Source organism: Conger conger, chromosome 5, assembly GCF_963514075.1.
Source record: "Conger conger chromosome 5, fConCon1.1, whole genome shotgun sequence".
NCBI classification, from domain to species: domain Eukaryota; kingdom Metazoa; phylum Chordata; class Actinopteri; order Anguilliformes; family Congridae; genus Conger; species Conger conger.
The window spans coordinates 46972992-47076506 of record NC_083764.1 but is presented as its reverse complement, the minus strand read 5'-3'; the positions used below and the strand labels follow the sequence as shown (position 1 = coordinate 47076506).

The 103515-nt window shown below is 39.6% G+C and overlaps 4 protein-coding genes and 2 long non-coding RNA genes across 12 annotated transcripts; 2 read left to right on the top strand and 4 right to left on the bottom strand.

Annotated features, from left to right (window-relative positions):
• Window positions 1–5288: 5288 nt before the first annotated feature.
• On the bottom strand, window positions 5289–31238 carry scp2a (sterol carrier protein 2a). The gene is made up of 16 exons (XM_061242831.1): window positions 31062–31238; window positions 30302–30359; window positions 29803–29874; window positions 29242–29373; window positions 29084–29148; window positions 25160–25286; window positions 24609–24672; window positions 24393–24479; window positions 23857–24007; window positions 20022–20169; window positions 19644–19751; window positions 13783–13936; window positions 10969–11068; window positions 10631–10760; window positions 8226–8305; window positions 5289–6328 (listed from the first exon to the last, which is right to left on the bottom strand). The coding sequence occupies exons 1-16, from the start codon at window positions 31125–31127 to the stop codon at window positions 6233–6235; spliced, it is 1638 nt and encodes a 545-aa protein (XP_061098815.1). The 5' UTR covers window positions 31128–31238; the 3' UTR covers window positions 5289–6232.
• A 1310-nt stretch (window positions 31239–32548) lies between these two features.
• Window positions 32549–34997, bottom strand: LOC133128073 (uncharacterized). Its single transcript, XR_009708717.1, has 4 exons — window positions 34897–34997; window positions 34606–34716; window positions 34162–34284; window positions 32549–32760 (listed from the first exon to the last, which is right to left on the bottom strand). It is a non-coding gene; the product is annotated as an uncharacterized LOC133128073 (long non-coding RNA).
• A 19396-nt stretch (window positions 34998–54393) lies between these two features.
• tada1 (transcriptional adaptor 1) lies at window positions 54394–60407 on the bottom strand. Of its 3 annotated transcripts, none has more exons than XM_061243032.1 (9): window positions 60298–60407; window positions 59931–60074; window positions 59075–59166; window positions 58623–58688; window positions 58389–58486; window positions 57940–58155; window positions 57088–57239; window positions 56447–56603; window positions 54394–55567 (listed from the first exon to the last, which is right to left on the bottom strand). In XM_061243032.1, the coding sequence occupies exons 2-9, from the start codon at window positions 60002–60004 to the stop codon at window positions 55415–55417; spliced, it is 1008 nt and encodes a 335-aa protein (XP_061099016.1). In that variant the 5' UTR covers window positions 60005–60074; window positions 60298–60407; the 3' UTR covers window positions 54394–55414. The 3 variants fall into 3 exon arrangements, with proteins under 3 accessions (XP_061099016.1, XP_061099017.1, XP_061099015.1); XM_061243033.1 differs by having other exon boundaries at window positions 59931–60027; window positions 60298–60387; XM_061243031.1 differs by lacking the exon at window positions 60298–60407 and having other exon boundaries at window positions 59931–60244.
• Window positions 60408–62458: 2051 nt separating this feature from the next.
• On the top strand, window positions 62459–65790 carry LOC133128892 (leucine-rich repeat-containing protein 52-like). The gene is made up of 2 exons (XM_061242697.1): window positions 62459–63107; window positions 64143–65790. The coding sequence occupies exons 1-2, from the start codon at window positions 62459–62461 to the stop codon at window positions 64427–64429; spliced, it is 936 nt and encodes a 311-aa protein (XP_061098681.1). The 3' UTR covers window positions 64430–65790.
• Window positions 65791–67185: 1395 nt separating this feature from the next.
• Window positions 67186–70939, bottom strand: czib (CXXC motif containing zinc binding protein). Its single transcript, XM_061241274.1, has 8 exons — window positions 70871–70939; window positions 70704–70787; window positions 69835–69891; window positions 68842–68923; window positions 68662–68693; window positions 68275–68352; window positions 67881–67946; window positions 67186–67480 (listed from the first exon to the last, which is right to left on the bottom strand). Exons 1-8 carry the CDS (start codon window positions 70874–70876, stop codon window positions 67403–67405), a joined length of 483 nt encoding a protein of 160 aa, XP_061097258.1. The 5' UTR covers window positions 70877–70939; the 3' UTR covers window positions 67186–67402.
• A 4904-nt stretch (window positions 70940–75843) lies between these two features.
• LOC133128054 (uncharacterized) lies at window positions 75844–82576 on the top strand. Of its 5 annotated transcripts, none has more exons than XR_009708711.1 (5): window positions 75844–76692; window positions 79163–79435; window positions 80564–80650; window positions 81442–81553; window positions 81910–82576. It is a non-coding gene; the product is annotated as an uncharacterized LOC133128054 (long non-coding RNA). The 5 variants fall into 5 exon arrangements; XR_009708709.1 differs by lacking the exon at window positions 75844–76692 and adding an exon at window positions 76952–77029; XR_009708712.1 differs by lacking the exon at window positions 75844–76692 and adding an exon at window positions 77056–77165.
• Window positions 82577–103515: the final 20939 nt, after the last annotated feature.

Genomic DNA, 103515 nt, shown 5'->3' with positions numbered 1-103515 from the left:
ATTGATGGGAGATAAGGTATAAGGTAATGGAACAGAAAACAACTGTGGGGACGGGGAAAGGTGTGCGGGTCATCACCTGAGCCTGACGCCCATTACCGAGAACCCGAGACCCAGCCGAAAGGATGTTGGTCACGCTCAGGCCGCTTTGACCGCCAACACTTCCTGTTCACTGGCAGTCCTGAACTGCTTTGTCTCAGGTTCATTGTCCTTATAGTCGTCAGTGTGGAAGACATCCTTTCAGTCCATATACTCTACCTGGAAGATCTACTCGTATTTTGATTTTTGTATGACTTGTTCATTTAGCATTCCTGCAGTACCTCAGACAAGCATCTACCTGTACGTGGCAAGAACTGATGACAGTGCACTGCGTAGAGTGCACATTCTGTTGAACAGCTGTAGTCACTTTTTTATCTGAGTGTACTTACACTGTGGTGTTTGGTATCACAGTACAGTATACTGTCAGAGATTACTTTATCCTGAACATTATGGTGTATTAATAACATTAAAGAAGCGGCAATCTTTTTTAATGAAGCATTGTTATTATGGTAGTTATTATTTCCTGGTCCTGTCTGTTTACTCTGGTCCTGTCTTTGAGTCATTTAGACTTGTTTTGATTAAAAGGAGTGAATGGATATCTCTGTTTCCCACCAACCATCTCAGCTTTGTTGAGCTCCAATCACCCCTTAATTATTCTTTGCCTTAAGGAGAGCACAATGGAAAATGTGCCACAAGGTGCAAAAACACCAGCCCACAGCAAAGCTAGGTACATACCCTGCCCACTATAGGACAAATACACTCTCAGAGATGGAGGTACAGAACATTTTTGTTCTTCAAGGATCAGATTTCACAAACGTACCCTTAAAGTACAGTAATCTTCTCTTTAGGTACAAATAAGTACGTTTTCCAAGCAAAGGTACTTATTCATTTTATGCTACCTTTATTTCTGAGAGTGTACTACAGTAATCTCTCTCTCAGGTTCATACAGTAATGTGCAAAAACTTGGGCTCCCATGGTCAAAAAGCATTCTACAATTAATATCTAAGTGAACAGAAGCGAACCTGACCTCTAAATGGTACAATGTTAAACATGACACAGTTCTTCATATGTTAAAACAAGATTACTTTTAATATTATTTTATTTTTTTACAGTTTCAAAATAATACAAAAAGGAAGAACCCTGTCAGTTAACTCCTATCACAGCTTGTAAACGCTTCCTATTTATGTCTGAGGACTGTGGTGGCCATTCCAAAACCTTCATCCGTCTTTCCTCAAGGTACTTCATGGTTAATTTTGAGGTATGCTTTGGATCATTGACTTGCTGAAAAACGCAACTTCAACTTCAAAGTCTGGACTGACCTTTGAACATTACCCACTTGAATTTCTTGATATTTTGTGGAATCCATTCTTCCTTCCACCCGCACAATATTTCCTGTGCCCCCAGCCGCCACACAACCCCAGAGAATAATGGATCCACCTCCATGCTTCACAGTTAGGAGGTGTTCTTCTCTACCCTTTTTTCTCCAAACATACCTTCTTTATTGGCGGCCAAAAAGTTCAATTTAGATTTTGTCGGTCCAAAGCACATTGTTCCAAAAGGCTTCAGGCTTCTCAATGTTTTATTTCATACTTCATACTTCAGAGGTCGTTCTTTCTGGCAACTCTGCCATGTAGGTCTTTGCTGTTTAAAATATGTTGTATTGTTGTCCTGTGAACAGCGATACCTGTGTTTACTACTATTTTTTGCAGCTATTTTTGTGGAAATAGGTCGTTTGAAACAAAGGTCTGGGCCTTATTAATCATCTTTTAACCAACTAACAACTAGTAATCCAAAAGGGTTCCCAAACTTTTGCACAGGGCCCTTTTCCTTTTTTATAATTTATAAACAATAAAAAATGAAAATAAAAAGCAATCCTGCTTTAAAATTAGCAGAAAGGTCTCATGTTTAACTCTGTACCATTTAGAGTTTGATTTGCTTTTGATCACATACTCATTCAGACATTTAAACCAGGGGTGCCCCAATGTATTTACAATACTTTACCTACGTGCACACTATACCTAATACATACACTCAGTGCACACTTTATTAGATATTTATTTTACTTATTCTTGAGACTTCTGCTGCTGTAGCATATCCACTTCAGACGTTTGAACACATTGTGTGTTCAGAGATACTCTTCTGCATGTAATGTGTGGTAATTTGCGTTACTGTCACCTTCCTGTCAGCTTCGACCAGTATGTCTCTTCTGCTCTGACCTCTCTCATTAGCAACATGTTTCTGCCCGCAGAACTGCTGTTCACTGGATTTTTTTTGTTTTTTGCACCATTCTCTGCAAATTCAAGATACTGTTGTGTGTGAGGTCAGCAGTTTCTGAGATACTCAAACCACCGTGTCTGGCACCAACAATCATTCCACGGTCAAAGTAATTCAGATCACATCTCAGATCTTCCCCATTCGGACATTTAATCTTAAAAACAGCTGAACCTCTTGACCATGTCTGCATGCTTTTATGCATTTAGTTGCTGCCACATGATTGGCTGATTAAATATTTGCATTAACTTGCTGATGTACAGGTCAACCTAAAAGTGATCACTGAGTGCATATTAATATATTTTAATTGTATAAATCTGTAGTTTCTAAGGTCTGACCAGAGAATTGATCTTTTTATCACCAAACAAATCACTCAACTTTCTCATAAAACATATATAGTGTTTCTTCCAGTTCAGTTCACAACTTGAACCCTTTTATATCTATTCAAATAAAGATGAATTTGTATGGTCTGCATGTTTTTTCTGATTATACATGTTCCAGATAATTTTCTAATATATTACTTATGGATGGAAAGGCATTGATACATTCTGCAAATGCCCTTCAAAATATGAATACAACCAAACAGCAATTTAAAATGATCGGTCTTAATAGTTATATAGCTCTTAAGACAAGACTCTATAAAGCCCAGTTAGACAAGGCTTTATGATAAGGTTCAGGTCTCGACCCTCTTTGGTTGGCCAGTCAATCTGAAATTCAGACATTAATATCAGTGATATACTTAATGGGCATACTCAGATTACACTCCATAGTTCTTCTACATAATGTAAATATAAGAAATTACATTTTGTGACTGAATAATCAACCAAAATGCCTTCAACATAGAACTATATGTAAGAGTAAGCCTATGGTACTAAGAGTATTCCTAGTAAAATTGCAAATAACTAAAAGACACGATAAAGCAGTGGATTCATCACTTAGAAGGTGCCCGTGTAGGCGCACAAAAGAGTGAGGGTAACTTGCATTAAAGGAAAATTTTGCACCTGCCTCAATTGAGTTATCAAGAGATCAAGCATATTCAAAAACAAGCAATCTTATGCAGTAAGAGAGACAGGAGGGCAAATGCACTGGAATCATTGAATGGAATCATAGAGAAGATATTAATATGAGGTTATTTCATTTGAAATACTTTTTTCATTTTAAATGGAGCAGGACGCATTTTAAAGTTCTTAATGGCTCTCACAGGCAGGAGTGTTTGCCCTTAAGACTTTCTTAACAGTTGTATGCTTGCCACGGACTGCCATTAGCTCACCTTTGCAGAATTATTTAACAAACTATAGGGCACACCCAATTATCATAATTTTGTTGGTACTTAGAACATGTTTTTAAGGGTACTCCTCTGATGCAGTGACTGCACAGCTCAGCTGTATGGACTACAGAGTGAAACTGCCTGTTGACTCTAGTCACAATCCAGCAGAGTTGGCAGTGAACAGCACAGTTGAGCTCTGAACAACTGTGAGGAGGTCCAGTCATTTTGTCTGAACAGCTGAACATAGCAGAATATAAAGGCAAACTACAAGAAACTGCCTGCTGGTCAGACATCCAGGACCACGGCCATGCCCGCAGCATCAAAGTCACACCCCCATGCCCGTAACAGGTAGAATCAGGTTGGTTGATTATCATATCGACATGGCACAGGGATTAAAGTGGATATCTGTGGTTTAGGCAGGACCTTAACATCCCCATGCTGAGATCCCTCTTGCACAGCCATTCTTAAAGAGGTTAAACAAAGCTGCCACTCCACCTCCACCTCTGCTCGACAGTGGCAAATGAGAGGGGCTGCAGTTGCTTGCTGGCTTTTTTTATTTCCATGCGTTGCCATGGGTTCTCAGTGGGAGCTCGAGAGCACAGTCTGACTCAAACAAAATATCTAGTTCCTAAAAACAGACTATTCACTGAAAGGACTTGCGTCAAACATCTGTGCAGATTTCAAAAGGAAACAGAATCCAATTTCTAGCATTTACCAGCCATTATTAGAATATAAATATATTGTTCTAAAATTAAATTATAAAAAATGATATGCAATTATTCATGATAGCACCCTTTCATGATAGAAACCAACACCATCATAGAGCAGTAATTTAAGCTAAAGATGTGACGAGCTCTGTCTCTCGGCTTCAGGGGATCAGTAAGTGGGGAAAAGAGAACTGCTAATATGTCTGGTTTAGTCCTCATTTCTTTCCATCGCATTGTGGAATCCAGTTCAGTGTTGTCACTGAATTAGTATTTTCGGAGGATAAACACGCCACTTGTAAAGGGGTCGCAGGTTTTATTTTTATCAGAGCACGCTCGATATGCAGGATATATAGTATATTTACTGTCATCGAGATTTGAACATGACGTCTTAGACTGCGATGAAAAGTATTTCAAGTGATGTTATGTTCAATCGATCGGCAGTTCACGTGCAATTTGTTCAATAAAAGCACGTTGTAAATAATGTATTATTCGTTTTTAATTTAGTGGACACAGTGGAGGGTACGTTAGCAGAGTAGCCTACCTTAAGCAGAAAGACATAACTGCACAATTTAATATTTATATGTCACAAGTCATATAGTCATTGCAATATTCAACAATGTTATCCCATATTTTCCCCCATTACTTGCTCCAACAGGAACCGGAGCTCCTCAGCAAAGAGCGAGGTCCCTCCAGGGCGGAGCAAAGACCCCTCCAAACATAGCAACAGGACCGGTGGTGGTCACCACCCTCCGCACACAATTGCACTCCGGTGTCTTCATGGTTTTCGTGGGAGAGATTCCGTCACCGTTTTATATTCCATCCATAATGCAGAGTTGGTACATTATTCATTATGTGTACAGCTCCAAAATGAATCTGACAAAGCAAATTATGAAAGAACAATTTTTTCTTGTTTATTAGCAAGAAGTCAAACCTGGCAAGCTCCATAAGCTGGGCCCAGGGTGTGATAAACGCCAAGGTTGTGAAAAGAACTCTCAAGCAGAGACCAGTTTCTTTATTGAAAGTTTTATTTAGTAAAATCAGGACTTTTTGCATTCTTCAGTAAAATTCTGATATTAACTCGCGCTTTACTTTTTTAATTATTATTACAATATATCTAAACCATTTATTTTTTGGGTCAATTTGCAAAACGTGTAGCCATTCTAGAGACATAGTGGCTACAACACCAAGACAGACACAGGCACAAAGTCCTTTGAAAAGACAAATTTGAACATGGACTGATGCTTATTTTTACATTGGGTCTTCTTAAATCAAACATGGCGCTTTTAAGAGCATAGACTTACCTTTCATAAACAGATATAAGCACATGTAGTGCATTATGACTATCTGCCAGTGATCACATTCACACATGGTTTGTTTTCTGAGAAATAACACACGCCTCATCAGCCTACATCATCCATTAGTGCTGCAAAGACGACGTAGCGATACAACACCAGGTAAGAAGCTGTGTATGCTTCACGAAGGCCTTATTAAGCCTCTCAACGCAACAGTGGCCGATAACTGTGGGGATGACAAAATTTGACGTACCTCAGCATGACAGCTGTCCTAAAAACACACTGTGGTCCTTAAGCAGTAGTTAAAAAGACGGGACAACCTTGCAAGATTCACCCAATCCCGAAAATGTTAATTAATATATTCTATCGTACAGAACCAGAATTCCATCGGGTTAGGACACTACCTGCTCGAGAAGCCAAAACAAACAAGAGCCGGGAGCTTACACAATTCATAATCATTTACATAAAGGATCATTTTAATCAAGATGCGTTAATAATCCAAAGACAGTGCAAACCTAGAATTGCTCCAATTACGCATTGAGTTAGAACAAGGTGGTGGGGGTGGGGGGCGGGGTTATGTCCGTCTCCCAGCAGACGGACAGAGGGAACGGTCTTGCACTGTGGGCCCCCCCCAGTGAGACTGAGACACAGCCGGCCCTTCACAGCTTCGCTTTTCCGGGCTGCAGCTGCAGGTTCTGGAGCTTCATGGCCATGCCCATGTTCCCAGTGATCTTCAGCTTGCCCTGGAAGAAGGCCTGCAGGGCAGAAGCGACGCGAAAAGCCGAGCTCAGAGCACAGGATGCACACAAGGGAACATGCCTGTCATTTGCCTACTGTGGAGAAACAGGCACTGTCATTTGCCTACGGTGGAGAAACAGGCCTGTCATTTGCCTGATGAGGAGAGCATGCAGTAATGTATCAAGCCTGGTCTTGAATACGTACGAAGGCCACCCACTTACAAAGAGTATCACCCATTAACAATTCTGGATAACACTAGAATAAAACGTAAATTATAATACGTGCAAACCTGCAAATGCCCTTAAAATATCTCTAGACCGGAGGAAAAAAAACAAAAAACAGGTTACAAACAAAGAAAAGGCAAGAGAAAAAAACAACAACACTGATGTGTATTGTATGTGAATTCTACTCTAAAATTCACTCCATTGCAATCATTTCAAGGTTAAATTTACGGGGCCAGATCAACACAGATTAAGGAAACATGGGGGCGCACAGCTAAAGTAACGGACCTTGATACAGGCATCAGTTTGTTAAAGTTCCACACCGAGGACCGGGGTTCGATTGCGATGCCTATGTCTAAATAGAGGACTTCCTTTGGGGGGGACTTCCAAAGAATCTCTCCTCTCTCTAGCCTCTCAAATATTTGAGGGAATATTCCTGAGGAAGACAGTGAAAACACCTTTGGCTCTACAACAGAGAGCACGTGACCCCATTTTGATCATCTAAATATATTCTGAATTCTGTATTATGATTCAGTATGCTTATAATAAAGGGGCAAGTCTGCTTTTGAATAATAAATAGGATGTGAAATTGTAGAATGTGTTTGACTTGTTGATGATGGGGGTTGGGTATTTGATAAAGACGTCAAACAATGGACCTCAATGAATATATAGAAGATGTTATTATTGTGACTTATTTTTACAATCTACTTGACCTGTTTCTATCGGAGGCAACGACAAGGAGAGGGAGATGTAGGGGGAAGGTGACAGGCAGGGGAAAGTGCAATTTTTTATTTATTTTTTATTCAGGATAAAGTGTTGTATACTTTAGTAAGCAAAATAACTTTTTACAAATCACAAGACCCATAATATAATTTAGTTTCCTTTAGTGGCCTTTTGGAGTCTCCAAATGTCCTTTTTGGAAAACTGCCTAGACATAGATTAGAAAAAAAAACTACGCAGAACACCCATTCTGGTGATATTGTTATCAAATCTGAAAGGGTATTCATCCAGTATTTTGGCTAGGACTCCATGTTTCTAAGTACACCAGGCACCACTACAATAATCTGTATCCACTCAAAAACATCAAATCTTTAAGAGGGAAAATAATCCAACACTTACACAGCTTCTGTGACTTTGATTAAATAATATATAGAGTAATTCTGTGACTTGGAAAACAAACCCCAAAGGTTACCTTTCAGATTATACCTGTAGTCAAAAAGGTTCACCAACAGTAGCCATTTTATCTTGGGTATGTCATTTTCAAGCTTGTGCAAAGAAAAGGGGAGCCATTAAGGCATTAACCTTGCTACCACCGGTAAATGTTTTGCAATAGAGCATTCAACTTTGTGTGAATAGTGAACTGCATATAAACGATCTGAACCAATCAATCTCTACATTGAAAAATTCTTGGAAATTGAAGGAGAGGTTTCAATAAAACTGCAGATACTGAATGCGATGAACGATGGAATGATGAACACAATGAAAGTCTCTAATGAGTATCAGGGTCATGTCTGGGTACACGTGGCAATACATGAAATATGTCTGGTTGAAAAAACTGATTTTTGCTCGAATAAGCCAGTTCCCTTTACAAAAGTGCCTCAGCTTCTGGTTTCCGCCTCAATACCTCCTTCACGGCCGTCATGAAATGCAAAGAAATAAAATGCAACAAAAAGGCAGAGTGTCACCATCTTACCGTCTGTGGGTTCATTTTCCCTGTCATCAGGGCCAGTAAATCAGCATCCGACATGGAGATGGTGCAGTCCGCCTTCTTCTCTGGAACGAGCGGAAAAAGCCAACGTTAAAGGAAAGCAGTGGAAAAAGGCAACGTTGAAGACCTTCTTAAGGGAGAGGAAAACCACGAGTGTGAGATTGCATGTTGTCATGCATACCAGACTGTAATGGGGGTTAGATGGACGGCTGCAGGTTGACATGCATTAGACTGAGGGGGCCTCTGTTAGTATTTTACGCCCACCACACAGAGGGAGCGCAGTGAGCTTCATAAACTCAGGACCCAATCTCAGTCCTGGGAGCTCCCGGATTATGCGCTTTCTCATTCAAACCAATTATTCAGAGCCAATATGCTGTAATAAATGACACGCTTTAGATTATTTACTCTCTAAGTTATGACAGAAATAGCCCTGCTGTGACAAAAAAACCAAAAAAAACAAAAGCATTACACATTTTCATTCAAGACCTTCATTTAAGGATTTTCCCCAGACAGCAAATGCATGAATTTTAAGTTTGTGTAATGCGATAAATAGGAAAAGATTCCCTTAAGACAAGGCTGCCCAACCCGATTCCTTTCACTCCAACCAACACTCGTTACAATCACTGTTATAGGTTTTGTGTTTACATTTGTTTGTCTTTTCTGCATGTGTGAGACTCTGGTTTTCTTCCAGTTCGTCATCAGTTATTCTTGATTTGAAAAATGAGTGGTTTGATATTCCTCGTTGTGATTACTTAGTTAATTTTTAGTTTGTCTGAAATTTTTGCCTAGCCCTAATAATTTGTTTGCTGAGTGGATTTTGTGCGTTTGGCATTGTTCTACAGAAATCAAATCATGACTGTTGCTTAGCCCCTCCGTTTGCCATACAGAAACTCCAGGTACGGCGTGTCATTAATTCAAATAGAGAACAGTTCATGGACAGTCACGGATCCCATGGATTTCGCTCTGCGACAGTTGCTAGGGGGGATGTCTTTGGGGGGAGGGAAGGGGGGGGGGGGGTTTCATTTAGTTGTGAAAGACTGCGGAGAACCCTGCAGCAAAAACATGTTCTCAGCTAGTGTGATTGATGAAGAGAGACTAGAATGATAACCAACATAAACCGAAGTATCAATATACATACATATACATATACACACATATATATATATATATATATATATATACACACATACATATACATACACCCTGCCTGTGCTTGACTTCAGGAAAAATGAGGGGAGAGAAAAAAGACAAGCACACCGACACACAATTCCTCGCACGCACACACGTACAAACACACGCGCAACGCATACACTCCCATCTGCATATCACCGATACCAAATCAATGAGTCGAGTATCGGCTGATTCCGGTACCGAATCAGCAACACAGTGAAGATCAAATCTATTTAAACCGTCTGTCTGAGACTGGTTCTACAATGAAAAGGAAAGTGCACACACTCAATTGCACTTTACCCACCTACCGTCTTTCGAACGCTTGTGCAGAGGAAATTGCAGAGGAAATAGGCTACTGAAAACAAGCAGACTCTTAATAGTAACTTCTCCAATTTCTCCAAGAAAAGAAACAGGATTCCATGCTGTGCTATGCATGTTTTACATAGCGTATGGTCTGAGACTTCAACACATTTCTCAAACGGGCTGCACAACACGCGGCTTACTCAATTTGCTTATTCTGCAGAATTCAGAAGTCGTGTGAGAATGGCTTGCAATAAGTTATTGCGTGCACAAGAAATTATATCCATATGGAATAAAAAAAAAAAACCTGCACAAATCAGAGACTTCAGTCTCTCCAGTATTTATGCCGCATAAACAAACATAGCCAATAAACCAGTGGCTGCTGAGTTGAAAATTGACCGGGCTGAAAACAACCTTTAAACTGATACTTGCTCTCTACTTGGTTCCATTCATTTTGATTATGATTATGATTATGACTAAAATGACTATAAATATGGTGATTCATTCAAAATGACCAATTATCCATGAACAAGTTATGGATATTTGGCTATTACAGCCGAATAGCGTAATTTTATGTACATCACAAAATTATGCTGATTTCATTAACGTTCTTTAAGAAGAGAATAAACTAGCTAAAACATTGCCTAAATGCTTCACTTAAGAAGCTCCATTGGTGATGGACAACTGACCGGCTCTGTTGGCGACGGGTGACGGATAACTGACATGCTCTGTTGCCGACGGGTGACAGATAACTGACATGCTCTGTTGCCGGCGGACGACGGATAACGGACATGCTCTCTTGCCGATGGGTGACGGATAACTGACATGCTCTGTTGCTGATGGGTGACGGATAACTGACATGCTCTCTTGCCGACGGGTGACGGATAACCGACATGCACTGCTGGCGATGGATCACTGACCTGCATCGTTGTCAACAGAGCCTTTGCCGTTCTTCACGTCTACCACCCAGAGAGCTTCCTTCCCCTCCGGCCCGTCCTTCACGTTAAAAGCAAACACGCCGCCAATCTTCTTCACAAACTGCTCCCCTTCCTGCACAGAGGTAGAAAGGTGCATTCGGGAGTCAGGAGTCATTAGCAAAGAGCTCGCCTACATGTGCCAAAGTTTAACCCCGTTTCTTTACTCTCTCATTTTTCCAGTGTTTAGGGCGGTCTTATCCTCACAAGTCCTACAGTTTAGATAAACTGCCAGCAGCTACGCTACATGCATGCTGACAGATGCTTCAGGCAGCGACGCTTACCTCCTCTAGCTTCTTTCCGATTTCCTGAAAGACTGCGTGCGCCTTGAACCCTTCCAGACCACTGACGGCACTGGTGGGCACAGCCTCTACCCGCTGTGATCTGAAGAGAACACACAAGAGGGAGAAAAAGCAGGCTAACGTAACAGGATGTTCTGCCCTTAGGCCACAGAGCTAATTAGACTGGTACATGGTCTGCAGAATGATGCAGACACAATTCCTCCTACAGCAATGATCAGGAATATGTAACGCTTCACTTACTCTGGTACGGGCATCCAAACAAACTAGTCAATACACAAGACGTTTAACAGCAAATATCTAGTAGCACTAGTCAATGACTTCCAACGATGGACAATAGACTTGGATGACCAGCGGGTTTCTGTGTCCTGAATTTTGATGTACCATTGGCTATTTGCTTCTAATAAAGTAAATATACTAAACCTGATATTCATATTGAAATTTAATCAACAAAAGGTACATTCAATAGCAGGTTTCAGAGAGAAACAGCTAAATATTATGTGCAGTCGGATTAAATTTTAGCTGCAAAATCCCTTTAAAATGCAAAAATCTTATTAAAACATTTGTTACGAGATGGGTTTCAATTCAGATAGAAGAGGAGAGTGAATTCTTTATATAAGAAGAAGTGAGGTGGCAAGCAAATGAAATTGTAACTCTAAATGACATCTGAATATCAGCGAGGATACAGGGGACTTTGGCAACACATATTGCACATACAAGACTACCTTGGCTTTTGTCCCAGTGAAAACTACCTAACTAAACATGGACACAAAACTTACATACAGCTTGTGTGCATAACAGAGCAGAGTTCAACTCCTTTTTTTTCTGTCTTTCAGCAGCAAACTTTTATTATGTGGTTATGGACCATATAGTGTTATTAGGTGCTAAAAATGTGTACTTAAACATGACATTACACGTGTAGGCTAAGTCACATATGACACGGGCGTAAACCTGGCTAATGGAAGACAAAAGAAAAGCATTGGAAGGTGATGATGTAATGGTGAAATGGTGAGGTTGTATTTCAAACAGATGATCAAAGTGAACTCAAAGTTCAGGGTTCTCGCTGTGTACTACAAAAGACACTTGTGGACATGTTATCTGTGTACCGCACTAGTGCATCCTATGCTCGTTAGGACAACATCAGCAAAAACACATTAAATTTACAGTAACAATCTATATGAGGACCACAATGGAAATAACTTTACTTTGTTATCGTCAATCATTTAAATTCATATACGATTCATATACGTTTCTGGTTGTGCCATCTTTTAGAATTACTAAAAGAATAAAATTAACAATTCAGGGTAAAATATGAGGTAACAGAGCAAAGGGCCCCAAAGATTCCCACTGGAATTAGCTGTTAGAATATAAAGTGTTTAATGAGCTCATAAGACTTCATTATATATTTCTACATGTATCCACCATCACTGACAAAACCAATTACATCCAGACCCAGGTGAAAACACAGCACAGACTGCCTTGCTCAGGAGTTTTCAAACTGGCCCTGAGGTCCCGCGTAATTTTTGAAATATTCTTGAAATGGATTACTGTCAGGGGCCAAGGTGTTCGTGCTTTCAGAAATGAGGACCGCACAGGATTTTCAGTTTCAGTTTAATCCTGGGGTTTTAAAAGCCCAGTCCTGGCGCCTCTGGGTGTGCTGGGTTTTTGTTGTGGCAAATCTCTTGATCAATTGATGCTGCAAGAAAGTTATTTCATATTTGTAAAGTCCCACATCACCAATTTCAATGAGGGGAGATGGATAGATGAAAGGTTGTACAAAACTCAAATAACTGTGGCAGCTAACAATTTTGAAAATCAGAAAAAAATTCAAGTGACCATTTTGAAAAGACTTATGCATGACCAAAATATTTGATGTCACTGGTTACAGTATGAAATATTCATATTCATTCGCATTCATATTTTCAAAATAGAAGTTCCTTCAACTGATTGACAGTAATCTTTCAGAATAAGGCCTCTGCAACTTTAAACGCGATGAATAGGCAATAGATTGCATGATTCCACAGCATTATGAGGTTAATTAGCGTACAGAAATCTCATACATGGCGTTCTGTACTTTTAAATATGAATTAAGGCTCGTTAGAAGAAAAAATAAATATATATATAAATCAATCACATACGGTGGGGAGATTCCAGTTGACACAGCTTGCATTGCAAACTTACCATTAATGTATTGCATTGTCATTAAGGTTGCCACTTTACCATGCTGTCAGTGTTGATCATAAAATGCCATTGAATTTAAATGAGGCGTCAGAAAATCCAGTAGGTCGCCTATGCGGGAGTTTGCATCATTTGCTTTCCACGTAAGTTTTCAACAACTGCTTTAGATTCAGCGAACAGTGTTTCAGCCAGGAAGACACGAATCATTTCACCCGTCAGTCTGTACTTCAATTAATTAATTAATTACATTATAACACCGAATGGAGATATGCGTTGTTCTGACTGATTAGAAACCCTGGGGTTTCTGTTTATCCATATAGCCACATTCACGGCACATGTGTGGATGAAGATTTCTGGTGAAAATGTACTAGCTAGCAGTTCCGATCGTTAGCACAACCCCTTATAGTAAAGAACTGGAAATACAAGTTGCCGTCTGCATTGTCAATCAGCTTGCGGTCAGTGCGAGAACACAGCTAACTTGCTGGCTAGCAAACCTTAGGTTACTTATTCACGCAGAAAATATACAATAGGAACAAGACAGACACGAGTAGCGAGGACAGAAAAGCGGCGCGTCTCATATTATCATTAAGGCTTCAGTTTCGGAAAAATAAATCTCCTCACCTTTCAGCTTGTGGGAAACCCATTCTGTACAGAGTCACCACCACCGCTCCACCAAGGCCGATATTATGCTGCAAGGCGACCTTTGCACCCGGAACCTGCCTACTTCCTGCTTCCCCTCGAAGCTGCCAGCAGAGCTCCGCGCACTGCGCCAGGCCTGAAGAGTTAAGCACAGAGTGCGAGAGACGTGACGATAAAGAAAAAAAGAATGTTTATGAATAAACGTTAGTATAGTTGATTCAGCGTCCTTTAAATGTTACCAGATGAAAGTTATGCGAGTTGCAGCATCTTAAAACTTCACCAGTGTAACCTTATAACCATTACAACCTAATGTGTTTTTGTACACACTATGTAATTGTGTCAGAAAAAGCAACAAAATTGAGTGTTGAATATCTCAGCCATGGATTGGTATACGGGATTGGCAGACCACTCAAAACAAAACTTTACACAAGCAATCTATTCTGAGCCAAGGTGAATATTATAAAGATGGAATGACATGTCTTTGTCTGGCTTAATAAATGTCTTTACTCCTCAGCTTTTAAGTAGGCAATACAAAATAATGAAATTAATAACACCTGCTAGCCCTGCCCAATCTCTGTCTGAATTTCTATATTATTAACATACACAATAATTCCTATTAGCAGTGATTGGGAGACGGCAGGAATGTTTACATTTAAATACACATTAAAGTGGACAACTATTTTGTTACTTTTATCAATCAACTTATTAATCATAAATTCAACAGATCAAGAACACTCTCCAGGATGTTGACAGATGACCATCAAGTCGGGTCAGCCTGTAGCGTAGTGGTTAAGGTAAATGACTGGGACATGTAAGATTGGTGGTTCTAATCCCAGTGTATATCACACAATAAGATCTGCACAGCCGTCGGGCCCTTGAGCAAGGCCCTTAACCCTGCATTGCTCCAGGGGAGGATTGTCTCCCGTTTAGTCTAATCAACTGTACGTCGCTCTGGATAAGAGTGTCTGCCAAATGCCAATAAGGTAATGTAAAGACTATGCCAGCATAACCTCAGAGGGCTCACCACAAGATGCAAACACCTGGCAAGCCTCAAAAATATGGTCAGGGCCCCATTTCACTAACGTTGCTAAATGAGAATGTTGCTTTAAGTGGCTTTGTCCGTAAAATGATTGTTGGTGGCAGACAGGGTGGTTTCAGTATCTCAGAAACTGCTGATCTCCTGGGATTTTCAAATTCCTGCGACCGTGACTTAGAGGCGAGTGCAATCAGGGCTTTGCACACAGTTTTTGAAGGAACTCGGCAGGTAGGCTGTTCGAAACATGTTGGAGAACATGTTCTTCTGTGGATTTAGGCAGCCTCAAATGCTTCTGTCTCTTCATGTAATCCTAGACAGACTTGATGAAGTTGAGATCAGGGCTCTGTGGGGGCCATACTATCACTTACAGGACTCCTTGTTCTTCTTTATGCTGAAGATAGTTCTTAATGACATTGGCTGTATGTTTGGGGTCATTGTCCTGCTGCAGAATAAATTTGGGGCCAATCAGATGCCTCCTTGATGGTATTGCATGATGGATAACTATCTACCTGTATTTCTCAGCACTGAGGAGACCATTAATTCTGACCAAATCCCAAACTCCATTTGCAGAAATGCAGCCCCAAACTTGCAAGGAACTTCCACCATGCTTCACTGTTGCCTGCAGACACTCATTATTACATTATTACATTATTGGCATTTGGCAGACGCTCTTATCCAGAGCGACGTACAGTTAATGAGACTAAGCAGGAGACAATCCTCCCCTGGAGCAATCCTGGGTTAAGGGCCTTGCTCAACGGCCCAACGGCTGTGCGGATCTTATTGTGGTGAGACCGGGGTTACCTGGCGTGTCCCAGTCATTTACCTTAACCACTACGCTACAGGCCACCACTCATTCTTGTGCTGCTCTTCAGCCCTTTGGCGAACAAACTGCCTTCTCATCAGTCCAGGGAACCTGCTGCTATTTTTCTGCACCCCAGTTCCTGTGTTTAGTGCATAGTTGAGTCACTTGGCCTTGTTTCCACATCGGAGGTATGGCTTTTTGGCCGCAATTCTTCCATGAAGACCACTTCTGACCAGACTTCTCAGCACAGTAGATGGGTGTACCTGGGTCCCACTGGTTTCTGCCAATTCTGAGCTGATGGCACTGCTGGACATTTTCCGATTGTGAAGGGAAGTGTCTTTCAAGTTTCCTTGGCCGACCACTGCATCTACGGTCCTCAACGTCGCCCGTTTCCTTGTGCTTCTTCAACAGAGCTTGGACAGCACATCTGGAAACCCCTGTCTGCCAAGAAATTTCCGCCTGGAAGAGACCTTGCTGATGCAGTATAACTACCTTGTGTCTTGTTGCTGTGCTCAGTCTTGCCATGGTGTATGACTTCTAACATTAAACTGTCTTCAGCAACCTCACCTTGGAAGCAGAGTTTGGCTGTTCCTCACCCAGTTTTAACCCTCCTACACAGCTGTTTCTGTTTCAGTTAATGATTGTGTTTCAACCTACATATTAAATTGATGATCATTAGCTCCTGTTTGGTATAATTGGTTAATCACACACCAGACTATATGCCTACAAAATCCCTGACTTTGTGCAAGTGTACCTAGAAAAATTGATGCTGGTTTGAAGGCAAAGGGTAGGCACACCAAATACTGATTTGATTTAGATTTTTCTTCTGTTCACTGCATTTTGTTAATTGATAAAAATAAACTATTAACATTTCTATTTTTGAAAGCATTCTCACTTTTTTCACACCTGCCTAAGTATGTATATATTTCTTCTCCAAGCTGCATCCTCTCCAACTGCGACTGTGACTCTGAGGCGATCCGGGCGCTGTTGTTGTATGCAGCAAGCCTCCCCTGCTGAGTCCTCCAGCCTCCCTTGGAGCGGCGAGCCAATTATGCCGTGAGCCAGCGAAACGCAGCCTTTGGCAGGACCTGGAATCGAACCCCTCGGAGTGCAACTGCAACAGGAAGGTTCACTGCACCTTAGCCTGGCCACCTCCCTAATCCCCTACCCACCCCCCTTCCCTCACTGGGGCACCAGAACACAATGTGCTAATGCTGGTAACATGGGCAACCCCACAGACAGATATAGCCAGACCTCAGAAAAAGCATTTCACGAAACATCAAACGCATGAACACTCTCACTCTCACGGATTAAGAAAAAGGCCACTGCCTGAATTATGCAGGTTTCACAAGAAAGAGCCTTCACACCTACAGCAAACACAAAATGTGCTACACTTATATTTGTTTTTGACAAAAATGCTTCTGACTGCGATATTCTGAAGATGAAATAAAATAAAAACACAGGAAACAGTGGCCAAAAATGACACTTTGGCATCAAAACTACAGGTAAATTTAAATTGAATTAAAACCGCAAAACACCCAAGAAATAACCAAGGAGTTCAGTGCTCCTCTATCATTCTTCATATCAGTACTTAACCTTCCTATTATGTTCAGAGTTTATAGCCGCTTATTATTTTCTTTTTATTTTGTATTTTTTAAAAGTGCCACCAGAATCATCCACAAAGAAATCTGAAATAAAAATAAAAATGGTATTTTCAGACTTTTTATTCAGTTACAGAGGGTCAAAATGAGCCCATATAACACATGCAAAGTTCTGAAAGCAATATGTTTATTGCATGTTTTATATTTAATCCCACCAAAATAGAAAATGTACCAAGTACCAAGATGAAAAACGTTAACTGGTTTGTAAGAGATAATAGGATGGTTAAAGTACATCATTAGGAGTTTTTGTCCTCCCGATAATGTCAGTTCATCTCCGCTTTACTCACAAAGTGGCAGGAAGTTCAATTTCGACTCAATTCAATTTTATTTGTATTGCGCTTTCCACAGTAACTATCACAAAGATGCTTTATATAGTAAACAGAAGGGAAGAAAAATGGGAGATATCAGCTCTAAGCCCCCAAATAGAATATGAGGCGAACATCTCCAGAGTCGGAGGAAAAACCCTCAAACAGTGGTGGAAAAAAATAAACTCCCTGATGGGAAGGAATCTCGAGAGGAACCTGGCTATAGGGGGATGCCTATAGGAAGTCTCAACTCAACAAACAGAATGGCAGAACGGCCACCATACACAAAACAGAAAACAAGAGAGACACGGAGAGGCAGTGAGCTGGTCCTATAGCGTCAGGAACGGGACCGGGGAGCGCGCATGAGAACCTCATCAGTCTAATGGAGGGAGTGACCTTTGACCTCCTTAAACCCTCCAGCCCCGGTTTCATTTCCTCCGGGACGGAGCAGCTGCCGCTCTGGGAGGAGCGGAAGGGCAGGCAGCGGAGCGAGCATTACGCTCAGGACAGCCAGCTTACCCTCTCGCCCTGGCTCAATTCATATCCCGGCAGACTGCCGAAGAGAGGCACTGCAGCACCCATGTGACATCCAAAGCAAATTGTGCGCTGGTGCCCTCTGCTGGCCACAGTAATGCCTGCGGGAACATGTACATGTGCACACACCACCAAGGACAGGGGTCAGCAACCCTGGTCCTGGAGAGCCGCAGGGTGTGCTGGTTTTTGTTTTCGCCTTAATACCAGCAACTGATTCAGACCCAGGAAACCAGTTGAGGCGAGTTAACTGTGTAATCCACTTCTTTAATCGATCAATTAAGTGCTGAGTAACGACAAAACCATTTATTGCTTGGTCTTGTGGCGTGCTTGGGATCTTTATCATGGTCCTCATGCGGACAGTGGAGATGGACCTGTGTACAGGAAGGGCTGACCAGGGAATGTAGGTGTGATAATGGCCACAAGGGATGAATTATGCATTGGGAAATCATGGACATGGTCCTGCAGGATTGCTTTAGAATGGTTCATTCAGAGCTGTACTGGACTGTACTCGAGATGCCATAGCTGTTTACACATTAGTGAATAAATATAATTGATTACACATACTGTTGCTGCCTTGTCTTTCAGATCTCAAAGAGAGCGGAGTTCAGCTTAAGATCTATTGCCCCATCAATTGTCATGAAAGACCCATTTGCCTTTTACCAGCTTCCTGTAGAGCAGTGGTCTCCAATCCTGGTCCTGGGAAGCTACTGGGTCTGCTGGTTTTTGTTTTCACCTGAGGTGAGGTGAGTTAACTGTGTAACTGCTCTACTTGATCAAATAAGTGCAGAGCAACAACGTAAACCAGTAGACCCTGTAGCTCTAGAGGACCAGGGTTGGAGACCACTGCTGTAGGAGAATGCCAAGTGTTTACCAAAAATGTCTTACTACTTGAAAAACAGTTCAACACAACCCCACTGCATTCATGTTAATGCTCCGTTCTCATTCATTGGTCCTATTTCACCAAGACCTTTAGCATGTGCAAAACCTTTTAGAACGCGCAAAGCCAATAACACAACCAATGATTGTTCATGGAATTCATTCTACACCAGTCATTGGTTGTGTTCTTAAGTTTTACGTGTACTGAAAGGTTTAGCATTTGCTAAAGGTCTTAGTAAACGAGGCCCATTGAGTGGACGACCATGGACAGATAAATGTCAATGCAAACGGTTGGCATTTTTACCAAAGAGCTGTACAATTGATGCTTCTCGTTCACACATTCATACACACACCAACAGCAATTGGCAGCCATGCAAGGCACCAACCAGCTTATCAGGAGCATTTAGGAGTTAGGTGTCTTGCTCAGAGACACTTCCAACACAGCCCGGGCGGGGGATCGACTACCAGACAAGTGCTCTTACCCCCGAGTTAATGTCGGCCCAGATAGAGTCTAAACATTCCCGAGAAGCCTCAGCGTCTTGGGCATTGCTGCAAAAGAGCATGTGTGCTCAGACAAACTACCCTGTATAAATAGAGGCAAATAATAATATAATAATATCCAGTCTTACCTGTGGCACCCAGCGGGTGTCCTTTTGAGATGAGGCCTCCACTGGGGTTCACCACCCACTTCCCCCCGTACGTGTTGTCGCCTCTGTCAATCAGCTCCCCCGCTTTACCTGCGGGGACAGGTACAGCTGTGTAAGTTCGGAAAGTCATCAAATAAAACGCCTACGGGGCTGACAGAACAAAAACCTGTCATGTTTTCTAAATCCACACAGACAACAATAACTCATTTAAATGCACACAGGGATGCGCATCGACGCACCACTGTGATTTTGTTCAACCGACCACGAAAACATCCTCAGCTGTGCCGACAGAGACCGAGGACCTGCGGTCGATTCTTTTCATAATTAAGTCTTAAAACTACAACTCCGTGACAGACTTACCCTCAGCACAGAGCCCAAGAGCCTCATAAGTGATGAGCTCATTGGCAGAGAAGCAGTCGTGCAGCTCGATGACATCGATGTCCGCCGGCTCCAAGCCCACTCTATCAAAGCACTTTCTTGCAGCCAGCTTAGTCATGTCATATCCCACCTGGAACAAAGAGGAATGCACAGTAATATCAGGAATGCACACCATATACTTGTTTAATTACCGCAAAGTGTAAAATGCGAGGGGCTACGCAAATATCGGATACTCCAGAGTTTGGGATTCATGTTACATTTGGAAAAATCGTTTCTCTGGCATCTAGAAATTCAGCCCATCAGCTTATTCGGTTCAAGATAATACATACATAAGGCTTACGCTATCCCCTATAAGTGTTTAAAATGAAGCTGATACCAAGCCCAGCATGTATTACATGTACAGTAACAATGGATTCAGGGGAACATCTTCATACTTTTGGGAATGTCCCTTAAAGGTACAATAGGTAGGAAATAGGTTTTCAAAATATACAGGTGATCGACCGACACTTTGTATCAAAAATGTACAGCTGTACAGATTATTGGTTGAAAATTGGTTCTAATTGCCACAGCCAATGGCATGGGGGTTTCAATGTGAGTGTGTTCACAGAGAAGGGGGAGGGATAAACAGTGTTGTGGTTTGAGCGTGTTTGTTCCTGCAATTCTTCTCTTGACCATTAGAAGTTCGAAATTACCGATAGTACCTTCACTCATTTCAAAGGTAGTAACTGAAACCCTGGGTGTCTCTATCCCAACATGTTTCTGTTAAATGACCATACAGAACTTTGCTCTTTCAACAATCTTCATTGTTTTCAAAATCATTCATCAAACTTGAGCAATCGAACAAATTAAACAAATTTGATCAATTTACTCAAAGACCGGACTTGAACCAAATAGAGAACCCTGCAACGACCAAAAATAAGCAGTTAATACTCCGACACCTCCCAATTTGTCTAAATTACGGCAATCCTGCAAAGACTGGGCTAAAATACCTACACCCCGATTTGAAAGACTGGTATATAAAACTGTACTGTAAATATAGTTCATAGTATGGCTTAACAGACTTCTGAAACTGAAGGATTAGAACTATTGCTACTTTTTTATATATATACTATGTATGTATACATATACATATAAGTAGGTGTAAATACAGTATAGGTGTGTATGTAAACATTATGTATATCTTGGTTGTACTATAATTTAAAATGATTTACTCATGTATTTTATTTTATTACTCAAGCAGTTACTGAAAAAATCTGTATTGGATGCCTCTGTGACCCGTTTCCTCCTTTTTCACCTCCTTAACATAGATTGTTTGCCTTATCTACAAAACAATAAATCACAAAATATATACCAGTAATACTCAAGTTCTAAAGGGCACCAAGAACTATTTTCTGAAAATAACAATCGACAGTGAACCGTATGGCCCTTGCTCAACGTGGTGTTTTGATTCAATGTTTCATAATCTTATCACCACTCCACCTCACCAATCACAGACCTCGCAACAGAGTTGAGCGATTGTGCATGCATAAAACTTTATGTGTACACATAAAAACATATGAAATCAATTCAGTTTTTGTACAGGGGTGTGTAAACCCTGAAGGACAAATATATATATATTTTTTTTTTTACCTGAAGTACTGACTGAACATTGATTTTAGTAGCTGATATATGTATGTGCAGTGTTTGAGGTTTATGAGTTTGGTATTGAATGTTATGGAACGGACGTTGACCTTTCTATTAAAAAAATATATAAAAATAAAAATAAAAAAAACTGTAGTTATAAACAGCTGTTGGTCAGTAGCTCACAGGTTAGGCAATGTCGTTGTAATACACATGGGCCCTCGGGGGCTGTAGTTTGAATCTTGCAGCAGGCCCACCTGGATTATGTTAAAGGCCCATGTGCATCAGCGTTCTCTTCCTGGTTTTAGTATCTAAAACGGCCATAAAATATTCACAAAGAGCAGTGACATTGGTTTTGATACGTCCCTCACCTCTCCCCCTCCCCCTCCTATGGTCAGCTCTCTGTGTTTAGCAACGTCATCAGCTAATTATTCTAAAACATACGTCATTGTAGAACCCCCACAGCTAGACCAATGAGGGAATAGCTGGAGGGGAAGGAGCAATGTGTTTTTCCTCCCGATGTTGCTGATGCAAACAAGAGATGTTAGTTATTTATCCTCCATTCATGAACAGAGCACAATTACATTTAAGAATATACTGGGTCCGTCAGCACGAGTCAGATATGAATTGCCCCGTTCCATATCCCGCTTAAGACAGGCCTGAAACGCATCAGTAAGATTCTTATTATTCTCTTCACAAACGGGGCCATGTTGTCATCACGGATATATCCGATCTGTTGTCCAAATGTCAATATTGTAATGGTAGCATTAGGACATTCACAAAGGAGCTGAACAACACATCGAATGTATCTATGATCACAAAAAGTAAGCTTAGCCGTTACTATTGTTTTACTCGTTATCTGACTCCAAATTAAACTAGAATTTAGAATTTGGTTTTAATCATACGTGAAACTTAGGTTACACTAGACTCTTCCTTACTTCATTCTTCATTACTCAATATATGCTCCCAGGATTAGCACTATTGCTGAATCTCAGTTTGTTGGAGAACACAGAGGTTGGGGGTCTAGCCAACACTATACATGGTATAGCCCAGGTCAGCGTGCATTTAGAGGGCCCCTTAAGGCTAATTTGACAAGAACCGACGTAAAACGTCCATGGGTTCTCTTCACATCAACTCATGCACTACCATGCACCACCAATCCTGTTTTACTGGCAGAATTGGCTGCCTTTCCCAACTTGGGGACTCCACTAAAGTACCAAGCCACTGATCAGTTGGTTTTTGGTCAAAATTGTCCCCCTGAGTATTCAGTCATAATTTAGGCTGAAAAAGGTATAAGATAGATTAGAGTCATGGAGATCATGAAAAATAAGAAGAAATTATTTACAGGCAGGTAGGTCATTAGCTTAGAATTCATCAGTCAATTACATAATAAAAAAAATTCAGACAATAAATACAGAGTAACTAATCTTACCCAGCCTGCTTCAGCTACACACAGACACAGAATATGCATGGTGTGGGAAGTCTTGTTCTCCTTATAACCAAAAATCAGGCCTTTATCTTGACCAAAATTAACCATCTGGCCTTTATGACCAGTTGGAATTTAGAGATACCTCCCCAGGCGGTGGAATTTGGTCAGGGGGTTGAGGAAATTGGCTTCCACTGGGACAGATTTCTGAACAGTTTTCCCTAGGTTCCTGGAAGGTAATGATGTCCTAGGCATACGGTTGTGGAAATTAGACCATTGCACCAGTCGCACTGTGCCAAGGAAAATGATACCAAACAATATTATCTAAACTGGCTTTGCCGTGAAACATCCAATGCTTCATGCATCATTTCAGTGACTGAATGAGGGAGATAAGAAAGGGAGAGAGTAATTACGGGGAGGGTCCAAGAGAATAATGCCAGGGGCCCGGCAGGAAACCTGCCCGTGCCGTAAAGAATGTCACCCCTGTCGTTTGCTGACTTTATGATCCCACTACCAGAGGTATACAACCTCACCCACTCATTCATGTATGACTGTTTAATAATTTCCGCCTTACATCATGACACGATGGAAATCGTTTCACAAAGCTCAGAAAAACAGACGTTAGACCCTAAAATATGCACACTTCTACTAAAATTGCAATTTTTTATGGGATCAGTACGGAACACAAATGGAAAGCTCCAGGATGATACGAAAAGCTCCAAAACACAACAAATATGTATGTGGGTCTGTGAACAGCCCTGCCTGCCTTACCGCCTTTATGCAGCTGTTGTCCTGGAACGAAGACGACAGGTCGGTCACCATCTCCTGGGCCAGGATCTCTACAGCCTGCGCCTCCAGCCCGTGGCTCCGCACAAAGCTCTCGCTGGCCAGAACCGCTGCCCCTGCACCATCTGAGGTAGGGCTATAACAGTAACAAAACTACATTATATTTATATAAGGCATGGGTACACAACACCTGCTGGTTTTTGTTCCAACCAGTTATCTTTGTTTTAGTTTTCAGGCAACACTACAAACTATGCTGGTTCACTCCTATACTTGAGCACAGTAAAGTCTTTAGGACACATTTTCAGTCTATGACTGTAGCTGGTGCTTATACAGGTGTCAGATCAAGATATGACTGAAATAATTAAATAATTAAGAGCTGAAGTGGATCGGCCCTTGTTGTGCACCCCTGATATAACGCTTTCTGTCACACAGAGATCCTCTCAAAATTTTACAAAAGGCAATGGCCAGAAATCCTGCATAGGACGCCTTTACAGTAAACACTTAAGTGCCCGCATCCTTACCAGCACTGCAACAGAGTCAGGAACTCATAGACCTTTCTAGACTCCTGCACCTGATCCAGACTGTATTCATCTTGGAACTGAGAGTAGCTGAAAAGCACATCAAATCAATTAATCAGTAAATTTCACTACCATGTATACCTCATTCTCTGTCTATGATCAAATCACAACGATACAGGACACCGTTACACAGCAACTTAGCAATGTGTAAAGACTTACGGGTTGTTGGTTGAATGTTTATGGTTCTTCCAGGCAATTTTAGCAAAATGCTCCGCTTTAGTCCCTAGAAACCAAAGCAAGTTTTAATACCGAATCTGGAATCAGACAAAACAGCACAAATTATTGACCCATTTGAATGGACATGAATGGATATGAGTTTTTAGTGGATTGTAGATGGACCTACAGACTGACGGGCCAAAAAAGTGAGTGTGTGACCAGTAGTAGGATATTATCACGCACTTTAATTATTACTGATGCAAAAAAGCAAGCGTTACACTAAAATGTGTCACTCTTTCCATTGATCAAAAAACTTGAAACACTATTAACTGGACAATGGGGCATGTCTTACCATTACAAATGAAGCATACAATGTAGGAAAATAAACATTGTCTGATATGAAGGAGGGTAAGAATGAGATTGAGTATACCAAAAAGGAGCCAGAAGAAATATATACAACAGGTAGGCCTGCTATGCAAAAATGCTGGAAGCTTAACTCCTAAAGTATGAAATTAAAAGCGATGAGGACCTATGTGACCAAGGACCAACTTTACCATATTTCTCCATGTGCTCAGAACCAGCATTGCCAAAGAATTGAGCAGCAGCCGGGGCGGCAGCCAGGCCGCGGAGGTTGATCATCACCTCCAAGTGCTTGTCCATGGGGTTCGTCCTGTCCTCAAACTGCAAAACCCCATATTACCCACATGAAGAATATGTGTATCCACTTACTTATGCCCAATTGTAGATGTTCCCATTATGGTGCTACAGTGGGAGCAATAATTATTTGATCCCTTGCTGATTTTGTAGGTTTGCCCACTCACAAAGAATGGAGCTGTGTAGAATTTTAATCATAGGTACATTTTAACATTGAGAGAGACAGAATATCACAAAATAATCCACAATAACTACATCATATAAATTTTATATCATATTTTCACATGAAATAAGTATTTGATCCATAGAACAATAGGACTTAATACTTGGTGGAGAAACCTTTGTTGGCAAGCACAGAGGTAAGACGTTTGTTGTAGTTTTTCACTAGGTTTGCACAGATCTTGGGAGGGATTTTGGTCCACTCCTCTTTGCAGATCCTCTCCAAATCCTTAAGGTTCCGAGGCTGTTCCTTGGCAACTCGAAGCTTTAGCTCCCTCCACAGATTTTCGATGGGATTTAGGTCTGGAGACTGGCTAGGCCACTCCAGGACCTTAATATGCTTCTTTTTGAGCCACTCCTTTGTTGCCTTGGTCGTACGTTTTGGGTCATTGTCATGTTGGAAGACCCATCCACAACCCATTTTCAGTGCTCTGAGGGAAGGAGGTTGTCGCCCAAAATTTCCTGGTACATGGCCCCATTCATCCTCCCCTCGATACGGTAAAGTTGTCCTGTCCCCTTAGCTGAGAAACACCCCCAAAGCATAAGGTTTCCACCTCCATGCTTCACAGTGGGGATGGTGTTCTTGGGGTTGTACTCAGCATTTCTCTTCCTCCAAACACGGCGTTGAGTTGATGCCAAATAGCTTTATTTTGGTCTCATCTGACCACATCACCTTCTCCCAAGCCTCCTCTGGATCATCCAGGTGTTCTTTGGCAAACTTCAGACAGGCCTGTACATGTGCCTTCTTCAGGAACCTTGCACGCGCAGCAGGATTTTAATCCTTCACGGTGTAGTGTGTTACTGATGGTTCTCTTCATGACTGTGGTCCCAACTGCCTTCAGGTCATTAACAAGCTCCTCCTGTGTAGTACTGGGCTGATCCCTGACCTTTCTCATGATCAATGATATCCCACGAGGCGAGATCTTGCGTGGAGCCCCAGACCGAGGGAGACTGGCGGTGACTTCCATTTTCTAATAATTGCTCCAACAGTTGTTAGCTTCTCACCAAGCTGCTTGCTTATTTTCTTGTAGCCCATCCCAGCCCTGTGCAGCATTCTACAATTTTGTCCCTGATGTCCTTAGACCGCTCCTTTGTCTCGCCCATGGTGGAAACGTTCGAATCTGATTGATTGTGTGGACAGGTGTCTTTTATACAGCTACATAACGATGTAACGAGTTGACACAGATGTTTTGGGTAATGAGTTGAGATTAGGAGTGCTTCTTAATGGAAAACTAACTGGTCTGTGGGAGCCAGAATTATTGCTGATTGGTAGGGGATCAAATACTTATTTCATGCAAAAATACGATAAATTTATAAAAATTTAAATGATGTTGTTATTGCGGAATATTTTGTGAAATTCTGTCTCTCAATGTAAAAATGTACCTATGATTAAAATTCTAGACAGTTCCATTCTTTGTAAGTGGGCAAACCTACAAAATCAGCAAGGGATCAAATAATTATTGCTCCCACTGTATACTGTAGTACTGCCAAAAGTCGAAAGCAGAGCGCACTATTCTTTCAGCTCTCTCACGTAATTTCCGTTTCTCTCATGCGAATAAATACGCACACTCTCAAATTTACCCTGCTCTCCCAAAAAACTGTATATGTGCTGTCAAATTGACGACATGCTCTCGCGAACATCACTGCATTGCCGTTAAAACTTCCCTCTGCTTGCTCTTGGATTTCGAGGTCCATGGGGGGGGCAGGCACCCCTGATGTCAGATGTAGATATATTTAGTTACATAGGTATTGGATTCTAAGTGCAAAAACACTGCTAAAAGTCCGATACCAATGAGAGAGGGCTGTGGGTTTGACCAATTAAATTGTCAGGCCTACTGTAGGGTTAGACATGCATCAGTTAAAATGATAATTCTTCCCATTTTCATCCCTGATTCCTACCGTTTCTGCCTGACAGACGAATACACTTGATTGACATGAAATGTGTCCAATCTGCTGTTGTTGAAAACTTTGTAACAGATATGGTTTAGCACTCAAAATTCGATGGCATATCTGACAAGGAGTAAAAACAGAAGTACAAAGAAAGCAGTACTTTTGTACTTACTCCTTGTTGGATATGCCATTATAATACAGGCTAGTAATTCTGCCAGTCGTTCAGACTGCCTTGGACCCATCTTGACATGGAAGCACGGACAAAAATGTTTTTGTTAGCTTCGGTAAAGTCACTCATTTGCACCCAAAGAGAACATTACTGTACTTTCAGTGTACATTTGGGAAATTTGATCCTTGAAGAACAAAAATGTCACTGCCACTCAGTCAGAAAATCACTTTACACTAATTGCAAGGGTTTATATTTCTGTAGAAAGAGCAACACCATAATAAAGAAAAAGCATTATTTACAGCAACCCTTTATACCCTGTAAGAGAGACTGTGCAAATGTGTGCTTGCTGGCTTTGAGGACAACCATCTTATTCGATATTAAAGTACAACTTGTTTTCATCCTCCCTTTTTGTAATATTTCTTGCTCAAGGCGTGTAGGAGTTGGAACTTTCAGGCCTGTGAGATATTTGTGATATAAATGAGCATACACCTAGATCTGTTCAATATATCATGAAAATAAGTTGTCCCATTCTCGTAAGCTAAATAAGTCACTCATTACGACATACTTAATTTATTTTATCAAACTACATTGGTCCCATAACACTTCAGTGACCAGACATATTGCATTTGAAATAAAACGATAAATATGAGGTTAAAGGGTAGTCTGTCAACTTTAATATGAGGGTATTTGCATCCATATCATGTGATCCTTGTATATACATAGTCCCCCATTTTAGGACCAAAAGTAATTGGACAGTTGGCCATTCAACTGTTTCTGATTTGTAAAGTGTAATCAATCTCATCCTTAGTGCAGGTATAAGAAAACTTTCAGAATCTAGTATTGATCTCTTGGATTGGGGCAGTCGAGGAAGCATGAGGCTGAGAAATAAGAAATAAAACAGTCAAGAGTCACAGGCAAGCAATAGGCTTGGCAAAATTAACTACTTGAGCAGATAAAGCTCTTTCTAACAGGAAAATAATCTTCATGCACGATATGAATACACTGTCCAGCAATAAAGGTCCCCAACACTTGTGAGCTCACAGTCCCAATCGGGCTATTGCACTTAATCTACCCTCATTAAATGTAGCTAGAGATATAGCAAGGGAGATGATTTAAAATCTGGAAATGGAAGAACCAGCGGCTCGGCCCTTCTCCAACCAACGAGAATGTAAGGGAGCAGTAGGCCAAACAGCGCTTTTGCACTGAATATCTGAGCGCAAGCAGAGCGAAGTTTGAGTGAAAACACAAATGTTTGAGAGAGTGCAGGATTAATATGAACACATGCATATACACTCCAAGGTGTGGGAACAATACATTTGTGCAAGAACAAAGTATATTAGAGAGCACAAGTACAGTTTCATGCAAGAGCAGGGTAAAGTTGATATTGATATTGACTATATTCTATATATTTTTGCATGAGAAAAAAATAAATCTGCATGAGAGCTGAATGTGCAAGTGCTCTTGCATTTAATAACTCTGCTTGCCACATTTGGCAGTAAAATAACACCATATTCCATAACTATTCCAAATGTGGAAAGTTCTGTACCGCAGAAGTCAGGGAGCCTCTCTGCATCTTCTCGAACCCCAGGGCAAGAACGCAGTTGGCCAGACCTGAGGGGTTCATTTTGGCACAAATAAATTATGGCAATAAATTACAGGGTACAAGGGATATCATACTGGAGCTATTAGCACCAAAATTCTCACCTCCCTGCACTAGCTGGCGAGCCATGAAGATGGCGGTGGAGCCAGTGGAGCAGTTGTTGTTGACATTAATGATAGGGATGCCTGTAAGTCCCAGGCTGTGGTAAATGGCCCTTTGTCCACAGGTTGAGTCCCCTGAGAAACACAGGCTGAGGTCAGTGGTCCCGTTCACAGTAAGCATTGTGGGATGCGCAGTCCCGAGATGAGGCATTGAAATGCACTTAATGAGCTCTGGCCTCTCACCACTCCAAAATGAGCTTCACCCATCTAGCTAACCTCACAAACAATGGTAGACCAATAATAACAACAATGACACTAAATATGTAGGACTTTAAATTTATGCACATTTCCAAAGTACTTAGTCTGTGACAACATAGCTTTAGCAGGTTTCACTGCACAAGAGCTTGTTCAGCTAAAGACCAGGTGTAGTAGTTACTTCCACACCAATTGCTTCTTCGTGGGTGGACGTCACATCCTGTAGCAGAAGTTTACATGCTAACTGAGGTCTCTGAACATTAACTGTGTAAAAGAGAATATCGATCTGAGAGAAGTGTGTCTACTAACCGTACACATAACCCACACAGGCTTGCTCTATAGCAGAGTAAGGGACTCCAGCATCTGCCAAGGCCTTCTGTCCTGATATATGGAGAGAAATTGGAGGGTCAGAACAAAGACTGAAAACTCATGGTGAGGTGTCAGGGTCCCGCACTTACTTATACAGCCAATTTAACTTTCTCCAACATCCTTACAAATGTAATTTCCCCTCAAATTCATTCAAACACACAAACCACTCACATATCACCAGTGTTTCCAAAAATCTGAGAAACAATACAAATTGCCATGATGTCCCTGCTAAAGTAATGCTTTCAACTTCCATCATTTTATTTTTCTAATTGTTGACCAAGCAATAGCAATGCAAAACGTTCATCCATAAAATAAAGTCTATTGGTAATCAAAGTGCATCTACAAACAGCTTGTCTACCATATTACACATTTGTATCCTTGTCATTAAGCTACTGTAATAAACAATATTCTGATGGAAAACTGGTTTAATGTTGTTCACCTGCTTCCTTGGCCATATCGGGGTAATCAAACTCATCTCTGGCGCCTGGCTTCTCAAACTGCCAAGACAAACAGTGCAGGTTTTCATAGGTCAACAGACGTCCAGCCAACGTCAGGGTTGTTCTCTCATATGTAAATTCGACTGCACAATAACCAGACAGCATGCATACTGTACATCCAGAATGGAGAATGCCATATGACAAGACAACAGGGAACACTGTGAATTATTGTGCTTTGATTTGGCAGCATGCTTACATAAGGTTTTTTGCAAGAAGAGCTACAATTAAATGCTACGTCATGAATGACCTATTGGACTTAGTGTTCTGACATTGGTTTCAGTTATTGGTCAAAGTCTAGTAGCTAGCAAATTTGCTATGAAATTAGCGTCAGATCGCTTCCACTTCCCAACATGATTTGCACAGCCCAACAATTGTCTAACGTAGCCACCGAGTGCAAAGCAATGTTCGAGTTACGAGGATAAAAGCAATGCTTTAACGTAATGCTCAACTTTCAATGCAACTTGATCAACTAGCCAGGAATCAACGCGTGAGTTAACTGTGCAGCTTTAACTATTGTTAAAAAATGTAGTTAACTGCACAGGTTAGCTAGCTACCACCAAGTATCAATCAAGTGAAATCAATTGGCAATCAAGTGAAATCAATAGGCAAGTCAAACGGCTGGCTAATATACACTGTATGTTTACTCATTTTAGGTTGCTGTCCAAGAAAAAGCTCTTGGACAGCAACACTTCTTTAGTATACCTTTGTCATCCCCACTCCGACCACAAAAACTCGGTTTTTCGTAGACATTGTTGGACGACCTGTCATGTAATTGCGCAGTGTCCGAAGCAGGAAAGGTACATTCACAGCTCTTTCAGCACATCAAAGCAGGGCAAAACACATTGACTGGCAAAACTATGCCAGAGGGGAAACACGGTTAGAAATTGTATTCATTTTACGGTGTTCATATTGGGACATTCTTCATCCGAACGTTTCCGTGCGTTCGAAAACCTTTTTGAGCCTGAGAACCAACCGCAGTGATAAAATCAGCAGAGGGAGACAAATATTTTTTAAATTTTGGTTTAGCATAGTTTCTCTTCGCAATGTGTTAGTTATCAACCAACGGCAAGCATGAAATAGAAAACACTGCATGTGCTATTTTCACTGTTTATGTGTTACAGGGAAGTGCATGCTTGAAATGTAGGCTACAGTATGTGGGTAATTGTGGCTCTCTCTTGAGTTCTTCCTCATTTTTAATGTTAAATGTTTAATACTGAAAAATGTTATAGTGCCTATAAGTTCTGAAAGGAAAGTAGTCAGTAGGTTATTCACCAAAATACTAGTCAAAACTACATTTTTGCTCATCAGGCAGTTAAAAAGCTAATACAGTGCTTCTCAGACATCTATTTCAAAATGAATTCACATGGATGCAATATGAGCTCTTTAATTTTGCAAAAGAAAACTGTTTCAGCACTACTGGATCTTCTGACATGTCTGTTTTATTTTGCACCATTAAAGTGCTCATGTTGCATTTGTGTGCTCCAGACCTTTTCCATGTAAAATATTTAATATTTATAGTTTGCAAGGATAGTATGGTGTGATTGTGTCAGAAGATGTAATCTACACAAACAACAAGCAACATCAGAAAAATATCTGCAACAGTTCACTCAGGAAAGATAAAGTTAATCAGCTTTGGGCTTGTAGTGTGTGAGGTTGAGGAGGTGCGGAGAGCCAGGTGCGACTAAGGGGTAAATCCCTTGTAAGCGGACACACAAACGTGCCCGCCACTAAGACCCCGGGGGGTAGAGGAGACAGCTCTGAACTCGGAGACAGCTCTGAACTCGGAGACAACTCCGCACAAATAAAAGGAAGAGCCCCAAATAACGGCTCTGAAAATAAAACTACCCTAAATAAACCCAAAATAAAAGTACAACCCAGTATAAAAGACTGGGCGAACAAAAATAAAGATTCAGGGGTCGCAGCTCCGAAATAACCCACAAATCAAAATACAAAATACCGGGGACAACGTCCCTCACCCACGGACTCACACGAGCCGAAAATAAAAAGAAACAAAGAACAACAGAATCAAAAGGAAGGCGGTCGCAGTGTACACACACTAGCACGCAGACCCCTTCCTTACCATTTTTTGAACACAATGCGAACCAGCACGATACCTGACTCGTTAGCTGCTGAGTCTACCATGTGCTAAATACCGGCTTTAGGTGGCAGAGCGAACAGTGACACCGAAGCGAAGACTGAGGGGAAATGAGGGCTTTAAATACCTTCAGGAGGTAGACGTCAAGTACGCACTAATGACCACCAGGTGAAAGTAATAAGCCCCCCTGGTGGCCACAACCAGTACTACCTCCAACCCTGACAGTAGTGGGCCTTTTCTGCATTCCTTGCGCATGGGGGTGGATTTTGCAGCAATGGGTAGTCTCCGAGGACCCTGAAGACAGGCCTTCAATAAGGTGAAAATATGCACAGGAGCAATATATGAAAGATACATGGGTGTCATAGATTTAAAGAAGGGTTTTCTCCAACATATCTTCAGTCTTTTTACATCTTCACACACAAAATGGACATCAGTCTGCTCTGACCAAATATAATTTATGCATTTCCAGATTGGAGAATATATTTCTGCCAGTTTTACAAAACTTCTCCCTTATGACTGTCCAAGGTTTTTGCCTGAAGTTTGAATTTAAAGATCAGCTTGTGTGAATGTTCAGTGAGCATTACAGAAATTATTACCTCATTTATTTTTTCAGTATCCTACAGCAAATATTTATGTGAATTTGCTCATTGCATAAGGACATGTTAAGCATGGATAATTAATTTGTGCTTCCAGTGCGTTAAATAGGCGGGTTGTTCACATGTTCATATGAATTTCAGTTCTATTTAAAGTAAGGCAATGCTTATTCTTAATGTGGCACCTTCAGAACAATCTTTATGCTGGACAGTAGACTGTCTTTCCGATGTATAAACTCCAGGATAACTCAACTGGCATTATACAGTTCAATTCCAGGAGTCAGAAATTAAGAAAGTCCTGCCGAATGTTCCTCCCATGAGCCAGCTGATTTCAGTATAGTTCTAACCTGCTGTTTGAATAATTGTGCAATTAGCAAATCCAAATTGGATCACAAAATACTGTGGAGTTTTACTTTCTGAACCAGTATTCCACTTAAGTACCACTGCAAAACTTGTGTAAAATAATAGCTGGGCTATTTTATGTTTTGTTAGCTAGCTTGTATTTGTTTTCGTTCAATAGGTCTGTGTTGCCATGGCAATATGTAAGTAAACAGATAAACTACCAGAGAATGATGACCTATTCTCCAGATTAGATCTAACTAAAGATTATGCTTTATGACATTTCAGTGCATAGCTACCGTTATGTCAATGCGTTCAGTGAGTGCATTCAACAAAGGAAATTTATTCTGATCAATATTTGTGTTTTACCTAATGTTACATTTTAAAACTATTGACTCTAAGATCCCGATTAAACGACATGAATCCCAGAGGTAGGCTAGCCTGTAACGATGCATAGCTCTATTTGTCCAGACTTACAATTTGTCATATAAAATTAAATGAACTAGGCTATAGTGAGCCAACATATTTTAAATCGTTTTAAAGGTAACGTTATAGTTTGTTTTTCGTTTTAAAGTTTTACCGTTGTAAATTACCTAGCTAGCTAATTCGAAGCCCATTCTCCTAAATTACACAGGGTGTGGGCCACCCATAACCTCTTTCCTATGTTTTAGTGAGTCTATCACAGCAGATCGCCAGCGTTACACAGGCTAACCCGAGCGAAATTCCAAAAAGCTACAAATGAGCAAACAATCGGGTAGAATATAAAGATGCTCACCAGTCATTCCTCTTGTCTGTATCTGTTTGTAGCTAGTTGCAGGAAAGACACAGGGATACTTCTCTGGACACGAGACTGCAAACCAGATAGGACCACGGTGAGATGTGGCGCTTAGGCCAGGACCTACAGACCGTAGGGAATTCAGGGCAGGTGAAGTAACCTCATCGGGGAACATACTCATGCAACACACACCCACACAACATTACCTAAAGCTGCAAGGGAATCTTAGTGAAATTATATTGCTCCTTTAGAGTTACAACAATTATACGGTTCAGTGGTTACAACACTGTAGGAATAACCAGAGCCTCAGCATTGGCTGTTAGTGTTAAGTGACACAATCATATCTCATTCTCCCTGAGTGTTATTTTCTGGAATTATTAAGGTCCCATTTGATATTCTGCAGTCAGTGGGTCTCACTGATTCTAAGAAAGGATTGACCCTCACCACTTTCACTCTGTTTGTGTGCCTCAGGAACGAAGACTGCTTCTCACGAGTCTGGACAAGACCGACATTGATATGCTGAATCGCAGCAATCCAGGCTTCAATGGTATGTCTCTGACACACAAGGCAGTACAGCGGATGCAGTTGCACAGTGTGAACTATTGTCATTGTAGCAGAAGTAGTTACAGTCAAAGTGATTTATTATATAGATTAAACCATCAAAGGCAGTGACAGTAGTTGCTATTGCACCTGACGTAGTTTGATATTTTGCCTTTGTCTTTCAGATCTGCTTACCTCTTCCATTGCATTGGCCGCATGCTGACAAAAATCATAATGTGGTATATGCAGATTTTGTGCACTGTAGTGAGGTTGTGGTGCTGTTATTGCCTTGCCCCTGCAGAGAGGAAGAGGAGCATTGATAAAGAGTGGAGCTATAAACAGGAAGTGACCTCATGTGCTGACAGCCCCTCCAGTGAATTCTTCAAGAGCAGCAACCAGTTCAATGGCAGCTTCAGGAGGCGGCCCCTCACCAAAGTACAGGGTGGAATAGCAGCAAATAATATAAAACTTGAAGAAAAGTGCAGTGAAACTTCAGGAGTCTAACTTCTCCTGATTGTCCTTATGTTGTTGCACAACATTCAACGGTTCAGCACGGCTGTTTTGTAATTGACACTCTTTGGCCTGTCTTGTTTCCTGCCGCGGTCAGGGGCTCACCCACGATGTTGCGCAGCTGAGGAAGGATAATCTTGTACCCGGTCTGCCATGCGCAGATGCTGCTCCTCAGCTTCTCAGAAACATAAACAGGAGAAGCATGCTGAACCCCAAGGTCAGGGGGGGAGTAGTGTTTATGGGTGTAACTATAAATAAACAAAAAACTGTGGCATACTGTGCTCACTCTGGCCATTTGTGTGGATAGGATGAGATGGCACTCCTGAATCATGGGGCAGTCAATGGAAAGTTGCCCCAAACGCAGAAGTGTTGGGAGATAGAGCTGGACGAAGCACTGGCCAACTTGCACAACATGACCGCTGAGAGGGACAGTCTGGCAGAGCAGCTCAGGGTAGAAAGTTTTAACAACAAAGACAGCTGAGATAAAACAGGACTTCCGAAAACATAGCATTATGTTTATTGAATGTTTACTATTTAATCCCACCAAAATAGAGAATATAAAACATTCAGTATCAAGATGAAAAAAATATATAGCTGGTTTTCATGAGATGCCAAACACTGAATTGGGTCAAATTCACCCCAAATATAATAGGAGGGTTTATTTCAGGGGTTTTTAATGAGCAGGATTTGTCTCCTTCAGGAGGGATTTACACTAGATTTTTTAATGTATTTTTTGTCTGTTTGGCAAACGTGTGCAGGTTTCACAGGAACAGGCTAAGAGTGAGCATATGTACCTGATGCAGAGGGTGAAGGAACTGCAGGCTACCATCCTTAAGGTGAGGTCATGCCTGTCAGCTGCACCTTACAGTTCTGTCAGGGACAGAACACAAGCATTGTCTACAAATAGATATAGCCTAAATAATGGATGTATTTAGGCTATATCACTGTGATACCAGTGTGTATGCCTGCGTGATGCTTTCAGACATGTGTATGTATGTTTGCATCATCATTTTGACACCTCTATGGCCATTCAGTGTTTTGACCTCTGACCCCTAGTGATGACTGCTGCCTCCATCCCTGTGCTTTCAGCTGGATGCGGAGCGTTGTGATTTTATTAACAGGCAGTCTGTGAATGAGGAGCAAGTTCTGGACCTGGAGAAGCAGATCCAAACCTACAGCTGCCAGTTGGGCAAGGCCGAAGAGGAGCTTAAGAGGTCTCAGATGGAATTAATAAGCTCAGTCAGGTGAGGGTCAGCAGACATACATGTCCGAATGGCTGAGGACAGGTTTGAACATTACTTTGGGGGAGGCCTTTTTGGTAAATTATTTTTTGGTTGACTTTATTATTATTATTATTATTATTATTATTATTATCCACAGGGAGCTGAAGGTAAAGTCTGGGAATGCACTCAGTGAGTCCCAATGCAAACTTGTGACCAAAGTGAGGGAGCTTCAGAGTGTCCTGGAAAGAAATGAGCAGCTGGAACAGAAAAGCGGTGAGATATTCCAATATGGCTTCTTCCCACAAGTACCAACAGCACCATCTTTACACAGTACATGGTCTTAAGGCAAGTTTCACATAGAATGTGCCCCTAACTCCAAATCTTAAAAGCCTCAACTTCACACTACACATGCTCCTATTGTAACTAGCTACAAATCTCAGCCATTTGACTCAATAATGAAAGAAAGCAGAGTTTATTCTTATTCATATGTTATATGCGGTTTCAGATACTTTGTTTGAGCAGTTGAATGATTTGAGGAACGGGCTTTACAGCCTGGAGTCATTGACATTTCAGCTCAACCAGGACAAACAGTCTCTCCAAGAAGAGCTGGAAAAAAAGGTGCCAATGTAAACCTGCTTTTCACAATGCTATCCACTATTCACTACTGTTCCAGACAATACTATGCTGGTGCATTGTTCACTGCAGTTTCACCTGATACTACAGTACTCTGATATGCATCCACGAGGTGAACAGTAATATTTGCTCATGGTCGCAGTCATTATAATAAATTCAACTTTTTTTCTGTTTACCATTGGAAGTTTGCTAATGTTAACTAACAGTCAGAAGAGGGCTACACAGTGACAAAGATGAGTACAGACAGGAAACGAAATTGAAAATCATTTGGACATATGAGTTAATTTTAATAAATATAATATGTTTTTTTTTATTTATAAAAATGCATGGATAATCTACAGTGAAAACCAGTCATTCTTGTCACATCCAATTACGTGTCAGCAGTGTTCATTACTATTTTATCTTGACCTTTTGAAGTGAAAACTCAGAAATTCTGAGTATGAGTTGGTACTGTGTTGTACAGTGGGAGCAATAATTATTTAAACCCTTGCTGATTTTGTAGGTTTGCCCACTTACAAAGAATGGGTGTAGAATTTTAATCATAGGTACATTTTAACATTGAGAGACAGAATATCACAAAATAATCCACAATAACAACATCATATAAATTTTATATCATATTTTCACATGAAATAAGTATTTGATCCATAGAACAATAGGACTTGATACTTGGTGGAGAAACCTTTGCTGGCAAGCACAGAAGTCAGACGTTTGTTGTAGTTTTTCACTAGGTTTGCACAGATCTTGGGAGGGATTTTGGTCCACTCCTCTTTGCAGATCCTCTCCAAATCCTTAAGGTTCCGAGGCTGTTGCTTGGCAACTCGAAGCTTCAGCTCCCTCCACAGATTTTTGATGGGATTTAGGTCTGGAGACTGGCTAGGCCACTCCAGGACCTTAATATGCTTCTTTTTGAGCCACTCCTTTGTTGCCTTGGCCGTATGTTTTGGGTCATTGTCATGTTGGAAGACCCATCCACGACCCATTTTCAGTGCTCTCACTGACGGAAGGAGGTTGTCGCCCAAAATTTCCTGGTACATGGCCCCATTCATCCTCCCCTCAATACAGTGAAGTCGTCCTGTCCCCTTAGCTGAGAAACACCCCCAAAGCATAAGGTTTCCACCTCCATGCTTCACAGTGGGGATGGTGTTCTTGGGGTTGTACTCAGCATTTCTCTTCCTCCAAACACGGCGAGTCGAGTTGATGCCAAATAGCTTTATTTTGGTCTCATCTGACCACATCACCTTCTCCCAAGCCTCCCCTGGATCATCCAGGTGTTCTTTGGCAAACTTCAGACGGGCCTGTACATGTGCCTTCTTCAGCAGAGGAACCTTGCGCGCGCAGCAGGATTTTAATCCTTCACGGTGTAGTGTGTTACTGATGGTTCTCTTCATGACTGTGGTCCCAACTGCCTTCAGGTCATTAACAAGCTCCTCCTGTGTAGTACTGGGCTGATCCCTGACCTTTCTCATGATCATTGATATCCCACGAGGCGAGATCTTGCGTGGAGCCCCAGACCGAGGGAGATTGGCGGCTACTTTGTGTTTCTTCCATTTTAAAATAACATCTCACCAAGCTGCTTGCTTATTTTCTTGTAGCCCATCCCAGCCTCGTGCAGGTCTACAATTTTGTCCCTGATGTCCTTAGACAGCTCCTTTGTCTTGCCCATGGTGGAAACGTTGGAATCTGATTGATTGTGTGGACAGGTGTCTTTTATACAGCTACATAACGATGTAACAAGTTGACACAGGTGTTTTGGGTAATGAGTTGAGATTAGGAGTGCTTCGTAATGGAAAACTAACTGGTCTGTGGGAGCCAGAATTATTGCTGATTGGTAGGGGATCAAATACTTATTTCATGTAAAAATATGATAATAAATTTACACAATTTATATGATGTTGTTATTGTGGATTATTTTGTGATATTCTGTCTCTCAATGTTAAAATGTACCTATGATTTAAATTCTACACAGTTCCATTCTTTGTAAGTGGGCAAACCTACAAAATCAGCAAGGGATCAAATAATTATTGCTCCCACTGTATAGTTGGATGTTTTCATACATATAATTTTATTCCATGAAAGACAGCAAATTATTCCACATTGGTATTACTATGAGTTTAAAAAAATATATTTATTTTATTTCAATTGCAGGATAAACTAAACGGGAGTCTGAATGTCAAGGTTGAGAAACTGGAGACCGCCACAAAGTAAGAGCTCATCTGCGTGTACCAACCCTCACTGTGAAAGTGTGCTGGTTGTAACAGCTGCAGTGCAGAAGAAGGGTATGTTAGTGTGTGAAACTAAATGAAGGAGACTGAGCCCCTGGCTCGTCCTGTGTGCCCAGGAGTCTGCAAGAGGAAGCGAGCAGAGAGAATAGGGAGCTGGACGCCGTGCAGAGGAAACTAGCGGACGCCCAGGGTCAACTAAATGCTTTGCTGATGGAGAAGGATGCCATGTTTCAAGCTAATGCTGACCTCCAAGATGACCTTGACAATGTCCACCTTGATAACCGGGTGAGTGGGAGAGGGAGAAAGAGGGTAGCCAGCTGAGGATGGAGCAGGGCTGCTACTTCATTCCAAAACCCCATTCCAAATATTTGTAGTTTTAAAACAATAAATAGTGAGTTCCCTGGGTCAGGGTCTTGTTGTAGAAAGTTGTAGCAATGTCAAATGAACGTTCTTGCAATGTCAAATTAAATGTACACTCATTCCAAATTGTAGTAATTTTTAAACAATAAATAGTGAGTTCCCTGGGTCAGGGTCTTGTTGTAGAAAGTTGTAGCAATGTCAAATGAACGTTCTTGAAATGTCAAATTAAATTTACGCTCATTCCAAATTGTAGTAATTTTTAAACAATAAATCGTGAGTTCCCTGGGTCAGGGTCTTGTTGTAGAAAGTTATAGCAATGTCAAATGAAATGTACGCTGTCGTATCAGTGCATTAGCTGCGTGTGTATGGCAGAACTGAGGCCTTCTTGTGGTTGAGTGCCCTGCGCCTGTCAGTAGCTCTCGTGTGCAGTATGTAACAGGCTCTTCCTCAGGCTCTACAGCGCAAGGTGGAGGGATCCAGCCAGGACTTGGAGCTTCTGCAGAGGAAACTCCAGGACTTGATGAGTGAGAGTTCCTGCTCCAAGATGATGTTGTCAACCAAAGTGAGAGTCCATCCAGCTGCCGTTTTCTTTTTGATACAAGTTGCCTTGTCTACCAAGGGGTATAAGTCGCTTTAAACAAACCTCATTAAATAGCAAGTAAGTAAAATGACACTGGTTGCACTTGCTGGATGGCAAACATAAAATCCTATCGGTTTGCCCCTTACAGTTGAATTAACTGAGTACCGTATGTGATTTAATCTCTGGAGTAAAATTCATTTTGTGTTTTATTTCATTTCAGGAGGAAGTAATAGAAAATCTGAAGTATACAGTTAAGGACCTGGAGACATCAGTAAAGTAAGAGCTGATCTATATTTTCAGGTTCTCACTATTAAGATGTACTGATTGTAATAGGGGGCGACACCGTGGTGCACTGAATAGCACCTTGCAGCAAGAGGGTACCGAGTTTGACTTGCAACTGAAAGAGTTTTCATGCGTGCGATCCTCCCACAGTCCAAAGACATCCCATTACTGGAGGCTCTAAATTTCATGATGGTATGAATGTGTGAGTGAATGGTGTGTGGGCAATATCCCCTCATCCCCCGCATGCTGGGATAGACCATGCTGGGAAACCGACCGAGAATAAGCGGCTTAAGATGGATGGATTAATCAATGGATGGATGAAATAGTAGTACCACTGACTACTGTTGCTTATAATGAGCTGAACCCCTGACTCCCTCTGTGTGCCCAGGAGTCGGCAGCAGGAAGTGAATAGGGGGATCATTGAGATGGACGCCGTACAGAGGAAACTAACGGACACGGAGAAACAACTGAATGCTGTGATGAAGGAGAAGGAGGCCCAGCTTAAAGCCAACCTCCAAGGTGACCGTTACCAGGTGAGAGAGGCCAAAGTGATGCCTCAGGCCAGCGGAGTAAACCCCTTACTGATTAACAATTAAATTTTTCTTTTATACATTTATTTCAGATTTTTCCCTTTTTCTCCCAATTTAGTAGCCAGTTGTACCCCCCTCTATTCCATTTAGAGTTAGTGTGGCCTGTAGCGTAGTGGTTAAGGTAAAGGACTGGGATACACAAGGTCGGTGGTTCTAATCCCGGTGTAGCCACAATAAGCCGCACAGCCGTTGGGCCCTTGAGCAAGGCCCTTAACCCTGCATTGCTCCAGGGGAGGATTGTCTCCTGCGTAGTCTAATCAACTGTATGTCGCTCTGGATGAGAGCGTCTGCCAAATGCCAATAATGTAATGTAATGTGTTAGATACACCGTCCACACCCCGCCCCCTGGCAGGCCGAGGAAGAGCAACATTTTTAGAAAGTAAATAATACGAAAAGTTCATTATTACCCACCAGCCATTTTGCACATGGATATTGGACATTTGAAACAAAGTAGTAGGACAACCAGGATTTGTGATGTAGTCCATCAGTGCATTAGTCCCTGACAGACTGGCTGGACTCTCTCCAGGCCATGGAGTACAGGGTAGAGGGATCCAGCCAGGAGGTGGGGCTCCTGCAGAGGAAACTCCATGATTTCATGACTGAGAGCTCCTACATGGAGAGGATGTTGTGGTCTAAGGTACGTGTCAAACCTGTATACCGAATTTATAGTAAAAGCACACTGGGCAGAATTATTGGCCTGGTGCATGGCAACTAGGCCTACTGTACTAGTCCAAACACTGCTCATTGATCATTTTGTATGTATTTATTTATTTACTTATTGTAAAAAGGTACAAAAGATTGTTGCTGGGGCGGTACCATAGGTAGGTAGGTACATAAAATTGTATCCCTAGCCAGCAATGTATAATAAATTTGTACCTTTTGCACTTGGAAAAATGACTAATTTGTACTGAAAGATAACATTACTGTACTTTCAGGGTACATTTGTGAAATTTTATCGTTGAAGAACAAAAATGTACCTTTTTATTTCTGAGAGTGCACATTCAAATATATTGAGTAAATTTCCATTTATGATTGAACTGTATTTCAGGAGGAGATCATTGACGATCTAGAGCTCACAATTGAGGAACTGGAGACTTCAACAAAGTGAGAGCTGATCAGTGTGATGACCGAGGGGGTTTTCCAATTGAACATTACAGTGCATGCAATACGCCGGACCCCTGACTGCCTCTGTTTACTAAGGAGTCTGCAGCAAGAAGTGAGCAGAGGGAACAAGGAGCTGGAGGACATGCAGGGGAAACTAACGGACCAGGAGAGAGAGCTGAATGCTGTGGTGAAGGAGAAAGAGGCCCTTGTAAAATCAAATACTGAACTCCAAGGTGGCTTTGACAGGGTCCAGCTTGGCAACCAGGTGAGTGTGAGAAAGAGAGTGTTAGGAAGCAGGAAGGCACTGCCTCAGCAGTCAGATGAGCATGGTGTGTTATCAGAGACCTAAAAATATTCTAAAGTTTTCCTATTTATATTTTATAGCTATTTGTCAATATGGGCAACATTTTAATGTATCATCCATTTTCATTAGTACTTTACAACAGCAGGAGTATACAGTGTTAGTGCCCTTCCTTAACGCATGGGCTTAATGTTATGTACATACCCTGTCTAATTTAGTCTTCCCCACAAGACATAAAATACTGGTACTGTAAATGCACTATTATTTACTATTGACTATTCATTTTTAACAGTGCATAAAGTGTGATTTTTGTACAGGGCAAAAGTGCAGTCTGCTATCACAGAACTGAGGTCTTCTTGAAGCTGTTGACAACTAACAGCTCTCCGTCTGAATAAAGCCAAGCTTGTGTAATGTAATTAAACTGAAGTAAAATAATGTCATCTGAAAATTTTATTTAAATTAATTTCAGGAACAAGTAATTGAAACCCTGCTGCAGAAAATACGTGAACTGGAGACGTCAGTGAAGTAAGAGCTGTTGAATGCATGTAGAAGTCAGTCTTAAAGCGTGAGGCTTGTATTAGCAGCAGCATTAAAGAGGTTATTGGGCAATACGGTGAATGCTTCACTCCCTCTGTGTGTCCAGGAGTCTACAGGTGGCACTGGCTGAAAGAGATTGTGAGCTGGACACCATGCGGAAGAAACTTGCCAACACAGATAAGGAGCTGAATTCTATGGAGAAGGAGAAAGAGGCCGCACTTCGAGAAAATTCCACCCTCCGAGATGACCTTAACACTGTCCAACTTGATAACCAGGTAATTGGGAGATAGTCAGATGAGGACATTGATAAATCAAATTTAAAGAATCACATTCACTGACGTCTTTGGCACTTGTCAATCTGAACAGCATAGAAAAATGATCTTGAAGATCTATTTTAGGTCTAATTATGGAAGCGGTCTGTGCCTGCAGTTTTTACCTGATCGACAGTAACGCACTGGAAACTTCCTAGCAATGGCAGTGTGTAGCTGTGTTCAGAGATGAGTTGGCATGATCGTCCACTAAATAATGTGAAGTGTCCTGGGCCTCCCACTGCTAGAGTAACTAGAATGGGTTAAATACAGAGGATGCATTTTGTTGCCTTACAAGGCAATGACAATAAAGTTGAATCTAATCTAATCTAATCAAATCTAAAAGTATCATTAGTCTCCTCGCCTGATGACTTTTTACTGAGTGAAATAACTCCATGTCTTGTCAGGCAAACCTACCCCTGTTACAAGTGCATGAGGTCTGTTGTTCAGAGAAACAGAGCAATGATATGGAACTGGAAGGCTTTTCTGGAAATGTGTGCAGTATCTGACAGACTGGCTGGGCTGTTCTCAGGCTCTGCAGCTCAAGGTGGAAGGATCCAGCCAGGACGGGCTGCAGAAGAAACTCCAGGAGTGTATGACTGAGAGCTCCTACTTAAAGATATTGTTGTCTTCTAAGGTAAGTGTTTCAGCTGTAGCTGTAATATAATCAAATGTGCTGTAGTCAAGCATTGTTTTGATTAAATGTGTGTCCCTACTCTACAGACTACCGTTATAAGTGTCAATGCTGTTCTCATTGGGCTATATACCATAGCTGTGCTGTTCAGTGCCAGCCACTACTAACTGCACTGTAATCTCTTACTGCTATGTGCTGCTCAGTATAGCTTTGTACTTCTCTGTTGGGTTAGTCCTGCTTAAAAAATAGACCACACAGTAAACTTTTGACACTATCTTTCAGCTTTTTTGATTTATTAGCTTCGACTGATGTGAGTTATAATATTGATGAACAGGATCAGGTTGTACTAGGTATAGGTTTTCCAGAGTTTCAAAGCAGCAATAAAAAAATAATGGTGGGATACATTCAATGTTAGATAGCTAGCCAGAATCTCATATGGATGCAGTGACTATATCATGCAGCTTCGGCCATGATGGACAGCTAGCTGTACATTTTGTCTTTACATACACTTTCTTGCTGTATTTAAAGTAATCTCTATTTTGTTTACAAGCACTAATATACTGTTTTTATCATGAAGTACTAAGATATTTGTGGTAGAATGTAACATTATTCACACAAACAGACCAAAATTCACTGCACTGTACTAATTATATTGCAGGAGGATGTGATTGAACACCTGCAGGTGACAGTTAAGGAGCTGAGGGCAAAGTAAGTGCTGACCAGTGTGATGTTCACAAATTTCCATTGTTAAAGGCATACTATGAAGGATTCTTTAGTCTTGCTGTGGTCCTGTGTTTACATTGAAAGATATCTCCTCCTCCATCCTTAACCCTGCCCACTCACCTCATTGTACCTAACCTCATTTTAAATTACTTTCAAAGTAAAAATACTTTGTAGTAATTAATTGTAATAGCAGTGAAACTCAATGACTCTGTGTGCTCAGGAGTCTGCAGCAGGAAGCAAGCAGGGAGATCGGCGAGTTGGATGCCTTACAGAGGAAACTAAGAGACGCCAAGGAGAATCTGGATACTGTGCTGAAGGAGAAAGAGGTGGTGCTTAAAGAGAATGCTGACCTTAAAGATGTCCTTACCAAGGTCCAGCTTCAAAACCAGGTCAGTGGGGCAGAGGTAAACAGAGGTGCCTGCCTGAAGAATCAGAATTAAGCAGGACCCCTTAGACTACATTACATTCATTTAACACACGCCGTTATCCAAAGTGACTTATACGATAGGAGAAACAAGAAGTACATTCACCTGATTAAATTAGCAATGGTTGGAATGACTGGAAGAGAGTGCTATGAGACCAAAATTGAATGTTTTGGCCATACACATCATCAACATGTTTGACGGCAAAATGGAATGCATACAAGGAGAAGCCCTCATACCTACTGTCAAATATGGCGGTGGGTCATTGATGTTTTGTTGCCAGTGGTCCAGGGGCATAATTTAAAACCAATGGCACTAAGAAATCAACAAAGGAAATCCACACAGAAATGGATAAGTAAAATCAACAACCATGTTCTGCAATCCCATTAAAAACCTGTGGTCTGAACTGAGGGGTCAAGGATATAAATGATTCAGAAAAGTTCTGCATTGAAAAATGATCAAAAATTCAAAAACGCAAAAATGTGCTCTCTAACCTGAGCGCAAATAATAAGAAATGGCATGGCTGCCTCATGCCCAAAGTATTAAACCAGGGGTGCCAATAATTGTGGAACCTGTTTTTTTTGGGAATTAAAATTTTTATTTGAAAAATGTAAGACTTTGGTTGATCCCATTGAATAAAGCACGCTACTTTACGCATGTTGGAAGATAAAACGTATGTTAATAACTATTATATTTTAGCTAACAACACTTTTTGTGCACATTTATCAAGGGTGCCAATAATTGTCGAGCTCACTGCATGACCGAACTGTGGGTTATTGTGGTTGAGTGCTGTGTGACAGTCAGCAATACTCATTTATCAAACAGGCTGGCTGTACTCTCCTCAGGCTCTGCAGCGCAAAGTGGAGGGACCCTGCCAGGAGGTGGCAGTCCTGCAGAAGAAACTCAAGGACTTCATGACTGAGAACTCCTGCTCAGGAATATTGCTGTCCTCCAAGGTAGGTGTTGATCTAGACATACATAGAGTATGTTTATACACCGGGCAGAATCCCTTGTGCTGTTCAACGCTGCAAAATATACTGACTTAGTAACTGCACAATATTGTTAAACTTTTTTCCTGCTTTTGCTGTTCTGTTGTATTCGTGCCACTGCTCTGCTCTCCACTGTTCTATATTAATGGATGCTATATGTTGATGTCACATTTCCTTTTAAAATAAAGTTATAGTTTACAGGACAGCACACTATGCTTATCAATATGTGGATAATATGTGTTTTTTTTTCGATATTGTTCTTTTTTCTTGAATTGTATTAAGGATGAAGTCATTGGACGTCTGCGGCTCACAGTTAAGGAACTGGAAGAATCAGCAAAGTAAGAGCTGATAAGTGTGTGTTCAGGTCCTCATTGATAAGTGTGCAGATTATAATGGCGGATACTTCACCTGTACTGCAGAGGATGGTGTTAACTTTGGGCACGTTCTGTAAGTGGTGTTCTTGACTCCCTCTGCGTGCCCAGGAGTCTGCAGCAGGCAGTGAACAGGGGGAACAGTGAGCTGGACGCAGTGCAGAAGAAACTAAGTGACACAGAGAGGAGCCTCGATACTCTGGTGGGGGAGAAAGAGGCCGTGCTTAAAGAAAATGCTGACCTTAAAGGTGTATTTACCAAGGTCCAGCTTGAAAGCCAGGTGAGTGGGGCAAACAGAGGTGCCTGTCTAAAGAGTCCGAATTAAGCAGGACCCCTTTTCATTTAACACCAAGAAGTGAATTCACCTGATTTAAATGAGCAATAGTGACAGACCTGGCTAAAAATATTCACAGACCAGCAGGCAAAGATACAGCATCACCAATACACTAGCGGAAGACAACTATCCTAAACAAGACCGAGATACAAATTCTGAATGCAGGCGGACGACATCCATAACAAGCTCTAAGAAGAGGAACATACAGACCATGTCAGTGCTTTAGCTGCACAGACCATACAGACCATGTCAGTACATTAGCTGTGTGTGTTGTACAGGGGAAAAGTGCAGTGTATGACAGAACATTATTGTGGTTGGGTGCTGTATGACAGTCACAGTGTTACAGGCCGGCTGCCTTTCTCCTCAGGCTCTGCTGCGCAAGGTTGAAGGACCCAGCCAGGAGCTGGAGTTCCTGCAGAAGAAACTCCAGGACTGTATGTCAGACAGTGTCAGCGCTGGAATATTGCTGTCCTCTCAGGTACCCTGCTGTAAAATCCAGCTATGCCAGCTTGACCATAAAGTGGTCTAGCTGAGTATGAGCTGGTCAACCAGTATGGCCAAGCTGGTCATGAAGCTGGCCTACCTGGGTATGAGCTAGTCATCCAGCTAGCGCTGGTAGCTTGTTTGAGCTGGCGGCCGGTCTGAACTGGTCAGCCAGCTCAACCATGTCGAGCTGGGAGCTGGTCAGGACCATGAAAAAATATTTGCCCCCTTCCTGATATCTTCTATTATTATATGTCTGTTGCACTAAATGGTTTCAGAACTTGAGATAAAATGTAATATTAGACGAAGGGAACCTCAGTAAACTCAAAGCACATTTTTTTACATTTCAGTTTAATTTATTTCAAAGTTATCAAACACCCAAATCATCCCTGTTAGAAATGTCCTCCTTAAACCTATTAACTGGTTGCTCCATCTTTAGCAGCAATAATTGCAACCAAACACTTCTTATAGTTTCATATCAGTCTTTCACATCACTCTGGAGGAATTTCCGCCCAATTTTCTTTGCAGAACTAATTTAATTCAGACAAATTGGTAGACTTTTGAGCACGAACCGCTTGCTTCAGGTCCTGTCAGAGTATCCCTGTTGGTTTCAGTTGTACAAATGTAAAACTGTATTTCAGGATGAAGTCATTGGACGTCTGCGGCTCACAGTTAAGGAACTGGAGGAATCAGCAAAGTAAGAGCTGATAAGTGTGTGTTCGGGTCCCCATTGATAAATGTGCAGATTATAATGGCGGATACTTCATCTGTACTGCAGAGGATGATGTTAACTTTGGGCATGTGCTGTAAGTGGTGTTCTTGACTCCCTCTGCGTGCCCAGGAGTCTGCAGCAGGCAGTGAACAGGGGGAACAGTGAGCTGGAGGCAGTGCAGAAGAAACTAAGTGACACAGAGAGGAGCCTCGATACTCTGGTGGGGGAGAAAGAAGTGGTGATGAAAGAGAATGCTGACCTTAAAGGTCACCTTGACAAGAGGAATCTTGATAACCAGGTGAGTGGGTTAGGTTCAGAGGCAGAGCAAAATTTCTGTTTGCCCTAGTGGAAATTCACCAAGCCAAAGATTTTTACCGTGCCATTTAAATCCTCCATGGAAATGTGTGGCCAACATGCTTGGTGGTGAGTGGATCGGATCACACAGGACAAAGACCGGTGATCATTTTATTCTCTTTTTAGGGTATAAATAATGAATAGCAATCAGACTCAGCTGTGCATGCCTGTCGGTAAAATACTGCTATGCATTACAGTATGGTTTCATAAAATTGCACACCATAAAAATGGTTGCTTTGTATTTCAGTAGCTTTAACTTCATTCAGAACCTAGTGAATTTTATTTCTGAAAATATAACAATGAGGGCTAACCTATTTATTCAGTTATTCGGGGCCCAGTTTCCAAAAAAATGTTTTAAAGTCGATTACCAAGTCCACCATTTCCTTGTCACTAAACTACTGTCATTTTATTCAGGACCCATCCTTACTCCTTGTGTGTGCCTGATTGTATGTATGTGTAGACTTCTGGGTGACTAAAGGCTTTATTGAGGCTGGTGGTTGAGTGTTTTAAGAGCAGTGTTTGACAGACTGGCTGGACTCCCCTCAGAACCTGCAGCGTAAGGTGGATGGGTCCAGCCAGGAGATGGAGCTTCTGCGCAACACACTCCAGGACTACATGACTGAGAACACCCACACAAAGATATTGTTGTCGTCCAAGGTATATACATTCAAATGGTATAATAACCCTTAGATATTTCTTTTTAAAGGTGTTGTGGAATATCTGTTTTTTTCTTTTTTATTATTGGTCTGTACTATGCTTCTCTGCAGTACTGATCGGATGTTCAGTGCACTTTACTGTTGTGATTTTCATTGCTGACTGTTGTTAACTGCATTATACTTTTGTATTGCTCTGTGCTTTTTTAAAGGGCAGTTCAGTCAAAAATGAAATTAAGATACTGTATGTTCCGAACAGCCAGAGTAGTATCTGTCAATCCAGATAGTTTTGCTGAAATGTGTAGCATTTTCTGAATATTTGCTGTAGTTCACCCTGCTAAAGTGGACCATACGGGCCCCTTTGGCTTCAAAGCGCCAAAAATGTACATTTGAAAACATTTAACAGGACTGTCTCTTTCCAAATATAATCCAGCAGTTAAGCACATACATCTGTGATTAAGCACAACAGTTTATTTTCTACAAGGTTCCATCAAACTAGCAGGCAGGTGGACGAGTATGAAACGTGAGTGATGGTGACAGGACGTGGTTTGTAGTCCCATATAACAATTTGTTTGCAACTTACTTTATTAGACATAAATTTGTGGTTGAGGGTTACATAATGGGTGTAATTTCTAGGACATGAATTACATCCTATTATTTTCTTACCTGTGAATTTCAAAGCTGTAATGATAGATGCAGTAAACCCAGGGCGGCATATTGTAATTACTCTGAAGTAAAAATCCACTTCTGCTTTATCTTTATTCAAGGAAGATTTCAATGAACATACGCATCTCAGATTACAAGAACTGGAGACCTCAGCAAAGTAAGATCTTACACATCTTCTCCTATTTACGCTATAAATAATAATTCCCAACCATTCCTTTCCAGAAGTTCATTCCAGTGACAAAGGATCAGTGTGTGTGGTGTGTACAGTACGGCTCCTGTTTCGCTGAAGTGTGGTGATTGAGGGGCGTTAGTTTGTGAAGGCAGAAGCAGAACAAAGCTGAGCCCCTGACTGCCTCTGTGTGCCCAGGAGTCTGAAGCAGGCAGTGAGTGAGCGTGAATGGGCGCTGGATGCCATGCAGAAGGCCCTAACGGACACGGAGAAGAAGCTGGATATCTCCGTCACGGAGAAGAATGCCATGCTAAAAGCCAACGCTCGCGTCCGGATCGACTTTGACAGGCTCCGGCTCGATAATGAGGTAGAGAGACGAGAGGGCTTTCACAAGCGCTAATCCCCGTTTCGTGCAGATGGCTCTGCTTTGAAGTGCTTTGCCTTCATCACAACCCAACACTGCTAACATCTCAGTATCAATATCATCTCACGGTCAATCAAGCATATAAACGCACGGTCCATTGCTTCTTTTGTTAGTAATAGTGTTAATACTCCAGCTAACAGAAACCCCAAAGTAAGAGAAATTATATAGGCTCCATCAGTACTTTAGCTGTGCGTGTGTTGTACAGGGCGAAATGGCAGCATATGACAGATCGGAGGGTGCATATTGTGGTTGGGTGCCGTGTAACAGTCAGCAGCACTTGTGTACAGAGCTTGTGTGATCTCCAGACCCTACAGCGCAAGGTGGAAGGATCCAGCCAGGAGATTGAGCTCCTGCAGAAGAAACTCCAGGACTACACAACTGAAATCTCCCAAAACAATTTATTGCTTTCCTCTAAGGTAAGGGTCAGTCCATTGTTGGGCTGAGAAGGAAAATCCACCCTTGTCTTATAATAGAGGCACCTATTATAATCCAGTGATAAACACTTCACACTTGATCCAATTATAAGGGTCTTTGATCATTATTTTTCAGTTTTACTGTGTGAGAGTGCTGTTCTATATTAATGTGGCGTACATGTCTAGTGGTGATCTACTTTTGCTCTTATAAAACTGCCCTCCACTACTGGTTATCTTTATGAATGGGGCTTTTAAACATTTTGCAGCTTGAGTACAGTAAGTGGTTACTTACTATGTTGCATATTCAAGACATAGCTGAAGTGAAATTACATTTAACTGCATTTCAGGAGGAGGCCATTGAAAGCTTGCAACTTGCAGTCATGAAACTGGAAATGTCAACGAAGTAAGAGCTGATTTGTGTGTACAGGTGTTCATTGATAAAAATTGTGCCGATTGCTACTTTTTTAGACTATTTCATGTGCAATAAGCGGAAGCCCTGGCTGCCTCTGTGTGCCCAGGGGTCTGCAGCAGGAAGTGGACGTGGGGAGCAGGGAGCTGGACACCATACAGAAGAAGCTAACCGACACAGAACAGAATCTGTCTTCTGTCGTAAGGGAGAAAGATTCAGTGCTGAAAGAAAATACTGACCTCCGTGACACTCTCGAAATGATCCAACTTGATAACCAGGTGAGTGAGAAGAAGGTGCATAACATTTGACGTTGTTTTGGTCATACTGCAGACTTTACATTCCAGTAACTTCTCGGTGACTTTACATTCCAGTTCTCGCCTGGAAACTGAACCTATAACTAACTCTGGTTAAAAATGCAGTCCCCTAATCAACACCCCAGACTACCAACACTGGAATCATTCATACGACATCATATATCATCAACGATGTCCAACCAGGGAAGAATTAGGATGTGGAAATTATTTATTATTTGTTTATTTGGCTTCCACAGTTACACACTGTCGATTTTGAGCAAGTAGATATTCGCTAAATAAATATTTTCTCTCGGCTGCATTGGCAGTGTTGACTACCAGGTCTTTGCACAAGGTGAAGCTTGAAAGGAGAGAAATGTGCATTAGGTGTGTGGGTTCGGGGTAACAGTGCAATATCACCAGACCGAGAGGGCTTCTTCCAGTCGAATGTTGGATCAGTTGTGTGCAGTGTCTGACAGGCAGGCTGGCCTCCCCCCAGGGTGAAGGACTCAGCCAGGAGGTGGAGCTCCTCCAGAGGAAACTCCAGGACCATGCTTCGAAGATGTCCCGTGTGAATGAACAGCTTTCATTCAAAGTAAGTTCAGATCAACAATGGAAAGACTTGCAGATATACAGAATACTTAGACTGTGTACGGAGTGTGTAAAGACTTGTATCCTATATAAAAAATAGGATTAGGTTAAAATTCAGTTATGTAGTAATACTAATACATTATTACAGAGGACAGTAGTGTCCTGGATTGAGCACTGGATTATAGGGCCGTTTCTTATTGTGCTGTACTAGAACAGCATAAAGCATACTTTACTCTATGCTGCCTTATACTACTGCCATCTCTGTACTGCTTTACACTGTACTGTGCTGTTATCTAGTGCACTGCTATGAGTCACTTGCTTTGAACAACATTCATTATTTAATTGAATTTCAGGACCAAGTCATTGAAAACCTGCAGCTCACAGTTAAGGAACTGGAGACATCTATGAAGTAAGAGCTGGTCTGTGGGTGCCGGCCCTCATTATTAAAATATGCTGATTGTAATAATAGCACTAGTGAAGAGAGGGCTGTGGGTGCTGTTACTCTGTGAAACAAGGTGCAATAAGGTGAACCCCTGCTTGCCTCTGTGTGCCCAGGGATCTGCAGCAGTCAGCCAACCGAGCAGAAAAGCAGTTTGAAATTGCTCAGAAGAGAGTGAGCAACACAGAGGAAATCCTGTCTGCTCTGATGAAGGAGAAGGAGACTACTCAGGAGGAGAACCTGAAACTCAGAGATGAGCTTTACTCCCTGCACTCAGGCAATCAGGTGAGGGGGGTGGAGGTGCACCCCTCCCACCTATATTAATCTCTGGCTACTTCACTATTTTAGAAAATCGATAACATGAATATGCCTCGCTGAGTCTAAGGCCTTGTGCGCACTGCCAGTAAAACCCGTATCATAGACTTCAGTCATTGCATGCAAAGGATATGCAACAAAATACTAAATCTAACTACTTTCACTGACATAACATTGCTGTGTCCCAACATTATGGCGCCCATAAATGGGGGGACTATGTATAAATACTGCTTTAATTTCTACACGGTGAAACCAAAACATGTTTTTTTGTTTATTAGACAGTTCAATTATGAGTCTTTGTCCCAAATGTTAAGGAGCACTCTGCAGATATTGATAGTCAAACCGTATTTTCCTAATCATGCAGGAGTGGAGATGTGTGGTTTTTGAAGCAGGCAATTGAGGGCTTTACGGGGTTTTGTGGTTCAGTGGAGCGGAGTATCTCATATGCTGGCTGGACTCTCCTCAGGCTATGCAGCGCAAGATGGAAGGATCCAACCAGGAGGTGGAACTCCTGCAGATGGAGCTCCAGGATTTCAGCACCGATGTCAACATCTTGCAGTCCTGGGTTTCCTCGAGTGTACGTAAGCCAAGTGGCCCATTCCAATGATGATGTAACATTTTACACAGATTTGTGATCGAACACATTAATTAAACGGTTAAAAATTCTGTTTTGTGATCTCTCACATCCTAATGCATTCTCTCATGCATAGTTAGATAAATGAGACTGTTTTTAGTTAAAGAACAATACTCCTCAAACATTTCTGGCTAAACTTTTTTGTTTTTTGGTCAGGAGGCAGCCATTGCTCGTCTACTGACAACATTTGAGGGACTAGAGCCGTCAGTTGAGTAAGTCCAGACCGGTCTGTGCTCATTGTTATATCACGATTTTAACACTACGCTGTGAAACCGTGGTACGAGACCCCCCCCGTCTCTCTTTCATACCCAGGTGTCTACAACGGGCAGAGAACAGTGGGGAAAAGGATTTGGATGCCATGGGAAGCGAATCAGGAGAGCTGGGTCCTTCCGTGCAGGGTAGCTCGCAGGAAACTTCGTCCAATAGTTGACACAGAAAGCATTCGGTCACTTTGTCCCTGCGGTTTAGTGACATGATGTATTGCAAAATAAAATGGGCACTCATTGGCAGTTGTCTTCTTGTTTCTTGTGTCATCTAGCACCAGTGAGGGGAGAGGTACACCTTACTGCCAACTGGTACCCAGTGACATCTTTAGATGATGCGGTGGCCGTTCAGTATTTACCTTCAGCAGCAGTCCTGCACCATTAAGCAGCAGTTCTACGGGCAAAAACGTATAGTTAATGAGGTCAGTGGAGAAGGGCCAGACTGGTCAAAGCTGACAGGGAGGTGACAACACAAATAAACACGCATTACAACAGTGGAATGCAGAACAGCATCTCTGAACACACAACACAAAACTCTAAGTGGATAGGCTACAGCAGCAGAAGACAAATAAGTAAAAAAATTAATATGGTCTAATAAATACCTAGAACGCTTAGTGAGTGTACAATTTTATCGAATTATCTTGAGACCTTGGTAATCGTTTTCTTTATAACTGACATCACTGAATGGTCTGGTATCAAGGTGAGTTCAAAAGATTATTCTTTGCCTTTGACCAAGGACAGAATGCGTACATATCGTTATTGTGGGTTTTTTTATTTATTTAACAGGCTACCACTTATTATACTCACATTTGCAAACACATTTCTGCAAGGGTAAAGAAGTCAAACAAAAAAGGTACATTTTCTTGGTTCATCCATAGGCCAGGTCAAAAAGCATCGGTAAGGATTTGGTCCTTGTAAGGGCAAATTTCCTATAAGGGCATCAATGACAAGACAGCTTTAAAACAGCTACTTTGAGCTACACCGATGGGAGCCAGCATGTAATTAATCAATATTAGTCCTAAACTGAGGCCAGAAAATAGAAAAAGGAATAAGGGAATTCAAAGAAGCTGTTTCCAATATAAACACAAACCTATAACAGGAGTATCATGGGAATGGCCCAGCTCGGTGTGCCATCCACGGCACTAAAGGAACAATCAGCCCCTGTTCAGCTAACGGAGAGATCACCGGTTTCCCTCATGGGCATGCTTAGAAGCTGCTGCACGCATTTCAGCCATGTCTGCTTCCCTGGAATGCACACAACCCCACCCCCTCCCCATGCTTTCTGCCATCGGTCTATAGCAGGGAGTGGCTGGCAGCAGAAATAATCACACGGTGGTGCTATTCCCAGGGCATAGTGTGTCTGGCTGAGGTATTCGCATCTCTGGGTCCCCCCGTGATGGAGGTGGTAGTGGAGGCAGGGGTGGGTAAAATAAGTCCGCAAGTCAGTCCCTTTGGCACCTACAGCCGCACTTGGGAAGTCAATGGCCTTCCTTGTTGATCAGGTGTTGGCTGAGTTCAGTAGATCAGTAGGCCCTCCTTGTTAGCCAGGTGTTGGCAGAGTTCAGTAGATCAGTAGGTACTCCTTATTAGCCAGGTGTTGGCAACGTTCAGTAGGCCCTCCTTGTTAGCTGAGTTCAGTAGATCAGTAGGCCTTCCTTGTTAGCCAGGTGTTAGCTCAGTTCAGTAGATCAGTAGGCCCTCCTTGTTAGCCAGGTGTTAGCTGAGTTCAGTAGATCAGAAGGCCTTCCTTGTTAGCCAGGTGTTAGCTGAGTTCAGTAGATCAGTAGGCCCTCCTTGTTAGCCAGGTGTTGGCGGTGCACCTGGTCCTGCTCCAGTTCTTCGTGGCTGGGGTGCCAGAGCCTCGCCAGGATGCGCTCAATGCTGAGGGCGTAAACGGTGTGGGAGGGGACTACCCGCCGGTGTACCTGTCAATGACAAGACCCGCATATCAACCCTGGCGACATCACAGGTGTGATATGTGGTTTACCTGTAGAGCCTACAGTATAGAAGGTGTGATATGTGGTTTACTTGTAGAGTCTACAGTATAGCAGGTGTGATGTGGTTTACCTGTAGAGCCTACAGTATAGCAGGTGTGATATGTGGTTTACCTGTAGAGCCTACAGTATAGCAGGTGTGATATGTGGTTTACCTGTAGAGCCTACAGTATAGCAGGTGTGACATGTGGTTTACCTGTAGAGCCTACAGTATAGCAGGTGTGACATGTGGTTTACCTGTAGAGCCTCCAGCATAGCAGGTGTGATATGTGGTTTACTTGTAGAGCCTACAGTATAGCAGGTGTGATATGTGGTTTACTTGTAGAGCCTACAGTATAGAAGGTGTGATATGTGGTTTACTTGTAGAGTCTACAGTATAGCAGGTGTGACATGTGGTTTACCTGTAGAGCCTCCAGCATAGCAGGTGTGATATGTGGTTTACTTGTAGAGCCTACAGTATAGCAGGTGTGATATGTGGTTTACTTGTAGAGCCTACAGTATAGCAGGTGTGATATGTGGTTTACCTGTAGAGCCTACAGTATAGCAGGTGTGATATGTGGTTACTTGTAGAGCCTACAGTATAGCAGGTGTGATATGTGGTTTACTTGTAGAGCCTACAGTATAGCAGGTGTGATATGTGGTTTACTTGTAGAGCCTCCAGCATAGCAGGTGTGATATGTGGTTTACTTGTAGAGCCTACAGCATAGCAGGTGTGATATGTGGTTTACTTGTAGAGCCTACAGTATAGCAGGTGTGATATGTGGTTTACTTGTAGAGCCTACAGTATAGCAGGTGTGATATGTGGTTTACCTGTAGAGCCTCCAACAGATCTGCGATGCTGATTGGGGGCAGGGGGGCGGGGAGGGAGTGTCCACAGCAGGCCAGCAGGAGAGCAGCCTGCTGCTCCGCCTCGTCAGGGGACACCTGGGGGGGCGGGCCAGCAGGAAGAGACGCACTGGGAGGGGGACTGGTGGGAGAGAGAGCAGGGATGGATAGACTTACAACTGAACTACATTGGGACACTGAACAATGTAAACTAAATGACATAAAAATGTTGCGCATTCACGTTAAAATACAATTTATTTCGGAAGTTATTTCGGAGTTTCACTGGATGTATGCGCGTTTATGCATACAAGCCATTTCATGTCTCGTTTTATTGTAAAGTGTTTTGAAAAATATGTTGACGACAAAGTACAAAAAAAGAAAAAAAAAAGGAAATGGTAAAAGTCTGCATTTATATAGCGCCTTTATCGAAAGCGCTGTACAATTGATGCTTCTGATTCACCCATTCAAACACACACTCCTCAGGGACACTTCGACATCCCCCGGGCGGGATCGAACCGGCAACCCCCTGCAACCGACCGCCCTTACATCCTGAGTTAATGTCGCCCCCGATGGATTAGACTTTGATTCTGGGCTTGCGGAAATGAGTTCGGGGGGGAAGAACGCACCACTCTGTGACGGCGTGGTAAGCCGCTACGCTGTTCTTCAGGTAGGGCTGAGGCGTGACGTCACTGCCGAACGCGTAGGGGAAGAGTCCGTCGCGCAGGCGGTAGGCCTTCCTGCGGGAGATGACGGCGGTCAGGACGTCCTTCAGATGGACCTGTGTCAAAAACAGCGAGACGGATTAGAGAGTGCAGGAGCTGTTTGACAGACGGCACCCTTATCACAACCAGTCTTCTGATAAAACCCTGCCATGTGACAGGTGGACAGTGCGTTATACCATTTCTGGGTACTTTAGTTTCAGAGCTATGAATATGATTTGATAATATAAAACTGCATAAAAGTCACGAACAAATAGGTGGGGTTATATTCCCAGTAAAAGGATAGTTATTCTGTTCTGAGATGTAACACTAGATGTAACACAAAGATGATCTAGCTCTACCTTCAGAAGGTGTGTGGATCACTGCACTCAACCAGCGGAAGATGGAAGGATGCATGTGTTCAGCAGTTATAGTTCCAAACCTTCTAACCTCTCCAAAAGTAACATCTTTCCTTTTTTTTTTATTTTTTTATTTTTTTATTTATTTTTTTTTAATATTCCCTGCACTTGGATTTCAAATACATGATACCTCGTGTAAATAAGACAGCTTCTGAGTTGCAGTAAGGCATATTTCTTCACTTCGAAGGAGGTAGGCTACAGACTCCTATAGGCTTTATCCTAAGCGAACACCTTATGCTAACATGGAAACCGAGCCAGTGAATGCACAACAATGAAATTGAACAACTGGTCTGGGTGAGTCAGAAAAAAGGTATATTTCCCAAAATGTTGGTGTATTCCTTTAATGGTGCTGAATGCTTACCTCTACAGCGTAGACCAGCATGCTCACGGCGTCCTCGTTGACGTTGTCCAGGCCCAGCTCGAAGGCAGTCACCATGGTGCGGGCCTCCAGTTGGCCGCGTGTGGGCAGCAGCAGGGTGTGGGCGCTCAGACGTAGCTCCTCTTCCTCACCCAGCCCTGTCTCGCGAGGGCTGAATGGCTGGGCCGCACTCAGGGGGTTCTGGGCCTGGAAGCGGTGCTGAGGGGAACAGAGGGTCTGGGTCATGCAAACTTCCACAGCCACAGGAAAACCATGAATTAACACTAATTACACACGCATTAAGAGAACACATACCACTGATAGATTTACAACATGTTTACAGGCAACAGCACTATAAATAAATCTCAGTAAATCCCAAGGCAACCTTTTGTTAGAGAGGAATGTTAAACAAATGAGCTACTCGGCCACACTGTTAATACCCTAAAACTCACATCAAACTTCTGCCTGACAGAGGAGAACTTCTTCTTCCCTTTTGGTTTCACAGGTTTTGATGTAGAGCCTGCTGCCCACTGTAATGATCCAGCGCCCTCTAGAGGAAGTACAGAAACCATTCAAGTCAGGAATGAGTTGCTGAAATAACAATGGATTACACATGTACAATACAAAGTATATTTATCTGCCATTCTGGGCACGCAACAAAACAAAACCAATGGAGAGAGACTTACCTGGTGCAGAGACTATGATTTGGCAACGAGTAAGAATGGCCAGCAAGAAGTCATTATGAACATGTACTGCGGAGAGAAGCCAAAAATAAACCACTGATCAGCTACAGGGACTTAACAGCGTTTAGGTCGGCTCAGGACAGGAAAACAGGTACCCCTGAGGGAAAGCAAATTACACAAGCTAGCTTATGTAATATTGCTTGTTATTGAATGACAGCAGATGCTAGCTACTGTAATATTACATGCTGTTGTTGAGGGATAGTGGAAACTACTTGTATAATACTGCATACTTTTGCAGAACAACAGGCAAACATGGAATTACATCAAAATACGCCATTACACCTCTCGCATGCAAATGAAAGATTGTTCCATGTATAATACTAATGTGCACAATGTATATATAAAGCCAGGATAGCTAGCTAAACTGACTAATGTCCATTAATTAATTCATTTACCATTGTCCTGTGCGAGAAGTCGCCTTGCCTCAATATCAAACTCCTCCTTGCTGATCTTCTGCTTGAACCATAGTTTTAGGTTCGCCCAGTACCTGCAAAGCATATTGACGTGACATCAGCATCCTCAAGACAAAAGTCATTCACATAGCTGTGTGTTACCTGTAGGAATATTACATGAATAACAAGGCAAACATAAACGAACAACACTAGCCATTTTCATTCATACACTGATTTTACATCCATTTCACGTGAAAGTATCTTGACATTCCAACAGGCCACTTTAGTATGTCCTGTAAGAGCATGTTAGCATGATTTCTCCAGATGTTTGGAGCCATAATCTCTGAAGCAGAATGTGAAATTCAAATATGCCTATGATGATGCATATTTGGATAATGTTAACCAGTCTACTATACAGTATGTTGATATGTTTAAAGTTAAAAGTTACCCTATGCTGCGTGTGATAACTTAGCTATACATCTTTCTTTGAGAACAACTTGCATGAACAAATTGTCGGCTGGCAAGGGCAATTTAGTAATCAAGCCGCTAAAAGCTAGTTAGTAAAATAATTGAACTGCGCCATGTTAAACATAAATAGCCGAAGCTGCCCTAGTTACGCATATATCTATTTAGCATGCGAGCCTACGGTCTCTCCGTTTTTTTTCGGGTGAAACAGCGAGTCTAGCGAGTATGGAGATGAAGAAACTCCCCGGCTTCAAAGGCCTGGGCCAGCTACCTAGCTAGCCAATCAAATACAGTGCACGCCGCATCAATTTTGAGTTGCATTTTGAGAAGCCAGGTTACGCAGAATTAAAGTTAGTTTTATGAATTTCCAATTACAAAAATACAATGTACTTACTGTTTCACATTATCCCCAATGGCCTCTGTTAAGTTCTTTTTGGCAACTTCGAGTTCGCTAACATGCGCTGCCATGGTTGTCCTTCCTTCTGTCACCACTGCATTCAATTTTCGATTAGGTTACAAATCAAAGTATTGAAGCATGCTGAAACAAAATAATTGTTAACGTGATATTATTGCAAGCGACTGATGCGTTCTAGTAATTAACTCTCCAAACACTTTCGCAGACCCCTCTTCTGGAGTCGGCACTGCTGCTATCCGCTAACAAGTAGTTAACGTTAACCGCCTGACATGGCACCTGTGTACAATATCTACGCTTCAGGATAACAAAGTGCGCTAAATAATAACAATCAAATGATTCCACTAACCATACGTAGTTATGTAGACCAATAATCTTCCTAAACCATCAGTTTATTAAAATGGTTTATTTATATTTTTGAAGAGCTTCCGAAATTGCCAAAAGACACGTGATACAGGGAACCAATCAGCTGTGTTACATTCAAAAGACAAACATTTAATTGCCGGTCTTTTCCTGCCATACACACAACACGCTTTTTGCTGAGATTGTGCTGGCACAGACAAATGTTCAGTATCTACGAGAAACCATCAGTTTAGCTTGATCAGGGCACTGAAAGACAGATTATTTAGAAAAGACTGCCGTTAAATCTGAGGTATCCAACTTTTGTCCTCTGCAGCTCGTGTAGGCATAATGTATGGGAGACACGTTGCTAGCTGTCATAAATGTGTCTGCAATTTCTACATGTTTGTCAAGTGTTGTTTCACAGATATAGTCTACATTTCTTTGTGCGCCCACTGCAATCACAGTTTTGCTAATTCCACTGCATCCAATTCCAATCCACTGGCCAATTGTCTCTGAGATTCATTTGCTCAGAGTCTCGCTGTTTTTGTTATCTTATTGTAATTTAAAAATGCTTCCTTTTGTCCCACTCTGTACATGGGATGCCATGACATAAAATAAGCTATATCAGTATTAATCTATTACATTTTGACAAAGTACATTATTACCAAATGACTATAGCCATCACCACATGAGATACAGACTATGACGCCAGGCCACACACTTGCCTACGTGCTATGCTGACAGGTGACACTGCCATTAAATAATAAAGGGTGTAACTCCCCAATCCTGGCCACCACCCCACCATCACCCCTGCCTCACCTTGCAAGCTGAGAGGCTGGAGGTCACCCTGGAAGGAAAGTTACACTGATGAGTCTGATCTCCACTATTTATTTTGCATTAGCTTAGTCTGCTTCTCTAACCAGTGGCCTCTGGTTTGTTCTATCTGCAACAGTCACATTGATAATATCATTTATGGGGATAAAATACACAGGATGCTATTAGGCAGAGTTAAACAGTGTTGTGCAATGTTGTCGACACAAACAGCAATGTGATGCAAATACAAATAATCATGAACTAAAAGTATGGAATTCCACATAAATGTAAGTAGCATAACTGGCTAGTTATATCCTTGCTGTTTTAGGGGGGATTCTTTATCCTTATCATTATGCAATTATTTGTAATACTAGACAGCCCAGTTGTTTGTTTCCTTTCACATTTTCATGCTAATTTATTGTATTTGTACTTATCCTTTCCATTGACATCATTTTAAAATTACATTATTTTTAGAACTGTATCCCATATTTCTGAAGGGGCTTTGAAGTTAGATTAGGCTAACCATCAAACTGGCAGCCATTTTTTCAGAATAAGCCTGTATATGAATGATCTCTCATTAACACATCCATATCAATGTGTCAGATTACAGACTCAAATTGCGCCACTGAGTACCACCAGCTTTGCACTCATACAGGCACGCCATTGTTATTATTACTTACAGAAAGGTTTATCATGAAGACACACGTGAGGGAGATGGTACCTTTCTGTAGAGGAATTAACAAAATGATATGAACTGGAGGTTGTATTGGTATTGGTTATTGGTTATATTGCTCTCAGTGATTCCTTTTTTGTTTGGAAGAGTGTCACCCCTAAACTCCTTTCCCCAGCATAATAATATTTGGGAGGAGCCTGTGTGTGTTTTTTCTTCACTTATCTGTGTTCTATTTATCAATTATGCCTTGACATTGTCCTACATTTGTTGTATGAAAACAATATGTAAGTAAACTGACTTTTTAGATGCATGACTGCAGTCATTCATGGGATATAGACTGTCAGTGGCATCTGGACAACCTGAATGCTTTGCTTTTTAAAGGTGTGGTGAATAAGTAATTTGACTACATGGACATGAAACGTGATTGCTGATCCCCCCCCCCCCCTCTCTCTCTCTCTGTAGCTCAGACCCTGCAGTAGCCCTACAGTTCTACTGAAATTTCAGGATGGGATGTATATCATTAAGTTATCCAGGGATAATTGGTGCCATTGACAATATATATATATTTTTAAATAGCAGTCAAACGGCTCTATGGCTTCTGCAACAAGGCTGTGGAGATCAGTTCATGATGTGACAGTTTTGTGGCACTGACCACGCGGAGTTAAATGAGGACTTCAAAATCATGCACTTTTCCCGTCGTCGTGGCGCACACTCACTGTGGCTCGTGTTTCTGCTAGCATTTGTCATGGGGGCTGCACCGTCCCCGGCTGTAACCGCGGGCTGCCCCAACCGATGCTCATGCGACGACCAGCTTGCAGTTCAGTGCGTGGGGCAGGACCTAAATTATTTTCCTCCGGACTTCCCACTCGCCACCAGGCAGCTTCTCATTTCCAGCAACCGTATCGCAGAGTTGCCGGCGCTGCTGCTCAACTACTTGTCTGACTTGGTGTTTCTAGACTGCAGTAACAACACTCTCTCAGAGATCTCAGAATCTACCTTTGGAAACCTCCGCAAACTGGCTTACCTGGATCTATCCTTCAACGCCCTTGCTCAAATCGACGGCCGGACGTTCGGACCATTGGGGAGTCTTGTGATGCTCAGGCTGACGGACAACCCTGGATTGTCCGAGATCCACCCTGACGCCTTCACGGAGAACACGGCGCTCCAGGTGCTAGACATCAGCCGGAACAACCTGACGTCTCTGAACGTCAGCTCTCTCATCTCGCTCCAAACACTCCGCTCCATCGCACTCAGTGGGAACCCCTGGCGCTGCGATTGCGACACCGAGGATCTTTGCCTATGGATGCAGATCGAAGCATTTAAGTTTCAAGGTGATCTTAGCATTCTTTAGTTCTTATTATTTTCTTAACCCCTTTATTTGAGCGAGGTTTCTTTATGCCCTGCTTCTGGTTGTTGAAGAGCTGTTTTTGTAAAAATGTTATTTGAATCAGTTGTTCCTATGCCGAAGGTGAATTTTTCCTACTTTGCTTGTTTCAAAACCTTGCTACTTAAATATCGTAAAACGTGTTCCTATCTCAGTGCTATAATTAATTTTACTATTCGTTTCAACGTATTGAAAAATACATGCTATTTTTTCACATTCAGGAGGCATGTGTGACAGTAACGTTCTGCCGCTTTGTACTGAGCATGATTTGCATTCATTATTATCAATATAGCCAATTAAAGCTTCAGTCTTCAGTATCACATAATAATAATAATCAACTTTTCTTGCCCGAAAATAAGATGAATCATGCAAACCCAGAAACATGGCAGAGTTGGGGATCCACTGAGGGAGGCCTGTTTGAAAAAATGGTTGATTAAAGCTAATGGAGCGTAGTTTAGATTACGGCTATTGATACTGCTGAAATGAGAAGCTGAGGTGTTCAGATGGTGATTAATCTTTCCACTTATTTATTAATTCAGCAGCAGCCTGCTGTTAGTATTTAATGACTAGTTCTAGTGACATCAGTTGCATAAGACCTGTGTTTTATGTGCCATCTAAACAAGTATTTGGTACACCTGAAGTTGAGTGTTATCAGCATAGCAATGATTAGCAGATATAATTGGACCAAGACCTAAGGACCAAGCACCAGGACTGAGCCCTATGGGACATGGGTCCAGAGGGAGTGTGGGGGCAATATGTGAATCAATCCACTTGAGGGCAGAGCCTGAGATACCCATCTCCTCAAGGGATGAGAGAAGGACGTAGATGTATGCCGTAACTTGACTTGTGAGTTTTTGCTTCTCTCGCTAGCATATGTCCCCGCACATATGACCTGTGATGTAAACGCTTATATTGTGACCTCACACCGTGCGTCCCAACATTCTTTGCAGTGATGAGGTGTGTTTCTCCCTCTGTGCGACAGACGGGCTGAAGACGGTGTGCCAGGCACCCTCAGACATGGAGGGCCGGTGGCTGGCAGAGGTGGGCATGCAACTGCGGATGGAATGCCACCAGAGCTTGGGCTACCAAGATTACATCTTCCTCACTTCTGTGGGTTTCCTCATCTTCTCAGCTGGCACGGTGTCGGCCTGGGTGATGGGTGTGCTTATGGTGCTGTACGAACGCTGCACCAAGAGTACCGATGTGATGCCAGATGGTGAGGAGGAGGGAGGAGATGGGGGCCTCAGTAAGCCCGGTGAGAAGGTGTGAAGGCTTGCTTTGCGGTCACTGACACCGAAGATGTATTCATCTTGTTGACATGCAGAGGGACCAGGAGCTGGACAACAAAATGAGCTTTAGTCTCTGTTGGCAGGATATTGCTGTTGAAGTGTGCCTTAGTGTTTTATAAATGAGTGAAAGCAAACCATGGTATAAGGCCCTCTCTACTAAGAAGTGATTACCGTCTCTGGTTCAGGTGTGGGGCACATTAGCTGTTGGACTGTGAGATTTTCAAGGAGGCTCCATCAAGAGGATCTTTGATATAGAATATATGGAGGTATGTGTGTCACTTATCTTCATCATATATACCTGTGGTAATATTTCTAGCCAATCAGAACTAGGTCTGAAAATGAACTGCAAGAAACATGTATATATGAGATTAAGACCTGCATGGGTCAGTGAACATTTTATTAGGTAGGTCTGTACTCCAGCTTGTGAATGCAAATATCTAATCAGCCAGAAATGGCAGAAACGCAACGTATAAAAGCATGGTCAATGGGATCAATTGTTGTTCAGACTAAACATCAGAATGGGGATGAAATGTGATCTAAGTGACTTTGACCGTGTAGTAATTGCCAGATAGGGTCGTTTCAGTGTCTCAGGGTCCATGGATTCATGCTGTTGCCACCAAATTCTGACCCTACCATCTGTATGCCTCAGCAGAAATTCTTCAGACCAGGCTACATTTTTCCAGTCTTCAACTGGCCAGTTTTGGTGAGCCTTTGCCTACTGTAGCCTCAGCTTTCTGTTCTTGGCTGACAGAACTTTAAGAACCAGTCTGCCCATTCTCTGTTGACGGCTCTCATCAACAAGGCATTTTCGTCCACACCATCCTGAGTAAACTCTAGAGACTGTTGTGCGTAAAAATCCCAGGAGATTAGCAGTCACAGAAATACTCAAAGAAAGTCTGTCACCAACAATCATGACATGGTCGAGATCACTGAGATTACATTTTTTCCCCTTTCTGATGGTTGATCTGAACATTAGCTGAAGCTCCTGACCCATATGCATTGTTTTATGCATTGCACTGTTGCCACAGGATTGGCAGAATAGATAACCGCATTAATAAATTGGTGTACAGGTGTGTATACGTCATTAGAGAAGAGTGAAGGTTCAGCTTTTACCCATTTTACACAATCTTTTACAGAAATAAACAAATAAATAACTCAATAAATATTCATTTCTATTTTCAAACAAACATTTGTGAAAGGTTAGTGACTATGTGGTATATTTCAGTTTCCGGGAAGGAATAACATGACTGGATTCATGTTATATTTTCCACAGAGGTAACTTATATTAAGTGAATATATTTTGCAGTGCATTGAACAATTCAATAAAGGAAGTAAAATTTGTGGGGGGTTTTTCTTTCCAGAATAGGACATTTATCACCATATCTGCACAGCTTGTCCGCATAGTTGATGCTGAGCAGAGACTGCTCTTATGAACTGGTGCCAGGTGTAGTGGCAGTGAATTAGGAGCCTGGAAGAGGAAGGGAGACATTGAATATGGTACAGAATGAATGCCGGCCACTGAATGCGTGATCGGTCTGAAGCACAAAGCGCTAAGTAGAACAGATGAAGGAACACAAAGACAGTCATCACTCTTGAGTTCACCAAAAAGGCACCCAAGTGCCAATTGATCCCTCCACTCAACACACACACCCCAGGTGTACATGTATAATATACAAGCTAGACAGCTACAAGTAGAAGGCCGGGTATTTAATATTGCAGTAGTCTCAGCAGTGAGTTGTTGGGAGGAAGAAAGCTTTCACCTTCTCTTATAGAGATACCATATATGTGATATGATTATGCAGTGAGGTTACTCTTGATCAGGCATCACAAGAAGAATAACAGGCATATTTTTGCTCAACCAAAATAAGGTCAAACTATTCTATTATTTCTAGAGAAAATCTATTTTATTCTTTGTACAATTGAATACAAGAACATTTTAAGTTATCTTAATGTAATTTAATACAATATAATTATTTTTAAAACTGACCTGATCAAGAGGCAGCAAGATACTGTAGAATAAGTATAATGCAAATAGATATGAAGACAGTTGTAGAAATATAAATCATTTGCACAGCTTATCATTTTATATAGACACCCTCAGTTATTGCATTATAGATTATGTGATTAAGGTCACACAGAGGGACCAGTGCATTCAAGTTATTCTGTAATGTACTCCCAAGAGCACAATGTATAATAGCAGGAAGCAAAAAATAAATAAAAAATAAGTATAATTGCTGAGTATATGGGCTAAGGGCCTGGTTCTGATTCAGTATATGGGCTGAGGGCCTGGTTCGGATTCAGTATAAGGGCTAAGGGCCTGGTTCGGATTCAGTATAAGGGCTAAGGGCCTGCTGGTTCTGATTCAGTATAAGGGCTAAGGGCCTGCTGGTTCAGATTCAGTATATGGGCTGAGGGCCTGCTGGTTCTGATTCAGTATAAGGGCTGAGGGCCTGGTTCTGATTCAGTATAAGGGCTGAAGAAGGTATTAAATAAAAGGCTATTGTCAGGGTCATCCCTATCCATGTCAAAAGAACAGAAGACAACATCAGACTGTGCCTTGATATTTCATAGATTTGCAGTGCCGCTCAGTGAGTTTCAATTATGAAAATGTAATGTAACAAACACGTTCACAAGTGCTGTACAGGGAGAACAGTACTGTAACTATCAGAAATTCCCATGGTCACCTAAAACCTATAAATATATATCTTTCAGATATCAGTGGACAATAACACAGGATATTTCCCTCTGAAGCTTTATTGACAGAAGCGGAGTTACACCCCACAGCCACTCAGTTCAGTTCCATTCCGTTCCTTTCCTTCCCATGTATGACAAGAGGGATGGGACATTGTGAATTTTGTAGGCTGCCATTTTGAATTTGAGAAATTCAAAGCCAATCCTTAAGTATCTTCGGCGTCTGGCAACTCAGGAGAGAATGTCTGTGTAAATACAGTGCTCAGCACTTGATGAACTTATGAGTAACTTCATAGATGCCAACAGATTCTTTGATTTTCTCATCATAGTCGGTCCAGTCCTAAAACACAAAAGGTGCCAGTTTTCATCAATATGAGCAGCTTGTCAAGTACACATTGTAATAGAAATGAATGTCAGACATTCTCTTATTTTAAGTTATTTTTCTTTGTGTTATACTATGAAATAAATGGCCAATGACATTATATTTCTGTATCAGGGCATGCTTGCATGTTCCCGAGCACTTATCAAGGACTTACAATACTTCACCATGAATTAATATTTGGGGAAGGTGCGTAGAAATGCGTACAGCTGCATATGCTGTCAGTAGATGACTTATCTGAATCAGTCACTGATGACACCAATGACTCAATTTAATCAAAAAGCATGAGGACAATGGAAGGGGTAATGACTCATGTTAATGGAAGTGGAAAAAAAATAATGTTAATGGCATAAAGACTCACCCCTTCCAGTAGGTTAATTTCAGGGAATACAGTCTTCGAGTCTGCTCCTTGTGCAACAAAGCCAGCCTGCAACAGGAAGGTAAAATCCAAACTCCACACAATCATAAGGTAAACACATTTCAATTCAGACTGGAAGTCAGTAACATTATATGCCATAATGTCACAGTATGTCACTGCCATACTGACCAAAATGCTTCTCTTTGTTGAGCCAGTTATCAATTTAACAATATACAAAAGTTGTACAGGTGAATATTTATTGGTTAAAGAGGAAAAACATTCAATTGAAACTCAAAGTTGCATAGTTAAGAGTTTTAAAACCTGTAAAACTACAATGTTAAACAATGCTCCATAATACTGCTGTTGTTAGCATAAACTTAAAGGAGAAATGTTTCACCTGGGGTTGGAATGAAACTGGTTCCAGACCTCGACACTCAAACTGCACCATGGTCTTAAATCTGTCGCTGTCTTCTGCCTTCAGGGCCAATACAGCATGCAACCCCATGAGAGACAAAAGATATTGATGACCAGGTGTTCCTACAGGGCTCAGGGGAGCATAAACTCTCAGTTCTAAAGCAGTGCTTTGTATTACCAAGGAAGACAAATGGATTTGAGTCATCAGCTTACAGCTTGTGTTACCTCTCCTGCAGGCAAGCAGCTCAGACTACACTGAAATAAAAATACTTAAAGGTGTGCTTGATTCAAAATAATGCAACAGAAATTTCACCACTGATCATGCAGATACCCAAATCAAAACAGTTAATACTGAAATGCTGTGACTTACATTATATGGAGTGATGGTATCCTTTAGTATATCTGTACAAATATGAAAATGCATATTAGTTGTTTTTTGGTGGCAGTTGGACTCACCGATTCAGTACCTTCCAAATAAATGCACTGTCACATATTTATCGGTGTATTGGATGGTCACAGTCTCTGCATACAGGTCATTACAAGGACTCACCAATGGAGTTCTCTCTGGAGCACAGTTTACATTTCTGCACCATACTGGCACTTCCCCTCCCCCCTTTCAGAGGCACACTGTCCTGCCAATAGAAAAACAGGGGCGGCCTGTAGCGTAGTGGTTACGGTACATGACTGGGACCCGCAAGGACGGTGGTTCGAGCCCCAGTCTAGCCACAATAAAATCCGCACAGCCCTTAACCCTTCATTGCTCCAGGGGAGGACGGTCTCCTGTTTAGTCTAATCAACTGTATGTTGCTCTGGATAAGAGTGTCTGCAAAATGCCATTAATGTAATGTAATGTAAAAAAAAAAAAAATCAATGCTTTGATTATATTAATCAGAAGAACTGGATGTACAGTTTGATTTTCAAACTGCATTGTGTCCCTGCACTCCATCACAAGATTCTGGTGGATTGAAATGCTTCATTAAACTGAATTGCAACAGCATTGTGTGTAGACTTCTTGTTTATTTAGCTACTGAATTATTATTCATAATACTGGGACTGGGGGAAGAAATTATTGTTGGATTTTTCTTGGGACAGCAACAACACAACTACAGGGTCAACAAAGAACTATAGGCAACAAAGAAACCAATAATATTTTTCAAGCCTTAGTACTGGAAATTTACACAAACCTTCAAAATATAAATCAGTACATAATAATACATAATATTAGCATAATTATGAAACAATAGTTTGAATGAATGGCATTTTAGCAAGACAGTAAGTCAGTTGCACAGGCACCTGCCCTGAAGCTGGCCGTGACTACAGAATGGCAGCATATAAAAAATGCTGTTGAACCAACACCATTGTCTTATAAAGCTGCATTTCCTTTCCATTTAAAGCCCAGTCAAATAACATTCAGATCAGTGGCAGGCATTATCATCAGCTACAAACATTTTTCAGATCTGCCAATTCTATCACAATAGCCTACATATGTCTCCTTTAGTTGCATAGTTGTGGCATTGCAAACAAAGTTTATATATCTTCTCACCATTAGGTTAACATATTGCCATTTGTCTGGGATCTCCCCACAGTTTCCACATTTAAGCTGTCAAAAGAATAAAGACAAGTTTGGTTTATGAACAAATAACTCATATTGAAATAATGTTTTCATGCAAAAAAATGACTTCAAAAATCTCTCACAATTAGAGGTCTCAACATGGGTACTGTAAAATAACATGACACAATAACACAACATAAAAACAATAACAGATATTTTCATTTATTATTTTTCATATTAGACTGGCAGTAACAATACATCTATGAAAGGAGATGCCATAACATTTGACGCATGTATACAAAGACCCTCTACGTTGAAAATCTCTGCTGTAAACTGGAATGTAAACAGAACACATTCTTCTGACGTCATCAAGAGACGTCAAAGAATATGCCTACGAGGAATCTTTGCTACGAGTTCTTCAAAATAATTTCACGTTGAACTATTTTTATTCCCTTTTTAACAGTTTATGTCATACGTCGTACATAATATTTTCAAAAATCGCCTAAACTTCCCAAAACATTGCAGCTTCAAGCTAACTATACAGCCAGACGTACATGGTAAAAAAAAAAAAAAAAAAACTATTTACCTAGCTAGCTTACTAGGGGTAGCAGGCTACGTTGTTTTCGTCACATTAAGTTACTGTTTGTAGCTAGCTAGCCAGCCAGCCAACTAACCAATATGATACGGCTGCTGGTCAGCACGATACGCTGCTATATACACGGAAAGGTAATGTTACACTTTGTTCAGTCAAATAACTGTTAGTGGGTAAAGTTATTTCTGCTGGGGAAACAAAATCAATGTAGTAATCTACTGCGGGTTATTATGGAGCTAACACATTTGCAGAATTATGTCAAACGTACCTTCAAAAACCAGCGGAAGTCGTCTCCAACTGGTTGCAAGTTTGTGATATTCTCCAATGTTGCTTTAAATTGCAACCCAAATTTCTGAACGACAAAATATAATTGTTAGCTGCGATACTATACTGCGTTATAACATGCATGGCAAATTCTGGGAGTGATTCACTTACCACCATCTTGGAAATCTAAACCTACAATATAGCTTGCCTTCTATGGTGAATTGTCAGCGGGTTCATTTCACTTACTCAGTAGCGCACTCTGTTGGAGTTTTCCCGCCCGTACACGTTAAATTGGGTGAGTTTATAATTATATTATTTGGCTACACAAGAAGAGCCTGTGAATGGCAAAAATATAAGGTGTTATTAATAAGTAAACCGGAACATTGGGTGGAAAGAAAATTTACATTTCAAAATCACTTTTAAATGTAACCCACATACAAATTCTCAATGAAATCTATTCTCCATTAGATAAAATTAATAAAACGATTGAATTTTACCTGCAAAGGACGTCTCCACTAAATACAATGGCTATATATCTTCACAAAAAGTGCAGTAAACTAAAAAAACAATACAGCCATTGACATAAGCATAATTTTCCAACATGCATAAAGTGGTAAGCTTTATTAATGATTCAATGATTTAATGATTGGAATCAAACAAAGTCTTACATTAAAAAAAAAAAATAATCATTTCCCAAATATTTTTGGGTTCCACAATTATTGGCACCCCTGGCTGAATACTTTGTGCACCCTGACAAAGATGGCATCCACAAGTCTTTTCCTCTAATTTGTGATAAGATTATAGAACACTGAGACTGAGATGGTCGTTGCAGAACATGGTTGTTGTTTTTACTTAACCATTTCTGTGTGGATTTTGATGTATACTTGGAGTCATTGTGCTGCTGGACAATCTATCTACAACCAAGTCTCAGGTTCCTAGCTGAGTCATCCAGATTTTCTGCCAAGATTTCTTGGTGCGGGCGGCACGGATGGTGCAGTGGGTAGCACTGCCGCCTCACAGTAAGGAGATCCTGGGTTTGAATCCCCGTCGGCCGGGGCCTCTCTGTGGAGTTTGCATGTTCTCCCCGTGTTTGTGTGGGTTTCCTCCTGGTACTCCGATTTCCTCCCACAGTCCAAAGACATGCAGGTTAGGCCCGTGGGTATGAGTGTGTGAGTGAATGGTGTGTGTGCCTTGCGATGGACTGGTGACCTGTCCAGGGTGTATTCCTGCCTTTCGCCCAATGTATGCTGGGATAGGCTCCAGCCCCCCTGCAACCCTGTTCAGGATAAGCGGGTTAGGATAATGAATGAATGAATGATTTCTGGGTGCTTTGTTGAATTAATTGTGCCATTGCATCCTCTTTCCTCTTCCAAGCTTGCAACCATTCTATATGTTTTACGCCTTTTTATTGCACTTACAGTGCTAAGTGGTATGTTTAACCTTTTAAGTATGTTTTTGTACACTTTACCAGACTTGTGATGGTCAATTACCATCTGTGTCTTCTTAATTGTCAGTTCTTTGGCTTTTCCCATGCTGATGGTTGACAAAGGGATTTTGCATGCTTGCTACCTCATTCTTATACTCTAGGGTGGCCTGTAGCGTAGTGGTTAAGGTACATGACTGGGACCCGCTAGGTCGGTGGTTCGATCCCCGGTGTAGCCACAATTAGATCTGCACAGCCGTTGGGCCCTTAACCCTGCATTGCTCCAGGGGAGGATTGTCTCCTGCTTAGTCTAATCAACTGTACGTCGCTCAGGATAAGAGCGTCTGCCAAATGCCATTAATGTAATGTAATGTAGTGAAACAGGAAGTGATGGAATGACACAATATAATTTCTTTAGACTGAGATTAACTCAGCCAATTTTACTTTGTTTGATTTTATTTACAATAATTGTTAGAGGAGCCAATAATAACACTCACTTAGAACTTTATTAGGAACACCTTTACACCTACTTTTTCATATGATTATCTAATCAGCCAATCATGTGACAGCAGTGCAATGCATAAAAACATGCAGATACGGGTCAGGAGCTACAGTTAATGTTCACATCAACCATCAGAATGGGGATAAATTGTGATCTCAGTGATTTGTAAATCATGCAGATACGGGTCAGGAGCTACAGTTAATGTTCACATCACCCAACAGAATGGGGATTAATTGTCATCTCAGTGATTTAAAGCATAGCATGATTGTGCCAGGCTGGTTTGAGTATTTCTGAGTATAACTGTTTACTCAGAATGGTGCGGGAAAAAAACAAACATCCTGTGAGCTGCAGTCATGTGGGCAGAAACACATTGTTAATGACATTGTTGATGACTGTAAGCAATTGACTACTTTTTACATAAAAACTTGATCAAGGCTGTCTGAGATCAGAAGCAAGGTCTGCAGAAGAACTGTGGCAAGTTCTCCAACATGCTTGGAACAATCTCCCTGTCTTATAGAACTGCAGAGAACTCTCAGAGAAGCAATGCAGCTTTAATGCCGAAGGTGGTCTCAAAAAATATTGATTTGATTCAGTTTTTAACTATTCTGCCAAATTACTGAAATGTAATGTAAAATGTATAGTATGTTTATTGAGGACCTTTCATTGAATTATTTTTGAAAGAATCTTATCTGTACAGAATGTTATACAGGTGCCTAAGATTTTTGCACAGTACTATATACACACGCATTGCACCTATGAATGCACGCACACATACACACACACACACGATTATCTTTTACACAGGAAATGTCTTGATGTGTTCTTGTGGTTTGCGGCTTAGCTGCTGCTTGTACCCACAACTCCTCATCTCTCTTCCCTCAGCAGAACCCTATTGTAACTTAACTGAACTGTTTTTGCACTAGTGTTTTTCAACGTGGTACGAGACACAGTGATGAAAATTCATTAACGCTCGCACAATAACCATTGGCACAAATTTGATTCATTCAAAGCAATGCATAAGTTAATAAAGTTAAGAACAGTCGATGCATAATTGAAAATCTAATGCAAAATAAATTAAAATTCCATATAGTTCCATAGGCCTATTTATTTTATACATAGCTATATCAATGACAAATATAGGCCTAATGTATGGTTCAATGATAAAGAAACCATATACCCTTACAACAATGTGACAAGCAAGCCAGTACTTACTGTATTTTTTATTTTTTTATTTATTTTTTACTTATAGTATTTTAAAGGAATTACTTTTGAAACATCACCACCTTAGCTATCACATGTCACTTGCCGCTTGTTTTAACATCCTTCCAACTCAAATTACAACTGACTTGTCATTACTACATTTATGAATTATAGTAAACCAGCTAGGCAGCTGCGTAAATGAAAATATACATAATAAAGGAAATGGTAACTAGTTACTCTTTTACACACTGGATACACCCACAACTTTTAGGGAGTGGCTGGAAATAATGGAAGCATTTTAGAAAAATAGTTTTACTGCAGAGATTATATAGTAATTATAAATGCAATCATTTTCATATTTTGGATATTGTTTAAGGTGGGATAATTACTGGAACCTCATTCTTAATTAGCAAAGGATTTACAGCATCCAAGCACAAAAAGGGTTTGCTTTGGCTTCCACTTTGCTAATTAAGTTTGAGTTGTCGATGTCTGAAATTTTTGTTGCTTTCATGTTTATTGAATACAAAAAACAGTAACATAATAAAACCGGAAAACAGTAATTCCAGATTGTTAAAAAGACACTCCACTAGCGAGAACAGCAGTTTAGATGCTTATCAGCCTCTTATTTGAGAAGCAGGGCAATAAAACTCCAGCCTTCCCCTGGCCACGGTCACGGTTTACAACCCTCTCCTTGTCACAGACTCAGAAAATAAAAAGCATTTATACCATTTGTCTACGTCAAAAAATCATTTTCCAATACCAAAACAAAAATATACAATTCAGAAATTATATTAATAAATTCATTGCTTTTATTCCAGCTGACATATTTCTGGTTTTATAGCAATGCAAGATTGCTTAGCAAATTATCTGATACAGACACATTTATGGAACCAAATATCCCACCTGTTTATGAAGCTACGACTGTTTTTGGACTAACGATGAAGTTCATTTCTTAATCTGTCCAGCCATTTTCAAGAAAACTATTTACGGAGGCAATACCTAAGCAAATGTTTGAACTACTTCTTATTGTTTCATGAATGAATTGCTTAAATACCTGAATGGTATATCTTCTTTGATTTAAAACTTCAACCATATGTGTGCAGTAAATAGTTTTTGAGAGAACTAATACAAAATAGATCAAAATTGCCCTCAAGTAGAATTGGTTAAAATGGACGGATGTTTAGTTTGGCTAGATAAGCAGTGTTTGGCTAGGTAAGCAGTTTGTTCATACGTTTGCATGTTGCGGTATTACGATTAAGAAAATAAAAATGTATTAATTAATAAATAAAAAAAAATTATAGGCCCTGGTCCTTATCTTTGTTGTGCAGGTAGCAGTTGAAATTGTACTTCCCTCTAGGGTCTTTGAGCGCACTTATCCCTGGTTATGGGTATGCACTTTGCAATTTTGTTGTACGTCGCTCTGGATAAGAGCGTCTGCCAAATGCCATTAATGTAATGTAATGTAATGAAAGAAAGGTTAGAGTTAGTATTGGGCTATGGAGGAGTGGTAATGCAGAAACATGCCATGACTTAACATTGACAGCAATTTCACTGTTACAAAGGACGTTCCGTTCAAGTTTTGAATGCTAAACTCTTCATTATGTTTCTTTGAATATAAAACTCCAATACAGGTATTTTTGAGTGACATTTAGAGAAATTAATTTGATCTCAATTACGGGATGCAATCAGTGTATTGGAGACTTTCTGTCCTTTGGCTCTGATTTTATAATGTTTTTGGTGGATTTTTATTCACAGGGAGTTGTGCACAATACATCCAACGAATGGAAGGGAACTGCAGGACGTGGTACAGGCATTAAGCCCGGGCCTGGTGACTGTCCTTCCACAGAAGAAGGGTCAGGGCGAGTCTCCTATCGCCCATGCTGCTGGGCTGTAATATTACACGTTTAAAGGTTTAGAAAATCTACTGCATGACTTGGCAAGTATGTTTCTCAGTATTTCTCCAAAACCTCTGTTCCTGGAACCCAGAAGCTGAAAGTCAAACAGGATGTGGGTACGATCAGAGCATGATTAAAAACTAAAAGAAAAGCAAACTGCTGTTTTATACCAACATACAGCCGGAGGGTTTTTGTTCAGTGCTTTAACATAGTGCGACTTGGGATCGCACAATGATGAACTGTCTGTTCAGTGCTGTACAAAAACCTTCCATCAAGTATGAAGAATCATATTTTATGCCATTTTAGAGCCAGGAAAGAGATTTTGAGCTCAGATGGCTCATTTTAGTCACCTTTTTCACATTTAAAGTCATGTAGTCTTCATTTTTTTGCGAACAGTATGTTCATGGAACGACCTGCGATACTTGCATATTCAAGCAAGTCCATATCTTGAGTGTTACTCCTGAATACCCCCTCAACATGGATTAAAATGGATTGCTTACAGTGATATAATTATTTTAAAAGCAAGTATCAGCTATAATGAAACACATATTTTATGATTCTTATTATTGTCAAAACGGAGACATACTGTATGTCTACTGTATGACAACTACAGTGGCTAAAGGTGATGTCACAGAATAGCCAGTCTTCCTGGTATCAATTCTGCCATTGACAAGGACATATGGGAATGTTTTCAAAAATTACAACTTTGAGCTAAAAATCAGAGATAGCCACAATAGCCCTTGTCCCCAAGAGACTGAAGACAGGAAGCACTACAGGAGATGATACAATTGGCACCACAGCAGTCAGTAGTGTTTCAGACATAACCATGGAGGGTTTTTGTATGGAAGTTTGTCACTGTGCTACGTGGGATACCACCGTGATAAAAATTACGTACTGACCTGCACAAAAACCTTGCACTTCGATTTTTTGTAAAAATGCATTTATTCATTGGCAAGGAAAGTAGCCCTGTCTGGTAAGTGATTTTCCTAATTTGCCTAGTATTTAAAATTCTTCTTTTGGTTTATGTAAAACATTATTTTATACAGTACCCCAAGCAAAATGCTTTTAAATTGAATAAACACAGTGCATACACTACTTTGCCAGTTTTGTCAGTTTTAATATTTCTGTGTCCAGAACATGCTCTATGTTGTGCATAACAAATGTGTTAACTTACGGGTTTATCACAATTTATCACAGTTGGAAAACTAAATGAAGCTTTAAATGAGTGTTTTTGAGTTGAAAACTGTTGTTGTGTTATGCTGACAAGCTAAACTTCGGGAGTGACGTTTATTCTCTCACTGTCATACCAAGTAAGTAAAACATTATTATGTTTCATCATGTCAATAGCTGAAGCACGTATGATTATATTTAGACATTTTGGTCAAGAGTAAAACACTGCTCGTCCACTCACCTTTGGAAAGGGGACACACTTACCGGTGGAACCAAGTAAGACATTACGTTCTCTTCCTTCTCTGAACAGGCTGAGAATGTGAATCTTTCAATGGTTTAAAATTGTAATGGAGAGGTGGTTGTATCATTGTCTTTGTAACATGGTGTATGCGATCAGGTTCATTTTGAAATCAGTTGCTGAGGCTTGAGTGTGGTGCTGTAAGATGTATGTTATTTTTGGAAAGTTTGTGACGGATGAGAAATTGCTGTGTATTTTGACCCTGCTGCTCCGCTTAAATTTGGACAAGGGACCTCTTTGTCAGTGAAGCCAAGTAAGATTACCTTTACAAATTCCATTTTCTTTATTCTTTTTGTGGATAGACTGAGAATGTGTTTTATATGCTAATGTTGCACTGTAGAAAATAGTCTTTGTGATGTAGTTCAGTGGCTCTCAAACTCAGTCATGGGCGAACCCCTGGTTTTCACATAAAAATTGGTTATACATTTTTAACTGATAAAAAAGACTGAGGCAAATCAGTGGGCTCCTAATTAAGCTGTTGAACACGCATTCTACTAGATTATTATTAGGAGCCTATTGATTCAAGTCTTTCATTTGATCTGTAAAAAAAATGTTTTCCCTGTCTTTATGTAATCATTTGGAATATAGCGTAAATATTGGATTTGTATTATTCATGTTCATGGATACTGTAACTATTTATGAGATATTATTTTGATTATGAGGTTAAATAATCCTTCTAAACATGAGGAACATGAACATGAGAAATGAACACAGCTTGATAAAATGTTAGAATTGCAATTGTGGTTGAAATGAAAACTAGCATACACAGGGGTGCCCAAGAATTGAGTCTGAGAATCAATGATGTAGTTGTATTGTACAGTTTAAACGATTTGAATTTACATTGCATGAACAGTCAACAGTCAAAGAAATATTGGTAACTGAACCTTCATCAATGTGTAGAAAGATAATGTTGTTTTGTCAATAAGGTTTCAAAGTCCATGAGTAAGTATACTACAGTATTCGCTGAATTTGTTCAGTCCATTTGCGAAACAGCTGAAAATGAAATGTGCATGCTCCTTCAGATTGCAATCACTTGAAAAAAAAAAATCATACAACCTGTTCAAATATACTGTGTAATGAATAACAATAATGATTCTGCATAATTTGTGATTTAATTCGAAGTGGCTGTGTATTCTGCAACCATTTGCAATTATATGTATTTGGATAATGTCCTAGTTACCTAATGCCATTTTATCATTCTTTAGCCAAGTTTGTTGTTTATTACAGCAAACACTGTCAGCATAATAATTAAACTGACTTGTTCAACTTGTTTTTGAGTTAAGTACGGGGCGTACCAGTTCAAAGGAGAATCAACACCTGTTTAAATGAAGTCGGTTTTAAAGACAAATTAAAACCACAGGACTGTTGGACTAAACGCAGGTGTACATTTGTATCTGATAAGACTACTAAGTGTTATTGATGCTTAATGCATAACTGAACATTTCCATTTATATTAATATTTCATTTTGTTAATATGTTTATTATATGTTAATATTATCATGACATTTCTCTGTGGTGTGATCCCGGTTAAGACCTGTGCTATCAGTGCATGAACAGTCGATACTGAATGCCTGGAATCTCACAGTAATGTAATGAGGTGAAATGATATAGGGCTCACAAGTATACCATTGTATGTCATGTGTGGGTGTATGTATGTATGCTTTGGTTTTGTGTTGTAGATCACTTTAAAATGTATGTTACTCATTGTGAGATTATTCAGTTCAGAAGTTATTTTTCTTTGATTCTCAGTTCAAGGCAAGTGTTATGTTGGCAAGTTCAGAGTTCACCGGAATTAATGATGAAAGAAAAGCAAATGTTGTAATGGGTCTATTAAACGGTCAATAACTAACATACTGTATTTTACCAGTATTTTACCATGGGCCTAACACAAGTAAAATCAGTAACATACTGTATCATGTTTGGTAGTGGGTTTAATAAATGTAACATAACTAATATTGTAAGTAATATCTTTCAGCGGGAAATCCACGGGAGCCGGTGTTAACCATACTTGACAATCCAGGCCAGCCGAGTGTTTGCTTGGCCACGGGGTTCTTCCCTCAAAAAAAAGGCCCCATGGATCTGATGCCTGAGGGGGGCCCGAAACAAAGGCTTTCCACTGACCTGGCCGCACTGTCCTCGGACAAAAAATACGTCTATGTGGGATTATCCAACAGTGAAAAATCCTTGGAAAACTGCAGCATGGCTGGCAGTAAAGCCGAAAAAGAAGCCCCCATGCCGGAACCTGAAGGTATGGATCATGAATTTTGTGCTTTGTCATTTTTTGGGAGTATTGAACTTGCCATTCAAGCTTATTCACATGCATCTTCGCATACACATAACTAATCCAGTATTGATATATTAGGTCTAGGTATAGTAAGCAAATTGAAAGTTGACAAATGTCAAATGAGCGAGTGGTAAAAAGAGAGTTATTAATGGCTAATTGTGTAAACTGCCATAAATACTTGTTTTGCCTTTCCCCAAATGTGCAGTTACTGTAAGCCTGTTTGGTCCTGACTACTCTGGGAAGAATAGTTTAAAATACATATTTTTATGATTAAGTAATATACGCTAAGACAGGGCAGTTGATAAAGTTAGGAATAATATATTGCCTGTGCCAAGAGTGAAATATCATGCATGATCAAAACATCTAACAAAGAACAAAAAACCCTATTGCCTAAAACCTTTTACTGGTCTTGTACTGCTCTACTCTCTTAAATGGAGGCAAGATGATATTGGAATTTGTTTGTCTGCCAAGTGACCATATCTACATTACTATGTGCGTCTCTTTGCATTTTGGCTCGTTAGATTTGAAATGTGTCTCACAGATACATGGATGCCTTTTAACGCAAAACGCAGATACCCAAATTGTTTTGCATGTTCAATTGTTTTGCAAGACCATTTATTATTCTAGTTTAACATGGTAAAACCCCCCCCCCAAAAAAACCTAAATTAAATTAAATAACTAAACATGAAATACCAAATTTAGTTCAAACTTCTCAAAATTTTAAATGTAAACCCTACCATTAGATATTAGGGAGGTGGCACATCCCTAATATCTAATTGAATAGGCTGGAATTGGATGACCTGGTAACTGTGTAATATATTATCAATGTATGTCAACATTGAATCCATCTGCGCTTTAAAAACAACTAAAGAAATTGAAAATGAATTCTAAAATGCACAGATAGCAATGCATAGATGAGCGTATTTGAGTTATACGAGCTTTCTAACCTTTCTGCTCCTAGTCTGTAAACTGTAATTGTGCTTCCCTCCTATTTAAAAACTCCATTTATTTAATCTTTAAATAATAATATGCAGCCTTGAATATTTTTTTTGACAAATTCAAATCAAATGATGGTTCTCTTTTTTCTTTCAGCTACCGTACCTGTAATCAGCACAATAAAGGAGGATCAGTGTAATATAACTGCTGCTGATCTTAAAAGAAACAGCACCAAAAATAATGGTGGGCTACTTTTCTTTCTCGTTTGGTTTGGGGACACTGATCTGAATAAGGCATGTGCCAGGTCCTTCGCTTTTAAAGGAGAAAGTATGACCAATCTAAACGGATTCATCTGTAATTGTGAAATACATGTTCACCACCGGCAGCACGGATGGTGCAGTGGGTAGCACTGCCGCCTCACAGTAAGGAGATCCTGGGTTTGAATCCCCGTTGGCTGGGGCCTCTCTGTGGAGTTTGCATGTTCTCCCCGTGTTTGTGTGGGTTTCCTCCGGGTACTCCGGTTTCCTCCCACAGTCCAAAGACATGCAGGTTAGGCTGATTGGAGAGTCTAAATTGCCCGTGGGTATGAGTGTGTGAGTGAATGGTGTGTGTGCCCTGCGATGGACTGGCGACCTGTCCAGGGTGTATTCCTGCCTTTCGCCCAATGTATGCTGGGATAGGCTCCAGCCCCCCTGCGACCCTGTTCAGGATAAGCGGGTTAGGATAATGAATGAATGAATGTTCACCACCATTTGTTCTAAACATTGTGTTTGGATGGAAATGAGCATTTCAGCTTGCAGTATTTGCAATTTGTATCATGAGCATGACAATGTATGTATCACGAATATATTAATGCCCCCTTTTTATCCAGTTGGCCTATCTGGGATATTGTCCACACAGTTTAAAAAATAATACAACAATATGCACAATTTTAAACTGCGATATTGACCATTTCTGCTTTTGGGTATCTGAAGGCTTAATTTCTCTGTAAATCAATTTACAATGGTGACTGATGCTGTGTGTTTGTGTTCCAGATTCTCCGAAGGTGAACTTCATGTCTCTGGTAGTAACTTGCTTGAGGATAGTGTTTGCTAAAACTGTGGCTTTCAACGTGTTGATAACCCTGAAGGCTGTGGTGTTCTAATGGTAGGGGTGACACACTTCTCGTATCATTTTATCGCGTATTGCATATGTCCAATTTATATTCGTATACCATTTTATTACTTAGACATGTACACCAGCTTGTTAATGCAACTAAATGCACACACAATGTGTCAAAAACCTCTAAGTTCATAGGCTACAGCAGCAGAACACTTAATAAGTCTAAGAAGTGTAATAAATTCATAATAATAAAGTGCTCAATGTATACATATGTCTTGATTGTGTGTCACAATATATGATTTGTTGTGTACTAATACTGATCAACATGAGTGATTCATTTTTCAATGAAATTGAGTTGCTTAACCTTCTGTCTGAAATCATTCTCTGATTCTTTCTCACAGATTCCAGGGAACGAGAGACCGAGCTGGCGAGCTCTGTGAAGCAGAAACTGAAATGTCTGAAATGACTGCTTATCCGTATCATTTCATAACTTTTCTTCAGTGCAATGCATTCCTGTATGTAAACCTATGCTATGCTTACGGTATGCTGTATCTGCGTTTGTGTTATATCTGGGAGTAACAGTCCAGTACATCTAAAGAGGAGTGATTGAAATATGTTCTTAATATTTAAATGCCCCACGTATACAATTTTGTGTATTAACTTAGTTTAGTGTCCTCCCTTTTGCAAAAATATTTGTCAAATTAGAAAATAAATAAGTAATATATATATATACAAATTGCTGAAACTTTACAATAATTATGCAATGCATGCTGTTTGTATTGCTGTTGATTGCCCATTGTCTGTACTGGACCGTTTTAGAATATCTGAGACATGATATGAAAGCCTTTATACATATTTTATGCTTCAGTGTATAGTATTTACACAAAATGATAAGCAGTTTCTGATTAAAATGACCATGATTAGCCTGATGCATGATTTAAATGTTGTAGTTATAATGCAATCTATATAATTATATGTTGAATGGCTTCATTGTATTATTATTATTTGCATTTCTTAGCCTGTCCAGAATATATTAATATGTGTTACAATAAAGCAAATGTCATTTTATCCATTTTCTCATAAATGTGATTTCTTGTAGGCAGTTGAACACGTAAGCTGGATACGTGGGTGCTAGAACAGAGACAGTTTTTGCAGCACCTCTTGGCTTCCTAGAAAAGGCATCTGCCGTTGCTCTAGTGGTTTCAGCTCTAGTCAGGACCCTGGAGCTATTTACAGTAAACCCACATTACAAAACCTCTAACGTGAGACTTTTGGCTGACAGAAACATCCATTTTGTGAAAGTGAGCTGAAACCTTCTATGCAAATGTTTGGTGTTTGTAATAGTTCAAATTTCTCAGCAAACCATATGATTTTGGTCTTTAAATACCTTAAGTTCACATATACTACACTTAAATTTCAAAACGATTTGATGCTACTCAATAACAAAAATAAATAATTTGTTTTATTTAATCAGGGTAGCACCTTTTCTTAACCCCAAAGCCACAACGTGGATTTGTGAATTTGCAAATAAGCAGCAACATGCAGCAGAATGGTATTAATTTTGTTCTAGGGACAGATGAAAGCCAGTCTACCCATATTGTATTTTAATGCACATGCAGTAATAGCATATTTATTTTTCCATATTGTGGAGGTGAATTAGGTGGTGAAAAATGTGCTCAATCCTTGGTGTTTCATAATCCAAAATTTGTTGATGGGATTGTATGTTAGCATGTTAGAATTGGCCCGGCATTACATGCAATCTGTCTAATAAATAAAGTAAATGAACTGACAGCCATTTTTTATAACAATACTGTTTTATTGCTGAAGTGAAAATGAGCTGCTGCAGCAAATGTGCAAGTCAGTACTAAATACAGTGGGCTGTAAACTAGCCAATAATACCTTTATTTATATAAACTTTATTTTCCAAAATGTGTTCACAGTTCTTCGGCTTTTCCCATTCTGATGGATGACAACGTTATGTTACCAAGCTTGTTACCTCTACTTAAAGGATATAGACCGAGACTAATAAAATCACGTAGAATGTTATTGCTAACTTTGATTTTATTTACGACAATTGTTACGGGTGTCAATAATTTTAACACCCGTGGTTTCAGAAGAAAAAGATTGCTTAATAAAAAACAATGAAACATGAGACTAAATGTGTTAAAATAAAAGTATGTTGTTTCCACATACAGTAGATTATTATCAGCTGTTTATTAAAAATAGCGATTCTTTCTTAATTTTTATTAATGGTGCCAATAATTTTGGAGCCCACTGTACATTTACAGATAGACGCATTAGCACATGTCAGGAGTCAGGACACAAATATGTTTTTCAGTTTGATGAATATTTGATGTGTAAGTCAGTGATGTGGGTATTTTACGCTAAAAAGAAAAGTCATCATACAATGTACACAAAGAAGAAAAGTAATTTATCATCTGTATAAAATCCATATAGCTAAATGCATATATGCATATAAGCAATTACAAACTCAAATCAACAGAGGCAATCAAAAGCGTAGAATCAAGACTAGATACTGAAAGCTTTCTTTACAATGGAATGATTGAACACATAATCAGGAATACCTGTGAAACCATTTGTCCAAAATATTTTGGTGCCCAGAAAAGGGGAGACTATTTATAAAAAGTGCTGTCATGTCAACATGGTGAAACCATGAAAATGTATTAAAATGCTGTTTAAAAAAAGCTGAAAATCTGCATTTTAACCGCATGTGAATGGTTTGATTATACAAATCTCGAATTGGGGCGGACAGAGTCAAATCAAGAAAGAAAATGTATTGTCCCAAGACTTATGGAGCTCACTGTATATGTAATAATACATAACCTGAATACAATTTATATGTAATACCTGTACATTGAGGTGCCATGCAGCATTACTGTTACATTCTATTCTAACGTATTCAGTCAAGACTGGCTGTCGTGCTTGGGAACAATGTTTATTTAGCCCCCCCTTGTGGTCACTAGTGTATATCATTTTACTCTATGAAATGATACCTGTGTGAATGAACAAGTTGAATACCAATTTTAAGTTTAAACCTAAAAAACGTTGTACACCATTAGTAAATAAATAAAGTAATAGTCCTAGATTCAAATCCCGGTCGGCCGGGGCCTCTCAATGTGGAGTTTGCATGTTCTCCCTGTGTTCGTGTGGGTTTCCTCCCACAGTCCAAAGACATGCAGGTTAGGCTGACTGAATGAGTGAGTGAATGGTGTGTGTGCCCTGCGATGGACTGGCGACCTGTCCAGGGTGTGTTCCTGCCTTTCGCCCAATGCATGCTGGGATAGGCTCCAACCCCCTGCGACCCTATTCACGAAAGCGAAAGCGAGTTAAGATAATGGATGGATAAATAAATAAATAAATAAATCAATAAAGAGGAACTTTGACATCCTTTATACAACTGCTGAAGTTACCTAAAATTTTAACTGCCCCTCCCTCCATGATAAAAGTAACTTTACATGAATGAAAAAGTCACGATTGCCTCAACACGGAAATGTTCCTGCCTCAGAAGCAATCAGAACGAAACAGCATACGCACTTAGGTCATGTGTTTAAAATAATAAAGTGAAAGAAGGGAATATGGGAATTGCAGGACAGGAATCTGTGAACTTTCTCCTGTTTCTCTGTTTCAGTTGTTTGTCAGCTGCTTTGTCATCTTAAGATGGAACTCTCGATCTGCTGCATGGTCACAGATGATGTTCCGCAGACCTACTCTCAGATGAAATCCACCCACATACTTGTTGCTACAGATCATGAAATAATGTATTACAATAACCCACATCATGACTAGAGCTCCCTCTGTCGGCGTACTTAACGCAAGAGGAGAGGCAGGACCATTTCACAGGGGTACTATAAGAAAAGTACAAACATTGTACTTAGAGTAAGGTTTCAGTTGTCCCATATCTGTGTAGTGTCCCTCGATTGTTGTATACAAATGTATTACATTTGTAATATATCTGTTTAATAATTTTACTTACCCATTATCCTAATAGTAATAATATACATTTTGTACATGGTCACATTCATGGTTCATACCAATACAAAATTGAACATTAAAATATGCGTGTGTACCATATGTGCATATTTAACCTGCTCCATCAGAATCAGTAATATTGACTCAAAAACGTATTTTGAGTTTTACTACCTACTCGAAAGAGGAGAATGATAGCTTTCTATCAATACCAAAGTTGTATCTCCAATACAGATATCAAGAGAGTTGTATCCCGTTGAATTTTGAGTTCCACCAAACCATGTTTTTTGAGAGAAATGGCTTTAAAGTCTCGTCAGGAGAGTTATGTGAAGTTGCGAGTGTACGGACCCTGGGCTAACGAAACCACGAGGCTATAACTTGTCATCTTATGTATAGACTATATTTTGGCTCTGAACATTTACTCTTGACATTAATAGATACACACAACGAAAACAAATACAATGGGCCAAATATTATATCATTGTTAATTTGTTCCGATTACATCCTTCTTTGTATTGATATCTATAAGTGTATATTAAATTCAATTGACCTTTTCGAAATGTCCAAATAGTTAACCTAATGCCAAGAGTATTCTCTAGTCTGGCCTTCAACAACCCGAAGCTCACTGTTTCAGCTATGAGTTCTGGTAAGCTTTACCCTGCTTATGCTCTGTGTGGGCTAGCATTGCAACACTCTATTGAGGACACAGGTGTGTTTGTGATAGGCATAGCTTTCAAGTACAAAGCAGATGTAGGCTACTGGGTGGGCCATATTGACATCTGTAAACTGCCATTTTAGGATAAACGAGCTGGTCTGTGGAGCACAGGGTCTAATTGCATGTAGGTGTACTAAGAAGGGGGACTTCATTATGAAAGCAGATGACAATAAACTTTTGTTTGTTTTGTCAATGAAACATATTTCAATTGAACATTTATTTTGCAATGCAGAACAAAAGAGGCTGAGAGGAGGTCTAAAATCTATGGGGAGAGAGAGAAGATGTCATTATCTGCACCACTGGGTACGCCCTCACTTTTGGACCTGGAACCATACTGGTTATTTGTTCTACTAAGTATGAAAAAGTTTTAATTTAGTAGCATACCTAGGTGTAAAATCTAGCTATGACCAGCTTGAACTACCAGCTACCAGCTGTTTCAAAACCTAGCTTGAGCGGTTTTTTCCCCAGCAGGGTACAGTTGTATTATTATTTTTAGATATAGTCATTATTTCAGTAGCACAGTGTGACAGATGTCTTGGGATGAAATGAAATTAGAGTGAGTATACAATTCGAAACTAGCAGGAAAAGATGATTTTCTATCGTATGAAAGTGTTGCTGGTTTTCGATAAGGAGTGTAACTCTGTGTGAAGGCTGGCGTGGATTACAAGCTACATTTTGGAAGCGGAACTAAAGTGGTTGTGGGATCATGTAAGTACTAGGCATTTTAAAAACTATGTTAAATCCAGTCAAACAAGTGTTTGAGTTGTTTTTGTGTTGTAATTTTCAATATGTTGCTATAATAACAAAAGTAATATGTTTATCTGCTTTACTGTAAAGTTGTATTGTATCACAACAATGTCAACCAAGTGTTAATAGCAAAGTTTTGTAGAATTGTTAGATTTCAGCAACTTACATTTAGTGTGTTATATCAAACATACTAATTTGGCTTATATAGGATATTGGCTTGGATATAATATTGACTTGATACATAAGAATTGACTGCCTGACTTAAAACTCAATGAAAACTTTAAAAGAATTCAGTGAGAAATAAACGTCAAGTGAACGGTAGGTTTTTATAAAGGATGAGATCACTGTGCTGACTACAGCAGACAAACTCATATTTGGAGAGGGGACTAAGCTGTTTGTTGAGCTGGGTGAGTAGAAATGGAGGAATTATAACAATTTGTATTGACCAGTTGTTTGGCTTTTCACATTGCTTTAAAACATGAATACTCCAAATTGCCTCATTAAGTGCATGCTCTATCTTTTTCTTTGCAGTCAAAGAAATTGTCAGGAAACTTGGCTTTAGGTACATTCAAATATATTTTGGTACATTCAATTCAGTAAAGCAGTCCTGTTGTTCTGGTCTATTTTTAAGAGCATGCAGAAGGTACAGGTTTTTGTGGAGGTATTCTTCAATGTGTGAATACTGGTAACAGGGAGATAACCTTTGGAAAGGGAACATTTCTGACAGTAGAATCAAGTAAGTTCTGAAAAATGTTTAATCGTGAATTTTATAACTTTACCTGTGTTTAATCATTGCTATTTCTAAATTATTCCCATTGTAAGGTACACGCTACTTTGTTTTGTACATTGCTCATAATCTTAGACTACAACATCATCTCTCAGCATTTGGTTTTTTTCATTGCATTCTAATACTGTGTGAATACTGGTACAAATATGGTGACATTTGGCAGAGGCACCAAGCTGGTAATTCAATACTGTAAGTACATGTTTTTTCAAGTCACATACAATTTACATGATTTTCATTACTGCAATCCAGAATTTGAAACAATGTTAAACATGGATAATAAACAATAATTAATTAAAATGTACTGCAGCATTATGTATGCTAATAATTAACATTCTGAAGACATTATTATTTGATATTTTAGTTTTCCTGCATTTTGTGCTGCGCAAAATATGTCTATATTATCTATATTATGGTCAATGTTAAGTGTCCACCTTTTCAGCAACAGAGAGTCATTGTTCATTACTTATGGTACCATACAAGTATACCCTTGTATGTGATTTCTAGAAATGAATAGAACTTAAATAATGTATAATATTATTTTTATCCAAACTATGCATATACATTGAAATAAGAAGAAATTCCTTTGTGAATGAAATGTTTACAGTTGTGGGTCACGCCACTAAAGAAAATTTAATTCAATTGACTGCCTGATTTACAAAACTTACACTACTAAAAGAATGGATTGCCAGACAGGAACACCTCATATGAGATATTTGTCATGGGTCAGTTAATACTGTGTAAATGACAGAGGTTACAAAATCTTTGGGCCGGGGACAAAAGTTAGTGTTGAAGCTGATCATGTTTTGGTTTGTGTGAAAATATTTTATATGGTGCTATGAAGATATGAATGGCTGTATCAAAGTATTAAAGTTTATCTAAAATATCTATCTTTCGATAATATCTGCATTGATAGTACTGCATAATGAATTTGTTACAGATCTTTTGAGACAGATTTATATGAATCTGTATGCTAGACTGGATGTAAAGTGAGGATGTAATTGTAATGGGCTTTAACAGTGTGTGTATACTAGTGGTGGAAAAGTTACATTCGGTGAAGGAACTCAGCTGATAATCAACGCAAGTAAGTGCTTATTTTTTTCCAGACGGTAACTAGAAAGTGACAGATATAATTAAACCTACTGATTGACTTTCATTAGGCTAAGCTCTAGACGAACCAGTTTAGACTTGAAGATGCTCAGCTATGTACGGCCATAAATTATCTCCTGCTTCAGACTTGGGGTTTTTACGTTGCTTTAAAATACTGTGTGGATGCTGGTAGCAACAGAAAATTAATATTTGGCATTGGCACCAAGCTCATCATACAACACGGTAAGTGTGGTTCCAATTATGTTTCATCAGGTAGCAAATAATTCATACAGGTATTTGTATATACATACAATATGTATTACAATGGAAATCTACCATTGGTGGAAATCACCACCAAACACTACCATGTCTAAGGAATGTAGTGTAGTGTTTCTGTCATGGTGCTTCATACTGTGTGACTAGTGGAACAAAGATGATTTTTGGAAAGGGAACAAAGCTTATCATTACTGCAGGTAAGGAAAAACATTGTGATGTAAATTAAAATGATATAACTAATCATTTGTACGGCAAATACTATTGACATTAAAGCACTTTTGTGAGGTAGGCCCTATAGCATTATTGATAGCATATTCGTAAGTGCATGTAGATAGGCTACAGGTTTTTGTGGAGGGAATATTGAATGTGTGACTTCTGGAAATAACAAGATAACATTTGGGCAAGGAACACGTCTGATCGTACAATCAAGTAAGTAAAAGGCTGGAAAGGTTTTATTTCAATTCACAAAAAATGAAAGTTTTATGACTAAAAATCTATATTCATATGATACTTCTTATTATTGATGATGACACCAAGCTGCATTCTAATGTATGAAATATTGTATGCAGGTATGTCAAATTTAATAAGGAAAACTTTGTGAAAGAATGTAAAGATAGTTTTATTTATTATTTGGCCAAAAAATAATAATCTCCTTATTTGAGGAGTATGTGCAATGCGCATCTGAATCAAATGTTGTTTCATATACCAGAGGCAGACAGTTAAGCATATTGTTTCTTAGTTAGATTTGGCTGCTAATGATTTGAACTGAAATTGAAGTTTCGGTCTGCTAAATGAAATGTAATGAGTAGATTTTTGTCCTTATCTGAACAATTCAGTAACTGAAGTAACTCAGAGTACAAACTCACTTTTGGATCTGGAACCATGCTGATTGTAATGACTAGTAAGGATTGTATCGTTTTAAAGATATATCGCATCATGATAGGCATAGGCTGACTGTATAGTTCTGATTTCAGTGCAGACAGAAATCATGATTGGGCTAAAGTGGGATTCACTTAAGATGAATTTAGAGGAAGATAAACTATCATTAGTCTGCTACTACAAAGAAGCATTTGCATGAACAGATTTATAGCCCATGAAAGCAGAGCTAACAGTGAGATTAGCTGGTATTTGATATGGAGCTTAACTCTGTGTGAATGCTCAAGGGGGATACAAGCTATTCTTTGGAAGTGGAACTAAAGTGGTTGTGGAATCATGTAAGTGTTGGTACAAACTTTTTGAGTGTCCATATATTAAGATAATTGTTGATGTATTTATATACAGATGCAACTAACTTCCAAGATGACCTACTTGCACAATGGAAATAGGAGCTAAAACGTTTAAAATATATCAATGGGACTGCTGTTCATGAAATATAAAACAAAGTATAATGCTAGAGGATAAATAGACAGGGAATTAAGTGAACATTGATTGCGTGTTAAACTGTTGAGTGGAGAAGTAACATTTGTGTGTTTTATCAAAGCTGATTCTTTACTTTACATTAGACTAAATTTTTTTTCTCGCATTTCTGTCTGATAGAAAAATGTGGTTAATAACATTTGAAGACTTGATAATGGTAGATTTTCTGAATGTTGAATGGGAGTGCTTTTGGTCATGGATCTAAACTTAGGGTTTAACTATATGAGTTAAATGCCTGTTGTTAATTATATAATGGGTACTGATATGTCTATAACCAACTGCTTACTCTCACAGTTATGGATAATATAATTTGGACTATATATTAATACATGGCCATTATTTTAATGAGTCTGAATCTATGGCTAGTGTAACTATTGCCTCATAGCTTAGGTCAGCAAGAGGCAAAAGCCCAGATGTTTGTTAGACGCATGGCAATAATAATACTGGATATGACTATAATGGGCTTTAACACAGCATATATATTTATAGTGATGGGACTCAGTTTAGGTAGGTGTTTAATACCACTGCATGTTTTGCAAAGCAGTGAAATATATCTCTTATGTACTTGTCAGTTTGTTTTCTGAGCTGTGTACAACACAAGTATTCCTATATGTTTATATACAATGTATTTCAGCCCTAATTAAATGTAGGCCTAGTCAAATTAAAATATGATTAGTCTGGATAATGGAGTCATAAAAAAAGATACCACCGTAGAGGACATTCTCCAGTTTTAGATATGGGGTTTTTAGATGGCACTATAATACTGTGTGTATGTTGGTAGTGGTTCAAAGATGACCTTTGGTTCAGGGACTAAGTTGATAATCGATCACAGTAAGTATAGTATTGTATTTACAATAACTATCACGTACCATCAGTACACTGAAAAAAATGCTTCATTAGATGCTTAATGCTTAATTTGATTAAATCAAATATTTTACTTCAATTTGTTAAATCTCTATTTTTCTGCTCAGTGTACATTTTCTTTTTCAGTTATGAAAATCCAGCGAATATAACAAATTGAAGTGAATTTTTTTTTGCAGTGTAGATACAAAGGCTGAGATGATTGTGTTTGTTAGATCTGTGGAAGACTGTACAGCTATGGGTGTAAGTGTAATAGGATGTAACACTGTGTGAATACCGGGGCTGGAAAATTGACATTTGGTCAAGGAACTCAGCTAGTAATTCACACACGTAAGTGCTTACTGCTTCCAATCAATTTAATACCTTTCACTGTATATAGAGACACATTATAACAATTATTTAAATAATTATATATATAATAATTATATAACATTATTCTTAAACACATACTTTCCGGTTAGTCCATGCTTAGATCAATTAAAACTGTATGCCTGGATAATACAATTAATATATCTACTCCATCCTACAAATATAAACTACTCCAACTTTAGATTGAGGTTTTTATATTGCACTGTATTAGAGTGTGTCTGCTGTTGGTGGTACAAAGTTAATCTTCGGTGATGGAACCAAGCTGGTAATCGAACATTGTGAGTATTATCTGGTATATTTAGAATTACCATTTCTTAGTGTCATTATTTATGATAATGCACAGTTTGCTTCTGAATAGGTTTTATATCTTGAAGCAAAGGCTCAGATCATTGAAAAGCTGAAGAAGTAAGTGTAATCAGTTATAACACTGTGTGACTAGTGGGTTTGGCGATAAAATATATTTTGGTGCTGGATCTCAGCTGTTAATTCATACAAGTAAGTAAACAAAATGTATTTATTCTACATATTTATATTTGTTTGTGCCTTTTAAATCAAAGTAGAACTGAACGTCAACCAAATGATACATAAGCTACTCAGTTGGAAAATAGGAAAGATAGGCTTGTACAGTTATCTTAAATTAACACCTTTTCAGTGTTTTGATGTTACTGTTTTACAGTGGATTAACAGATGATAAATTTAGATTATGTAATAACAATGAATGGAGATGAAATGCAAATTATATTCCCATTATCATATGTCGAGGGTATTTGACATGGGTATTAATACTGTGTGAATGGAGCAGGGAATAAGCTTTACTTTGCACAGGGGACTAAAGTTGTTGTCACAGCAGGTAGGTCATTCTGTGTTCAGCATTAACATATTTAATGTACTGCTAGGGACCCATGAAAAGAGAATGGGCATTTTTTTGTGCAGTAGATATCTATTTATCATGCTAGACTGTTATCCATGTTCCCTATACTTCTGGGATATTACTGAAAATGGTGAATGCAAGATTCGATCTGAATCTGATATATGCTTAATATGAGTGTACCTGACATTTATAAGCATTTAACATTTTTGTGGAATGTACTCACATTCAGTGTGTGAATGCAAGGGCAGGAGATTATCGTCTTATATTTGAGACTGGAACACTTAAATAAGTTGATCCTTCCATATTTTCCATTTTAAAGATAAAATTGAAGGGAGACCAATAGATTATGCATTATGCACAGGCTATCAAAAATGTTAGCCAAATGTGTTTCCATTCTAGTATTCTTTGGCCACTGCCTGTATTAGATATCACTGAACTGTATTGTTTTAGTTTCACTATGACATTAACAATCCATATTGATCTTCAGACAGAGAACAAAAATATCAAGGGCATTCTATAGTAGATAATATGTTATCAACTGTGAAAACGTAAAAGTAAAAGTAGAAGTATATGCATAGAAACTACCCTGATTACAGTACATCTCTGGCACTACCTTAATGGCCACAAATACCAATGTTTCCATATCCTTTAATTGTATTAAACAATGAGATGCTCCCGGCTATTACTATTTATTCTACATCATTTCAAATATGTGTTCTCTTATACCAATATCATTTTGCCTATTAATGGGATAGCTGCATAGATAATTTTGTTTTAAATGTAGTCAGTGTTATTTGTAAGATTTTGGTCAAAGTGCATGCCATGGAGTGCTGGAGTTGTGATTATATAATATCTGAATGATCATTCTAATGTCTGAGAACATTTCTGTTGGGGGGAATAACATTGTGTGAATGCTGGTGGGGCAGGAAGAAAGTAGATTTTTGGAACTGAAACCAAAGTCTTTGTAAATTCAGGTGAGCAAATGATATTGAAATATACTAACAAATTATAGTGCGTTCTATGCATTAAATTTTTTGGCAAATCACTGACAGTATAACATTGTGTACACTAAAGCAGCATTTTCAGGCAAAATATTTGTTAGATATAATTGATACATTTCCTGCAGATGATACAAGTTTTTGTTGAAGTGTTATTCAGTGTGTGAATCTTAATGACCGATTAACCTTTGGACAAGGAACACGTTTGAATGTGGAATCAAGTAAGTTTCTTGCCTCCAACATACAAAATTTGGCCCCTAAAATGATATATTATATTGATCTTATATAAAGAATTGTATTTGCTAATTTGGTAGAAACTGAAAGTTGTAAAACCTTTATACTCAGTGGTAAGAGCAGCCTAACAGAAAGGATAGGATTTTAATTTGATTTGATTATTGCATCGTTGGTATAGTTCATATTGTATCATTGAAAACAACATTTTTTCAAGAGATTTACAGTCAGTAGATTAGGCAAAGATTCAAATGATTGTGATTGTTTGTTGAGTACATTCTAGACAATTGAGCTGAGGTTGTACTGTTAATGTGCTGGGATATAACAGTGTGTGTCTAATAGTGGTGGAAAATTGACATTTGGTGGAGGAACTCAGCTGTTAATTCACACAAGTAAGTGCTTAGTGCTTGTACTTGTACGCATTTAAAAAAAACATTTAAATATTTTTAATTTACTTGACTTTTCTCGGAAATTATATGGTCACTTATTTTAGAGTTAACATTGCAAACAACCCTATAGGCTAATTTATTAAAGCTTACGATAAATTCATTTAGACTGGATGAATCTACTGTCTATAATACACCCAAACATGTGTATGTTCCACCTTCCTATAAGAGTGGACATTCTCACAATTCACATTTGCTTTTTGCATTGCACTGTAATACTGTGTGAATACTGTCAGTGATGCACTGATATTTGGCAGAGGCACAAAACTGCTAATTCAACACTGTAAGTAACTCTTATTTTAGTAACTGAGGTTTATAGTGATCAGATCCTGTACTTTTCATGCCATTGTTGCATACTGAAGACTAACAACCCTGTAACAAAAATAATAGTCCTACTTAAAATCAGCAGTCTTACTTGACAGAAGTTACAGAAGTTCACCTAACTCGTAGTCAAATTAAAATTAGTAGTAAAATTAAATTAAATGATCTCTCATATATGTTCTATCTTTGAAATATTTCTCAGCACACATTTCTTGGTTTGTTTCTTCACAAAATCAGCTTGACAAATCGAGTGATTGTGAAAATTGACATGCCAAACTGTGTAAAACAAAACAAATAAAATAGAGGAATAGACTAATTAGTAAAAGTCTGTGTGAAAAAGCCCACATGACTGTGTTACACAGATACTTGGTAAATGGTTAAACTGAGGATTAAATATAATGGGCTGCAACACTGTGTGAATACTGGTGCAAGACAAATTATTTTTGGGGAAGGAACTCGGCTGTTAATTCAAACAAGTAAGTTCTTGAACACAAATATTATACAAGCAATCAAATATTTTTCTAATGTGTTATCTTGTTCAGTATGATGGCATGTACACTATGTTTTAGGGAAATTCATTCACTTAATTATCTGACTACTCCAGACTAACATTGTAAATCTGACGCATCTTTTTAGTATAGTTACACTTTCAGACAGTAGATGAATTTAGCCAAGCTTTAGAAAACTCCATTTGGACTTGCTGAGTCTCACATTTCTGCAAAGTGCAATGCTCTCCCTATTAACAACTCAAGTTTTTACATTGCTTTGTACTACTGTGTGGGTGTTACTGGTTCAAAATTATTATTTGTTGGAGGCACTCAACTGATTATTCAACACTGTAAGTATTTTTCTTTTTAAGTTATATAATTTCCAGAACATTAAAAAACTTGTAAATAAATTTGGCATTGCAGAACATGATACTGTAGCACCCAGAAGACTGATAATAAACAGATTCTATTCTCTTAAATAAAATGCAGCAAAAGCTTAAAACCAATTAAGTGGTCAATTATAGATGCAAGTACATTTATTCTTCTATTAGTTGTGTACCTTAAGTAGACTTAATGATGAGTGCCCAGTTAGATGAAGAGGATTGAGAGTTTTGGGGTATTTGATATGAGTAGTAATACTGTGTGAATGATGAGTACAAACTTTACTTTGGACAGGGGACAAAGGTTTATGTCACAACAGGTATGTTATAATTTGTTTGGAATTAATGTAGTTAATGGTGATATGGTATGGTAATGGTGTTATCTTGTTTCATCTGCTGTAGAGTTACAGTTGCTATTGTGATTTATAATGCAGATGGGAGCTTGGTTAGCTGTACGAATGCAATGTTTTGGTAATTTTTCCTTCTTGCACTTGATTTTGAGGGCTTTTATGTCCATCTTGGTATTAGAACCGACTTTATATCTTTATTAGTCAAACTGTTTCTGAGTGAATGGACTATAGTTATGATCTTTGTGTATCATATGTTTTTGTGAAGTGTGTTCACACTGTGTGAATGCTGGAAGTGCAGTTGATCCAATTCTATTTGGGAATGGAACAATATTGCTAGTGGAGTCAAGTGAGTTATATTTTCATTCATTGTTTTGTTTATGCTGGGTACTTTACTTAAATACATATTTTGAATAGATGATGATAACATACTACTTTTGGTGAATTTGGCCAAAAAATACATGCATTCTACATAACCAGTGGCTGCGTATTATGACCATTAACATTCGTTGTGGTCATCTCAGATTGTCAAATTCCTGGGAATATTAGCATTTTCCATGCAACATATGGATTCCTCCGGAATTAAAAAAATCCGGAAGATAAGTGATCAGAATTGCAGAAATAAATGTACAATAAATCTATCACAAAGTACCTGACTCATGGTATTTGACATGGATGCTTATACTGTGTGTCTGTCAATGTAATCTACTTTGGAAGAGGAACAAAAGTAGTAGTTGAGCCAGGTAAAAACTTTTTTAAATGAACGTTCAAATGTTTTCTTTGTTCCCAGTTTATAATCAGCCACTATATCCACAATACATATGTTTATCCAATAATAATTGATACTGTGATTATATCAGATGGAATATATTTTTTTCTGGATTGTGTGAAAACATACAAAATGTTCAGTTGTAAAACAATAGTGAAATGCTTATTCTGATAAATAATAGCTAATTGCGTGAACTCTTGAATTAATACTTAACATTCTGCTGTGAACTGTTTGCCAGCATTGTCACAAACTTGACCTCAATTCATTTATAAGCTTAAGGACAGTGCCTATTGAGGAATGTTGCTTCTTTCAAGAACATTCATTCCTTTTGAGATCTGTAAATTGTGAGACTTTATCATGATTGGCCCATGTCTAACACTGAGTTCAATCAATATTGGTCCTTAACGCTTCTTCAGTGCATAGAATAATGTGTTTTTGAAGAAATTAAACAAACACATGAGCATAATTATGAGACACGTTCAAGGACAAAAGTTAATTAAATATAGATTCCACAGAGTCAGGTTTTTGTGGACGGTTTTCACACTGTGTGAATGCTGGAGGGAATTATCGCCTTATATTTGGTGCTGGAACACATTTAATTGTGGAGTCAGTTAAAAGTAAGTTCTTTTTTCAGATTTTCATAATCAGATTATACAATGCATTTTTCATGGAATTAATATTTTATAAAAAAAGATCTAGAAATTTCTGGAGGTTTTGAGTTTGGAATTGGGGCTGCATAGCATTAATGTAAAGCATCAGCAGGTTAGCACAATGATATTTGAACTTTGTAAGCAGCACACATTGATTAATATAATATAGTGAATTGAGTTAGTAAAACTCTAGAAACCCATCATCTTTGGCATTACGGAATTTTAAATGTAAAAAGTAAACGGCAAGAAAAGGATGAGATCAGCATTCAGTCCAGGAGAGCTTCTTCTAAAGGACACTTATAGAAGTGGTGTAACACTGATGATACTTGTCTGAATGTCTATTGTTTGCAGTAGTGGGATGTGCTATCAATTCCCTGTCTCAATTTATTGCAATTTATGTAATAATATACCTTGACATTATTAATCTAATAAGCCAGGCTTCATCAACCCTGATTCAGTTTCATTACTCACCAAAGAGTGAGTTAATACTGTTTCTGAGGGCTCTAAATCAGACACTACTGTCATGGTGATTTGCACTGTGTGAATGCTGGTTTATGTCACTTGGATGTGTGTATAGTGTCCAAAATATATTATTATATTGTATATTGTTTGATATCATTTGGGTGCCATTGTTGTTATTTAACTCCAATCTGATATTAGGGAGTAGTGTCAGATCAATCAGTGTTTTTGGAATAACAGCAGTGTAATTGTAAAAGATCCCAGTCAGGTACAGTACTACATTTCTGTCACGGGAAATAGCACTGTGTGAATACTGCACAGAAGATGATTTTTGGAAAGGGAACAAAGTTATTTGTCAGTTCAGGTGAGCAAAAAATAATGTTCAAATCTAAAAGCTAAGAACCAAACTTTGCCTTTGGTTATATTGAAATCTGTAAAGAAAAAATGTGCATTGACGACAAATACATTTGTCTGAGGACATCAGTTAGTGGACTGATTCTTTTTACTCCAGTCTGTTCTCAGCCAGAGTATACACTCTCAGAATAAATTATTCCTCTTCGTTTCATAGAAGACCCCTCTCTACATTTCAAGTGGTCTTTGTTGGGCAAAATGATTATTTCACACTTCACACTCATCTGTGACAGAGGGTGCCACAAATAAATAAAAATTATTCTTCTATAGAGACAAGCCAAATAACCCTTTTTTCTGAGAGTGTATCTTCATTTCAGAGTAATTAGGGGTTCAGGGCTAATAGTTGTCATATATAATAATTATTTTACAGTAATACCTTCATATATATTTCTTTATGTCAGTGCAATTAATGTTTTGGGAATAACAGCAGTGTTTGTAATTGTGAGGGATCCCAGTCAGGTACTACCTTTCTGTCATGGAGATTAGCACTGTGTGTATACTGGGGGTGCACAGAAGCTGATTTTTGGAAAGGGGACACAGTTAATCATAAATTCAGGTGAGCAAAACACCATGATAATATATTAATATGAAATAGAATAAGTTAGAAATAACCATTTTCTGGATAAGGAAATTATTGTATTAATTAATTTTGGAGTATTTGTATGTGCTGTCAGAAATCAGTTGGTGTATCAGTGTTATTCAATATTATTTAATTTGTCTGTTTTCTGCCAACGTTTATCATTATGTTAAGATTTAGTACAATTTCAGTACTAGCAACTATGTTTATGTTATTTCTGAGGGACCTTGTTCAGACACTAGCTTTCTGTCATGGTGATTAACACTGTGTGACTACTGGAGCGGGTGGATACAAGCTGATTTTTGGACAGGGAACAAGCTTATTTGTAGTTTCAGGTAAGCAAACAGTATTGCTAGATGCTAAAACTATAATTAATAAGAAACTATTTTTGCCTTTGATTAGATTAAAATCTGTTCAAAATTGTGGATTGAAGACATGTACATGTAGTTCGGAGGGATCTCAGTCAGACATTACTTTACTGCCATGGTGATTATCACTGTGTGAATACTGGAACGGGTACAGGGAAGCTGATATTTGGAAAGGGGACAGAGTTAATAATCAGTTCAGGTAAGCAAACAATACACCAATATGTCAGAGCTGCTCTTTAGCTAGAAATGAGAGTTTATAGTAAATTAGATTACGCAGAATTTTGTAAGGAGAATTTAAGGGTATTTGTCTGAGATACTGTATGCTGTGTAAAATCAGATGGTGTGCCAATATTATTAATTTATTATTCAACCCCTCTGATTTCTTTAAAAATATATCATTATGTTAACAGTTGGGTTTCAGGACTATCTGGTGTTGTTGTGTCACATTTATCTATGATAGAAAGGAATATTTTATTTCTTCCACAAAGAAATAAAAATGATTCTTCTATGGAGACAAGCCAAATAACCCTTTTTTCTGAGAGTGTATCTTCATTTCAGAGTAATTATGGGTTCAGGGCTAATTGCTGTTATATATAAAAATTATTTAACAGTAATATCTTCATATGTATTTCTTTATGTCAGTGCAATTCATGTTTTGGGAATAACAGCAGTGTTTGTAATTGTGAGGGATCCCAGTCAGGTACTACCTTTCTGTCATGGAGATTAGCATTGTGTGAATGCTGGGGGTGGAGAGAAGCTGATTTTTGGAAAGGGGACACAGTTAATCATAAATTCAGGTGAGCAAAACATCATGATAATATATTAATATAAAATAGTAAGAGTTAGAAATAACCATTTTCTGGATAAGGAAATTATTGTATTAATTTTGGGGTATCTGTATGTGCTGTCAGAAATCAGCTGGTGTGTCAGTGTTATTCAATATTATTTAATTTGTGTGTTTTCTGCCAAAGTTTATCATTATGTTAAGATTTAGTACAATTTCAGTACTAGCAACTATGTTTATGTTATTTCTGAGGGACCTTGTTCAGACACTAGCTTTCTGTCATGGTGATTAACACTGTGTGAATGATGGAATAGGGAAACTGCTTTTTGGAAAGGGAACAAGGTTATTAATCAGTACAGGTAAGCAAAACCATTCTAATATTAATTATAACAACACAAATATAATTTAAATGACAACACATTGTCGACAGCTTGAGTATGTGTGTGTTCAAACACAGGTATATTTGTGCCACCAGCACATTTTTTGGTACGTGTAGATAATTCATGTTTTTGTAGAGGTAATCCTTAGTGTGTGACTGCTGGTGGAAATGCCAAGATAATCTTTGGGCAGGGAATAAGTCTGATTGTAGAATCAAGTAAGTGTTTCAAATCGCCAGAATTGTGTTTAAAAATTTTAAGCATTATACTTTAAACTTTAAATGGTTTCCATTGTTACCTTACATTTGGTGGTGGAACACATTTACTTGTGGAATCCGTTAACATAAGTTAATTCACCTTCAGATTTTTCATAATCAAATTAGAAAACGATTTCTTGTCAAATTCAGTAGAATTTTATAGAACATATGTACTGTAGAAAAGGTTTTGAGTTTGTCATTGGGGATGCATAACATTATTAGGAAAGTGAAGTCCATTCTATACAGTCAGCTGTTTCACACAATGTTAACTGTACTTTGTAAGAGGCAGAAATGGAAGAATTGACTTGAATCTGTGAAAAATCAAGAAACTCAGAGTTTGCTTTTGGCTTTATGGAATGGAATGGCATTCAATACAGAAGAGCTTATTCTTCAGGACACTTCTAAAAATGGTGTTACAGTGATCTCCCATGGTGATTGATTTTATTAAATCAATGATTTCTGCAGTTTAAAGAGGACTACTTACAGATACTAAATACAAAATCTTACATGTATTTTAAATATGTTTATGACAAGCACATGGTCATAATACCTGGGCATGTTGACTGGATATCTGCTGTTTGGAGCTAATAATTTGGTCAGATATTTATGTTTAATCTCAGTTTATTTCAATTTATGTAATAACATTTCTTGGAATTATGAATCTAATTAGCCAGCGAATCTCTCCACCCTGATGTTTATATAATTTTGGAGGGATCTTAATCAGACACAACATTTCTGTCATGGTATATAGCACTGTGTGTATACTGATGGAAGGAAGTTGATTTATGGAAAGGGAACAAAGTTAATCATAACTCCAGGTGAGCAAATAGTATTATCATAAACTAAGGCTACATTGTACAGTAGGAAGAAGCAACTGTGACCAATATTATATGAATAATTTAAAGTTTTTTTGTTATCTGGTGGCATGTACCAAAGTATATCTTCTGAAATCAGTTGGTGGGTAATTGTTTATTTAAATTGTTTAACTGTCAGAGCAATTAGTGTTCTGGCAACAGCAGTGTTTGTAATTACGAGATGTCCCAGTCAGACACTACCTTTCTGTTATGGTGATTAGCACAGTGTGACTACTGGAGCGGGTGCAAACAAGATGATTTTTGGACAGGGAACAAGTTTATTTGTAGTTTCAGGTAAGCAAACAGTATTGCTAGATGCTAAAACTATAATTCATCAGAAACTATTTTTGCCTTTGATTAGATTAACATCTGTTAAAAAATGTGGATTGAAGACATGTACATGTAGTTCAGAGGGATCTCAGTCAGACATTACTGCCATGGTGATTATCACTGTGTGAATACTGGGACGGGTACAGGGGAGCTGATTTTTGGAAAGGGGACAGAGTTAATAATCAGTTCAGGTAAGCAAACAATACACCAATATGTCAGAGCTGCTCTTTAGCTAGAAATGAGAGTTTATAGTAAGTTAGATTACGCAGAATTTTGTAAGGAGAATTTAAGGGTATTTGTCTGAGATACTGTATGCTGTGTAAAATCAGATGGTGTGCCAATATTATTAATTTATTATTCAACCCCTCTGATTTCTTTAAAAATGTATCATTATGTGAACAGTTAATTGGGTTTCAGGACTATCTAGTGTTGCTGTGTCACATTTATCTATGATAGAAAGAAATATTTTATTTCTTTCACAAAGAAATAAAAATGATTCTTCTTTGGAGACAAACCAAATAACCCTTTTTTCTGAGAGTGTATCTTCATTTCAGAGTAATTAGGGGTTCAGGGCTAATAGCTGTTATTTATAATAATTATTTTACAGTAATATCTTCATATATATTTCTTTATGTCAGTGCAATTCATGTTTTGGGAATAACATCAGTGTTTGTAATTGTGAGGGATCCCAGTCAGGTACTACCTTTCTGTCATGGAGATTAGCACTGTGTGAATACTGGGGGTGCAAAGAAGCTGATTTTTGGAAAGGGGACACAGTTAATCATAAGTTCAGGTGAGCAAAACACCATGATAATATATGAATATAAAATAGTATCTGTTAGAAATAACCATTTTCTGGATGTAAGGAAATTATTGTATTAATTTTGGGGTATTTGTATGTGCTGTCAGAAATCAGTTGGTGTGTCAGTGTTATTCAATATTATTTAATTTGTGTGTTTTCTGCCAAAGTTTATCATTATGTTAAGATTTAGTACAATTTCAGTACTAGCAACTATGTTTATGTTATTTCTGAGGGACCTTGTTCAGACACAAGCTTTCTGTCATGGTTATTAACACTGTGTGAATGTTGGAGTAGGGAAACTGCTTTTTGGAAAGGGAACAAGGTTATCAATCAGTACAGGTAAGCAAAACCATTCTAATATTAATTATAACAACACAAATATAATTTAAATGTCAACACATTGTCGACAGCTTGAGTATGTGTGTGTTCAAACACAGGTATATTTGTGCCACCAGCACATTTTTTGGTACGTGTAGATAATTCATGTTTTTGTAGAGGTAATCCTTAGTGTGTGACTACTGGTGGAAATGTCAAGATAATCTTTGGGCAGGGAACAAGTCTGATTGTAGAATCAAGTAAGTGTTTCAAATTGCCAGAATTGTTTTTAAAACTTTTAAACATTATACTTTAGACTTTAAATGGTTTCCATTGTCACCTTACATTTGGTGTTGGAACACATTTACTTGTGGAATCAGTTAAGATAAGTAAATTCACCTTCAGATTTTTCATAATCAAATTAGAAAAACGATTTCTTGTCAAATTCAGTAGAATTTTATAGGACATATGTACTGTAGAAAAGGTTCTGAGTTTGTCATTGAGGATGCATCACATTATTAGGAAAGTGAAGTCCATTTTATACAGTCAGCTGTTTCACACAATGTTAACTGTACTTTGTAAGAGGCAGAAATGGAAGAATTGACTTGAATCTGTGAAAAATCAAGAAACTCAGAGTTTGCTTTTGGCTTCTTGGAATGGAATGGCATTCAGTACAGAAGAGCTTATTCTTCAGGACACTTCTAAAAATGGTGTTACAGTGATCTCCC

Excerpts from the sequence above, each read along its gene's own strand:
- scp2a (XM_061242831.1), bottom strand. The coding sequence starts at position 31,127 with ATGACAGGTCGTCCAACAATGTCTACGAAAAACCGAGTTTTTGTGGTC. Across the intron at positions 29,374-29,802 it reads CTGTGTGGGTTATGTGTACG|GGGACTCAACCTGTGGACAA; the intron begins GTTAGTAGACAC and ends TGTGTTTCTCAG. Across the intron at positions 13,937-19,643 it reads ACACCCGCTGGGTGCCACAG|GCCTGGCGCAGTGCGCGGAG; the intron begins GTAAGACTGGAT and ends TTAACTCTTCAG.
- tada1 (XM_061243032.1), bottom strand. The coding sequence starts at position 60,004 with ATGGCAGCGCATGTTAGCGAACTCGAAGTTGCCAAAAAGAACTTAACA. Across the intron at positions 58,156-58,388 it reads CTGTCAGGCAGAAGTTTGAT|CACCGCTTCCAGGCCCAGAA; the intron begins GTGAGTTTTAGG and ends TGTTCCCCTCAG. Across the intron at positions 56,604-57,087 it reads TACCACGCCGTCACAGAGTG|TCCCCCTCCCAGTGCGTCTC; the intron begins GTGCGTTCTTCC and ends CTCTCCCACCAG.
- LOC133128892 (XM_061242697.1), top strand. The coding sequence starts at position 62,459 with ATGCACTTTTCCCGTCGTCGTGGCGCACACTCACTGTGGCTCGTGTTT. Across the intron at positions 63,108-64,142 it reads CGAAGCATTTAAGTTTCAAG|ACGGGCTGAAGACGGTGTGC; the intron begins GTGATCTTAGCA and ends TCTGTGCGACAG.
- czib (XM_061241274.1), bottom strand. Across the intron at positions 67,947-68,274 it reads CAGTTTCATTCCAACCCCAG|GCTGGCTTTGTTGCACAAGG; the intron begins GTGAAACATTTC and ends TTCCTGTTGCAG. Across the intron at positions 67,481-67,880 it reads AAATTAACCTACTGGAAGGG|GACTGGACCGACTATGATGA; the intron begins GTGAGTCTTTAT and ends TTTGTGTTTTAG.